The sequence below is a fragment of the Lygodium microphyllum genome, chromosome 7 (assembly GCF_053477565.2).
Source record: "Lygodium microphyllum isolate KBCC chromosome 7, Lygodium_microphyllum_v1.1.10, whole genome shotgun sequence".
In the NCBI taxonomy this organism is placed as follows: domain Eukaryota; kingdom Viridiplantae; phylum Streptophyta; class Polypodiopsida; order Schizaeales; family Lygodiaceae; genus Lygodium; species Lygodium microphyllum.
In genome coordinates this window covers 70,246,772-70,390,950 of record NC_141141.1, presented here as the reverse complement: position 1 = coordinate 70,390,950, position 144,179 = coordinate 70,246,772, and the positions used below count along the sequence as shown (strand labels likewise).

At 42.7% G+C, this 144,179-nt stretch overlaps 1 protein-coding gene across 5 annotated transcripts; it reads right to left on the bottom strand.

Moving 5' to 3' along the window:
* Positions 1–36,634: 36,634 nt before the first annotated feature.
* LOC148033570 (transcription initiation factor TFIID subunit 13-like) lies at positions 36,635–112,412 on the bottom strand. 5 transcript variants are annotated; one of them, XR_015691326.1, is made up of 7 exons: positions 112,259–112,412; positions 68,952–69,111; positions 48,185–48,222; positions 47,528–47,587; positions 41,061–41,135; positions 37,161–37,263; positions 36,635–36,875 (listed from the first exon to the last, which is right to left on the bottom strand). XR_015691326.1 is itself a non-coding variant. In XM_087681512.1 (7 exons), exons 3-7 carry the CDS (start codon positions 69,061–69,063, stop codon positions 36,765–36,767), a joined length of 396 nt encoding a protein of 131 aa, XP_087537638.1. In that variant the 5' UTR covers positions 69,064–69,065; positions 69,096–69,111; positions 112,259–112,412; the 3' UTR covers positions 36,635–36,764. The 5 variants fall into 5 exon arrangements, 4 of the variants coding, with proteins under 4 accessions (XP_087537638.1, XP_087537639.1, XP_087537636.1 ...); XM_087681512.1 differs by lacking the exon at positions 37,161–37,263 and having other exon boundaries at positions 68,952–69,065; positions 69,096–69,111; XM_087681513.1 differs by lacking the exons at positions 37,161–37,263; positions 112,259–112,412 and adding an exon at positions 111,992–112,155 and having other exon boundaries at positions 68,952–69,065; positions 69,096–69,111.
* Between the last annotated feature and the right edge of the window lie 31,767 nt (positions 112,413–144,179).

The following is a 144,179-nucleotide window of genomic DNA, read 5'->3' as shown; positions in this document are numbered from 1 at the left end:
TATTCTGTCATCAGAATTTGGCAAATCCAACATCACCATCGCGTTCGGAGTGTGCCAAAACCCCAACTTAGACTCTTACCTTGCCTGAATCGGGTTCGGAATGCCCGAGATATGATAAAAAGAATGATTTTTGGGCCAGATTTTGAAACAGACGCAAAAAAAACATGAGCTGGCTGGGGGGGGTCTGCTGTCCCACATGTCAACAATGGGGCCCAAAGGGGGCACAAATGAGGGCCAAAGAAGACCTACACCAAGCCTCAGCAAGCCTTGATAGGCTGGAAGCAAGATCCAGGTGAAGGAAGCTCTAGGAGGTGTAAGCTATGGCTGCCCACAACTTGTTTTCAACCTATGAGACATGAGAACTAAAGTAAACCCTGAAGAAAATGATCAAATACCTCTGATGTAATACCCTAAAGGTGCCCAACAATGCCGAGAAGGTGCTCGAGAAGCCGGGTAGTGACGGGAGCTCGAAGAAGTCGGATATGGCTACTAGGAAGGAGGCCCAATGCAAGTAGGGAGTCGATGGGATGCTGAGAATGCCACGAACCAAGCTCAAGAGTCAGAAAGCAAAGCTCTGATACCAGTTGAAAGGGAGCAACGGATCGATGGTTGGACTCGAGAGCTATGGCAATAGAGCAAGAGCAAGAAAGGGAGAGACTAGAAGTGGGAACTCCAACAGTCACAATGTGTGATCGGGCCTTCCTTTATTCAAACTGTCACTAAAAGAATAAAGAATAAAGTGACAGTGACGGGCGCCCGCCACCTGCAGTGTGCAGTGGCGGTGACTGTCAATGTAGTAATACACGGGCGGCTAGGCAGAGGCGCCTTTACCCGCAACAGAAGGGCCTCTAGGCCATTACCACTGGAAAAGAAAAAAAGCCTCATGATGCGAATCTTGCTGTCACTTGGTAAAAAAACAATGATAACGCTCAGGCCATTATCAAATTGGAACTACACGACAGTTGTATCCACCATGTGGATAACTGTGAGACCTCGCAGAATACATGGAAGAGACTTGACACTTTGTTTGGTGCACAGTCTAAATTATCAAAGTATGGTGTCCTAATTGAGTTTTTTAGGCTTGAAATGAAGTCCAACACATCACTTGCCACTCATCTAAATTGCATGTAAGGACTTCTAACCCAACTTGTAGGAATCAACATTAAAATGGAAGAAGATGTTTGCATTAGTGTTCTACTTAAGAGTTTGCCTCCTGAATATAATACTGTATCAACAACTTTAATCAACATGCCAAATCCTGAACTTGTTGATATCTAGGCATCACTATTAGAGGAGGAAAATAAGCTAAAAACTAAGGAAGAACCAAGTACCTCTAGAGATAAACATGCATTATATGTTGGCAACAGGTACAAAGGCAAGAAGGATCAGCTCTTATGTGACTTCTGCAAAAGGATCAGACACACCAAGGAGTTCTGCCATGCCAAAAAAAGGTCCCAAAAGGCCTATCTAGTTGCATCCAAAGAAGAAGAAGAAGAAGAAGAAGAAGACCACCAGGAAAAGGACAAACCTCATCAGTCCTTCTATTCAGATAGACTATATTAGCTTCGCATTTCCTAGCCCTAATGCCTTAGACATAAACTTGTAAACTCCTCAATTAGCCTTGTACTATAGCCTCTGTACACTTTGTGAGGCCCCTGCTACAGCCTTTGGATGTCCATCATGTTTGTGGTATCCACACTTAGCCTTTCTGTGACAGCCTCCAAAGTTTTTCCATGTTTATGGTGTGCCCACACTTTGTAGGTGTTGCTTTCACTAAAGCCTCTACACACTTTGTACTTTTGGTTGTGATTGAGAAGGGGTGTTGAGATATTTGCAGTCACACCTACTTCAGTCCCTTTGTAAGGAGTAGTGAGGGCTCATGACCAGAATCCCATATGCACAGTAGGAGAAAGTACTACCACTCAATTCCTATAAAGCATTGTACTTGCACTCTTTTTCTAATGCAATGATAGTACTCTTTTATTTCTAGTAAAGTGGCATGTCACTGTCAATACATAAGATTGTGTTATGATTCCAAGTCTCAATCTTGGAACCTAATTCACTTGTGTAACAATTTGTCCTTGTCAGGGTCAATGTCTTTGTGAGTTTCATTTTCCTCTTTCAACCTCCATAGCTCTCGCATCTGCCATGCTCTAGATCCCATGTATTTTAACAAGATAGAGAAGCCTACCAAATGAAAGAGAAAAAACATTGAATATATTTGAAATATATAAAATATAAAGGTGTATAAAAAGGAGTTTTAATCTCTCTCTTTTTAAATAACAAAAGAAAAATGCCAATAGAAAATGTGCATTGCCTTGCAAAGCCTGGTAGGTTCCTAGGGATGAGTCAAAACCCAGGGCCGATGCCTTGTCTTCTTGGGGATAGTATTTAGCCAAAAAAGTAAGAATGGTTGAAGCAAAAACAAAAGTGAGCAGGAAGAAAAAGGATTTAGTGGTGCATCGCAAGAGCTTGGTAGGTTCTTGGATACTGAGACAGGACATGAGGCCAATACTCTGTTCTCCTTGGGTCATGCTACACTCAGCTCCCTCCCTTTTACACACTCAAGTATAAAGTACTAAAGAGAAAATGTGGTAAAAGGAAAAACATGTGACTTTTTATAGGCCATGCTATAAGATTCTTTTCCTAGTAGGAGTTCATGGTCCAGTTGTCCTAAACACCATATTGGGGAATATGGGAATTTCCCATAAGTTTGGGACACGTGGTCAAATCTTTGGATTTCTCATAACTTGAACAATATAACTCCAAACCGAGTGTTCTATAGCTCAATAGATTCCATTTTTCAAGTGTTTTCCAATGATAGGTCACATCATATGGTTTTGAGAAACTTATGGGAATGTTATCCGGGTGCCACCTTTTTAGTATTCAAAAAATGGGAATTGGGAGATTCCCGAACTCACTAATATTGTGTTCCTAGGTTAGATTAGCGGGTCAAACCTCCACTTACGATGACTTCTTTGATAGTTCTTTTTAGTTGGTTTGTGTTGGAGTAGTTGATTAGCAACTAGCTCTGGATCTTTATTACACTATGCTTAGCCTATCCCTCATGGACTTCATGCCTTGTTTTTGTCACCGGGTAGGGTAAAAGTTGTGTTTGTGCTCTGTTGTGTATTTTATTTCAAGTACCTTGATACTCTTTATGGTTTACATTTGTGCATATTAGTTCATGGGTTCGAGGGGTGAGTCACCCTATCTTGTGGTCACCAATTAGAGCTAATTTTAAAGCCAAATTTAAAGCACAAATATGGCCTGAGACCTATAAAAGAGACATTTTTGGTGGAAAATCGAATGATCACAGATCAAGGGATTTGGAGTTTTTCTATATGCATTTCGATGCCGGGAATCCAACACAAGTGTCTATTCATTGATCGGAGTCCATGGAATGAAATACTGAATTTCTTCACCCTTCAATGCTTCAAACCACATGAAAAATGATGAAAAAAATGAAAAGATCCAATTTCAATGTTTTTCTCTCATGTTTCTCTCTCCTGTTTGTTCCCTGTTCATATATCTATATGAGAGAGTGAGAGAGAGAGAGAGAGAGGAGAGGGAGGGAGGGAGGGAGGGAGGGAGAAAGAGAGGGTGGATTTGATGGAGATGGACAATGGTTTGAAAGTGTAATGGCATGTAGATCGAGTAGGCTCCACTTTTTCAAAATGCAATGCATGCATATGAAAATTTTAGAGTAAGCAACTTTTATTTAATTTTCATAATGAACCTTTCATGTATATGATGGATAGATGATTGAAAATGAATACAAATCACATTAGTCCTTGCCATTTAACTATCAAGCATGAGCAACCATGTAGACCTACCCACGACAAGCTATGATTATGTGATATTTAACAATATCAAAAATCCACAGAAATAAATTTACTTATTGTCTTATTTTCTTATAACTATTCTTGTAATTTTCATACATCTTAAGGGGTGAATATTAATAAAATGACTAACAAATAAATAAACATATGGCCAACCAATGTTATCTCAATGCAATGAATTTGTACTAAAATAATAAGAAGAACTAAAAGATTTATATACTACCTCAATGTGGAAAATCTATACATACCCCCAAAGAAAAATAAAATAGCCATGTTGTTGAGAATTTAGGCAATCACACCCAGCGTAGCCTCTTTGTATAGAGCAGTTGGGCTAAGGGTTTGTAGGTTTGCTGAATCCCATAAGCACAATGGTGGAAAGTGTTACCTACCCAGAAGACTATAAAGCATTGTACTTGCCTATCATTTGAATGCAATGTCAGAGTACCTTTGTCCTTTTAGTCAAGTGTTATTGTCCACTTACACAAGATTGTGTTTATGAGTCCAAGCTTCAATCTTGGAACCTAATTCACTTGTGTAACACTTAGTTGTCATATCTATGCCTTCATCATAAGTCTTGTCTTTATCTTCCATCCTCCATAGCCATGCTCTAAATCCATGCTTTTCAACATGGTATCAAAGCCATGGTGAGCATGGCTCAGCTCAGTAAACCTCTCTCAGGTCCTCTTCATCTTTGCTTAGCTCATGAGCTCATTTCTCACTTCATCTCCACTCTATGCTTCATGTCTACCATAGCCAGCTTACACCCTTCTAGAGTTTTCTTCATCTCCACTCTATGCTTCATCTCTCTTCATAGAAGCCATATCTCATCACAAATCCTTCTAGAGTTTTCTTCCTCGGCCAAAGATACTTCTTTTGGTATATCATAGTGTGACATTGCTCAACGTATGCTCCAACATTGCATTCGTGTATCAGCCCGCTGTCCAGATCTGCGCCATTATAGTTTTTTATACACTTTGCACACTCATCACATGCTGCAATGTTGACATGGGGCTTTTGAAGGCCCATATCTAAGCTCCCTCCCACTCAAAGGGTTTTCAAAATGATCACCTCTATGAGTTGCAATCATGAAAAAAACATGCTCTTATCTGCAACCCCTAAAATGTTGGAAGAGAGGGAGAGAGACAGAGTGGAGCAGAAGATGAGCCTCAGCTCATTGTTTTTCTTCTTCCATTATTCTTTCATCATACTAACTGAAAGAAACTTACACACATAGGTATGACTAACCAAGGCTAACTGTGGTTGAGTCACTAACTACACCAACTTATTTAATGTCACACATGTGTGTAGTTGTATCCAGCTAATGTCGGTCACACACATAGAGATAGACCAACTGAAGAGTAACAGGAGCTTGATATTCTAACACTCCCCCTCAAGCTCAAACCATCTAATAAACTCCAAGTAGCTATCTGAAGCATATAAAATTTTCTTTACCAAGATACTTGGTAAATATATTTGCTACATGGTCTTCAGTCTTCACATGAATCAAGTCAATCTGCCCTGTAGTAAGAACCATTTCTCTGATGAAATGGTAGTGAACCTCAATATGTTTGGATCTAGCATGGTAAACAAGATTGCTTGCCAGCATAACACTATTGAGGTTATCACAATGCAATCTCACTTTGTTTTCCATCTGTATTCCCAAGTTTTTCAGTAATTTCATCAAACCAAACTGCTTCACAAGCCGCCAAGGCAGCTCCTCTGTACTCAGCTTTTGTACTAGACAATGCAATAGTAGAATGTTTCTTTCTCTACCAACTGATCATACTGCTACCCAATCCAAATGCAAAACCACTGATTGACCTCCTATCATAGGCACAACCAGCCCAATTAGCATCAGTAAACCCTGTCAAATCAAGGGATTTTCCATATGCATAAAACAGCCCATAATCTATAGTACCCTTCATATATCTCATGATCCTCCCGAATGCATCTAAATGTGGTTTGCAAGGCTTGTGTATGAACTGACTAATCAGCCCCATTGCATAACATAAGTTAGAACGGGATAATAGTCAAGTATATCAAGTTGCCCACCATCTATCGATACATGGTCACATTCTCTATGTCATTCTCAACATCAATCTACAACTAGACATTCTGATCAAGAGTGTCTCCATAGGCTTGCATTCAACCATTCCATACTTCTGTAACATGTTATGAGCATATTGCTTCTGTAGCAGCCATATACCTTGAGGTGTAGAGACTACCTCAATCCCAATAAAATACTTTAGCTCACCAAGGTCTTTGACTCTGAATTCAACTTGTAAACATGATTTAATTTCAGTAATGCCCTCCTTATCATCTCTAGTGATTATAAGATCATCTACATAAACCACTAGAAACACACATCCATGATCTGTCTTCTTTGTGAACAGACTGTGATTTGTATCACCCAATCTAAATCCATGTTACTATAAATAACTATTGATCCGAGCATTCCATGCTCTAGGTGCCTATTTCAGCCCATATAAAGCCTTTTTCAGCTTACATACATGTGTAGGAAAGTCCGAGTGAATATAGCCTTCAGGCTGCTTCATATATACTTCCTCAACCAAATCGCCATTCAAGAAAGCATTCTTCACATCCAATTGCCATAATTTCTAGCCTTTGCATGCTGCCAAAGCAATGGCAGTTCTGACTATTGCCATTTTAGCCATCGGACTAAAAGTCTCCTCATAACCAAGGCCATACTGTTGCATTTACCCTTTTGCAACCAGCCTGGCCTTATAGCGTTCTAACGAACCATCTGACTTGCACTTAACCTTATACACCCATTTGCAACCAATGGGGACTTTGCCTTTAGGCATTTCAACCAATTTCCATGTCTCATTTTCAACCAAGGCTGCATACTCCTCATCCATGGCAGCACACCAATTATCATCTGTAACTGCATCAACAAACTTTGTAGGTTTTTTGTAACCTATCACACTAGCCATATATGCATAATGGCGGGCTGAATAACCAGTATATGTAAACCTGTCAACTGGTTTTTTGATTCTCTCAGATATTTGTAACTATGGCTCACTCTAAGCTTGCCTCTCATCATGAGGCGATACATAACGACTCTGCCTTGCTCCAAGTGTCATAATAGATGGAATGCCCAACTCACTATCCAAACTGTAACTGTTAGATGACTCATATCCTGTTGTAAGTGGACCTGTCACATCCTCAAGCATCTTTTCTTTTCCCTTATCCAATCTTCCCCTCACTAACATATATGTATCAGTGAATGTAGGAGTATGACTCCTCAAGCATCATGACCAAGGACTTACTGTAGGTGACCCATCACTTATAGGACCACTCATAGATGTACTCACTGTAGGTGTATTTTTAGCATTTCTAGTGCTGGCTCATCCATCAGTAGTCACTGCAATAGGATTACCATACCACGATGCCAACTCATCAAAAACAACATCTCTGCTAATCAATGTCTCGTATGTAGATGGTACATAACACTTGTAAACTTTCCAGTCTTGTGCATAACCAAGGAATACACTCTTGACAGCTTTAGGGTCCAATTTCTTCCTCTTTTCATCAGGAGCATGCACATATGCAATACTACCAAATACCTTCAAGTGTGAAATTTCAAGTTATGACCATACAACCTCTCATATGGAGTTACATCATGAATCCCTACTATAGGGGTTCTATTCAGCACATAGACAGCAGTCACTACTGCTTCAGCCCAATAACCATTTGGCAAACTCTTCTCATTCAACATAGCTCTTTCCGATTCCTATTTTTTCTTTCTGCTACACCATTTTGTTGTGGTGTATAGCTGCAAGTTAATTGTCTTCTGATCCCATATTTGGCAAGGTACCTGTCAAAGTAATTAGAGACATATCCTCCACCTCCATCTGATCTAAGACATGAAATTTTACATCTCAACTCATTTTTAGCATGCTTCTTGAAGTCCTTGAATGCACCAAATACATCATCCTTATGTTTCAGTATGTAAAGCCAGGTGTACTGCTGAAATCATCAATGAAGGATACATAGTAACGAGCACCACTAAACAAATCATTATGAGACGGACCCCATACATCTGAATGTATCAACTGCAAGGGTCATGAGCTATTCCATACATGTCTCATGAATGGAAACTTTTCTTGCTTTCCAAACTAACATGCATCACATACATGTCCAAAGTCATGATACTTGAACTTAGGCAGTCCAAGCACAATCTCCTTATGCTGCATAGATTTTAGCTTTTGTACATTCACATGGCCAATCTGCTTATGCCATATCTCAACATCTCGTATAGCACCATCATCATGTGCAAACATGGCTACTTTCAATTCTGGATTTGACGCATCAAGAGTAAACATTCTGCCATCTCTTCGACCTCTAGCAATCAATTTGTAGCCATTACCATATTCTTCAACAAAGCATCCATCTCTATTAAATCTCACCTACAGATTCTGTTCTATCATCTATCCAACTGACAAAATATTCTTGGTTATTGTAGATACATGTATTACATCATGCAGACTCTTTTTCTTGCCATCAGGCATCAACAAAGGTACAACTCCTTTATGCTAAATAGTATGTTGGGTGTCATCCCCAGTACAAACATGTCCATGCAAACCTGCAACCATCTCATCAAACCATTCTCCATGGGGTGCCATATGATTTGAAGCCTCTGTATCAATGTACCATCCCTCATCTCTGTTCTGGCTAGATGCATTCTTAGACACATGCTACATGGCAAATAACCTGTCACCCTGATCATCAAGAACCCTGCTAGATAAAGCATAATTTCCATTATGTCTACCCTTGGCTTTCATGTATGTTTGCTTCTTATGACAGTCTTCGGCTATATGCCCGCCCATATCTACCGCAATAATGATAGTCCTTGTCCATGTTGGACTAATCATTTGACTGCCAAGAACCTCTAGGGAATCTTCCCCTGCCTCAAAAACCGCCAGATCCACGTTGGCTCTATGTATTTCTGCCATGCCATGCATTCTATTGCTGATGTCCATAAGTGTTTTGAGTGTCTCCTCGACCTTGAAAAGAGCCACGGCCTCTATTGCCTCTACCACGCTGGCTAGAGTAAAGAGCATTGTCTCTGCTTTGAGACATACTAGAACTTGTATTCAACCCAAGCTTAACTTTCTCATGTAGCAGCAACGCAATCAACTCATCCCAATCAGGGGATTTAGCTCTCACAGAAATAGAGGTATCAAATGCTTTATACCCTTTGCCAAGTCCATTCAATGTTACTACAATCATATCATCCTCAGACACTAAAGATCCAATGGTGGCAAGTTGATCCGCTATGTTCTTGATCTCTATAGTGTAGACCTAAATGCCTCTGCCATTCCTAGACATGTTATTGAACTGTTGCTTCAGTTGAATCTTTCTTGCATGTGTTACATTTCCATTATTCTTCATGAGTATGTCCCATGCATCCTTTGGGAGACTGCATCCAGTAATCTGTATAACCATAGCATCAGATATACATAAGGAAAACCAATGTAACACCTTGCATGCTCTCTCAGTCCATAGCTTATGAGCCCTTTTCTGCTCATTTGTCGGATTCCTTTCAGGCATTTCAGGTTCAGTCTCATCACATGTACGTAAGTCCCAATAACCTCTCCTAACCAAAAAAAAGTTCATACGGAACTTCCATAAAGCAAAATTTTAATTGTCTAGCTTTTCTCCCACAATTTGAGTGATATTGTCAGTGCCTTAAGCGTTTGCCATAGTTGCAACTTAGGTATTCAGTGATGTATACAACTTGTAAGTATCTGACTCCTTTTCTTACAGTTTAGGACCAATTTCCTACACTTCATGATAGTTTCCCGTAGATCAAGACAGTTTCCTACAATTCATGATAGTTTTCCTATAGTAGTTCAGGAACAGTTTTCTACAGTTCAAGACAATTTCCTGCAATTCATGACAGTTTCTTGCACTTCAGAACAGAAACCTGCAATAATTTTCTGCAACAAAGAAACAGGGTATTTCAGCCCTTTACAACCTCAGAAACATCCACAAGCATGTGGGATAACCCGTAGGTATTTTAGTTAGTACATAGACTCTGCAAGTATTGTATCTCAGTCTCATATATTCTTATTGCAGTGAAGAGAATATGAAATCTAAAACCTGCAACGTGACATTCAAGAAATCAACTCCTTTGAGATCCTGAGTGATAAATGATGTTATTTTCTTCAGGAGTGTAGAGAGGCAATGTCATACACGGCATTTACTATAAATGATCAACCAAGTAGATGTCAAGGCATTTGTTTCATGTCCAGATTTCAATCCTCAGTTGCATCCAATACTCTCTTTAGTCTTCCAAGCATTCAACATACATTATGTCAGGTCATGCAAATGACATGTAATGCTTCAATAAGAGACAATGCTTGCTGCCTACATTCAGTGATAGTTTCTAGCCATTAAAAATTTCTAGATCTGAATATTTTTCAACATAAAATCCCAGCTCCAATGCATGACATCAAGCTCATATGACTTCCCAGCATATAGCTATGCTTCAATCATACTCCTGAACAAGTTTGAGAGCTCCAAGCTCATGTCTGAGGTGCATGCATGCTATAGGTTGTCTGTATACAGTAGACCACTGTTATTTCAGATCTATTGTCACAACTCTATAGAAACAGAATTTGTATCCTTTTTCATTAATTTGTCTATATAATGATTTATTAAATTTATTTCCTTTGCACTAATTAGATATAAAGAAAAGTGCATTGGAGCTGGCCACTGATGAGTGGTCACAGGTTATGGTGGACCCACGCGGTGGGTTAGAGAAAAGATAGTTCACACTTCCACCTATATGACCCGATTGGGCGCCTGTGACTAGAACTCACGCATATCAGGGTTAGACTCGCACACAGAAAGGATTGATGCCTTGAAGTGTGGGCTAGATCCACCAGAACAAACAGTTACAATCAACAAGATGGCATGATCATAAAATGCTTGTATAATGTGCATGTGTGGGCTGAAAGCTTGAAATGCACATTTCTTTGCATAAGAAAGTCACATGAAGATTCGGATACCATTTTTGCGATGTACACGGAAAAAGCTTTCATATGACACCCATATTGGGGGGGTCCCTAAATTTTAGGAGATCCCTAAATTTTAGGAGGTCCCTAAAATTTAGGAGCCTCGAATTAGCCTAAAAATGCTAGTCCTAAAAAATAGGGATGTCATTCTAAAAATAATAAGTTCTGTACTCTGACTGTGCTTACTAAATTTGGTTGTTTCTATTCTTGACAGTATTCAACCCAAAAAGGAAGGCCATAGAGAAGAGACAAGTGTCGACACTTGTCACACAAGTTTCCAAGTGTCCCACCACTTGTCACATCTCATGACATGTGGTTGGACACTTGTCTTGTGCTACTCCACTTTCCCCTTTTGTACTAGCTCTCCCCTCTCCTATAAATAAGAGCTCGTTTTTCTTCATTCATCATCATTTTTCTTTGCTGTAAACTCATGTACAGCACCCACAGATAGCCAGAAACTGACCCCATCCATCCCCATCATCATCCCCCACTTCTCCATTACCAAATTCCTCCATATTCCCTCTTCTATCACTACTATTTTACAGGACAGCAAGCCTGTAAATTCATTACAGCACCTCCTTCTCGAGCTCTTTCTTCCATTTTAGCTACAAGAAGCAAGCCATATCCATGTACTGCTGATCAACGATGGAGAAAGGCTGAATTCCCCTTTTTCTTCTCTCATACTGTAAAGAAATCAGTTCTTATCATTGCATAATAGATAATGCATGTGTGTTTGTACATCTTTGCATGATCTTGTGAGAGTGAGAATTACTTCTTCTCACTCTCAGGTTGATTATAACTGAGCTCTTCCCTAAGGGACTTGGGTTGAGCAGAAATACATTCCTTCGGGGGGGGGGGGGGGGGGGAGGGTTGCCCATCTTCAACCCTCAATCTTGTCTCCATTACTTTTACATTTTCATGGCTGTAATTTTGTGAGTAATTTTCATTTTCAGCTTTAAGTGTTCATTCTCTTTTATATTAAGTCTCGAAAACAAGCGAATATCATAATTGTTAAGCATACTACGTTGTTCGGGGCGTTTACAGCGGTATCAGAGCTTTGGCTTGGTCCTCACCCCCAACACTGGTAGTGCTTACAACTATAAGTTTGTTTGTTTTCAGCCCTTGCATTGAGTGCTTAAGCATTATTTTTTTCTTTAGTCTCAATGGATCAATCGAGTGCTATCCTTCAAGCCATTCAAAGTCTTAGAGAGGAGAATCAGCAAATTCGTGAGCAACTTCTCAAACTAGAAAAAGTTGAGAATCCCAAAGAATTCAAGGAAAGAAGCCCATCTACTTCAAGGAGACAAAGCCATACCAATGAAAGGAGCCGATCAAGAAGTCCAACTACTTCTAAGAGGCAGTCCCATTCTACTTCAAGACAAAGAAAGAGATCGCGTCGAAGCTCATCCTCTTCTTCAAAGTCATCTGGCACCTATTCTGATGGATCCTCTTCTAGTAATGAAGAGTCACACCCTTCTCGTGGAAGACCTCATCATCGTCAAAGGCGTCGACATTCTTCACCCTCGTCTCCATCTTCATCCCCATCAAGCACTTCATCATCTTCAACCTCAAGATCTGAGCATGGACGAAGGCATAAGAAGAAGAAGAATAATAAGTCACTATCTCAACTTGAAAATAAGATCAAGTTCAGTATGTATGATGGTTCCCGAAATCCTGATCTTCTTCTGAAGTTTATTCGTCAATTTCAAATTTTGTATGGTCGTGACAAGTATAAAGAAAAAGAAAATATTAAGTTTGCAGCTTTACATTTAACCGACTTAGCCCATACTTGGTGGACGGGGTTGGCATATGATCATGCTGCCCCAAAATCATGGCGGTCCTTTGTTCGCCTGATACAAAGCCAATTTCTTCCTGTTCATTTCAAAAGATATGTAAAAATGGAATGGGATCGGCTTTGGCAAAGGAAAAATGAGTCACTTGGTGACTATACTAAGAGATTTTGGGAGCTACTTTTGAAGGTCCAACATTTCAAGAAGATCAGCAGTTCGGAAAAGCTTAGGAAGTTTCAAGGAGGTTTGCATTTTAAACTTCGTACTGCTCTTAATCATTATCATTGTTCTAGTCTCAGGGAACTCATTGACCATGCTGAGACATGGGAAATGGAGCACAATGGCAACAAATCATTCCAAAAGAATGATAAGAAGAGAGTAGCTGATGATGAGGAGTATTCAGCCCCAAATGAAGGACAAAAACAGTGGCAAAAGCAGCCATCAAATCAAAAGAAGATGAAGCCCTATGCACCTCCTAATGCTCCTCAATTTCGCTCCAATCTATACCCACAAGCAAAGCAATTTTCCGAAGAAGAAAAGCAACGCTTCATGAAAGAAGGAAAGTGCTTTAAATGTGAACAAACAGGCCACATAGCGAAGCAATGTCCAAACAAGGGACAAAGCAAGGTTTCTGACAACAAGCCTAAGTCGCCAGTGAAAATCAATGCTATCAGTGATGTAGTTGCAAACACAACTCACACTCTAGAGACGCGCAAATTATTAAAAGCTTGGGGACAGTTGCAAGGTAAGCAAGCACTATTCTTGATAGATCTTGGGGCGAATGAAAATATTATTTCCTTGCAATTAGCTAAAGAGCTTGGATTAAAGAATGAAGAGATTGACACTCCGGCAGAAGTTCGCCAAGCTTTAAATGCTGATGAAGGTGACACAGTGAAGACTGTGATACCCTACATTGGCAAGCTCAAGTTTCAAATTCAAGGCTACAGTGACGAAGATACCTTCTGTATCGGAGACCTTGATGGTTGCGATGTGATTCTTGGCATGCCCTGGAATCATAGAGTAGATTCAACCATCTTCTCTCAGAAAAAGAAGGTAGAACTCACCAACAAAGGCAAGAAGTACGAGATCCAAGCTGGAGTTTCTGGAGACACCATACCTATGGTAAGCCATATGCAAGTCTCTAGAGCAATTAAGGATTGTGTTCAATGTTGTCTGCTTTATGTCACTGATGTAAAAGATAATATGAATGCTGAAAACCAAGAGCAACTTCAGCTCTTGGAAAAGTATAAAGATTGTTTTTCGGAAGATCTTCCTTATCAGCTTCCCCCAGAAAGGCCAGAAGACCATCATATTGATATTATCCCGGGCAGTTCTCCTCCTAATATAGCACCATACCGTGTGAGCCGTCCTCAACAAGAAGAAATCAGAAAGCAAGTCGAAGACCTACTCAACCGTGGGCTAATTAGGCCAAGTAGCTCACCATTCACCGGTTCTTCTTGTTCAAAAGAAAGATGGCACATTCAGGATGTGCATTGATTATCGAGCCCTCAACAAAATCACTGTGTAGGATTGTCAAATGATCATGTGAATATTAGATGTGGAGTAGTGGACATTGAATCAGTGCCACATGAGCTTATATCATCATTAGTGTTATCATATGTCTTACCCTAAAAGATAAGAGGATTGGCATTGCTGCGATATGTAATGGTGGGGGAGGTGCTTCAACAATTGTGATTAAACAAGACAAAAAATTATAGCCTATAAGAATATCAAGTTGGCCTCATGGTAAGCTCAAGATTGAGATCGAGTAGAAGAAATATCATCTTCTTGTAGGCCAAGGATAAGTTAGTATTGGAGGCTGATGTGAATAAATGCAATTAAAAAAACACAAGTGAGCAACAACAGACAACTTCTTGCCATACCAAGCCTCATATAGAGAGACCAGTTGTAATGCTTTGATAGAACATCTATTCAATACATAGCTTACACATACAACACCCTCAAGCGAAAATCCATGTGGCAGAGCTTGAATTTTGATCACACATTATGCTATCTCCATGAGAAAACTATTCTTTATGCCATCTACACCATATTGTTTTGTTGTATATGGTATTCTATATTAGTATTTATCTTGCATTCATCCAAAAAATGCATTAAACAATTTCAACATATACTCCCCTCTTTCACCCCCACCCTTCCCCTTCCCCTGATTGAAACAGAGAGTATTCACTTGCGATCCTATAAAATTTTTAGTCATATCTATGGATTATTTGAAGCATAAAAATACTTTGAACTTAGCTTTCAAAGAATGCACCCATACATACTTGGAATAATCATCAATAAAAGTCATGAAGTATAGGTAATCACCAAAAGATATTATTTGCATCAAACCACAAACATAATATACAAGCTATAATTTGTGAACAGCTCTCACTAAAGGTTACTTATTGAAAAAGAGGAATGTTATATCGTACAAAATATACAACCCTTATAAATGTCATTTACATGAAACTCGAGAGTTGGTAATAAAGGCATCACATCATATTACTTTTGGTGCAATACACTATCAAAATTAGGATGGTCAAAATATATATGCCAAAGTTTTACATTCAAAACAGCCAGTAAATCTACAACACCAAATGCCATATCTTTCACACATTTACCATGATTATTGAGCTTGGACAACCCATGACATAGTAAATTAAGTATAACAATTGTATCACCATATGAGAGATCATGAAAATATATATATGTCATCCCTAAATTTGACAATCAGCACATAGATTTTATCACTTAAAGTTCACTGAAAAGCCAAAAGCCTGATTTCCCATAGTTCACAAAAAAAGAGCACCACATACTCTGAGTGAACTTAAATTGAGAAACTCACTCAGAATTAAGAAACTAAGTGAACCCACTAGTAGGAGAAGACCCTCAAACTTAGACAGGTAATTGAGAACCCCAAGTGGTAGGACCAAGAGGAAGACACGACACAAGAGCTAGAGAAATCGGATGTCCGACATCATTACAAGTGTGAATTAATTAACCTCATCGACACCCTAGTGGAACAAGAGACCACAGATGTGGCAAAGACCAACACGAATCGCAAATGCAATGAAGAGCTCACTCAGAACTGCAAATGCAATGAAGAGCTCCCATTGGTCAAGGAACAATCAAGCCAATTTAGCAAGTGTAAAAACTAACAATAGATTCCTTTTTATCTTTGGCACATACAAATGACCTGAAAGTATTAAATTACCCCCATAAATAGCAATCAACAAAATTTTTCCAACTTCTTTAAAGGATAAGAGGATTTGTTAATGCATGTGATAGTATTATCCTTAGAGATAGATTCTAAAATAAGTAAAAAAACCAAATTGTGAAGTAATATGCTTAGTGGCACCAGTATCAAAGTATTACACATCTAAACCCACAATAGATATGAAAAAATCATGTAAAAAAAGTGTCATATCTACATTGTACACCAAGCAACACACACTCTTTATTCTCTATAATATTTACTTATTTTGAACTAGAATAAGAGATATTTGCAATAATCATACTAGCTTATTTCTTTTTGGCCTATTTCATAACCTATTTAGAACAATCTTTAATAACGTGATATTTTTCTTTACAATACTTATAATATATTTTATTATCTTTTTTCTCATCCTTGTTAACATTATTTATTTAAAAATATTTATAAAGTTCTACTTAATAGTGAAAAAGAAACTTTTTCTTTACTTTTCTGTGATTAGCCGTAAAAGCTTGATATGTAGCATTGCATAACAAATCTATTCTATCAAGATTGTGCTCTTACAACAAAACAAAAAACCAACTCATCAAAGAATAAAGCATTGAGTTGACAAACTAGAACATATTAAACAATCATAATTAAGAATTAGAAAAGTACAACATGTGTCTAAACATAATGATGAGTGCAAGTATTGTAAAACCATATGCATGAATACTAAAAGCAATAAGGAGTCAAAATATTAGAAGAGGAATTAGGTATCCTCTACTCTTAGCATATTCATTTTGCACACACACACACACACACACACACACACACACACACACACACACACACACACACACACACACACACACACACACACACACACACACACACACACACAGAGAATAAAATAAAATGATTTATGAGCCTTTGCAAGAGGCCAAATTTATCTATGAAGCCATCCATTACAATGGCCTTTAAAGGATATAAGTGTCTAGATTTAAATAAAATAGCAAAAGAAATATAAATCTAAATTCTAATAATAAAAGAAACTAGTCGATAATATGAGTGTATACATCAGCTAAGAAAATACCTTATTGGTTTCTAAGCATAGTTTCAATCTCCTCCTAGAGTAAAATCTAGGTGGTCTAGAGCAATGATGTGTCATATAGACATTTCTGTCAAGCTCTAGGATGTCCAGATTGGCCAAGCTAAACTAGTTGATCAATTAGTGTTCCTTGGATAGAGTTAAATTGAGGCTATGTAGAGGCCTATTTGGTACTCCTCTCATGTGTAGATTGAGTTTGGTCTTCTAGGTGTTCCTCTCATGAAGAAATCTTTAAGATATCTCTTGATAGCCCCTCAACAAACTCTTACTCTACCTTTGAGGATGGTCTCTCTCAATCCTCACATCTCTAGGATAAAAAGACCAAGGCATCTCTAGCCAATATAGTCCATGATTCTCAACAATGGCCTGAATCCATTCCTAAATAGACAATGAAAGCAACCTTAGATCTCAGAGTACACCAAGCATGAGTAGATGTGATGCTCCTCTATCTTAGTTTCTCATTGGAAGATCTCACATATACACTCCCTTAGGGGTTTGGATGTATATATGAGAATCCCAATCCCTAATTACTATGAGGAGGTTTGAAAAAATAATGAAATGAACCCTTTAAATAATCTCATTTCCTTTGTCTTCTCTTGAATCCATTTCCTTGGTATGTATTTGACCACAAACACATATATTTATGAGTTACCTCCCCCTATGAAGGTAAATTCAAGCTAGTCTTGTATTCTTGCTTTCTAGGGACAAAGAAAATGGTGTGTGGCTAGTTAGAGTATATTATTACATTATTGCTAAGCTGTAGATTCTGGAAGAATAAAAATCTTCATAATGTCCTGACTATTGTGCATTTGGCCCAACACCTAATGGCATGGAGAGAGAGAGAGAGAGATCCAAGATTTTTGCCACCTCTCTAATATATATAAGGTGCTTAGCTACTACCAATCTATCATAGATAAATGCCTTACCTATGTGTAGTGTGTCATCAATGGCCTTTCATGCCATGCCCTGTGTCAAAAATGTAGCCAAATGTAGACAAGATATTGGTGATTCTTGGAGAGAGGACTTATCTAGTGTGGAGAGAGAGAGAGAGAGAGAGAGAGAGAGAGAGAGAAGCATAGCTTGTTATCCCTCTAGCCCACACTACCAACACCCTCCCATCTCCATTGCATTGAAAGAAATCCCATATACATCCTCTTTCTTGCAAGGAATGCGAGAGAGAGAGAGAGAGAGAGAGAGAGAGAGAGAGAGAGAGAGAGAGAGAGAGAGAGAGAGAGAGAGAGAGAGAGAGAGAGAGATGGATGCTATGACAAAATGTGAGGCTCCTTCTTGGTAATGATGTGTCTAATCTTGTCTTCTTGTGCGGCCATGGTGGAGATTGCCAATGTGGACATGAGTGCCTATCATAAATACCAATATTTGAGAACATTATACCCTCATTTGGGCCCTAATTCTAGGAGTGTGCATTACCACAATATTGACTACTTTTCTAGTATTAACTTCTTATTATGCCTCAATGATCCTCCCTCTTCTCTTCTATTTTCTATTGACAAAGATAGAAAAAACACAATGTGTTACAAAAAGAGGTAAGGAGAGTAATATACAACAGGTACTAATCATTGGATATCAAAGTGTCTCGTGTATGTGTGATGTGTGATATGCAATGCAAAGTGATGCATAATATAGTGTCAATGTAAGGATTAAAGGGGTGGGTGGGTGGAGCATTTAAATGACTAGCTATGTGACTGGGCGATAGGCTACAATATGTATTAAGGATAAGGAGATCCTAACTAGCTCCATCCAATCAAGATCAGTGGGTTAGTATATCGTTGTGCTCCACAAGCTCAACATAGTGGAACTTTGGACACACTCTTATTCCATCAAGAGCTTTGACACATAAGAATTTAATGGCTACCTCTCACACATAGTCTCTCGCACATGAATGCAAGCATTCATTTGTAGTGAGTGGCATGGCCTTCCTTCAATCCCATGAAGGATGCACTTGTATACTCCATGATCCAAGTGAGTACTCCTTCGACTCTCGACCCTCTACGACCTCCACATGCAAAAGAGAAGCATGGGCATGGCAAGAGAGAGTGCTTGGCGAGAAGTGATTAGAGCTTCACCCTCTTCATCCCTCACCCTCACTCTCTCACTCTCTTGCTCTCAATCTCTCACTCTCACTCTCACTCACTCTCTCAATGAAAATATGAAGGCAAGTGCACAAAGTTTACACACATGAATAGCTTGTTCCATTCATTCTCATCCTTTTTATAGCAGGGCATGACAAAGGCAGCACGATTCCATTCATGGAAGAAGAGCAGGTAATACAACCTAATGGCGGAAACAAGTGCCTTTAATCAGCTTAAGTTTAGAAGTATCCTAAACTTAAAAGACATGGCGATAAAAAAGCAAGTAGTAAAACATATTGTCAACCAATGTAATCTTAGTAAATATATGGAGAAAGTTGGCCAAGCCATTGACTGTAGCAATGCATGGAGTTCCTGTGAACTTTCAATGCTAACAGGAACCGTGGCACCTTGATAGTGAGACAAGGAGAAGAGACTCACAGAGTAGAAGTTGAGTTGAGTCGTCTCGAAATGGTGGAAAGAGCTCTAGGGCTACTCAACAAGCTCGAGAGGTAGCCCAAGAGAGATGTTTACAACATGCTAGGAATGGACAAGGCCCAAGTATACACAAATGATGGAGTCAGCTTAGCCAACATCCCCAACCCCAACATCAAGATGCAGGCAAAGACAATCCATACTCTATTCTCCAATCAAAGGTACAATGCATTAATGAGGAGGATTGGAGCCCCACTGTTCAAGAGCCTTGCGGCTAAGTCTCTGGCTGAAATCAATTTGAATGGCTATGTGCGTAAGACTATTGAATCTTCAGCAAAATCTCTAGCACAGGAGTTAAAATAACAGGTGGGGAGTCTCTAATTTCCACAGTGGAGACAACAAGGAAGAAGCCAACAGTCAAGGCCTCCAACATAGGGTTTGGAGGTGTACTCACTACCATCATCCAGGAGGTCATTGGAGACTTAGAAAGACAAGAAGTGGTGGAAGAAACCCCCGATCGCTCACTGTCCCACGAATCGCATGTGCAATCACCCATAAAGATAAGCACCCCAATCTCTTTCTCCACTGCAAACTTGGGGAATGAAGAGGCCGCAAGAGTGCAGAAGGAAAAAGTAGAGCAAGCAACAAAAAAGAAGGAAACTCTAATCCAAGTCCAATAGCAACAATAGGCTTCGAGTGAGTGAACTATTAGTGGGGAAGGGAACAAGGGCCCAGTCCCATCGAGCCAAGGAGAAAAAGGAAAAATCAAATTGAGCATCCCAAGGAAGAGGAAGAAAACCACATCAAAAGGAGACAAAGAATTAGAAGTCGCACAAAAGGAGTCGAAAGAGCTAGAAGATGAATGGAAAAAGAAGCAAGAAGAAGAAGAGGAGCGACTAAGAAAGGTGGAAGAGGAGTCCAAAAGGGTGGAAGAGGAACAAAAAAGGAAGCAAATAGAGGATGAGGAAAGGCAGAAAAGAGAAGATGATGAGTAAATGACCCTATCCTTGAGGTTATCAGTAGAGTAAGCCTCACGTCCTGAAGAGTTGACAAGGAGAAGCCTAGGTGATGAACCAAGCTCCGGTGCTACAATAGAGAAAAGAGCTCAAGGGCCCATTGTGCGTGGCAAAGGAAAGGCCCCCAGGTATCCACCACCACTAGCTGCCTTGATTGCCAGTCCCATCACCACTTGGTAGACCTCAGAAGAGTGGGAGTGGACCAAAGCAATGTGGTGGCATAGGTGCAGTACTTGCAAAACTCGGTGAAACAGCTTGGCCCAATGCCAAGTGGGGAAACTCCAGTGATAGGGACAAAGAGACCTACTACTGTGAACAAAAAATCTAGAAAAGACCCAATGAATTCCAAGGTTGAAGCATTGACAATATCCACACCATTAGCCATACTAGCAGCCAACTACGATGAATATGTGCAAAAGCTCCTATGCCAACTCGAAAAGATGAAGGAAGATAGGAAGGCCTCTATGGCTGAGTTAGAGGTTGAGAAGGATGCATTTTTTGTCTACTAGCAAGAGAAGATGAAGCACATTACCATTTTTCAAAGGCAGGTGAATGATCTAAAGAAGAAACTAGAAGCAAGGAAGGAAGTAGAGGTGGAGAAGGAAGAAGAGAGTACCAAGGAACTCCAAGTGGAGAAGGTAGAGGGTGAAATGGGGCTAGAAATGGACTTTTCAAGCCTCATGCAGGGGCAAAAGGACATGGAAGAGCATCTTGAACAACTAAAGAACCTCAGAGATGAGCTCACCGAGGAGCTGTAAAGGGTGAAGGCACATGCCAATGTAGAGTTCCATAAGGAGAGACGGCAAAAGGAATGGTTGTTGAAGGAACTGCAAGAGGCTAGGTCATAGAAAGACGAGATGTCAACTAAAAGGCTGCTAGAGGCGGAAAACCAACTCCTTGGGACCCTCCAAGAGTAGGAACAATTGAAAGATGAGTTGAACCATCACAAACAAGACAAGGAGAATATGTTGGCAATCTGGAGAAAACAAAAGCAAGTGGTGGCAATGTTATCACAATAGCTGAGCCAAAGTCAAGGAAAGATGGAGGAGAAGGCCAAGGCATGGGAAGGGAGGAATCTTAGAAGGGTTAGAGACCTAGCCAAATGCCTCACCCTAGCATAGAGTGGGAGAATCATGGCAGAAGCAAGGGCCAAAGCAATAGAGATAGGGCTAGAAGTCTAGCAACACGCCTTCTTGAACACAGTGCTTCATGTAACTCAGGATGGAGATGAGGACTCCATGAAAGGGCTAAAGAGGAAGCTGGAGATCTGAAGGAGAGCCATAAGGTATGGGCTCCAAGAGCACACTCCTAGTACCAACACTAACCCAAGCTTGATGCAACAAAGGTAACTTCTTATGCAAGCAGGGCTCTTAAGGGAAGATTTAGAGCATCTTGGAATTGGAGAGCAAGAGCACCGAGAGCAACCAACCATAGTGGCCCAAGCAGAACCACCAAGGGAAGAAGGGTCCCATTCTGAGCAACTTGATGACCCGAGCTACATCCCGATGAACAAAGACCGCTCCCACCTCCATCAACAGATGCAAAATGCCAAGAAGAAGATCCTACCACCGCAAAAAGAATGATCGAGGCCAAAAGAAAACACAAGGAGTTGGCTAAACTCATGAGGAGGAAGTTTAATGCCAAACCACAAGAAGTGCCTAATGTCCAAATGCTGCAACTTGAGGAACAATTGCCTATTGATTGGGCATGGGAATTGAACCATTGGGAGCAGTGGGAGAATGGGTGTAGGCCATTTGAATTCGAATTCTTCTACCTTTCTATCCTAAATCAAGTGCTGCCTCCACAAGTGGTTGAAGGAGCCGTCCAGCTCTCAAAGAGACTAGGGAAGCAATGGCTAGACGAGAGGGTTAAAAATCCCACATTACGAAGGAGAGAGCTTGCAAAATACTAGGAGGATAAGGTCATGGAAGATCCAAGAAAAGCCAAAGGCTATGAATCCCAACCTAAATGTTGCCGAAAGATCTGGGATAACAATTTTAAGGCATGGATAGCTTTTTGTAACACGCTACCATACGAAAGGGATGACCCCACCTATATGGCTTACTTGACATGCCACAATGTGAGTTTTGACGGAGAAAATCGTAACAAGGTACGACTTCCCTTTGATCTATAATGTCAATGCTGCCAACCTTGAAGAATGCTAACCTTTGGGCCACAAGACCTCTGACCCTCTATCACTCACCTCTTGGACGAGCTCATGGCACAACCCTGCTTTTCTTACCACTTGTAATTACCGCCACCTCTTGCGAATCCTACTAAAACAAAAACATGTAGCCTAAGAAGAGCACCTACCACCCCTCCATTTTGATATCAATGCAAGGATAGACTGTTATGCAATGACCCACCTAATGTTAAGGGCCGCTCTCTTGCTAGCTTTTTGCATGAGCCTATTGAGTGACAGTTGTGCAAAGCCAATACAACTGAAAGCTCAAGAGCCAACACAAGCAATAGTACCACAATCCCTACAATCATTATTGAATTTTCATATTATCTTGTAGAATTGCCTACACTTCATAACCCATTCGACACTTCATCTATTGCATAGCCTCACAAGCCTAAAGCTTGTTTGAATTGCCATCAATTAGGCCATGTAACCTACTACTGTCCAAAGCCACAAGCCAATGCTAAGGACCCTCAACACATTGGATTTATCTCCATGCATCACAAAGGCCCATAATGCACAATAACCAATAGCAAGATCCCTACACCTATTGCCCTTGAAATTTCCACTTGTATGGCAAAGGTTGTCATCATTGACCTTGAAGACAAAGAGCTAATCCATGGCAAAGGTTATCATCATTGACCACCCTGAAGACGATGAGCTAATCCTGCCTGTCTACCTTAGGGTCAAATTAAGTGCAAGATGAGAGCACACCACTAAAGCTCTTATTGATTAATGAGTCGATTATAATATCCTCACCTATCACACTTGGACTTGCATAGGAAAACTTGGACTAGTGTCCACAAATGCCATGGTCACTCCTTATAGAGGATCAATGTCATCTCTTCTAGGTAAATATAAGATCTTAATTGCCTTAGAAAGTGAAAGCTTGCTAGCTATGTTCTATGTGCTTCCTAATTGAGAGGATGTTGGGAAGGAAATCTTACTTGGCAAACCTTTCAAATGTGCAACTAAGTCCAATATAGACTATGAGGCACATCGAATATACTTGACCCTACTTGGCATCAAGATCATCACAATCTTTAGCAAAAGCAATCTTTCTATTGCTCAAGATAAGGGTAAGTAATCAATTTTTTCCATAGATCAAAATTGAATGGAAGGGAGTCATGAGTTCTTAGAGAACTCCTCAAAGCACAAGACCGAAAGCAAATGGCTTTTAGTGCAAAGTTCCCTAGTCCTAGCAAGAAAATCCAAGCATCTCGTTACTAATACAACCAAATATAGACCCCCGTGCAAAAAAATACGAAGATATTGGGGGTACCACCATTAGAGTCGATGGAGAGTTTGCACAATGTTGCAATGGGTTCCCAAAGCATTGCTACGTGCTCAAGGGTATTACACAAGAAATTGATGGATTTGGTTGCCCAAACTACCTATATCACCACCTCTCTTAGTCATAGCCCAAATGAGAAAAGGAAACATCTTGAACTTGGAACTTGGCCTATGCCGAAAGCCACTCAAGAAATGGAGCAAGGTAAGAAAAAACCCAAAAAGCCAAACTTCACCTATCAAAAGAAGGAGACAGAGCCTAATATTAAGGTGTAATGCAGTTGTCAAATCCAAGGAGACAATGATAATGCTTCATAGGACAATAAACCCGAAAAAGGAATCAAAGTGTCCACTCCATGGTAATATTCTTACTACACAAGAATTTTCACAAGATGAAAAAGTTGCAAGCAATGAACTCATTAGAGGCATTAGGGAGCCCATTTAGAAGTCTCAAGTGTCTCATTTAAGCAAAAATAGGAAGCCCAACAGTAGCAGCCTTGTGCCATTGCTCGGTCTACGCAAATAGACTCACAAAAATCAGCCAATGACATTGTCACATCCAACCAGGGCAAGGATCTAATGAAGCAATTAGTCTCAAATGACACATATAGCCAATCAGCTCTCTGTTACTGTTACTTTCTAATGGAAATCTTAACAGTCAGTGCCGTGATATTAGCTCACATCCATAGAGGAACAAGCTCTTATCAGTCCACTCACAGAAATGATGTTTCAAGAAACATCTTTGTTACCTCCAAAACCTCCAATGCACCTCTAGCCTATGCCCACAAAGAAGACTCTTGAGGGCTTGACTGGTGAGCTAGCACAAGAGACCCACAAACCAGCAATGAAGTATCTAGTCTGGCTTGATGCAAAAATTAAGATTGCCTACATGAGTGTGCATTTACACCCACATTGTAAAATCTACAAATGAGCATTAGAAACTCTTAGAGAAGACATTGCCTTGGGATGAAGCAGCAACAAATTTTCTCTCACTACACAACCATTGCTGAGGAAATCATGAAAAGTATGTCAAAATATAGAGCTAGAGATCTATATTTAATTCCCTCCTTCTATATCACCCATCGTGAGATGAAAAATGAAAAAGAAGCAATAGAATGGAAAGAAAAAGGACAAGGTGCCTTTGTGCACGTATGGCATTCTAATTGCCATCTAGTAGCTAAAATTGGCCACCGACTAAAGACTATAGCTGAGCAAAGCAAAGCTCTTTGGATCTCTTTGCATGACGCCACCTATGTTGCTCCTAAGTCCCTTTGAGTGTTATCGCTCATCCAAAATGTCAAATTATCAACCACCACCCACAATCATCATCCTTTTTTCAATAAGCTTCTCGTCGAAGAAGACCTACATGTGGCTAGTAGACTAGGAGTAGAAAGCATGGTGCTTGATGTCAATGCATGTGGAAGCTCACACTTAACCACTAAGACCCACAGACTGCTTATTGTTTCAAGAGTTTCAAGCCAAGTGCAATGGCCACCTCTCACATAGCCGTGCGCACTCTTACACCTACAAGTGTAGTGAGCTTACCTTCATGCTCGATCAAGTTTACTTCTCCCTCAAGCACTCCGATAGTTTCACGATCCAAGGTGCAAGCTCGAGCGAGCTCAATCCTTAAGCTCCAAACTCCATGCTCCATTGTCGCATGCGAGTCAAGAGAAGAGAAGAAAAAGAGAGGAGAAGATGGAGAGCTTTTCTCCACCACGGTCCCTTACCCTCACACACTCGCTCCCTCACACTCCCTCTCTCATGTACAAACACAAGTAAGTAAGAACAAGAAGGAGAAGAAGAAGAGGAGAGCTAGTTTTGGCCACACACAAGAATAATATTCTTCATTCACTTTTTTCCTTTTATACAAGCTCTAATCCCTTTTGGGCATCCATCCCTTTTTAAAATGACCGACCATTTTAGTCTAAGTCCTCTTTTCCTATTTCCTTCCTATTGACATTGTGCCTTCACCCATGCCATCTACATTTATAAATTGCACAAGAGGGAGCCTGGCTCTCTCTTACAAAAATTTAGGGTGCACCTTTTTGCATTTAAAATGCATCTTTCCTCTTTTGCACTTTCCGTGAACTTTTAAGGTTGTCTTTGCACTTTTGACATTTTTTCCTCCTATTTCTTTAGTCTCGGGCCGCCTTTTTTTGCTTTGCCCTACGTCTTTTTAATTTTCTTTTTGCTTTCTTTGCATTGGGGTTAACATTATCCCCCTCTAAACCAAGTGCTAGTCCCATGGCACTTGCTGGCACTGAGGGCTCAATTGGTTGAAGGGTTGCCATGGGGGGCGATGATGGGGCTTTGTGGAGATTGAACATGGAGAAGAAGCACCACAAAATGGATGTGAGATTATGGAGACCGAGAGTAGATTGAGTGGGTGGTGGGGCCTCCGAAGTCTATGGTCAATCGTCTCGTGGATTGTCGAATGTACCTGAAAAAGGAAAAGGAAGTACACTACATGGGGGATGTGCCTACCTCATCATGCAGTTGCGGGGTGTCCATACCAGTGAAACTAGGAGTTGGGTCAAACATCAAGGAAGCCTATGGTGTTGTCCCACACTTGAGGATCCAGTTTGTGTACAAGGGGATGTGTTGTGGTGGGTGTGACTTAGATAGACATGTTTGAGTGCAAACTCCCTAGGTGTGCCCTTGATGTGCCCTAAGTGTGAAGTGCGGGGACAAGGAGAGCTAGGGGGTTAGTAGATAGCACGAAGCAGATTGCATGAGGCCACCAAACGCACCTAACTTGAGAACCCCTAGGTGTAGTGTTTGTGGCACTCTGATGTTACATGAGAAAGCTCTTTCTTCCTTTTCTTTTGCTTCACATGGGTCTTCTCTTTGTTTTCTCTTTTCTTTTTCTTTTTATTCTTTTTATTCTTTTTTTTAGATACATTAGGAGGGAGCATGCTAGACATCATCTTGATGCTCCTTTAGTAGCTTCATTTCGAGGGGGCCTAAGAGATTTGCTAAGGGGAATGCATGGCTTTGCATGTAGCCCTTTTAGTTAATTCTTCAATTGAGAGGGATAGTAGAGAGGAAAGAATGATTACACATTGAGAACCTGTTGTGGTTTACTATGCATGTCTTATGACGCAATGTGCAAGGAGTGGATAATAGTGCATGCTCTAGGTAACCTGTTGTGGTTTACTATGCATGTCTTATGACGCAATGTGCAAGGAGTGGATAATAGTGCATGCTCTAGGTATATGATGCAATGTGCAAGGAGTGGATAATAGTGCATGCTCTAGGTATATGCACATGGATAGTGTAAAGGTGCACTATGCGTACTAAAATGCACTAACGAACTTATGTGTGTGTGCAAACATGCACTTATATGTGTGTACCCTAGATGTGATGCAAGCTTTACATGACGACGTACAAATGCACCTAATGGTTAATGCACAAAACTTGATGTCTATCCTATTTGCACTAATGCAAGATTGTGATGGGGAAACGAGGTGCTTAAGCACAAATTGTTCCTAGGTAGGGGGTCTAGTGTGACAATGCACTAGGCATGGTTGGTATACAAGTGCACTACATGTGACTAAGATGTGCGAGTGTGTGTAAGGTATAGTAGCATACATGCATACAAAATGCTTAATGGAGTGTAAGATATATACGTGTGCAATCGAACATACATGCAAATGAACTAGGGTGTCTATAATGCGGGTACGATGCATGCTATGGATGTACAAAATATACGTGTGGATACATAATGCATGGATGTGTTGTGCACGGTGGAATGCATTGTGTGTGATTGACTACATGCAGTCACCTACATGCCTTCACCTAGTCTACACACAATTGTCTACATGCGGTCGACTACATGCGATGTGTGATCGCCTACGTGTTGTCACCTACACACAGTGTGTCATCTACATGTGGTCAGCTACATGCAATCGCCTACATGCAGTGTGTAGTCATCTATACGCAATCGCCTGCATGTGATCAACTACACACGATTGACTACACGTTTTGAGAATGCTTATGTGTGGTCGGCTACACGCAATGTGCGATGGTTGGGCACACACGTGGATGCACTGAAATGTGATGCAAACTACGGATACACAAGAATGCGCGAATACACAATGTGAGGTGATTAGATGCACAAGCAATTGTGCGAGTGTCAATGAGTGCACTACAATGTAGGCTGATGTACACGTGTGCAATCGGATGCACACATGGATACACTATTGCACACAAATGCACGTGGATACAATCTTGTATGGGTGTATCCTAAGGTGATGGATGCATGGGGTGGCACTTTGCGTATCGCTTTTACTCCCTCCTCCCTTCCCTTGACTCCCCCCCATGTGAACAAGGTAGCAGTAGGGATGAGACAGAAGCTAAGTGGTCATAGACGCCCCACGAGTGGTCTACATGTAAGTTGTGGTATACCTTCCTAGTGATGCTAGTGTGTATGATGTGTATATGCATGTGTGTCTAGTATGTGTGGGGATATATGAATCTAGGTGTGTCACCATGTGGACATGAGTGTGAGTCTCTAGCGTGTCTTGTGCATGTGCATATGAATGTATTGTGATGTAGCATGTCACTATGTGGGGGTATGCATCACAGTGTGTGATTGGATGTATGGTGGTGCATATGCATGAACCACACTAGTACAACACCATGCCACCTAGCTCTTTCTTACTTCCCTACAATCCTCCTGTCCAATAGGTTGGATGTGGGTTATGGGAAAGGATTTGGGGCCTTGGTGTGTCCGTGTGTGTGTGGTCTATACATGCAAAACAAGTGTAGTATGTGTGTGTGATTGTCATTGTCTAATAGTGCATGTAATTGTCTAATAGGTGCATGTGTGTGTGGTCTATACATGCAAAGCAAGTGTGTGTGCGTAAGGTGCATTTAGGGTTGGTGTAGTATGTGTTTTTGTGTGGTAGTGTGCTGATGTGTGTGCACGAGTTGTACAGTGTGGTTACTCTAAATATGTGGATTAATGTGGTGATGCATGTTTGTTGGTTGGTGCGGGGTTTGGTTGGTTGGTGCGGCCGACGGCGGTTGGAATGGCGGTGTTGTACTTGTGTACTGGTGAGAATGGTCGTGGTTCGGCGGCAAATGGGGCAGCAGGCCGAGCGGTAGCGTGGTGGCACGATTGATGGTGTGGCCTCGACAGCGATAAAGGCGGAGCGGCGGCAGCGGCGGAGGAAGAGGTGGCTATAGAGGAGGAGGAGCGGGACAGCCTTATCGACGTGGCGGGCCTCCCCGTGGCGGAGCCGGGGGCAGATGGTAAGGTGGGAGGGCCGGAGAAGCAAGTGGCTCTCAGGACTGGAAAGTAGAACAAAGGCAGCCCTTCTACGGTGCAAAACAAGGGAGGAGAGGGCGAGGAGGAGATCAACGGCAGCCTTAATACGGTGCTGAACAATGAAGCGCAGGACGTGGAGGTGGTAGCGGCAGCGGCAGCGGCAGTTATGGTGGCCGCGGTGGGGGGAGGCCGAGGTGAATCCTATGTTGAGGGTGGCTCCGATGGGAGTGGCTAGGAAGGTGGACAAGGCCGTAGTGGCAGTGGTAGGTCCCTAAGGTGGGGCGGCGGTAGAGGCGGATCGAGAGTGTGACAATTGGACGGTGCCCTGGCTGGGGACAGCAAGGTTGAGCGACGTGGCCTTGGTGGGAGTGGCACAGAAGGAGACCTATGGGGCTGGTTAGCAGCGGGGGTATGGCGGTGCGCAGGATCGAATCAAGCCCACATGGTGGCTGTCAAGCGAGGGATTTGGAGCCCTGGCAGGCGAATGGGCGTGGTGCAGGGCGGCGACCCTAGTAGCTGCAGTTGGAGGCCCTGCACCTGCAAGTAGGGGTAACCGTAGGCTTTTTTTTTCCTTCTCCACATTCTCCTCTTCCTCCTTGCTCCTTTCCTTCTCTTCTTCTTCTTCTTCTTCCCCCTCTCTCTCTCTCTCTCTTTTCCTCTTTCTCATCCCCCCCTTCTTTTTCTCCTTTTTTTTTCCCTTCTTCTTTCTCTTTTTTCACCCTTTATTTTTCATCTTTTTTCTTTTGGTTTCTTTTTCTTCTTTCTCTTTTTCTTTTTCTCTTTTGTGTTTCTTATTCTTCTCTTATTTTTCTTCTTCTTCTCACAAATTGTGGATGTCACTTAGAGTTTGCCTTCTTCTAGAAAAATGCAAACACCCTCTAGTGTTAACGTACCATGATTACGAAATCGCAACCTTGACCATGGCCAAAACATAACTACCTCAACTTTTTTACAATTTTTGAATTTTATAAATTTAAAAAAAAACAAAATAAAATGAGTGAAAATAAATTATTCTAACTAACAAAAACTTGCAATCATCATACCAACAAATTATTATTCCTTCATTACAAACACAATACCTAGCTAAGCACTTGCATTTCAAAGTTGACACTTTCGTACCTCTCATATATCGATGCACAATACACAAGTAACTTTGTAGTCAGTGTATGCTTGGTCTCGGCCATCAGAACCAAAATGTTGTGCTCCATGAGCTCAACGTAGTGGAGCTTTGGACACACTCTTATTCCTTCAAGAGCTTTGACGTGTGAGAATTGAACTACTACCTCTCACATAGTCTCACACACAAATGCAAACATTCGTTTATAGTGGGTGGCTTTAACTCCACAAAGGATGCACTTATATACTACACGATCCAAGTGATTGCTTCTTTGACTCTTAACCCTCTACAACCTCCACATGCAAAAGAGAAGCATGGGCATGGCAAGAGAGAGTGCTTAGAGAGATGATGAGTAGAGCTTCACCCTCTTGGTCCCTCACCCTCACTCACTCACTCTCTTGATCTCAATCTCTCACTCTCACCCTCGCTTACTCTCTCTTAATGAAAATAAGGAGCAAGTGCACAAAGTTTGCACACACATGAATAGCTTGTTCTATTTATTCTCATCCTTTTTATACATGATTTCTAGGGTTAGGGTTTTTCCGTATCTCTTGGGCATCCAGTCCACTTTATAGCCTCAAGACTAATCATCTCTTATTACATGCTTTTTCCATGGTGAGAATGAAATAGAACCTTTGTGGTTTTTCCACAGGAGCCTATGCTATCATTATAACTTGCACGGGGCTTGCGGATTTACATGATTAATCAATACAATTGTTGCAACCATTTGGCAATTCAAATGTGCATGTGATTCATGCACAATATATTATGGTTAATAATCCAAAGACTTCCAAAAAGTTTAGGCTCCTCGTGCTTGCTTGCTCCTTGTATGCCATGTACTTCTTTTGGTTAACATATATTATACATCCCTAGTGAGATTGTGAATAGCATTTCTAATGGTCTCTCAAGGCTACTAGGTGTTGCTTTTGCTATCACTCCTTGGTGTAATAGCTATATGTGATATCTATGTACCCTTAGTTGCATGTAGATTTGATCTTCTCAGCTTTTTGGAGAGTGATCTCTCTTTATGTGGGGATAGTATTTGTAATCACAATTTGGAAGAAGTAAGCTATGGCAACCCCCTTTATATGGTGCTCGACTAGAGTAATGATATGCAAGGCCTTTGCATTTGAAGGAGAAATTGGCCCAAGCGTCATCGATCTCGCGATTCCATGACTAGTCTAAGGGAAATGTACCCTCTGAATAGTGTGGGGTATATTTTCTAGACTGCATTGTATACCTTGCATTTGCACATGTAGTGCTCATTGTTTGCAACCTCCTAGCACATTCTATACATTCTCTCATCACTAGGGATGCAAGCTACTCTCCTTATCTTGATCTCTAGTTGGTGAAAAGGGCCCTAATCTAACCGATGGCAATTCATTTCTTGTTTAGCATGTGTATATTTAGGCACCTAGACCTCTCAATGAAACCATCTATTGTAGTCCTAAAAAAATGGTCACTATAGTATGACATCTTTGGTGGGAGGGGATGTTGGTATATAATCCACCCATGTTGTACGTGTAGTTAATAAAGATCTTATCTCAAACTAGGTTCTTCTCAATGTGACAGAGGTGTATAGATGGGGAGTTTGGGTCATAGTAGAGGAAATGGTGGTGATTCATGTTGATCCCATATTCTATGAGCCACTGCTCCACTTATATGTATTGTGAGCTCCCATATCCTACGTATGCTAGCTACCCACATGCCTGAAAAGCTATCCTAGGCAATCTATTCAGATGCATACCTCATACTCTATGTATGTAGCTAATGGTCTTAAAAAGGGCCTCCATCATCCATCTATGTCCATATGGATGTAGCCACAAACCAAGGATCCAAAGAGGTAACCCATACATCATTGCTATTGTAACCAATGAACCAAACAACCACCTCTTAAGGGTGCTTGATGGAACTATCTTTCCAACATGACTAAGGTTGTATATCCTCGTGAGTGGATCCTTGGTTGCATCTGACATGGTGAATCTCCCAATTGATGTGGTAATGTAACCCCCAAATAGACATATGAATCCACCATCTCCATGTCTTGCTCCTAGAGTGAAAATCTACCTCTGTATTGAGATCAATGTGGGAAAGATCAAGATCTTGGTTTCCCAAGATTCACAAGCCAATCCCCTCCGTATACAAAAATCATATAAAACATGGAAATGTCATTGTAGGCACTCTTATGACTTGGAGAACAACTTGGAGAACAAGAGGATATCATCACCATACAATATCATAAATACCAATGTAGCTACTATGTCAAACCCTTCATCACCACCTTATGTAATGTGGTCATATATCTCGTTGATGTAGTGTCCAAATATTGCAAGATAAATAGAAATGTCTTGCTTTATAATGTTGGCACTAGAGATCACATCTCAAAGTCCTCCTAGACATCTAACTGGGCCAATCACCCTCTCATGTAGTGCATAGATATCCCAAACAATGTTTAATGGAATCCCATGTGTTTGTAGTCTTTATAGTATCCTATCTCGTGGTAATGTATCAAAGGCCCTAGAGATGTTTACAAAGTAGCAATAGAGTGTCTTCTTCCTAGCTTTGCCTTCTCAATCATACCTTGAAATGTGAATATATGATCCAATGTAGAGAACCCACGTCTAAACCCAACCTATCCTGCAACTCCCAATCTCCCTCTCTCTACATAGACACTTAGCTCTACCTCCATCACTACTCTATAGATCATGGTCAATGTGTGGCCCACCATGATGATCTTGTAATTACTTGGATCTAGAGGTTCTGCATACTTGTGGATAGATACAATGTTGTACATGGTTCATGCATGTGGGAAGTTCTCTACCAATGCCCTATTGAACTTAAATGTGAGGGAGTCTAGAATATCCACTACATATATAAAGTGCTCACCCTATATAAATGTATGATCCATCAAGCATCCATGTTGTGGATGCTCCATGGACTTTCTCACCATATCATATGTGAAGAAGGTGGATGTGATAGGGTGGGGTTTTGGAGGGTGTCAAGGCTAGTGTGGAACATCTTATAACCTCTTTACATAGGAGTGTCAAATCCCTAAATCGCCTATGGTTCTAGCTTGATGTGGCTCTCACCACCATGTGGTGGCTACATACCCCTAATCATGGATAGATGGTATATATCCCAATCATGCATCTACTCCTATGCATGTCTCTTACAACGAGTGAGGTTTCTCATCAGTATGTGGCCCTCCCTCTCTATGATATACCCTAGCCCTCTTTAGATCTAATAGCATTAATAGAGATAGGTCAAGGAAAAGGCAAAAACAAGATAAAGTAAGGTGTGCCAATGTCTCACTTTGATACAGGATAATAAAAAGGCTTCAAAGACATGTAGCCTCTTATTTTCCTTGCTCTCTAAACTATAAGAAACACCAAGTATATGTAATAACTTGCATGCTAATACAACTCACTAGCAAGCTTGATGTCCCTTTTTTATAAAGACGATGGACCTATGCGTGCACTAATATGACTACAAGTAAAAGCACAAGACGGACAAAATGTCGGATTACTCCTACACACACACACACACACAAAGAAATGTTGTCTACTAAGACTAAAATTGGCCTATGAGACATAACCATGTACGATGGTGATCATCACTGAGTATCAAAGTGTGACATATTGAGATGTCTTCTTTGATAGCAAGATGCGTTCTATGATGATGGTGATATATAATGCTAATAGAAACTACAAAGGTATACAATACAAGATAGTGTGAGTACAATAGAGAGATACTGGGGGAATCTATGGATCTATTAGCTCCATCCAATGGGGATTGGAGGGTAGAGTATATCGTACATGCATGAGGAGATGTTGTAGGGGTAGTATCTAGTCTGATCTCCCATCTCCGCTAGGTATTGGTCGTGGCATCGGCAGATCTCCCTCATCTCTCTCTGGTGCAACCTATGTGTCTAGTACCTCAGTCTTTGTGGTCAGCGTGCTACTTTGATCTCCTAAACTCTCTGGATTATCACCCCCCATTGTCCCAATACTCTGTGCGTGGTCATCATCTAGAATAAGTCAATAAGATAATAACTTTCAATACATGAGCGTGACTTGCACTCTCTCTCTCTCTCTCTCTCTCTCTCTCTCTCTCTCTCTATTGAGTGGGAGGCTCACACGTAGATGAGTTCGAATCACTCTAAGAGATGAGCATAGAAGGAGATACAATACTTCGACATCTACCACTTGTTTATGAGTAGAGAAATAGCAGCAACTTGGCGTGGAATGAGAGGGAACCACGCAATCCCACACTTATCAGTGACCTAGAGAAATGGCACACATATGTAGAGAGGCTATGTGATTTACTATATTAGCTACCATTTCCTTATCCATCACCTCACTCCACCACATCCATCTTTACACAAGATATGGTCAGGAGAATGATAGAATGACTATAGCTTGGACGATCAATGGACCATAGACATATATAAGGAGAGCATTTCCCCTATACTATAGACATTATGGCCCCTCGCCTTGCCTTTATGTTTAATAGGGCCCATGTGGAAGGCTTTCTAGATGAGTGACCCCTTGAATCCAAGAAACTACAAGACCATTATGGTAGGCCACACAATGGCCAATATATATGTAGTACTAGAGGAGGAGCTTAGTGCATATACAAGGAGAGAGGGCATGAGAGGCTTTAGATGGGGCCTTTCTACATGATCGCATTTTCACCCTCAAGTTATGGTGGAGCATGCAAAGATGAAGAAGAAGCTCTATTGTTGCTTTGTGGATTTTCACAAAAGCTTTCGATACAATCCCAAGGGATAGATTATTGCAAAGGCTGTAGGCATTAGAGATCTTGTTATATATGATTTGGGGTATTTATGTACTATATGAGAGGGTAATTGGTCAAGTGAGATGCCCATGAGGACTATTTCACAAGGTCTCTGGTACTATAGGAGTGAAGTAGGGATATCCTCTCTTTCCCATGCTCTTTGGCCTCTACATTGATGAGATACAATTGTATCATACGAGGAGACACTGGCTATAATACATACTTTAGTCTCCATTTTTCTTTATGTTGATGATATTGTTTGTATGTAAGTCACAAGAGGGACTACAAAATTTACATGCCTTTCAAGTTTTCTATACATAGCATGGATTGACAATGAATCTCGGGAAAACCAAGATTTTGATCTTCCACATATGAACCCCTGCGACGAGAAGCTTAGTCTTCACCCTAGAAGAGGGACAAATGGAGGTGGTAGACTTGTATGTTTACTTGGGAGTCACCTTTATTACATCTGTAGGGAGGTTTACCATGGTGCAAGCAACTAGGGATTACGAGGATATCTTGAAGCAATAGTGCCACTAGGTACATTTCCAAGAGCCTTGCATGTGAAGATGGCTATTTGATACATTGGTCACACTAACCATGATGTACGGTGCACCAATTTCGAGCCTTAGCTTGACTACTTACTTATGGACATAGATTGAGAGACCACATGCCATCATGCTCTTTCAAATGATTGCCAACAAGCCATCATTACCACATGAGATCATCATAGCAAAGTTTGCTACACCCCTCATGATGATAGAGGCTCTCTTCGAGACCATTAGCTTTATCCGTAAGAGTATGAGCCATGCATCTAGATTGACTACCTAAGAGAGCATTTGAGGCTTCTCGATAGCTAGCTCAAATAGGATGTGAGACCTTATGTTATGCATAGGTCGAGCAGTGGCTTATAGGTTCTAAGATTGAGATGGACCACCTCCCCTTTCTTTCAATATGGCCATGGTTTCCCCTCCATACACCTCTCTCACTCAAAGAGGAACCTAGTCATATGACATGATCTTTACAAGCTACACATACAACACACATGGATCTTGCCTCAACAGCCCCTCCCCATAAAGATATCCTACTAGAGAGAGCATTTTTTGAGGACTACAACATATGGCTTCATTCTAAGATGTGGATATTTGGATGCATACATGCCACATGAGATGTGGATTGTCATTGACCAGCTCAAGGTCTCATTCCATCAGCTTGAGATCGAGGGTTTTAGGTGTGAGAAATTTAAAAGTCTTCAATTATGAGCAAGATTTAGTGGATTCAATGGGTTAGTTGCACTCCAATTACAGCAAGTTTTAATGGATTCGATAGGATAGTGGCTCTTAAAAAAGCTACCAGGCTGCCATTGCAAAGATGGGGGGTCGCGAGAGAGAGAGAGAGAGAGAGAGAGAGAGAGAGAGAGAGAGAGAATCTTTCAAACAACGAGAATACGATCGGCTTTTTGATTGTAAAGATCTGGTACTACACTTGGTATAATTCTCGCATTATTTTTAAAGAAACAATGAAAACAATGGCAGTGATCATTTGCGACTTCGCTACAAACTTTTGTATTTGGAAATTTGAACGCGTCAGTCTTCGGCAGCAAGTTTCTCTTCATCAACTTCGAATGCCTTCCTTGCACGTTTAAGCTCTTCATTCATCGCCAGAAGCTCCTTCACACGAGCAAATTTATGCGGATCCTGCACAAGACGCAGCGTGAATGCACTGAGTGACTGGTTGATTGATTGATTCATGCTCTAATTGATTGATTGGTTGATTGATTTTGAGAGAGAGAGAGAGAGAGAGAGAGAGAGAGAGAGAGAGAGAGATTTATATTGTCTGCAAAAGGCCATCATGGCCTACGAGAGCCGAGCATGTAATAGAAGAGTGATGAGATCTCACCATAAGGTACAGAAAAGTTTAGAACACTTCACATCTAAAGGGCATTATGGGACCCGTTTTAAAAATAAAAGCTTCATTGAAACCTGTCGAGCCTGCTGACTCAAACACCATGGGATCAACGGACTGATGTTGAAATGCAACACGGGTCAGGCGTCGCTGCCATCACTCCAAAAGCAAAAGCAATGTCTGAAAACACATTGATTTTAGGTATGGGTTTTATAAAATATGTTAACAATCAATGCAGGTCCTGAGAAGTAAGAAATCAATCAAAAGGAGTACAACTACGCAAGTACAACCCTCAAAAGATCGAGATGCATAGTTCCATATCCATGCAAGGTGTTCAAGGTGGAGGAATGAAGTTGGTTGATGCTCGACAGTGGTTGTCTCAAGGTAAAAATGGAACCTTCACCTTGAAGGTCCTCAACAAAACTTTGACGCTTTTTCACATCCCCAATGCAACTACTGAAGCAGAGTGCCCCAAGCCACAAGCAATGTTTCTTAATGCCCAAAGGTTTATGAATGCAAACAAGAATGGACAGAAGGCTTCACGCTCAAATCTTTAAGTATCATTTTCTCTTCCAAGCATACAAGGATCCAAGGATACGTACTAGTCTAAGTTTTTAGGCTGACAAGTAATCTATCAAGAGAGGGATGACAGCAGGTATGATGAGATCTCATAATAAGGTATAGACAGTTCATATCTAAAGGGCAGTTTGAAAATTTATAAATTGTGGTGAGAAAACAAAATGAAACTGAAAACTCAAGCTACAATGTAATAACTAATGAGTAAAAGGATCAGTTACAATCCTCTCTCACGGACACAGTATCTGCTGCACCATGTCAAGGGTGAGGTGTCTCAATGGGCACTTTCTATGGCAAGTGATGATGGCCTAGATTTATCAACAGTAAGGGCAGTGTGGTTGTCTCCAGGGATCTATGGTATCTCACCCTGCACAGAGCTGTGGCTCGCTCCAGGCTAACACCTCACAATAAAGATCTCATCTAGCCTAGGGGTACCCCTACTTGTGGTGGCAGGGGGTTGCTAGCCATGTTGCTCATCCTCAGCAGATCCAAGGAGGTTCCTCCTCTACCTCTCTAAAGGGTCTCCCTATGTTGCTGAAGCTCTAGCAGGAATAGCCCTCATACTCCATGACTTGCCTTATGGGTCCAAAGCCCTCCCAAAAGAGGCAGTGGTCACTGGTATCTCTATATAATCTCATAGTACACTGTACATTCACAAATGTAGTCCTACTTCGGCTCAACCTGCCAACATAGCTGGCATATCTAGACTTCAAATGCTAGATTCTTATACCTCCATGTTTCTATTCTCAATTGATATGATGAGGTACGTAGCTGGCCAATGGCACATCAAAGGCCATGCGAAAGGTGGGTGTCCATGAATGCTGGTCATCCAATAAAACCATCCTTAAAGAGGTGAAGAAAAAGTGTCCTATACTAATAGCATCTTCCTACTAAGTGGCTGCAGTGGGTTCACCCAAGTTCTCTCAATGTCAAATCACATGATGTCCATTCTAATCCCCTGGTTCTGCTTCGAGTGGCTGATTGAAAGGCTGTAGTTGAAAGATGCTAGAGCATCTTATCTTGATCCCATGTAAGCTCAGCCATGTGCTCATTCAGGCATACCAATGCACTCTGCAGCCAACCATTTCGAAGGTGGATACCTCTGGTATGAGAGATCCCACAATTTATGAAGTTCACTACCCGAAAGAGAGCCTCTGTTGACGATTGGCACTACACCTAGCTCTGTGAAGGAAGGTCACTGCCTGATAGAGAGATCCATTAAGGGACGGAACATCTTGCATAATGTTTTGAATGTTCAAATAGTGCATGATTATGCCAAAGCCTCTAGCTAGCACGTTGTTATGATCTAGCTTTAGCTGGTCTTTCTATGGCAATTGATGTCTACCACGGGTTTTGGTCCTTGGATGACTTCTCTTATTGATACCATCAACTAGGATATTGTGCTGCATATTGCACTTAATGAGGGAGACATAGATAAGATTGCCCAATCTCATTCTCTTTATCGAGGATGCCCTTGCTCTCTTAGTCCTTTACTCTTCACATTAGTCACTCACCTTATCCTCTCTTTGTTGGATAACTTGGCTGATGATGGTGAGATCATTGGTTTAACTCTTTCTAGTGGTGCTCCACTTTTGGGTCAATCTTTGGAGATGATTCCTTTATGTTTTAGGGCTGAATCGACCAATATGAGTAGGGCAATGGTTGTTTGGAGCCTGTTTGGTTTGGCTTCAAGGCTTCATATTGGCTGCTGCTGGTGAGCCAAACTCACATAACTTGAGCATTAGTTCAGCTGTCCAATGATGATGATTGACAACTGAACCATGCCATCTCCTACCCTGATCTTGACAACTTTGGGAAACCTCCATGCTAGATACTTGGACCTTCTGTATATCTGCACCAGTCATTATGTCAACATACAAAGGAGGAAGCACCATGCCAAAGTGGTGCCCAAAGGCCACTAAATGACAATCATTCTACTACTGAGCTTGGAAAGAGCGACCAAGTAGGTTGATTTAAACATGTATCCGTGGGCTGAAACTCCCCACTAAATCCATTATACCAAGGAACCATAGAGGTGCTCCAATCACCTAAAATCACCAGGTAGGAACTTACTAGCTGTTGGCTAAAGTTAGGTGTAGTAGGTTTGACCATGAAGATTATTCAAAGCCTTAGCGATGCTCAAGGCCTCTAGAGGAGAGCAGAAGCAATCAATCCAAAACTGAGCATAAGAGGAGAATACCGAAAATCTGACCTAAATAAGCCATCTCAAAGCACTCCTTTATCCTTGCTCATACTGAATAGAGTTGTTCCTTCATCAAGTAGACCATAGAAGACTTGGGAGTAATGATGGGTTGCACTGGCATTGGAACACCAGTTTCGTGTCACCAAACCAAGATGGTTTGTACCAAGAACTACAAGGCAAGACAGCAGCAGAGGATGCTCAGCTGAGATAAGGGGTAGAAGAGCATTGGCACAATGTTCTTTTTTTATTTTCTCTTTTTTGAAGGGGCGGGGGAGCAGAAGTGAGCAGGAGGAAAATCATGGTGAATGTGGACAGGCATGCTGCTCAGGCCAGAAGCACCTCAGGTAGAAGCAGCAGGCAAGGTGGATATAGAGGATGCTGGCACAAGGGAGAAGAGCAGCCACACTGGGCAGCAAACAGGGGAGACAAGATAGAGAAGTGGCACAAAGGGGAGGAAAAATTAAAAGGTAGTGGAAAGGAGGGAGAGGCAGGTGGTATAGGGCTGGAGAAGGCATGGGAGAGGAGATATTGGGTGAAGGTTGGATGCAGGTCATGGTGGGGATGCAATGGTCAACTGTGGGTGTATTCCTTTACAAGCAATGTAGGTGATTTAGTGAACTAGACAAGGTTTACTCTGCTCAAAATACAAAGGAAACCCCTTATCCACCACTGATAGCACACATTGTTTCACTTTTATGTCTCTAGAATGCAAGGTGAGACACATCAATCACATTCTTTGAAAAAAATGAGATGTCCTTCATACTTCTTTCTAACCAATGTATGTACTTTAGTGGCTAGAGGAACACGGAATTACTTCAAATAAGAAAGCCAAATTTCAAAAGGGAACAAGCATACTCATCTTTTTTTCCTGCCTTTTGGCATAAAACTGTTTATTTAGACTCTCTTGAATAAGTTGCAAGGAGCAAGGCACATAAAACCATATGGCTCCTTGCAAGTGACAAGAACACATTATGAACTTCAGAAAGAAAGGAATAGAATACATGTGCAGCAGTTACAACATATCCTCTTTCCAGAAAAAGAAAAATACAGCTAAGGCATGTATACTGAGTTGAATATGTCATACAGACCAAGGTGAGTATGCATCAACGACACTTTTTCTTTAGACAAAACCACCTCATGATGAGTGTCAGAGAAATGAATAATGCTAGATATTGTAAAGGTTAACAGGTCCACACACCTTTCGAACCAGGAACATGAGATCTTCTGTTGTGAGCTTGCCTCCGCTAGATCCTATGTCTTGTGCCTTGTGCACCTGATTGCATCTTCCCATGGTATGGTTACAATATGCTTAAAATGAACTGATTGCCCAAATTATTTTTCACAACCATAATCATGACCCCACAAGTTAGTTCTGAGAGGCTAAAGCACAGGTAAAAGACTCAATCTCTTAACACCTGGTTTGAATGCCCTGATTCACAATATCTTACCCTCAGATTTTTTAATGATAACTTTTAGATCACATCAAGCCCCACATAAATCAACATCCTAGCTTCTGGAGGTATTCCTAAGAAAATTATACAACATTTTACCATCTTCAAGTTTTACAGCATTCTCAAACAAGTCGCAAGTCCATCTTTATAGTAATGGAGGTACTGCAAATAATCTTCATAAGAAACAGTGTAAGACTTACAAGCTTTGGCCTAAGCTATGGCTTTCACTGACACTTGATAAAACTGGTCAGCTAAATCTTCAAAGTTAAATGGTTATCCTAACTAAGCCTACTAAAGATGTGCATCCTAAGTTCAGCTCCAAGCTTATATCATACTCTTACAGTGTAACCTAGATTAGTTAGATTCTAGGCTACCTACTTCATTGCTAGCTGAATCTACTAAGTCAACTACATACCAACCTAGACCCTAGATTAGGTAATTAGATCCTGGCCGAACCTACTAAAAGACCTATAAGCCAACCTAGCCCAAATCACATACTAAAGTGTCGCCTATTGAGCTTAGAGATTGTTAAGCTAAAAAATGAACATTTCTCATTAAACCTTAATTAGCTCGAAAAAAAGCTCCACGCCCATCACGTCACTCTACTACCCCCTGCTCCGACTACTCACGCCTGCCCCAACTGCTCGCGCCCGTCTGACTGCTCACCCCCCGCACTGATCGCCCCCCGCCCCAACTGCTCGCGCCCGTCCGACTGCTCGCCCCCCGCACTGATCGCCCCCCTGCCCTGACTGCTCACACCCGCCCCGTCTGCCCGCGGCCATCATGCACCCTTCCCCCCGCCCGTCATCCTGGGACACACCGCCCCCTGCCATCTCCCTCCCCCGCAGCATTGCCATTTCCCCCGCGCTGCGCCCCCCCCCCCCCCCCCCCCTCCCGCAGCGCGCTGCATCCACCCCGCAATCCCAGCTCCGTCCAGCAAACCTACCACCCCCCGCACTGTGCCCATCATAACCCGACCATCCGTGGCATCCAACACCTCCCCCACCGCCAAAAACAGCAGCTCTCCCCACCCTCCAGTTGCTCCCTCCATTTGCAGCAACTTTCCCCCCTCAAGTAGCACCGCAACATGATTGGTAGTTTTTCAGAAGGGACGCATAATGGAAACCTCTCATCAGACGCCGGCACATTCAGCAAGTATCCCCCAATCAAACACCTTGCGTGTCGTCCTCTCTGAGGAGCAGCTCTTAGCCATCCGGGCTATAGAGCTGGAGCTAAAGGAAACAGCGATCTATGGTCAAGTAGTAGGACATTCCCCAGCCAAGGCCCTCCTACACAATATATCAACCTCCACAATTGCTTAAATGCACAAATCCCCTTCTAATGCTGATAAATCACCTTCTTCGCTGAAGGAAACAAGAAGTAGAAAGAAATTATGTGCACATTTACACCCAATCCCTCCCTCACCGATTGATCATAAACACATACCACATTCCAATGCCATTGCTCAATCTCCTTCTTTGAAGGAAAAAGGGAGTGGTAAAGTCCCATCATCAAAAAGACCCTTATGGCATTACTTGCCCGAAAGAAATAGGTTTTGTACATTCTACCAGAAACTTGGCCATGTAGGTGACAACTATCGTTCAAGGGCAAGGGTATTAGAACCACACCGCATCGAAAATCAAAACATCCACAGCTACAAGTATTCTACTCTCACTAGAGCTGAATCCAATCCCAAGTTCCAAACCAACCTCGGCCCCTTTTAATAGTGGTAGTGCCACTCCAAGGCCGTTAAGAGGGGATAATCCTCAAGGTCATTTATTGGGATGCATTATTAAGTGTTAGAAAGACGGATCTAGAGCATGGCTATAGCAGATGGAAGATATAAACAAGACTTGTGAAGACATAGACAATGGACCAACTGTTACACAAGTGAATTAGGTTCCAAAATGGAAGCTTGGACTCATAAACACAATCTTGCATAAGAGACTGACAATGACGATGACACTAACTAAAAGAAGAAAACATCATGATATATTGCATTCAACTCTTGAAAGTGATAGTCAAGTACAATGCTTTATAGTAGTTGGATAGTAGCATTCTGCCTCACTATACATATGGGATTCCGGACTGGTTACTTGTTTCTTGCCTTACAGCTCCATACAAAGAGGCATACAAACTAGTGTGATTGCCAAACTCTCAACACCCCTCCTCAATCACAACTGTGAAAAGGCACTAAGCTGGGTATTATTCCCTAAAGTGGTGCAGGAAGTGATACCCACCCACACTAAGCCAGGTATTATTCCCTAAAGTGGTGGGGGAAGTGATCAGCATGAGTAGAAGGCTTGGAGGGTGGTGGAGTGTAGAAAGAGAGACACATCCAACACTGTGGGGGACAGAGGCACATGATTATTGGGAACACAAGGTCATGGAGGTACCCATGACTGTCAAAGGGTATGAATCGCAACCAAAATTTTGAGGTTTCCAATTCCTTAGACTTGGGCTCCGTATCAGTGAGACTAGTGAGTGTACCTGGACGAATACTATCTTCATGAATTAATGCAAATTTAATTGCCTCTTCCAACGTCTTAGGTAAACTCCGTTTTACTTCCTTTTTATAGGCTTTATCTAGTCCCCTAATGAATCCTCTTGTTTTTTGGAATTCATCTATTCCTTCCAATTTGAGGATTATCTCACGATATTCCTCCAAATATATCAACAGGGGTCGTCCCTTTTGTCTAACATAATCCCAATCTTCCCAATTTCTTTCCATTTCATTTTCAGGAAGAAATTCTTTCAAAAAGACGGATTCAAATTGAGCCCAGGTTTCAGGTATTTTATTTGCCTCCTTTAAAGTTCGCCACCACTTATATGCTTTGGGCCCCAAAGTTAAACTAGCCTCCAGTGCTTGCAGATGTGGTGGGGTATTTTTTAATTTATGTAAATCTTCCCATTTTTGGAGGAAATTAAAGATTGTGTCTTTATTCCTATCTTTTTCCTCCCCGTAAAATTGAGGTGGTTTCATATCCTTTAGAACTGGATTATCCCTCAATTTATGGTAAGGTTGGGGTTCCTTAGGATCTCGCATAGTCACATCTAAATCTTTCGATGAAGATGGGACATCCGAGGTTTCTATCTTATTTTTATCTCTTTCCAACAATAAAGTTAATTGAGATTTTATTTCAGTGAGTGTTTGAGTTAAAAATTCCATTTGAACCCCCTGAGCTTGCACACGAGCAATACGATCATCAAATTGCTCTCGTGTAGCAAAAAATTATTCCCATTGTTCTTCTTGTATTTCTGGTTCATGGGGATCTACCATAGGTTGGTCCCCAGAACTAGAGCTTTCCATTACCCTTTCTTTCCCTTTTTCTGCCATTAATACACTGGAATTGGAAAGCAAAGATAAGAAATTTGCATACAAAGTAAAGTACTTCCCTGATTTTAATGGCAGGCAGTGGTTGCTGGTTTGGAAAGAAATCCGAAGAGTAAGGAACAAATTTTATCGCCCGAAGAAAGTCGGTCACACAGAAAATTGAGCTTCTTTGCAGAACGACTAGTATTCAGCCCCCTTCTTTAATAATCACGCTGGTCATCAATGTCGCTTTCCTGAATTTGCTTCCTCCTGAATCTGTACTTGTGATATAAATACAGTCGAGGCTGAAAAGAAGAAGTCCGAATACGCAGTCGACTGATCAAACACGTATCAGAAAAGAACTTCAACTTCAGCCCGTGAAAAGGAGAAGAATGCGTGTTTTGTTGGTGTGTTCATGGAGGGCATTCACAAACAGGCGCAGCCAAGATTCCGTGGCCCACGATCAACTTACGCGTTTTTTTTTTTAAACAGGCGTAAAAAAAAATGGCTGCCCTTTCGATACGTTTCGTGACCACAATTACACGTCACGTTTAAGTTTTTCGTGACGTGTCACGTCACTTCTGACCAGTGACTTACGGGTCCGTCAACTGTTGTCGACGTCACATCTGACCAGTGACTTACAGGTCCGTCGACTGTTGTCGACTAAATGAATAGCGGGCACTTGACGTTTGACCAACGACTTTACGGTCCGTCGACTGTCAACTGAACAGATTGCGGACACTTGAGAATCCGTCACTGCCCTTTCGTTGAAGATCTCCAGAAATCCTCACGGCTCTAATACCAATGAGAGATGGCTTCGGGAAAGACAGAGAAAAACGATGAAAACCCTGAGCACGAGTGATTCTTCTCCTCCCAACCACGCCTAGATAAGTGCTGGCACCTCTCACCCGTATTCCTCTGCCAGCCGTCCACTTTTCTAGAGTCCTACTATTCTTGGACTCTCTTACTCTCTAGGCTCCCCTTAACCCCGTTCGGGCGCCCAAGAGCCCGGACGGTCATTCTCGTGCATGTTCCCCTAGATTTACCTTAATGTCACATTAAATGTCACTTTAATGTCACATTCCATATTTATGACCTTAACGTGACATTAAATATCACTTTTAATGTCACATTAATGTCACAGGAGTAGTTTAAGTAATGCCCTTCCATTGCCCTATGGTTGTGAGGAGGATTGCACTGCGTGGAGATTGCGGGAGTAGTACAACAGGAACAGGTCCAAAACTGGCAGTGACCTAGGAAAAACGCAATGCTGATTTGGGGAGGCACCAATGTCAGGGTTTTACGTAACACAGAGAAGCGCCCTGAGCAGAGGGAGATATCTCCAGAGTGAGGTAGGTATGGCTGGTCCAAACTGGCTATGGTAGACAAGAAGGTAAAGTGGAGATGGAGGTGAGAAATGAAACCATGAGCTAACAATGAACTAACCAGAGGTAAAGAGAGACTGGAGGAGCAGAGTAGAGCTAAGCCATGCTCAGCTGAGCTCTGATACCATGTTAGAAAGACGGAACTAGAGCATGGCTATGGCGGATGGAAGATGTAAACAAGACTCATGAAGACAGACTGGCTGTTACATAAGTGAATTAGGTTCCAAGATGGAAGCTTGGACTCATGAACACAATCTTGTGTAAGAGATTGACAATGATAATGACACTAACTGAAAGAAGAAAGCATCGTGATATATTGCATTCAACTCTTGACGGTGATAGTCAAGTACAATGCTTTATAGTAGTTGGATAGTAGCATTTTGCCTCACTGTGCATATGGGATTCAGGATTGGTTACTTATTTCTTGCCTTACAGCTCCATACAAAGAGGCATACAAACGGGTGTGATTGCCAAACTCTCAACATTAAGAACCTTTGGCTGTCCAAGATGTGTTAAAGCTTACAATTTGCTCAAATTTTGGCATCAGATATGGGTGACTCAAAGGGTTGGGCTTTCTTTTCTCTGTGTTATTATACACATGGTGTTGACATGCGTAATCAGCCTCTTCAGACAAAAAAAGGGGGACTTTGTTGTAAAACTTTCAGCCAGTCCCTCGTATTAATGGAACTAACAAACGTAAGGGTTGGAAACTCGAAAGTAGCATGCCATGCTGGCATGCTCTTTCCAAGTGATCACATCAATCAAAATATGCAGGCATATTTTGCCTCCACCTGGGATAGACAAGCATGGTAATGCTCTTTGGCTTTTAGATAATCACTGAAAGGGTGGTGTCAAATCTTAGCAAAATTTAAAAAATTAAGTTGCCTTTGCCTTTGAAACAAAGGCTATCCCTTTGGAGGTGTATGGTCAGTGCAGTAAAAAGTAGCAAAACACAGTATTGCCTCATCTTGATGTTTGAAGCTTCCAAAGAGCTGTATGTTTACAGTTCTCCCTAACGATTTCTGGTCCTTCAAAATAAATGAGCATAAGGATATTCGCTTCACTAAATATCCTTCACCAAAGTTAATGATTGCACTTCTAACCCTTAGTCATTTTTGGTACCTTTCCTGCATATATTGGAAATTTCACCTATGCTGTGCCTACACATTTCATTGCCTATGATTTTTGAGAAAAGAGATTTGGATTCTTAAAAAACATTCTAAATCATCAAAGCTTTTCAAGAAATTAACTTAGTTATAGATTTAGAAGAATGTGCAATAATGTCATTGCAAAGTTCAGGTGACTAAGGCATTGGGGGGCAGCTATATTCTTCTAAAACACACCATTGATGATGAAATCTGTCAATGCATAAACAGATTGTATAAATGGCATTAACATACATCCATTTAGGATACAGTGCCATATCCTGCCAAAGTGACACTAGACAACCACTGACACACAAATTTTTTAAATAAAAAGCCCTTAAATCACGAACATGCATGATAGTGTTCCGCACCATTTCTGTGACGTAATCAGTCAAGATATCTTCAACCAAAGTGACAGATTCAGGTATCGGCTGCAAGCAAGAAAACAAACACATGAGGCAGCAGCTTAACTAGTTTTAAACTTGTGAGTTCAGGGCAAATAAAAAGCTATGCGAAAGGAATAGAAATTTTATGATCCAATTATTAATTTGTGGGGTTGAGATTCTTATGGATGACAATTTATTGACAATATAGACATCAACCTTTTTCCTGTTCTAATAAAATGGAAAAGTTCCCATTACGTGCAAGCAGATACAAGATACAGCTTGTGCAAGAATGGACCACAAATAGACTAGGAAGTTTGAGTAGCCAGTCTAGATTGCAGTTATTACAAGAGAAAAAACACTTTGAAAACGCGATGATCTTAAACATATCAGGATCTTAACACATTCTCTTTTGAATTAGCATTAAATCTTCCACTTTATACTGCGAGAAAAGGGACCCTCTCTCAAGGGCTTCTTTGCCATTATTCAACTAACAGAAGCACAGAATATTATCAAGAGATTCTTCTTTCTTGAACATCCTATGACATAAGATTGACAAGTATCTCAATGCTATGTTTGCGAAAAGTAAGAACTAGTAAGGCCTACATGATTTAAAAATATTTTCAGTACAGAAAGCATCCTTACATCTGGGTCATCGCCAAAGCCATACATCATAAGTCTTACTGTTCACATGAAAACAAAAGATTCAGTAAGCACTTATGGCACAAGAAACTTAGTGCTTTTATGTAAATGTGCATCAAGGAAAGCCCCAGTAGTTATTATATGATGAATTCAGTTTCATGGTAAATTTCTATATGCCTAGTATATATCTGTACCAACTAAAAATTTAAAAAAAGTTAGCACAACCTCCGGCTAAGTTCCATCATTCTCGAACCTTCCAAGTTCACTCTCCCTCCATTGAACTAAATTCCCTGATTCTCTTCCCCTCCCCTCCCTCCTTTGAGCCTTGTCCTCCCTCCTCAATGGCATCTACTTATCCTCCCTTTCAACCTAGTATATTTTCTCTTCTTCATGCTAAACAACTCTGCTTGCATCCAGCATGTAATAGGTTTTATCTTCCTGCAAGTTCAGACAGGTCACTTTAAAAGCAACCCTTCACACAGCATATCCTTCTTGACTGTTTTCAAAAGGCCAAGTAAACATGCTCTCCTACCCTGCCAGAGCCAAGAATCCTTTCACATATACACAGCCAATTTACTTTGCAGGTGAAGCTATTATTAGAAAATCTTGTCATGTTTCTCTAAAGTATCCTATACCAAATCCTGACCTCCTGTGTCTAGCTCTTTATTTTCGTAAGTAAGAAAGTAAAACCATCAGAGAAAGAGCCAAAATGCATGGAAGGTATAAACCTAGTGTTCTGCTGTGCATTTCACCAATAATAACTGTTTAGTATATTGCTCTCCTCTTAAGTTATCTATGCACTTGCAACTGAACTTATGTCAAGCTAAACAACTGTTAATCCCTAAAAACTGTGATTTGTCCTTCAAAATAAAGAGAGGAGGCAATTATCTTGTAGTAAAGCCAAGACAAGGTAAGTGAGGAAAAATAAGAAGATCCTAATATTGGATTAACTATAAAGAGCTTGTGTATCTAGCAGGAATGATTTGTGCATTGGACATGATTAGATCAAAATTGCTCTCTTGAAGATATCAATAAGTCAGCCTACTTTTTGAGCCCTCCCAAAAGTGGCAAGCACAATCTTTAATGATCCTATTTACTCAAAAATGAAAGATGAGCATTGAGCATCTAAAAGGAAAGATGAGCATTGAGCATCTAAAAGAAGATCCCTTCATGGCAAGTGCAAGTTGAAGGCCTGCTGCTCTATTATCAAGGGCTATTGTACGGATTGCTTCAGTTATATACATTTAAACAAGGCATGACCTTCCAATTGCATGGCATTTTAGGGTCAATAAAACAATAGAGCTCATCTCTCGAGACTATTGGTGGCCTCAAATGTGGAAATTAGTCAAAGAATTTGTACACACATGTGATACATGCAACAAAGCCAAAGTCCCTCGCCATCACTCTCATGGGTTTCTCCACCCCTTGCCAATTCCTAATCAACCTTGGTCATCTGTGTCAATGGACTTCATCATAGATCTACCTTCCTCGAAGGGGTTCAATTTCATTTTTGTAGCAGTTGATAGAATTATTAAGATGGCACACTTTATCTCCACCCGCAAGACAGTTATAGATGAAGGCACACCCCAACTTTTCCTTGAACGTATCTACCATTTTGTCAAGAAAAGTGAGGCATCAACGTAGATGCTGAAAGATGAAGGATAGTAGTGTAGGGAACGAAACGCGATCCTCAAGAGTAACGAAAAAACAAAAACGCAGATATCTGATATAGGGCTGATAAAGAGGGTGTAAGCTGCTGTAAACGGCCTGAAACTGCTACAAGTGGAGCTTTCATAAAGTGACTAATGACTAGAAACTATCGCCCAAGTGTTGGGGTGGCAACAAGAGCTGAAAACACACAATAACGAAGAAGATAATCTGTTGTATCAGTCCAGGGAGGAGAATTACCAACAATCACACACTAGGATGATGAAGAACAGGCTGCCACACTCCTGCCATCGCATTCGCTGCGCTCCAACCCCCGCCATCGCGCCAGCTCCCCCCGCCTCTATCCCGCTACTCCCCCGTCCGCCTCCGCCCCTGCTTGACCCCTCCCCCCTGCTCGACGCCCCTACGCGACCCCTCCCCCTGCTCGACGCCACCTCCACCCCTGCTCGATGCCGCCCCTGCGCGACCTCTCACAACACCGCCTCCACCCCTGCTCGACACCTCCGCCCCCGCCTGCTCGCCCCCCCACCGGCCTGATCCCACCCTATCCTCCCGCTTGAGGAGCTGTTTTCCCGTCCCTCCGCCCTGACCCCTCCGCCTCCACCATCTACCCCTCCGCCTTTTCTAGCTCTTAGCAGTCCGTGCCACAGAACTGGAGCTTAAAGAAACAACGATCTTTGGTCAGGTAGTAGGACACTCCCCATCCAGGGCCCAACTTATTGGCTCCACTCCACGCTGCGCATTGGCACAATGCAGAGATCGCAGAGGCAATCCTCATGGGCCAAGGGATCTTCATGGTTCGACTCACCTCTACAAATGCAGCTCGTGAGTTAGTGGAGAGCGCACCCTATGCCTCCATGAAGGGGGTCATTTACATGGTTTCCTAGTATAATGGCTTCACAGTGCAGCATTTGCACTCCATAATAGATTTCTCGGACATTCAGTCACCTTACTTTTCCCCGGACTGGTGATAGAGTACCGCCAGTTAGTGGAGAACTTTTGAACGGCTCTTCGGCACAGTTCTACCTGCCTCCTTTGCGGATGCAATGACAGCTGCAAGAGTCCCAAAGGTACGAGTGGTTGTGAAAGACACAAAGAGTATACCAAAGTTCCTAGAGATTGAGGCAAGAGGTTACTCCTTTAGGCAGCCGATCATTGTGACTGGGCAACCAGAGCAGTGCCTACGCTACCACGACTTTGGGCATTAGGCAGCAGATTGCACGCACCTGGACACTGACAGCTTCACACGGATCTAGAGACGACAGAGAGGGAGACGGTAGGGAGGGGCTGCAGCCAGCTCCTAGGCGCAGCCTCGACAGCAAGGAGCAAGAGGACGAGCGACGCCCCCTCGGCAAAGCACTCCGCAGCCTCCATGCCCGCCCCACCCAGCAGGCTGCAGTCCCCCACATCCACCACCTACGCCACAAACTACCTCACCTGAGATCCCACAATCTCCACACCCATCCTTCCACCTTCCATGGCCCCCCCACTGACCCTGGCCCACAGCCCCCCCTCCCAAGGCCACCAACCCCCCCACATCCGCCATGTACCTCCGACCACCCCACCAACCCTCCATCCTCTTCCCCCCCACCACCTCCCCTGCCGACCCCCCCCTGATCCGCACTCGGTTCAGGTGATCCCCCCCAAACCCACCCCCCCTCCTCCCATAGGAGGTGACGAGCCACACACGGCTACATCCTCCTCGCACCAACAGTCTTCCCCCTCCCACACAGCTACCAGCTCATCTGCCCCTGCCGCCCGTTACACTTTCCCGAGATAGGCACGGCTATTACCATAGTTCTTCCGCAGTGGCCCGTGGTCCTACCTGAGAGTTGCGGAGCGTGGAGAGTTTGCACTACCTCTACAGGTGGGGATTTTCATGGTTTGTAAGTCAAGGAGGGGCAAGGTCCATCTAGTAGCACCACCGAATGGACCAAACTACGCTTTTTTCCTTCAGTCCTCTCACTCAGGGGATTGGACGTCGACACAGATAGAGGAGAAGGTGAAGAGTCAAGTGGCGGACCACATCTCCCAATGGATGGGAGAAGAAGGACTAGCACTGTTTGCACAGCACTGGCCAGGTCACATGATGGACATTAACTGGTGGGCTGGTGCCGAGGTCCCACACGTGAGCATTATCTTTCGAGCCCCTCCACAGTGGAGAGCTCCAAGGGATATGATAGTGGCCCCTGGCACAAGGGGGCCGTTTTTACCAATGTATAGAGTCACGACTCTCAGCATGGCTGATAAATGCATTGGTAGTACCATCTAGAGCATCTATCACCCCTATGGTCCCCGCCCAAGGTTCACCATGGGGGACTCGAGTTCACCATCCAAGCCTGCGCCAAACCGTACTTGCATGCCCCATAGTTTTTTCTCCTCATCAGCAGCTTCCACACCGAACAGATGCCTCTTCGGTTAGTCACAGGTTTCCCCATGAGCTTGCATCTTGCATCCTAGAATGTGAATAGTCTCCACTACAGTGGGGCATGTGGTTCCAGAAAGTTGATTGTTCGGTAGGAGTTGCAACCGACGGCCCTTGCGGGACGGATAGACATCCTACTTCTACAGGAGCACAAGCTCAACCCCGCCTAGGCCCATCAGGTAGGAAAGGTTCTCCTAGGCAGGTCACACACCTACTGGGAGTACGCCATCGGTGCCCACGATAGGAGTGGAGGCGTATGCACCTCTATTGGCCCAAGCGCTTACCGCCTACGTACGGGATCACGGGGCGATTGTGGCAGGGAGAGTTCTATGGGTCAAGTTGGATATTGGGAACTTGGGAACTCGTACCTCGGAGTCCTCAATGTCTATGCCCCCACTGAGATCAGGACATGCAACAAGTTCTGGGTGGAGATTGCAGCAGGACTCCAAGAGGTGGACTCCTAGATTGTTGGAGGAGACTTCAACAACCTGGAGACCTTCAAGGACTAGTAGAGTAGAGGCTACCAGGGCATGGCTGGGGAGGAGCAGGAGGCATGGGAGATCTTCCTACTGGTAGTAGGAGTTCCCGACGTTTAGAGAGACCCAGCTTTTCACAAGAGGGAAAGGTCGTTGGACTTCTCGCGGGGATACAGGCGGCTAGGCAGAGTCTTGCTGGAGCGGTTGGACAAATTCTGTGTGGGAGAGTGGGGATGCTCTCGCAGAGGCCAGATAGGGCAGTTAGCTGGCACCACTCTGTCCGATCAGTGCCCAGTCCTCCTGACACTTGATCCCCCAGCATCTTCCCTAGGTACACGATCATGTCGGATCCCTAACTCGATCTACAAGAGAGAGGAGATGAAGAGACAGATTGAGCAGATTTGGACTAGGGAGTGGAGCAAAAGGGACCGGATCCTAGAGGAGGTTGCAGAGGTCCTAGCCGAGTCGAGCAGTATCTACCAGGAGGCAGCCTTACAGGCCAGGCAGCAATGCTGGGAGCAGGAGAGAGCACTCCAACAGGACCTAGCAACCACACAGAGATTATTACAGGAGACACCAGGGGATCCCATCCTCCACGCACAGGAGGTGCGCACACGAGCAGCCGTTGCCAACCTAGAGGACAGGCGCTCGGAGTTCTCATTCCGCACCTCAGCAGCCTTCCGGGCGCAGAAGGGGGACACGATGTGCAAGGAGTTCTTTCAAGCACACCAGCCCTGCACCTCAGGAGAGCGGATACGCAGCCTTCGAGATCAGTATGGGAGGATTCGCTCTAGCCCAGACGAGGTGATGGAGATTGCCAGTGACTACTACAGACGCCTTTTCCAGCAAGAGGCAGCCTTAGCCAAAGAACAGCGTTGCAGCCAACACGTCTAGGATCACATTCTGTCCCTCGTCTCACAGAGGAGATGGGACGCCCCCTCCTAGCCCCCTTCACAGAGAAGGAATTAGAGGAGGCTTTCCACACACAGGATGGGCAGAAATGCTAGGGAGTTTATCGGCAGGTCTTATCAGTCTCGTCCCCAAAGGGGAAGACCGCCGGCTGGAGCTATCCCAGTGGAGACCGATCACCGTGTTGCCACTTGCCTATAAGGAACTGGCAAAGATGATTGGTAGGCGACTCCACCCTGTGTTTCCACACATCATTCATGACACACAGACACGCTTTGTCCAAGATAGGAGCATCCTAGACAATGTCTTTATCTTCTTTGAGGTGACAGAGTGGGCCCAGCATAGTGGTCAGGGATTAGCGGTACTACTCCAGGATTTTGAGAAAGCCTATGACAGGGTGGACTGGGACTTCTTAGGGGGCACCATGGAGAGGTTGGACTTCCCCCAGGCATGGATCCATGGGGTCTCCGCACTCTACAGATCAGCTATCAGCAGGGTTCTCATAGGTGGCAGGAGAGGGGAGGAGTTTCGACTGGAGAGATCGATACGGCAAGGCTGCCCACACGCCCCATATATGTTCCTACTCTTTGCAGAGGCCATGTCTCACTTCCTCAAATCATGTGTAAGTCGGTTACGCAGCCTCCAACTTCCAGTGAGAGACGAGATGGAGCTGTTAGACTCAGAGTATGCAGATAATGCAACACTTTACATAGAGGACGATGAGGTGATGCTGGAGAGGGTGAGACTAGCTCTCAAGGTGTTCTGTACTACAGCAGGAGCGAAAATCAATTTACGGAAGTCGATTGGTTTCCTTACAGACCCAGACTCCAATACAGAGTGGGCCGTCCACTTGGGATTTAGATGGGTGTGCAGAGGGCAGACTGTCCGCTACCTAGGATTCCAGGTGGGACTTGACATCACTCCCGCCCAGCAATTTCTCCCAGTCCTCAACTCTATTCGGAGGAAGCTGACCTATTGGAGTACCGCTCGCCTCTCCCTTGCGGGCCGAGCCCTAGTGGTCAACTAGGTCCTCCTAGCGATGGCTTGGTACATCGCCTCATGTTGGTACTTCTCCTCGTCCTGTGCTGCTCAGCTTCGCCGCCTAGTGTGGAATTTCGTCTTGGCCAGGTCGGACAGTTCCAAGGACTCTCGGCCCAAGGTGGCGTGAGGGACCATCATCCGGTATCGGTCAGAGGGAGGGCTTGGGATCATTGACCCAGAGTATCAGAGTATGACCCTATTAGGCAAGCTTGTAGTCCGCGGTCTCACACCAAGAGGGCAGACCTGGAAGGTCCTACTGCAAAAGGGTCTCCAGGAGTGCAGACCGAGGCTTGGCGGGGATTGGAGACCATCCTTGAGATGGATCTTCACGATGGCCTAGATCACGCCTCCCAGATCCCCCTTCCTACGTAGCTTACTTTTTGTGTAGCAAGGCCTCCGTAAGGCCCTAATTCAGAGGCCCCCAAGTTGCCAGGAGAAGATAGACTATCAACAGCAGGTGATCTGGAACCCCCAGGTCAGAGATCAAGAGGGGGTACAAATCGGCGAGCACCCCCACATCCAGTGGGTTGGTTGGGAGGCCGACCCAGCTCGCACCATCAGGACCTGGCGGAAGGTGTACAGGTTGGTGGACGAGGAGGTGTTGCAGCGGGCATCAGGTTGCTAGAGAGAAGTCGAGTTGAGGAGAAGGGAGATTGACGCAGCAATACCTCAGAAGTAACTTGCTCCCCCGATATGAGAGCCCATAGAGCTCGCGAAAGTATGGGCCGCTAGGTCCTCACCAACAGGTACCCCCCTACAGGTGGCAGATAGAGTGGACGGCGCTCCACCTGGCACTTTCTTCACCGTGCAGGAGGGGGGTTGTCTGGCCCTTGACAGAGGGCAACAAGATGAGGAGATAGCTGTCCTTTCATGGAGGGGGATTCGGATGATTGGCCTTCAGGGAAACTTGAAAGACATGGCAGCTGGACCCTTATGTCTTCTGGAAGGAGCTCAGGGAGTTGCACCTCTGGATCTGGGAGGGCAAGCCACTTGATGAGCTGGAGTGGAATCCAAGAGAGTGGCTATGGCCGGCCACTGCGGTCACCAAGAAGCCACCGAGGTTCCTGGAGTACAGTGCCAGAATTGGCAGACACATACTGATGCAAGAGGACATGGATTGGGTGCCGTCACGTAGCAGACACTGAGCAGAGCACAGCATCATAGAGCCTTTCCAACGGACCTTCTGGTGCCGCCCATGGGATAGCTGGAGACCGAGGAGGGTATCGTATTTCTTCTGGCTAGTGGCACATGGAGGCTTGGCGGTGGGAAGTTGGCTAGCCCAGATGCAAAAGGAGGGAGGTTGTAAGCGCTACACGCAACAGCCTTTGGAAACCCCAAAGCACTCCCTTTGGTCATGTGAGACAGCGCAGCTCGTGTGGAGAGGAGCATGCTGTATCATTCGCCGTATAGCACCCAGCCTTGGATGTATCTCATGGGGAGCTTTCTGCTAGCAGGCAATTAGCCAAGGCCGCCACCTTCTGTATAAGGCCGGGATACAAGACACGATATTCATTATTGAGGTAGGGTTGTCGACAGTGGTCGGTTTGGAGGCTCTATCCATCCGCCAGGTACTGGAGCCCACAACACACCGCTCTGAGGTATAGGAGATCATAGGGAGTCTTACTGGATGGCATATCTAGAAGGTGCGGTGTTGGGAGGCTTTTGGCGAAGAGAGACTTTCAATATAGGCGACCTTAGCAGAGCTTTGGACCTCCATCATCCACTCCCTCCGCGGCCGATGGGATCAGGTGTAGGGCAAGTCCAGGGCTCATCAGGAGCTCCATTGTCATTTCATGCGCACTTGGGGCGGCCAGGACCTGATTTTCGTGATACAGATAGGCAGCCCCAGATAGCGATACACCCCCCCTCCATGGCTTCTTGCCTCCATCCCCCCTAGACCGCCCTGAGAGGCTTGTATATATGATATATCTGTGACTCTGCATCAGCTCCAACTAGTCTGTTGAGGATGAGCACTTCTTTGTATTCAAGGTTTTTTCTGAAGTAATTTAATTAGCCACACTTTATTTGCAAAAAAAAAAAGACCACGCTGCCAAGCTGAAAACGCAGCAATCCGGAGTGTCTAATGGTGATGTGAAGGAGACCTCTAGAAGGAAATCACCTGTTGGCATGGCATCACAATCAGCTGGACAGTACCATGAACTGAGATATCCGCCAAGGTAGGGGTATGGACAACAATGATAGAAAGTTGAGGTTAATAGTATGATGAGGGAACGATGAAGATTGAATGAGAGAACAAGTGTGGAGTGGAGTGAAGATTGGATAAATGCCCATGCCCTATTTATAAGCACATGAGCCATTGAACTCTCTCAGGCGGTGCCTCAACTCTCTTGGGTGGTGCCCATTAAAGTCTCTCAAGTGGCACCTCAACTCTCTCAGGTGGTGCCACAACTCTCTTGGGTGGTGCCCACCAAAGTCTCTCAAGTGGCACCTCAGCTCTCTCGGGTGGCGCCTAGATACTAACTAATGATACAAATAAAGCCTTTTTGGGGTTGTAAATGGAAACCAAAACAAGAATTGATGTATTGAAATGAACTTAGTAAATAGGTTTCTCAACACCCCCCCCCCCCCCCCCCCCCAAGGCCCAATAAGCTGCCCTAAGAGGGGTGAGTAAGAGAGAAGAAGATCCACTTTTTAATCTCAAAATTCCACTTGTAAGGTAACCTATAGTGAAGAACAGTAGACATGATGAACTAATGGTACCCAAAACTCAACCTTGAGAGGAAACCCACAAGCTCCATGGCTTCATGCTAGAAGGAATATGAAGGTCTAGCTACCAAGTCATGGCTAAAACATCCAAGGCCCCGAACTAGGAAGAACCTATACATCTTGGGTAGCAATAGAAATTAATAGGTGAGATAGCATGGAGATATCAAGCACCCCAAGAAGGTAAAGGGTGTGTGAAGAACTACAAGATTAGACCCCCTCTGAAGCTAAAGTAACAAAATCCCCCTCTGAAGTAAAAGAAAGACGAGTCCCCTCTAAATCCCCGTCCAAGAGAGAGAGAATCAAGAAACTCGTGGATCACAACCTCTGGAGTGTCTAATGATGAAGGAAATGCCAGCAGTGGTACCGAAGAAGGTACCTAGGGCTCGAATAAAAGAGAAGATAGAAAACTCCCAGAGGTGGTCTCTCAAACCCAAGTAGAGGGAGTGGAGGGAGGGGTATCACATAGAAACTCCTCAATGCCCGCATTGGAGTTGGTGTTCGTGGAGCAGATCAAGGGAGAGAAGAAAATAGATAGGTCCTAGGGAACCATGGATGGGCAACAGCCTCTATCTCTCAATGGAGAGAACTATAGAGCCGAAGGAGTTATAGGAGTCAAACAATCCAAGTACCTCTACTCCAACAACATATCAAGAAAAGTGATAGAACAGTATGCACTCATACCATATCAGAGAAACAATAGGGTTTGTGGAGAGAAACATAGAGTGTATGGCAAATGCTGAGAGAAGAAAAACTTAGAAACTCAAAGAAGAAGAGTGAAGAAGATGATGAATGATAAATCACAAAATCATTATGAATGAATAAAGCTGATACCATGGAGCAATGCTTTGAGATGACTACATTGTCCTAGCTGATAAAGCTACACCACTTGGAGGGATTCTACACAATGAAGGGAGCGAAATACAGTCCCTGGGGCAAGAGAATATCGAAGTGAATGCTGAAAGATGAAGGACGGCACTATAGGAAGTGAAACTCAGTCCTCAAGAGTAAAAAAACAACAAAAACGCAAGTATCTGATGTAGGGCTGATAAAGAGGGTGTAACCTGCTATAAACAACCTGATTCTACTATAAATGAAGCCTTCATAAAGGGGCTAATGGCTGGGACCTATCGCATGGGTGTTGGGGTGGCAGCAAGAGCTGAAAACACACAATAATGATGAAGATAATCTGCTGTAACAATCCAGGGAGGAGTGTAACCAGCAAATGCAGTAGTAGGGATGATAAAAAACAGGTTGCCATGTTGAAAACACAGCAATCTAGACTGCCTAATAGCATGTGAAGACGACCTCTAGAATGAAATCACTTGCTAGTATGGTGTCACGATTAGCTCAACAACATCATGAACCGAGATATCTGCAAAGGACAGTAATGGTAGAGGGCTGAGGCTGAAGGTGTGGTGAGGGGATGATCTTGAAAATTAATTTCAGCCATTATCCAGCCATTTAATTAATGCTTAGGATTAAATAATCTTGAAAATTAATTTCAACCCTTCTAACCTTGTCCAAAATTAAATGTGCCCATCCATAATTAAATTGGCTAGGCCATTTGCAACCTGGAGTGATTCCCAACCTCTCTTGACCCTTAGAATAGCATTAATTAATTAATTAATGCTAGTCTCTAGTGTCACAACTAACACTTATTGGCCAAATAACTTATCACAACTTTTTCATTTGACACCCGCTACATCCTCGGGGTCCTTGGGCTATTACTATGAAATATCTGCCATGTGCATCACATGTGCTAAACAACCTTGCACATTTGATTAATAACTTAACTAAATGTTATCAACAAGATTAAAGTACATTAAAATTTCACGTCCCCGTGACAAACCTCCCCCTTGAAATCCCTACAATCGTCCTCGATGAAGGAATGAGTGTGCAATGGGATTGCGAGCAAGAAGTGTAGCAACAATGTTGAGTGTGAGAGAGAGAATCCCTAGATGAGCCTCCCAGATTGTTATGGTACATAAAGAAAAAAATGTATTTATATGCTAGGGTACAATAAGGGTGTGTTCACACCCGTATAACTTTATACACAAAGACGAAGGGACTTTACACCCCCTAACGATGTGGCGCACCCATCTAGGAATTCTCTCACTCTCACACTCAACACTCGATTGCACTGCATTGTGCCAAAGGAAAAGCATACTACAATAGAATTTACATAAGGCATCACAGTCACAACATTGGCCACTATTGTCCAATCAACCATATACTCCAAACTTGCTGAAAATTTTCCAACCAACATATACATCACATAAAACTGAAAATTAGTCCAAAACCGTTGCTACAAACCCATTGGATACATCCATAACTCATGTTTCTCAATTATGCTGACTTCAGAACCATAGTAAAGCATATCCTATGCATAAACCATGTCTAAAACTGTCAATAGCATTCACTAACATGCTGTTGTCCCACGGAACCAGCTTGAACCATTGAAAACTGAGTATCAACTGATCATAAACTAATCATTTTCTGATCTTAGAACTCATCACAAACTGATTGCAAAATTAATCAGTTACTAATGCAAAAACTCATGCAAAATTAATCCCAAATGTGACCATTAATAATTCTCAAACTGATTGAAAACTAAGCTGAAACTTATCAGAATTTTTGACTCACAATTGAGGCAAAAACTCATGCCAAACACATCATAAACTGATACAAAGGTATAGTTCCAATGCTCGGGTGAAACTCATACTCATTCGCATACATCTCACAGTGACTAGTACACTAAGTAGTGACCTCATGGCAGATATACTGTCAGCACAATACCTTCGATGCATGCTAAATACATTCGAGATCCACTACATAAAAGAGCTATTTGCAACTAGCGGAGTGGAAGTGCTACCTCCCCCTTGAGCATCAAACAATACTAGCTACATTTCTCCTCATGACCAACACTATACAGAGCATTTGCATGACCAACATTAATGCCATGAGTCCCAAACAGAATGGGTTGTATATACTCATTTTAGGGCACTTTTAGGGTTTGCGCTCATTTTAGGGTTTGCGCCCATTTTAGGGTTAGGGTTAGGGTTTGTCCTTTGCCTATTTATAGGCAGCCCCCCTCCCCACTTGATCACTTGTCTTCTTGCAGATTCCGACACTCCTCCCCCGTGGTGGTGCTGCCATCATCATCAGCCTGATCTGGTGCCCTCACTGACGCTATGGGCTGCGTGCAGGGACTGATCAGTCCATTTCAGTGTATTCAGCATTCATTTCAGTCAGTGCAGATTTCTCTTCCTTATTTTCCGCTTTCTCTCTCTCTCTTCCTCCATGTTCGTATTCCCTCTTCCGCAGCGCACTCTCTCAACTAGGGCTGTGAGATAACTTGTTGAATAAAATTCAAAGCTTTCTTGAACAACTTGTTCATGAATAAGGTGACTTGATCGCGGCTGAATTTGGAAAGCAAGACATGGAAAATTCAACGAGTAATCACGAGAACTTAACCAACCTGACAATCAAATCATCCCTCCTAGTAATTTTGAACTCTTGGAGTTTGTAGTCAAGTTTGATATGTAGGGTATAATCATAAGTCACATAGCAATCAACTAGATGTACACAACATTTAAATGCAAGGTCAAAATGTTGAAGTTGTGAGTGAAACTCAAGCATAAGACTCTACATCAACTTGACAATACCTTTAGTGTATTTGCTCTTCCAAGAGCAAACTACCTCATATAAGAACCAATGGGGGTCGACGGGCTCGAATTCCTATGCCTAAACAATCTCCCACAAGCCTTGGGAATCTAAGACATGCCACATCATATTAGACCGTGCTATAAAGCTAGACCCATTGAAACAAGTATTATATGTAAACGCATGTTTGGTTGATGCAAAATGAATGGATGGTTGTGTGAGGTGAGAGATAAGTGGGTGGCATGGGATAGAACTATATGTGACTAGGTGCTACATGTGTCAAGAAATGATTGTTCTGAAAGTAACCAAAGAGACAGTACAGTTTGTCAGGAGAAACACAAAGTGTGTACGGCAAACATTGAAAGAGAAGAGAAACTCAAAAAACACAAAAGAAAATAATGATGAAGCACTAAATCATGCTAAGTAAACAAAGCTAATACAGCAAAGGCAAAGCTCTAAACATAACTACACTATCATGTCTAAATCAAGTAGTAGCACCTGTAAGAAAAGTAAACAATGACGAGAGTGAAACATAGTCCTCCGGCAATAGGATGTCAAAGATATATGTTGAAGGTAAAGGATAGCTGTCGAGGAAATAGAACGCAATCCTCTGATGCCATCAGAGTCAAGGAGGGAGATCCCCAGCTACAAACACATACTTTGGAAGATGAGGATCAATAGGACGGCCTACTAGGTGAGGAAATCCAACCCATGATGGAGTAGGAACTGTAAAACCGCAAGTATCTAAGGTAGTAGGTGTCTACAGAGGCCATCACCGATGCCAAGGAGATTTCAGACCGCGAAACACAACCTGAGAAGTTGACACTAGGTGGAGAGCATTGTCGCTAGGTAGAGAGAGGTGATCTGGTAGCAAAAACACATGTCTATTGATGCTAAATGGAGATGATGGTCGTTAGGTGGAGAAAGAGAATCTGCAACCAAAAACACAAGTACAATCCAATGCCAAATGGTGGAGATGGTCACTAGGTGAAGGAAGAGAATCTGCAGACCAAAACATGGCCTAAAAGGTAAAGGAGACATGGTGTCTGGTGCAAGGAGAGATGAAGACCACGAACTGCAATGTCTTCTAGGTAGGATGTGAGCAGCAGTGGAGAGATGGAAGAGAGTGACAGAACGTTCAAAGAAATGGATGTGGGATAGGTAGAATGGGTGAAGTCAGTACCATGTGTGTGTGTGTGTGTGTGTGTGTACATATATACATACATACATACATACACACACATACACACACACACACACATATATATATAGAGAGAGAGAGATAGATAGACATAGATTGTCTAGAGTGTCGCCCCCACTGAAGTCTCTTGGGTGGCGCCCAAAAATCCTTTCGGGGTTTGTAAATGGAAACCAAAAATAGGAATGGAGGAGGGAAAATGTACTAAATGATATTGTCTCTCAACAACATGTGACATCGAAGTGCTTGGCATGGTGACTCTAGATGTGTGCCAAAGGAGGTGACGCATGTGTGTAGTCCAAATGCCAAAAAGGTGTAGGTTGGTCCACTTGGTAGTGACATGTTAGCAAATTGTGGCCACTTGGGAGATGGGAGAGTAGAGTGGACCTTAATATGTGTGGATGGGATACCCTTGCCTGTAGGTCCCCATGGATACTTGGTTTGGGAGGGATAAATCCCCACCAGTAGTATACCTCTCCCACCCATTTATGCCAAAGCAAAGGACCCATAGGAAAAGGATGTGTCTATGTTGAAAGATCCCCCCATTCTAGTGTGTGGTTGAAAAAATGGAAGTATAAATGGCAATATGAATGAAGGTGTGAATGAAGATGTAGAAGCCAGCAAACAAAAAGTGTGGGATGGGTCAGATTGGAAATTGTGGTATAGAAGAAATTGGGGTGAACCACATTAATAGACTTTAAGATGGAAATTAAAATGTAGAAGATGGAGTGAATAAAGATGAAACATCAACATCAAAAGGACTAGAAGAAGCAAAACTTGAAGAAAAAGTAGAAGTGTTACCTGATTTCTTTTTATAAGCAACTCTTCTTCTATTTACATACAAGAATCTATTCTCTTCAGGACTTGACTTGTATGGACACACTAGAGATTACCTTCTTCTTGATTATTTCCAAAATCATGCATAGAAATAGGAGGAATAGAAGAGAAATTAAAGATATAAACCTGCGTACTTGGCACCAGAGTAGGAGAGGTCATGAAAGATGGTATGTACTCAATGTCTCTATCTCTAATTGGGTGGCCAATCCAACTTAGAAGTTCTGACGATCCTACAAGATTTTCAGACTTTTATACGAAATTGAAAGGGAGATAACCAGTATTACCTTCAATAGCTCATTGGGTTCAATACATGAGAATCAAGTTGTATTTGGCCCATGAGATTTCATATGGACAAAATTGTCCATGGTAGTCAGATGATTCTCCTCTTGTGTCGAAATCCTTTGGAGTAAGTTGAAAGTACCACTTCTATTCGGATCTTGTTGGCAAAGGTTGTTCAAGAGATTGAAGTGGTTTGGATGTGTTTGAAGCCATCTTTCCTTCAGAGTTCTTTCTTGTCTCCGATGTCAAGCTTTCAAATCGAGGCTTAGGTTTATTCAAAGAGTACCTAGTTTTGATACCAATAAAGAAATACTCGAGCAAAGAAGATAAATACAAGTATACAACAAAACACAAAGTGATAAACAATAGAACTCAAATGTACAAGTGAAGAGTAACTCAAAGAAAAACAAGAATGAATGGACGTTAAATGCCGTAAACACAATATGCAAGAGTGAATATAAAACCTCTATCTCTTAGAAGGACCAGGGTAGAGATGAACTGGAGACTGTGTTATACTCTAAACGGATTCAGAAACGCAACAGGCAGCCTCTATATCAATCAGCTGCTGTAAACATAGATCAGAATGGTGAATCTAACCAGATCAAGCTGATCAAAGGCAGTGTCAGCAGGGCAGCCTGTGCAATGGAGAAAATGGCAGGGCAGCAGCTGGAAACACATACCAGTATGCTAAATGCAGGGGCTGGCAACTACGTAACTGCACCCGGAGGGTGATAGGCTGCTGGGCAGCAGCAGATGGGGCCAAACACAGCCTTCGGAGGCTGCTCCTGACAGTCTTTTGCAATGAAGACCTCCAGCTGAACTCGGCAACAGCTGGCTGCTACAAATGCAAGGGCTGGAAGCTCCCAAGCTGAAGATGGTGAGTGGCAGCTGCCAAAGGTGCACCTCATCTGGGAAAGGCTGGATATGCAATCCACAAACTGAGATGTCCTCCGTGCAGGGTGTAGACAGCAGTGGAACAAGGTGCTAGCTGATCAGGTGTGTATAGATCTGCAAAACAGGGATGAAACAAAGTGACTAGGAAGCCCCCTATTTATAGATGTGGATCCTCCCAATGTTTGGGTGTTTGCTTATGGATCGTAGAAACTTTGTTGATTTTTAATAAAGTTTCATAATTTTGAGATTTGGGGCTATCTTAAAGAGCTAATTAATGTTTTTAAGTTTGTAATGCACCTTTTTAGCTTAAAATGATCCAGCTGGTATAGAGACTTATCAGGGCTAGTCCAAAACTGCTTCCTATCTCATTGGTAATTTGGGGCATAAATGGCCAGCAATCCAATGAATGCATCATCCAATCTCACAAAACCCCAAATGGCTCTCTTTGGGACCAGGATGCCCAAATCTTGCACTATCGGAGTCCACTACTCTCCAACACAATCGCAAACTCATCTGAATCTATATATCTCCCCCTACTGTTATTCAATAAGTATATCTCTATCCTAGCAATAGCTTCCTGGATATCCTCTCTGCTGAGAAATAGTGCTCTTAAATCATGAGAAAAATCACTAGTCCTTCCACTAGTGCTCATGAAAGTCTTGTTTATTGAGACTTCAGCTCTGTCTAACAGTCATAGACCAAAGCCTCATATATTCCACGAGAGGATCCTCATGGGGAATGTCTGATTCATCTCCTGCAAAGAAATCAGCCTCCTCACCTATTGAGTGGCAAGGATCTCTAAACGTAAAACCTAGGAAGTTGTATTCTCCGAGGCAAGGGCCAGAGATGCAAGTCTCTCAATGAAGGGGTCTGAATTTCCTCCAGGGGATGGAGATGCAGGTGTGTCAATAACGTGCTAGGGATCATCCATCTCTGGATGTTGGGAGGATGGGGATCCTCTACCTCTAGCTCCATGGATGACGAGAAGGGAAGGTGGGGGATCCTATGCAAGGCTGGTACAGTCTATATTTACTTTGTGAATTGTAGCCAATGAATACACATTTCACTGCCTTAATCCTCTAACTTATGCCTTAGCTGAGACGGAACATGTTATATGCCAAAGAACCAAAGATTGCATGTGCAAACAGACTGGCTTACAACCTATCCACACCTCGTAGGGTATTATGGTCTTTAATGTCCATGTGGGTGCTCTATTCCGCACGTACTTTACACACTGAATTCCATCCAACCAAAATTTATTGAGCAAAGACTTACCCTCAAACATACATCTGGCCGTTTCCATTAAGTTTGGTTCTCCCTCTTTTGCAAGGACAGTCTGTCGTGGAGAATGCGGCACAATATATTTGTCCTGAGCTGCTAAAAAATCAGCAAACGCAGGAGACATGTATTCATCCCCCTATCAGTGTGGAGAGTTGAGAGCTTGTGACCAATATGATTTTCAACCAAGGCAAGAAAATACTACAATGAAACAGACACATCTCACTTGGATTTCTAAGGCTAAGCCCAAGTGTGCCTAGTATATCCACAAGTGTGACAAAGTAAAGGGTACCCTCCAATAGATGTGACATCAGTCTGGACTCAGCATAAATCACTATGAACCAAGGGCAACTTATGAGATGCACCAACATAACCATTGTTGGGAAAGGACTTTGGAACTTTTCCAAAAAGAAGCCCTCACAAACATACTTAAAAAGTGCATTCACTTTTATAAGATCTACCAACATATCCTATGAATGCATCCTAACCAAGCTAAGCAAATCAGCCACTGCATTGGCCTCAATAGCAACCCTACTGTCATAGAAACATGAACATACAGCCTATTGATGAGTCTCCCAATGAGCACTATGGCACTATCATGCATAAGATCATAGACCAAGCAATGGTGACCCTCAAAAGTAATCCTACAGCCAAGAACAAGGGTTGAAGATGGGAAACCCCCCCCCTCTCACCGCCCCCCGAAGGAATTTATTTTTGTTCAATCCAAGTCCTTTAGGGAGGAGATCGATTACAAAACCAGAGAGTGAGAAGTAATTCTCACTCTCACAAAATCATGCAAAGATGTACATGCACAAATGCATCACTTACTATGCAAAAAAACAATTATTTCTTTATAAGATGAGAAATAGAAAGAGTAAAAATCATTCTTTCTCCGTTGATGAGCAGCAATACATTGATATGGCTTGCTTCTTATTCCTGAAATGGAATAAAAGCTCAAGGAGGGATTGTAATGAATTTATAGGTATGTTATCCTGTAAAACAGCAACAAAAGAAGAGGGAATATGGAGGTATTTGATGATGGAGGTGGATGGGGCCAACCATCTCCAATTGCTATACAAGAGTTTACGACCAAGAAAACTGTAAAATGAGGAAAAATGATAGCTCTTTATAGGGGAAAGAAGAGACCTAGTGCAAAAAGGAAAAGTGAAGTGGCACAATACAAGTATCCAACCACATGTCATGAGGTGTGACAAGTACCAAGATACTTGGAAGCTTATGTAAGTGTCCTAACACTCAACTCTTCTCTATAGCCTTCCTTTTTGGATTGAGTACTTTCAAGAACAGAAACAACCAAATTTAGTAAGCATTCCTCAGTACATAAAACTTACTACCTTTAGAACGTCATTCCTATTTTTAAGAGCTAGAATTTTTAGGCCAATCCGAGGCTCCTAAAATTTAGGGATCCCCCCTCTCTCATATGGCTATCATGTGAAAACTCTTTACAAGCACATTATGAAAACAGTGTTGAAATCTTCATATGAGTTTTCATTGCAAAGATATATACATTTTAAACTTCCAACCTACATATGCATATTGTACAACCATTTCATGGTCACACCATCTTGCTAATTGTAACTATTTGTTCTAGTGGATCTAGCCCACACTTCGAGGCATTGATTCTTTCTGTGTGTGAGCTTCTCTAATATGCTTGAGTTCCGATCTCGGGCGCCCAATTATGTCATATAGGTAAAAGTATGTACTATCTTTTCTTGAGCCCATTGTGTGGATCCAGCATAACCTGTAACCACTCATCTATAGCCAGCTCTAATGCAATTTTCTTTCATATCTAGTAAGTGCAAAGGAAACAAATTTAATAAACAAAATAATAGAAAGAATTAAATTTCTTTTTCTATTCTGTTATAACACAAGAAAAGACAATTTCTATTAATAACACCTCATACAAGGAACTCTGTAAAGAGTAGCTAAGTACATCAGAAATACAACGGTTGTATAAACAATCAATGTGGGGGGGGAATAATGCTAAAACATCTGAGGGAAAATATGGAAAAAAAGGGCTTGTGTGCTAGGTCCGCAAGAAGGCCTCTCTCATCCTCCTCATCCTCTCAATGATGCCATGTATCTTCTCCCATCTCCCATGGAGAGTATGGATGATCTCTATCCAAATCCTCAAAATAGCCTTTGCTTAGGATATATCCTAAAGGTCTACAGCATGACTACATCTTGCAGTCCAAATATACCAAGCTATCATACTGAAATCAGCTCCCATTTATGACAATGTCCCTAGGTCCAATATGCTTGGAAGTAATCTGGAGTGGGGATCCTACTCAGATGTTGTCCAATGATGAGGGAAGAAACACTCCCCTAAACAGCATCATAGCCACATGTCGGGCCTATATTTGTGACCCAAGAAACAAGCTACAATCTCCCAAGTCTTTTGTCCTAAGGACAAGGAAAAGAGGATAGTAAGGAAAGCATTGGCTAACGGTGCACCGAGAGGTACACTAAATGAAGGTGGACCAGCTGTGTCTCATGAGTCTCCCTCTCTCCTTCAATTTGTTAGGCTAGTGTCACTTGAACTGTATGAAAGTCCAAAACATATTAAGCTGTTACCAATGCCAAGGGGGAAGGCTTGGGATAAGAGTTGAATGAGGGCTACAAGGGGTGAGCATGAGGGTGCCAATTAGAACCAGTTGCACAAAGAAGGGGGGGTTTGTAAAAGGGAGCATGAAATGCAGATTGAGAAAGAAGAAAGGAGGTGGAGCTGAAAATGGGGGTGGCCCGAGGCTGAGCACTGCCAGTCTGACTGGGGGTGAGGTGATGAAGGCTGGATGGGAGCAAACAAAGGCTGGAAGATAAGGCAGGTGGTGCAAGGCTGAGGGAGGGAGGCACAGACCAAGCGGGCAACAACCCTTTTGGTAGGTGATGGTAGAGGCCTGGAGGCCAGCAGATGCAGTTACAGCTCTTTTCTCACTTCTAAGAAGATTTTCATCCCAACTATCAAAATACTCCAAATTTTCTGAATGGGTTCAGATTTTGTGCATTGGCGATTCATACACAAAGGAACCATGCATTCTTATGAGCTCAGCCATTTCTTTCCTACAGCTCCTTTAGATGCTCTTTGTAGCAATCCTCATACCATAGCTTCTATGTCGGTGATACTTCTTTTACCATTGCTTTCTTTTTGTGGATAGACTTTATCATGAAGCTTATACTCCCTGTGCATAATGAGACTAAGACAATAGTAGTGATTCACCAAAAAATATAAAGGGTATGTAGTAACCCTTTATATGTACATGTATACTGTATTTGTTTATGTACATGTATATGATGTTCATTTGTGCTAATATTGGAGGGAAAGGCTAAGAGGGGAGGTAAAACTACAAAAGCACATACAGTCCTTTGTAAATGTGCCTCGTTTCCGCTTCAAAGAGCTTTCATGCTGCTGGTGGGAACCAAAGCCAGACTTTCCTTTCACAGAATTGAGTGCTTCCCCATTGCTCCCCATGATAGGCATTAACCAGGTTGTGTTGTGGATGAAGAAATGCTTACATACCTGTAAAATATATTCGAATTGAAATTCATGCTATGACGCATATCAAGAAAAGGAAAAAACATCACATCTAGAGCATTAATTTTGTGAGAAAATTCCATCATTTATCAGATTCAAATTACTAGCTGAAACAAAATAAGCCGCAATAGTTGTTTTAGAAAAGGTCCTGGTCTCAAAGAAGTTCTAATCTATGAAAAGCTACACCATCTTTTGATGCATTCTCTTCTTTTTTTCGTGAAGAAGTTTAAATTAATGTATGGAAATATTTACATCAAGCCTTCAGGCCAACCAAGCAACAACACACATAAAGCCAAAAGGCTATCAAAAGAACATTCTAGAGGAACAAAAAGTCTCTAAAAGGCTTAAGGGCATTATCGAGAAGACATAGTCTCTCTCTCCTTTTTTCATGAAGATAATTGAATTAAGTAGTAAATATACACATCAGACCATCAAGCCAGCATAGAAGTAACAGACATAAACTCTCTCTCACTGGAAATATTTACATGAGGCCTGTAGGCTATCAAAACAACCAGAACAACCTATTACATGAGTAGCACTAATAAATCACACAGAAAGAACAGCTGGAGTAGAGCGAACAATCGCCAGCCAGGGAGCAGCAATATCCGGAAGAACCAGGTTAGCTAACATCATAGAAGAGATTTGCCATAACACTAATCCACACACACAACCCACATGCCCATAGATGCCCGATGCTGAATCAAAAATAAAGGCATTCCGAGTACGCCATATATGCCACAAGGCTGTCCATCTAAGGAAATGGAATAGGCAGGAACAATCTGAATGCAAAGAAGACATAGAGGACATATTTCGCATAATCCACAAACGAGCTGGTATGCGGTGCTAAGTTACCGAGGACCACACTTAGGAAATGAAATTCCAGATTTGTCGCGCAACAGGGCAAGAGACAAAGAGGTGAAGCAATGACTAATCACATGTAGTGCAGAAAACACGACGACCTGCAAAGATCTTTCGGGCACAGAGCACATATCCCGTTGGAAGACCCCCAATGAGCAGCCCCCACATGAACACTTTACCCTGATATGGAACCTTAGACTTCCAAAGCTGGATAAATCTTTCCTGCCACTTCTTTTTGCTATCCTGAAGATGCCATAACTTATTAACTTTCCCAATGACCCATCTCTTTCTTCCACCATCTGATGATATATTTGATTAGCTGACCTTTTCTCAAAATCATTAGGAAGCACAAACATCCAGTCACGCCATGGATACAATGGCTGTAACGCAGGCAAATGAGAGAACCTCTGAAGACTGTCTTGTATGGACAAAAAAATGTCACTATATCCACGAGGCACCCTAAAGTATTGACGAATACGCCTGAAAGAATAAAGACGGGGCTGCCCAAGAATAACACCATCAAGAATTATCTTCAACCCCAACCTAGCCATCCGATTAAACTTGTCTCGCTGCAAATCTTTTTTAGGCCAATCCAACAACCTTGAGGAAGCCAGTATTTCTCATTGCAGTGAATTTTCCTCCTTGCGAATATCAAGAGGACGCCAAAGTGCAAAACGAAGCATCACCTCCTAGGATGCAATCAAATGAGAAAGTAGAAAAGATTGGGAGACCTTAATAGGCCTCGTAGAATTAAGCACATGCCACCAGGAAGCATGAATAACCGTGCAACCATGAGAGATGCCAGTCTTTTCTATGAAGAATTTAGCAATATCTGACCAAGGATGACACTGAATACATAGACTCTGCAAGGCTACACCCCCCATCCTTTTCGGAGTAGTCACATGCTGTCACAAGATCCATACCTAACCTAAACGATTACCTTTCTTTTTCCACAGCATAAATCTGATAGGCTGGACCAAATCCAAAAGGGACTTCTTAGTCCAACGAAGCAATGGCAGAAAGAATGAAATCATACTGATCATAATGCATTGAGCCACTTTTAGTTTGATATGTAGAGGCCAACTCTGAGATTTCCAGTACATGAACCTGTCATGAATTCGGGAGGCCATCCAATCCAACAAGGCATGGGGAGCTACTTCCACACCAATAGGATATCCCAAGTGTGTGGTTATATTGCCCCTTGAGATCACAATTCCATTCTAGCCCAAGGCCTGCAGATCATTCTCCGTATAGAAGAGAAGGGTAGATTTCTGAGAATTAATGTGAAGACCCAATGCCAAAGCAAAAAGATTCCACCCCACCATTGCCCGATTAACATTAGTGCAATCAGCCTTGAGGAACATAAAAGAATCATCTGCCAAATATTGACCCACAAGCTGGTCACCGCACGGAAGAGATAAGCCAACTATCTCACCTTGATATGCCAACTTATCCAATAATGAGAGCATCAGGTAAGTTACCAAAGCAAGCAGCAAAGGGCTGAGAGGACAGCCTTGCCAAAGAGACCGAGATAAGGCAATTTCCTCAGTATTCCCTCCATTAAGAGCAATACGAGCCATAGCACCCTAACTAATGGTATTTACTAGAGAAATCATACAGAGACCAAAACCTTATGTAGACATTAATTGCCACAAAAATGACCAATATCCAAGTGAAACATAACAACCTACTGGCTAGAAGCTTTGGCATAGTCAATTTCCAATTGAATATTCAAAATGTTGTGCATTATATTCCGACCTTTAATGAAACTGTATTGACCTGGATAAATGAGGTGCGGAAATACTTTCTGCAATCTATTGGTAATAATTTTGGAGAAGATTTTATATAACAACCCCATAATAGAAATGGGTCTCCATTGTTGCAAAGAGGTTGGAGAGGGAACCTTGGGCAACAACCTAATGACAGCAATCTTCCAATCTGAAGGGATCATACTAGAGTTCCACACTTGCTGACATAGGCAACTTAATGGGTCCTTAAGCAGTTGCACATGGGCTGAAAACAGCTCATTAGGAAGCCCATCCTAGCCAAGACTTTTCCTTCAAGGCAAGTGAGACAACACTTTTTCCACTTCATCTTCTGAAATATCAGTCTCCATTAAGTTCACCCATTCTAGTTTGACCTGATTACTAATCAAGTCACAAATATATGTTCAAGCAAAGAGAACACCATCGGAAAGAATCTCTTGTGGATCCAAGAAGGACCTATAAAAGTCAACAGTCATCCGAATGATGGAGGCAAGATCAGTCACCATATCACCTTCCCCATCTTTTAAGCGCACAATATTTTCTCGGGTATATTTCTGATGCAAACGAGCAAAAATTTGATGAGTTTGACAGTTATTATCATGTAAAGCTTCGGCTCTGGCTAGCCATTTATATTTTTCGTATTCCTGTTCCTGAGAGATTGAACCCTGCCTTTTAACCATTCAATGCATGTGAGCAACTCATCATTGGAATCCCCCGTCTGACACAAAGACAAGGAATGAGCCAATAAAGATTGAGCATCCTGCAATTCAGCTCGAAAGGAGGAAGCATGCTGAATACCATACTGTCGGGATAACGCTCGTGCATTATCCCTAAAAAACGCCCATGCTTCCAACCCTCTAGATAGGACCTTCGAGCTAAAAGAAGCTATCAGTTGACGAAGACCTTCCAAAAACTGGTTTTGCTGCAGAAAAGATTGATTAAACCGAAGAGGCAAATGAGCAAGGAGAGCCTTAAATGCATGAACAGGTCTGTGGCTCATTTCCAGGACCAAAGGATAGTGATCTGACAAAACATGTTGTCTTTCCACTCACATATCAATGACTGCAGGAAGAAAGGAGTCACTCCAGCGGCAGAAGTAGATCCTATCCAGTCTGGCCCAGGTATTTGGATGCTGAAAAAAACGATAAGTATATCCGGCTTGTGATGGATACATCCAGGACCACATGTCCTATTTCAAAGATACCGCTACAAGAGCATCCCAAGCCTGTCACTCAAGACCATCCGTAACAGAATGTAGAGAAGTCACTTGATCCCCAAAAACACAGGCATTAAAATCACCCAAAAAAAAACCTTGATGAGCCATGGCAAGGCAGTGCAGGTCATCCCAAAGCTAACGATGTTCCCTTGCAGTAGAAGGAGCATACACGCCTACAAACCACAAAACCTCTCCCTCATAAATTATTTCCAGAATCAAAAATCGGCCACAAGGGTCCTAAGAGACCAACGATGGTTGTAGGAAGGATTTGACAACCAACATAACTCCCGATTTATGCGGAGGTCGACCACTAAAAAAAACCGCATAATCCTTGTATACATAAGAAGATTCAACCAAAGCATGCTATTTATGCTCCAAGGCACAAAAAACATCCCAATTTCCAACTAGCACAACTTTCCACAACCGATACTGCTTGCTACTCGAAGAAATACCTTTCACATTCCACAAAGCAATTTTCATGATCAATCATAAATGAGAAAAACTACTAAACCACCGCTTTCCCTTTCCCTTTTACATCAATAGCCTTGGTAGCTTGGAATCTCTCCATTTCACCTCGGATAACATCAACAAGATTTGCCCTCTGCAAACTTGCAATCGAAGCACAGGAAGGAAACTGCTATTGCTAGGAGCGGAAAACATCCTGAGAAGGCACAAGCCTCCCACGCGCATCGAAGCACAAAGCAGAATCACAAGTCCTTTTATCTTCTACTGCCGGAGCACGCGAAGATTGAGGTTTCATATAAAACCCCCTACCTCTACGTTGAAAGGTTTGAGTGATTGGGAGCGGCGGAGGATGGGCAGGAGTCGAGCGAGAATCCTATCTGGCATTACGACGAACGACAGTGACCCAAGAATCCTCTTGAGGAGCCAAATTCCACCCACCCGCAAGCGAAGCACGCTCCCCACCACAGTGGGAAACATCCTTCTTGCCTTCATTACGACCATGTTGGGAAAGCTGCTCTGGATCAGGTACTGGCTTCTGAATCGTCTGCTGAGGGAGGTGGTCTTGCATTTCCATGTCTGGATCCATAGGGCATTGCACTACCTCCATATTTTTGTCGCATTCCGAAATGAAATGGCCCAACTGGCCACATCTAAAACAATGTCCTTCAAAAGTACCCCATTTCAACTCATATACCAACGTTTGTAACCCTGGAACCTCAAAGCGAATCTTTGTCGTGGCGAGGTTTCCCTGTATCCCAAAGCATACATGCCCTATTCCGATTGCCGGAAGCCAGCCTAGGTTCCACCAAAACCTCCCCAAGGGTTCTCAAAACCAGGAGGAGGAGTCTCCAGAGATGCACAGGGAAATCCACCACCTCTACCCAAATTGGGAATGCCTATCTCAGTTCCTCCTGAAACTTAGCCATGGGCCTCCAAGGGACCACATGAACTAGTTGCCCATCCATAAACAAAGAAATGTGTTGCATAATAAGAGCTTGTACTTCCGTAGAACGAAAAAGAAACTCAAAGAACCCCTTCGGGCCATCATAAATCTCTTCAACCAAGGGGACCTGCATACGCCCTGAAGCATCATCTGAGCCCTATTCAAAACTGATGAGCATGGACTGCAGCCATGCACGAATTCTTGTGATCAAAGGAGTCCTTCCAGTAAAATAAAAGATGGCTGCCCTCTCATGGAAAGCAACAATTTGCTATAAGACCATCCCATGACTGCAACTACTTGATACCCATCCGGTAATGAGTTAGCTTTATCCTCATTACAATGGACATAATCTGACATAAGATGATTGGCAGTGGCCAACATGAACTATAGAGACCCATCAAGTTGTGAACACGAAACATGAACCTCAGGCTAAGGCAAATTTGGGCCGAAGACCGGTTCTTCAACCGACATCCTATGACGTTTGCGCATCTCATCACTATCCAACAACGGCCCGAGGTCTTCAGCCAACGAATCACCATCTAAGTCTGCCAAGTCTTTGTCATTCCCTTGCCCAATCTGCTGATAGAGAAAGGCCATATTGATACCATTAGATTCCTGCAGATTTGCCATAGCAGAATCAGATTCCGATCACAAAATTGTGTGTGTGTGTGTGTGTGTGTGTACAGAGGCAGGTCTGCTCTCTTTATCGGTGCACAAGGGCAGATTACACGTGCAATAGAAGAATGTCCAATCCGCAGGCTCTATTCGTCAGAAGTCTTCAGCCCAGGCGCAGATCTGTCCTTTCTATCTGAATCTGTTGTTGCCGTTACCTGCCTGCATAAGGGTGCTCAGGGAGTGCACTGAAGTCTGCCTGGACACCAGGTCTGTTTCTGACTGGGTGCGTGAAAGCTGTCCATGCAGAGGCAAGGCAGAGCTGTCCCTTCTCCCTATTCAGCATCTCTTTATCATGAGTAGATTAGGGCGCGACACGAACATCAGATCGCAGAACAAGACTATTTGCCGACGACTGATTGTAGGCGTGCATGGGCAGGGCTCGCGGAAGGCAGAAATGGACCCTACGCAGGACAGACGGGAGGGCTCAGGCTGTGCGCGAGATAGGTTAGCTCGCCCACTGGACAAGGAAAGCACGAGCGCCAACAGGGGATCGCGTCCAAAGTTCCTCTCTCTCTCTCTCTCTCTCTCTCTCTCTCTCTCTAAGCTCCATGAGCAGTGCCACACCATACTTGGAACACATATGAATTGTACCCAGCCTATATACCATTTTTTACCTACTCAATTAGTTTATCATAGCATTAGATGGTAGCTTTACTGGGACCTGGAAAGTTTCCCAGACATTTTGTATGTAACGTTTTGGTCTCATAGGCCAACTTGGCCTTTCGTAGACGTTAATATACCTTTATTTCTCTCTCTCTCTCTCTCTCTCTCTCTCTCTCCATAATAGGTAATTTTATTAATTATGAAAAAGTAGAAGTACAAGATGCAAGATGGCTCTAGTCCATCGTGCATAAAAGATACAAACTCACGGCAAAGGAACAAAGGAGATTGTTGTATGCCAAGGAACTAAATCACTTCTAACCAAGATATCGCTATGCTATAGAAGGTCAAGCTGCCACTGGAGAAGTCCCTTAAGCTTTGCAACATGGCGTTGAATGCTTGAGACGACATCAAAAATGAATGGATTGCGAGTGACCCAAAGATACTAGCAACCCCAAAATCCGAAAAAGTGAAATAGGATCTTCATATGAGGTTGTGGCAAACCATGGTATTTAGCTTTAAGTCAAGAGGACACATCCTTGTCCCCACCATCACAAGCCAAATGTCCGAGAGAAGGGGCCAAATCTTCCAAGCAAAAGGACATAAGATGAATCTGTGATGGGAAGACTCAACTGTAGTGGTACAAAAAAAACAACTCCCATTAGAAATATCTTTGCAACCCTTTCCTGCCCTGGCTGTGGATCGTCCTTGGCAGGACTGGGACCTTGCAGGCCGGTTGAGTCTGGAAAAGGCCTCTACTAATCAGGTGTATCATCTTCTCATTCAAGATCACCAATGGTTGGGTGTGAAAGCTAATACTGTTTGGGGACTGCGGAAATCGCTGTCATGGTGGCAGGCAACGCTGCTGGAGGGCTGGCTGAATAAGGCACCTTTCAAATGCAAGGTCTTTCTTTGGCGGGTAATGATTGGTGGTCTTCCTCTTGCCTCGGCCCTTTCCAAGCGTCGAATCTCCAATGGCAATTGTTTCTTTTGTACCACTACTGCGGAATCGGCCCGCCATCGTTTTCTTTCTTGCCCGCTTGCCAAGAATATCTGGTCACTCTTGTCGCAAATCTGGCGCGCAGTGGTGGGGTCCTCACTATCTCCTTTCGACTGGGTTTTTGTGCGCCCAAAGTACCCCACACCGCCACAGTTACATATGAAGACCTTATTTCACTTTTTCAGATACTGGGGATGCTGGCATATTTGGACCACGCGCAATGCTTTTCTCTTTGATTCGGCCTCTAATGTACCGAGACATATTGCCAGGCTTAAAGGGCTCTTGCATTGGCAGCTAGATCTCATCCGGCACTCCGACTTGCTCCCTCCGAGGGATTTGCATCCCTGGCATATGGCAATTGCCTCTGGGTCATTGCCATGATTCGTGTAACCTTTTTAGTGCATTAGTACGGGGATTTCCCACACGTTGGCCTAGGGCCCTCGTGTTTCTTGTAATCATGTAATCATGTAATCTTGTACCTTTTTTCCGTAATTAATACAATTACCTTTTACGAAAAAAAGAAATATCTTTGCAATGAAGAGCCAACACAAGGGGAAGGTCTCCCCATTAACATTCTCCAATTGAGTATCTTGCAATGGCATCTTATTGACTCATCCCTCCATAATTGTCAATTTCCACTAGGCTTTAGATCTATACAATCGCTAAAGAGTATTGGCTTTGGTGGTCAACCATGCATGGTCTCTGATCATGAAATGATAAATCTTATTAACTTAAGAGAACTTAAGGGTCAAACGCCTTGCAAGATTCTAGTCCTACCAAGGGCATTTGGCATCCATAACAAGAAAGGGTTGCCAGTCCTGCAAGAGATCGGAGACTTTGAAGCTTAGATGGCAATCCAAACAGAAGATAGGAAAAGGGCTTAAGGCTACTTGGAAAAACTTTGATTGTGTGAAAGATTGAAAATGGCTTTTGAGGAACCTTCCTTTTATAGCCCACAAGAGTGGGACATTGAGCATATCTAGAACTGACCAACAAATATTTCAAAAAAGGTACAAGTTTACATGATTACAAGATACACGATGGCTCTAAGCCATCATATGTAAAATCTCAATACTAAACAGCAAAAGAGTTACAAAAGTCATGGCAAAGACGTAGAGGAAATTGCCATATGCCAGGGAAGTAAGTCCTTCCAAGAGAGTAAGTCAGAGTGGCAAATGAGATCTATCTGCCAATGCAAGAGACCTTTAAGCCTCGCAATATGTCCCGGAACATTAGAGGCCGAATCAAAAAGAAAGGCATTCCGAGTGGCCCAATTGTGCCAACAGCCCCAGTATCTAAGAAAGTGAAACAAGATCTTCATATGCGACTATGTCGGTGTGGGGTATTTGGGCCGTACAAAAACCCAATCAAAAGGGCTTAGCGAGAAACCAACCACTGCTCGCCAAACCGCTGACAAGAGTGACCAGATATTCTTAGTGAGAGGGCAAGAAATAAATCAATGACAGGACGATTCCACAGTAGTGGTGCAAAAGAAACAGTTGCCGTTAGAGATTCCACTTGGAAAGGGCTGAAGCAAGAGGAAGACCACCAATCATCACCCTCCAAAGAAAGACCTTGCATTTGAAAGGTGTCTTGTTCAACCAGCCCTCCATCATAGTTGCCTTCCACCATGACTGAGATTTCCGCAATCCCCGTACAGTATTAGCTTTAGTAACCAGCCATTGATGATCTTTAATCAGAAGATGATACACCTGGTTAGCTAAGGCATTTTCCAAATTCAACCGGCTTGCACGGTCCCAGTCCTGCCAAGGAGATCCAAAGCAAGGGCAGGCAAGGGTGGCATCTGCAACTGAAGTCAAGCCCAAACGTGCCATGCGGTTAAATTTTGGTCTGAGCTCATGTTTGCCTTCCCAAGAAAGTAATCGCGAGGCTGCCAACAATTCCAGTTGAAAAGAGTTAGTATGTAAGCGGTCCTCCGCTGGATGCCAACGCACCTTCTGGAGAACCAATTTCCAGAAGCAGACCAAATAAGCAAGCAAGGATGAGGAAGGACTAGAAAACCGAGAGTCTGCATTAAGAACATGCCACCAAGAGCTCTGAATTTGTATATTACCTTGCACAAGCCCGTGATCCTCAAGAAAATAACGGGCTATAACGACCCACGGGTGATGATCCACGCAGATGGCACGAAAAAGAGACCAACGAAGTGCCAGCATATGAGTTTCGGCATCCAAAAAAGCTCCACCACCCATGCGTTTCGGGGTACATGTATGCGACCAAGAAATCCATGAAATGCCTGCATGCAAGGAATCCTTCTTCCATAACATGAAACGAATGTGCTGAGTAAGAGCATTCAAAGTAGTAGTAATCCAAGGCAGCAATGGCAAGAAATATATGAGCATTGGCAACATGATTGTCTGAGCCACTTTGAGGCGAACATGGAAGGGCCAAGCCTGCGACTTCCAATACAGATACTTAGCTGCCAATTTCTGTGAAATCCACTCTAGTAGTTGCTTTGGCTGAACATCAACACCCAAAGGGTACCCAAGATGCCTGACAATGGAAACACGGGGAACAACCTGTCCCTGCCAGCCCAATGACTGTAAATCTGACTCCGTGCAACTGAGAATGGCTGATTTGAAAGCATTGATATGAAGACCAGAAGCATGACCAAAGAGCGTCCAAACATCTAATGCTTTGCGAAGATTGTCCTTGTCCGCACGCAAAATCATAAAGCTGTCATCAGCCAAAGAAGGACTAATGAAGTGCTGTCCAAAAGGAAGAGACAATCCAGCCAACTGAGTAGAAGCTGCCATATAAGATAACATCAAAAGAACCGGATGAATCGCAAGGGCAAAGAAGAGAGGACTCAAGGGACAACCCTGTCGCACAGAGCGTGCAAGGACAAATGGCTCGGTAACACCACCATTTAGCATAACTCGCGAAGAAGCTGCAGCACTAATGGTGTAGATCAAGCGGGACATCGGAGTACCAAAGCCCATAGTAGACATAAGTTCTGCAATGAAAGACCAGTCTAGTTTAATCAAAAGCCTTTTCCAGATCCAATTGAATCAATACCACTTCCTGATTAGAGTGTCTTGCATAGTCAATAGCCATTTGCACATTTAAGATATTATGCAGAATGTTTCAGTCCTTAATGAAACCATATTGAAGAGGATGCACAATGGCCGGAAGATGCTTGTGGAGCCGATTCGCCATCACTTTGGAAAAGATTTTATACATCGAACCCATCAAAGAAATTGGTCTCCAATGTTTCAACATTGATGGCGAAGGAACTTTTGGAAGCAGTTTGATAAGACCTTCTTTCCATGAGGAAGGCATGAACCCCGTTTCCCAAACCTGCTGAAACATAGTCGTCAATGGTTTCACCAGTTGAGTAGCAAAAACCTCAAAGAATTCATTGGTGAGACCATCCCAACCGAGACTTTTATCCTTGGGCAGATGTAACAAAACATCCATAACCTCCGCCTCACAAATATCTGTCTCCAAAGTAGTTTGCATATCAAGTGGAACCTGATTGCGGACCAGATCATAGAAAACTGAGCGTGCGTGAGTAACTTGGTCAGAAGGTGAAGGAAAATAACCAAGAAGGTCTAGAAAATAATTCCTGCACATATTCACAATAGTCTGAGGATCAATGACCATTCAACCTACTGGATCCTGGAGTCTAGTCATATTTTCTTGAGCAGGAGATGCATGTAGAGCTCGAAAGAACTTATGAGTCTGACAAGCACTATCTTGCAAATTCTTAGTCAATTTTTGCAATTTGGCCTGCTGACAGGATTTCAACTGAAACTCTTTAATAAGATCAGCCAAACTCATCGCCAATGGCAGCAGAAATACATCATCTGGAGTGTCCACCAGCAGAGAACGAACCAAAGCCAGTAAGTCCTTCGCTGCTTGTCGACACCGCCGATAAAGAGAGGCATGATGGATCCCATACTGCCGAACAACCCGCTGCACATTAGAGAGCAATCGTTCAAAAGAAGCATTGCCCTCAGAGGCGAAGTCCAATAAAAATTTATCAATCAATTGCTGCATATAGCCCTGAAAGATTGAATGCTTCAAATAAGACGAGTTGAAACGCAAAGGGAGTCTATCCAGAAATTGCTTAAAATGTGCAATGGGTTGTGCAAGCATCTCAAGCTGTAGAGGGAAATGGTCCGACAAGGCATTTTCATTTCCAGCATCTTAGGAAGAAAATCATCATCCTGCATGATGTACATGTGGTCCAACCGCGACCATGTAGTTGCATACTGCGCAGAATGGAAAGTAAACCCTGTAGAAGAAGAGTGTAGCCAAGACCAGAGATCTTGCTTAAGTACAGCAAGAGCAAACGCATTCCACACACGACTTTCCGGAGCGTCCATCACTGAATGCTCTGATGTGGACTGTGAAGAATCAACACAATATTAAAATCCCCCATCAAAAAACCCCGTCTGCCAAGTGACAAGGAGGTCTGCAAAGTATTCCAAAGATCCCGGCGGGATAAAGGGTCATTCGGAGCATAGAGGCCCAGCAACCATAAGATCTCTCCTTCAAATAAAACTTCAATCACCACAAAACGGCCATGTACATCATTTTTAATAAGAACAGGCTGATATTTCTCATGTACAATCATAAGCACACCAGAATAATGCATGGCATGTGTCCCTGCATAAAACAAGCGAAACCCATGGCAATCCACAACTTTTCTTGCTTCACCATGACTCTTGTGCTCGACAGCACACAAGACATCCCACTGATTATCATGCAATACAGTCCACATGGCATGTTGCTTATGGCGAGAACAAATGCCTCGCACATTCCATGTGGCTATCTTTATGTGTATTCAAAAAAGAAAATCAGGAACGAGGCACAACTTGCCTCGATTTAACCTTTTCTGCTAGAATATCAAGGACTCCCTCATCCAAAAAATCAGCTAACACGGCAAAAGAGTTCTGACGGCCAACTTAGAGGTAGACGGTATATCCATTGTCTTGGGGATGGAACGGGAATAACGACGATCCCATGGGGTAATCACATTACCTCTAGTATCAAAAGCCAACTTAGCAGGTGGGCCCTTTGGACCGTCCGTATATACTTTCCTTGTAGACTGATTACGGGGAGCAGAAGAAACCATAGTATGAGTAGTGTGCTCTGAAGACAACATTTCTTTCCTGCACATATAAGTGCGCATGAAATCTTGTGAAGCATTAGGCCCAATATCCGCCAGGCTAGCATCAAACCTTTTACCTTTTTTGGCGCGTATATCTACCCAGTCATTGCCACGGGAATCCAAACCCGAAACATGTTGTTTTCCTTTATCCAAAACTTTAGGTGGTTGGGTTGCATCCTGCGACAGAGCATCAAGCACCATATCTTCCATGGGTAGCACAACATGCTCAGCATCTGAAGTCGGTTGCTTCTTTGGGCATTCGGCCATAAAATACCCCAATTTTCCACACGAAAAGCAATGCCCTACAAAGTTGCCCCATTTCAAACGAAAGTGCAAAGGATGCATGCCAGAGCAATTAAGACGTAACCAAGCAGGCCTTTTCCTAGCAAAGTCCCATAACATACACAAACGGTTACGATTCATGGCCCTTAGGCTCGGGGGGACCAGAATAGTGCCCACAACGGCCATTGCATCCTTTAACAGTGGCCAATAAACAGCCGAACAATTTTCCACTTCAACCCACACCGGGCATTCACATTAAAGCAGGCATTGAAAATCTGCCATTGGGCACCATGGCACAACATGGGCCAAACGGCAATCAAAGAACAATGGCAGTTTAGACAGGAGATCAGCACGATGCTTCTCAGATTTCAACAGCACCTCATAGAAGCCTCAGGGCCCAACAAAAATCTCCTCAATACACTCCCCTTGTAGTAGATTGTGCAGCCACTGGCGAATATGGGAAAGCACTGGGATCCTGCCAGTGAAGAAGAGTACAACAGCACGGTCATAAAACACCGAAAATGAGCACAAGACATTTTTCGGGTCCACAGTGACTCCCAGAACATCTTCAGTTCCCGAGTTAGAAAAAGCTTCATGATTATGTTGGACATAATCGCCAAGCAAAGTGTTGGCAAACTCCAGCAAATGCTCCCAGTCAACATCCTGAGAATCCACAAAATCAAAGGCAACCTGAGCATAGGAACGTTCCTGATGATCCATTGTCTCTTCCAAAGTATGCTTGGTGCGTTTGCCCGCAGGCTGGAAGTCAGGACCAGGAGGCATCTCCTCTGTGCAAGGAACCATATCCTCTGGTTCCTCTATATTAGAATCCGAACCAAGGGCTGCCACCATTTGGTCGATAAAAGCCATATCCAGACCAGCCATGTTGTATCACCACTTATGCAGGTCAGATGCAGAACCAGGAGCTCACGGGAGACAAAAACGACGCAGGCCTCTCTCTCTCTCTCTCTCTCTCTCTCTCTCTCTCTCTCTCTCTCTCTCTCTCTCTCTCTCTCTCTCTCTTTCTCTCGTATAGAGGCGCTGTCTAGGAACGTATTCTACAGGCACACCCGATGGAACCTGGCAATTTTGTGATACGTTGGTTAGGGCGTCCACGCTGCAGCACAGCACGATTAGCAGCAAGCAGTATGCAGGGCACGAAAAATGGGGCGGGCCACGTCAACAAAGTGCAGGTCGCGATGGCAGGCGCCAGGCGCCAGCGCAAGAACAGCGTCCACGACTCCCTCTATCGCTTTCGCTCTGTCTCTCTGTCACCTCGAAGTGAGCAGTCTTTTCAGCTCTGTGCCGTCTCCTTCCAGAGTTCGCGATAGGATAGAGCGCAGCTCCTCTCTGCGCTATATGTCAAAGGCACCTCATAGGCCCGCAGGTATACAGTGCGCCATGGACAGCATAGCGTATGACGAAATGCAATTCTGCAATCACGAAACAGAGGCTCCGCATCACGCAGGCACCCGATAACAGAATTCTCTCTCTCTCTCTCTCTCTCTCTCTCTCTCTCTCTCTCTCTCTCTCTCTCTCTCTCTCTTTCTCTCTCTCAATGAAACCATATTGGAGAGGATGCACAATAGCTGGAAGGTGCTTGTGAAGCCGATTCGCCAGCACTTTGGAGAAGATTTCTTCTCTCTCTCTCTCTCTCTCTCTCTCTCTCTCTCTCTCTCTGACATGAATGGAGACACTGTGAATGTATCGTGGCAGCAGTGACGTATGCATACACTCTCCCAGATTGCAGACACTCTCTTAGACTGACATGAATGCAGACGCTGTGAATGCACTGAGATTGCAGATGTACTCAGACTGATGTGAACCTTGCATGCTGTGTGGACTGGAAACCTGCGTGATCTCAGACTGACGCACATTAACATTTCATGCTACAGTCATATCTTATGATGCAGTCACATTGACAGTCTATGATATACTGTCTCTAGTTCATGCTAGAGTGATAGTTTATGTCACTGGTTTACTACTCTACCCAGACTGTAAACAGTTTTATGCTATAGCGCATACTATAATTACGATGGAAGAAACTGACAATGAAGGAATCACAAAACCAACCATGGAGACAATGTTTTATACACCGCCAAAGAACACGAGATACAAAACCTATGGGCGTAAAACCCGAGATTGGAATGTCTCTCCAGGGTCGAGTAGATATGGGAAGACATCCCGCAAAATTAATGAAACACTATATGAGGAGATGTTGACCATACTCCGTGCTGAAATACGTACCATGAGGAAGGAAATGGAAAAGGACATACAAGAGCAGGTTCGAGCTGAAATGATGGAAGAACTAAAAAAGGAGATGCAACAAACTTTGGATGCATGCATGGCAGAGAAAGACTCATTGATCTCTAATCTACAAGAAGAACTAGACGAATGCAAAAAGAAACTGGACACACAAAAGGAACCACAAACCACACCGAAACTACAAAAAGAAATGGATGTTTTAAAAAAGGACATGCACACCTATGCAAGTGTGGTGGAAGGCACCCAAAAGAAAATGGAGAATGTTGAGAATACCGTCAAAGAAAATGCAGAATGGATAGATGTGGCAAAAAAGAACAAAGGAATGCATGGCAACAAAGTGGAAGTCATGAATGCCACCTTGGAAGAAGAGGCAAAAAGGCGGGTACGCGCACTCCACGTAAGAGTGGTTGGACTAGACGAGAAAAGCTCCCCAATTGAAGATGCTACAGCTCTTGCCACCAAAATTGGAGCTACAAATGTATCCATCATTGGGGCTTGGCGAGTCGGGAAGGCTGACACAAAAACAAAAGTCCTCATCTTGAAGTTTGGAGACCTGGAAAAGAAGAGAGCCTTCCTCTCTAAGAGGATCGCTCTCAAAGGAGAAAAGATCTACCTAGATGAAGACCTCACCCCAGCCCAGTTAGCCCACAGGAGGGAAAATATGCCACGTGTTCTAGAGGCACGGAAAGCAGGTAAATGGGCTGTATACAGAGATGGAAGAGTCATCATCACAGAGAAAAGGACGGCATGACGGTGCGCGGCCTATGAGACCCTGAAGTTCACACTGTGGAATTGAAATGGCTCCCTTAAGACAGATGTAGGTTATTTTGAGGATACTTTCAAAGGTATAGACATTGCTATGTATACTGAGACACATCAATGTAAAGACAGCCGTTTACCTGATGTATATGGATATAGATGGGAAAGTGTATATCGCCCTCAGCCTAGACGGCCTGGAGGGACGAGGGGATCAGGAGGTGTGGCAATTCTATTTAGAGAAGAGCTCCGAGATACAGTCCAAGTGGTACATAGAGATGTAGAGGCAAGATACATGTGGATCAGGTTACGTACAAGCAGAACTCGCGACATGTATATTGCCATATGCTATTTTCCCCCTGCATACTCTAAGTTTGCCCCTAAAGAGGCATCCCCGTATACACCACTATATGAGGACATAATGGGATACATGAGAATTGGGGATGTTCTACTAGCAGGAGACTTTAATGCACGCACAGGAAACAACCAATCTGCTTTCTTTGACACTAGTGATGAGATGTTCAGAGATATTGCATTAGATGAAGTGGGATTAGTTAGATCAGCCCAAGATAGAGAGAGAACAGAATATGGAACACACCTACTGGCACTGGGAAGTGCACATGGTTTGGCCATCCTTAACGGGCTGCCACAGTGGCCAAGATCTAATGGCTTCACATGTTGGAATAACAAGAAGGGGTCAAGCACAGTGGACTATTTGATTGGATCACCCAACTTGCTACCTGACATAAAAAGTTTTGAAATCTCAGACAGACCAATTGGATTAGTAGCAGACCATGCTATTCTAGCTTTCACAATGCAATATGGGCATATACATGAAGCACAGTCACATATACCAAAATTACCACGCTATGATTTTGTGGAAGCGACCTCACACATATACAGCATTACTGTGCGAGATGCATTGAGGGAGCTAGACACACAAGCCTCTCTGGATGAGTTTACAGGACAGTTGGCCGAGATAATACACACTTCAGCAGCATACGCTTTCCCACACACTACACCGTCAGATAAACCTCCACGAGGTAATGCTCCACAGAATGGCTGGTATGATGATGAGTGCAGAGAGACACGAGCACGTTTTCAGTGAGAGCTGGCACTTGGTATATGCACCCATAAGCATGCTCGAACACTCTTCAGACGGTTGGTACGCAAAAAGAAGCAGGAATACCTGAGCAGACTAGAAACAGAAATGTATTCCATGTTCTTGGGGCAGGACAGCAAGAGAGCATGGAAAAAGATGCATGAGAGCCAGCCACCCCTACAAATTACTAGACCGGATGATTGGCATGGATATGCTTGCACACTCTATGATATCCCTGGCCAAGAGCCTATGCCACTCCCCTCAACCTCAAGACCAGCAAATTGCAGATTTTTCACAGAAAAAAAAGTGAGGAATGCCATATGGAAGCTGAAAAATGGAAGAGCCCAAGACCATGAGGGTTTAGTGGCTGAACACTTCACGCATGCCTGTGATATTCTGGCACCAACGCTGGCTCACATCTTTAATAGGGCAGTTTGTGAGGGATTTCCAACCTGTTGGTCAGACCATATTATTGTGCCGCTCTTTAAGAGTGGAGACCCCGCGCTACCTAGTAACTACCGAACTATCATGATTGGACACATGTTGGCCAAGATATATGGCTCTATCGTGGAACAAGCGTTGAGTGAATGGGTCGAGATGCATGGCCTGAGGTCAAAAGGCCAGGCTGGCTTTAGGAGGGGATATACAACTCTAGACCATATCTTTACGTTGAGGGCAATCATTGAAGAAGGCAAGGCATTCAAGAAAAAGATCTATTGCTGTTTTGTGGACTTTCGCAAGGCCTTTGACACAGTGCCACGTGCTAGACTCATGAAAAGAATGCAAAACATTGATGTGCCCGTAGAGATACAGTGGAGTATCTATGCCCTATATGAGACAGTGACAGGCAGAGTACGAACACTTGAGGGCATCTCAGATACAGTCAATAGCACCATTGGGGTGAAACAAGGCTGTCCACTTTCACCGACACTTTTTGGGCTGTATATAGATGAAATTTCAGAATATGTGGATAGGACGGGTGGGGCCGGAGCCAGCCTATGTGAGGGAATATGTCTATTTGGGAGTCACCTTCTCTGGCCCACGTTTTTCGTTGAGAGGGGCATCAGAGGCACGTTTGGCACGTGGATATGCAGCACTAGGGGCACTCGAGAGTCAATGTGCTCACATACAATTCCAGGAGCCCCACAACAAACTCTGGTTGTTTGACACCCTAGTCACACCTACATTACTATATGGAGTAGAGGTATGGGGTTGCAGCTTGTACCACAGGCGTCTTAGCCCACTCACTGATCAGATTGGAATAGAGAGGCATTATTATGATGGTTGGGATAGCGTGGAAAGGCCATTGATCATGATGATAGCACGCATGATTAGGAGTAAGCCCTCCACTCCACATCCCATTGTCAAAGCAGAGCTAGGGGCAACACCTATAGTTACGGAGGCTCTTCAAGGCAGTGACCTTTTGGCACAGACTATGGGAACTTCCACGCCATAGATACTCTAGATTGGCACTAACCTCATCTAGACAACTAGCAGTTGGAGGCGAGAAGAACTGTTGGGTTTCACAGATGACTATTTGGATGAGCCTACATGGTTTGGATATTGACTGTCTTCCACCTTTGGATTATAGCCTTGACTGCCCTACACTTTCTCTCAGCCGATCAGAGTTGAACCAGGTGATCAAAGCTGATATCCTGAGGATTGAGACAGCAAGGACATGGATCCATCCACCACTCTCTCTACTCAAGGATGGAGTTCTACAGGAGTCATTTATTATGTCTCTCTGATGATGGCTTCACTATTCGGCCAGCATATATGGACACTCATCTCTCCCATAGCGTATGGGTTGCTATCGGACAGATTCGCACCTCCTCACATAGACTTCAGATAGAGATAGGCAGATGGACAAATACCCTAGTAGAGGATAGGACTTGCCAGCTCTATGGTCGAGAGCCTGAGACGGAGGAGCACTACATATGCAAATGCACAGTATACTATGACATACGAGGACGGTACCACTGCCTCTTCCGCGATGGATTTGGACCCCTTCATCGCGTCATGGAGTACGAGGACCAGAGATGCCTAGGTCTTTTCCTCCTGGAGCTCGAGAGGTGCCAAACTGCACTACTACGAGACAGGAGGCCAGCTCACCCAGAGGGACACACACAGAGAGCAGTGACAGACTTCTTCTACAGAGCCGACCCTACTGACACTACCAACCTAGCAGAGACAGAGCCACCTTGCCAAACACCTTACAAGCCACACCGTGGTGTCACATTGGATAGAGCCACTTCCCTTTGTCGAGCACGACGACCCCGAGAGATCACCTACATCCCATAGTCCCCACCACACTTTTGTACATGGTTCTATCAGATCTGGTTCTCCTTTCCTTTCCTTTTCTTCTCTATTGATGGAATAACACTACACATGGTTCAACCCTAGTATAGTCCCATCATATAGTTATTTTCAGTATTGTTTCATAGGCCACCCACTTATTTGTAATGTTATCTTTACCTTACTGATGAGATGACATTAGACATGGATGTACTTTGGATTTTGTCTCATAGGCCACATTGGCCTTATGTAGACGTTAATATATCTTTCTTTCTTTCTTTTCTTTCTCTCTCTCTCTCTCATAATAGGTAGTTGTATTAATTATGCAAAAAGTACAAGATTACATGATTGGAAGATACAAGATGACTCCAGGCCATCATGTATAAACTCAACTCTCTTTTACAAGAAACATGACAAAGAAACAGCAACGAGTACAAAAATCAAGATAGGTTCACTAAAGAGACCGCCCAATGCGACAAGGTGTCAACATGCTAAATAAGATCAAGCTATCATTGAAGAAGTCCTTTAATCTTGGCAACATGATTACCTATCATGATCAATGCACTTATCAACAAACAATGAGTTTGGTCTGAGCACAACAGTGAGGCTGTTTCTAGCAGGGGGTCGCTCATCAATCAAACAGGCAGAAGGGCCTACTTTCTTGGCGTTGAGTGGATATCTTAGTTTGCTAGATGGCAGAGACTACTGAAAGAGAAACCAATGGGCATGAAACTAAACTTGACACAACCAATTGGGCTAACCACAGGAGGCACTGCATCAGAGGGGCGATACAAGACTCCAACTAAAGATGAAAAGTTCTACTATAGACAAAATAGAAGGAGAGCTCATGAAAATGCCACTCCCACAAGTGCCAAGCGATGGACAAAGATGCAAAGGTTGATTGCAACAAATGGTTTGGATGACGTGAAAGCCCTCATAAGAGCTGAGATTGTAGCAAAATGTATACCAATGATTGACAAGGTATCAAGTGACATGAATGCAATGCAGGAAACATGGGGAAAGGAATTAAATGCTAAAATGGATGCAAACCTAAAAGCATGTATCAAGGTATGGGGCAGCATGCAACAAAAAGTGATGAATGACATGGATACAAAGCAAAAAGGCATATATGACAAATAGCAAGAGACATTCGAAAGGGTTGCAGGAGACATTCGAAAGGGAGCTAAGTGCTGCTATAGATGCAAACCAGAAATCGTGCATTAACGGCTTCAATGATGTAAAATACAAAGAAATCAAGGCTGACTTGCAGATTGATTGACAAATAACTTGAACAAAGTAAGTGATGCCTGGAAAGTAGATATGGATGCATTGAAATCTTATACAAATGCACACATAGTAGCCAAGGATATGGAGATTGCTGAATTCAAAATGCAGTTAGAGGCATGCAAGAAAGAATTAGCGACACACAAGTCAATGATGGATTAAAGAAAGAGGTGGAAAGTTTAAAAAAGGATATGCACACATGGGTGAATGTGGTAGAGGGAGCTCAGAAGAAAGTAGAAAATGTCGAACACACAATGAAAGAAAATGCACAATGGATTGAGGTAGTCAAAAGAAACGAAGGGATGCCTCAGAACAAAGTAGAAATGATGAATGCAACACTAGAAGAGGAAGCAAAAAGGAAACTCCGTGCATAACGTGTTCGTGTGGTGGGATGGGCTGAAAAAGGAACCCCTCTAGAGGATGCTAAAACACTTTGTGCTAAAATGGGTGTGAACGATACGTATTATGGATGAATGGAGGAGGGTAGGTCATCCAAGTGACAAAAGAGGTCGGATCCTCGTGCTGAAATTTGAGAATGTGGATAATAAGAGGGCCTTCCTCTCAAAAAGAAAGACTTTGAAAGGCCAAAAGGTTTATCTCGATAAGGATCTCACACCCGAACAATTAGAGCATAGAAGGGCTGGCATGCCAACGGTGTTGAAGGCACATTAAGAAGGCAAGTATGTTGTTTAAAGAGAGGGTAAAATAATCATAGCAGAACAAAGGTCACAATGACGGTGCGCAGCCTATGAGACATTAAGGATGTCCCTTTGGAATTGTGATGGTTCAATGAGACTTGATGCAGCATATTTTTAGGATACTTTCCATGGGACTAATATAGTTATGTATACAAAAACACATCAATGTATAAGTTCTAGATTACCGGATGATGTGGGATACAAATGGGAGAGTGTTTACAGGCCTCCACCTCGTAGGCCAGGAGGAACTAGAGGGTCAAGCGGGGTTGCTATTCTTTATAGTGAGAGCCTCCAAGACATGATTCATGTGGTGTCACGAGATATGCAAGCTAGATATATGTGGGTAAGACTTCAGGATAGGGCGCCCAAGGGATCTATATGTTGCAATATGTTACTTCCCACCTGCCAATTCAACATTTGCCCTTGGGGAGGGATCACCATTTGAAGTACTACATGAGGACATTATGAGGTATGCAAGCATTGGGGACATACTACTAATGGGAGACTTTCATGCTCGAACAGGAAGTGAGCAATCAGCCTTTTATGACACTGAACATAAGATATTTAAGGAATTGGCATTGGACAAACTAGGGCTTGATAGGACATCTCAAGATAAGGAGATGACATCATATGGATCTCATTTGCTAGCATTAGGAAGTGCTCATGGATTACCTATATTCAATGGCTTATCGAGATAACCGGGAGCGGATGCTTTCACCTGTTGGAACGGCAAGAAGGGAGCCAATATTGTGGACTATGTAATGGGGTTGCCAGCATTAATTCCAAAAATTAAGCAGTTTGAGATATCTGACAGGCCGACAACCAACCATGCAATCCTAAAATTCACCCTAGCATGTGGTCAAATACAGGAAATATGCACATAGGTACACACATTTCTGCACTATGAGTTTCTAAAGCAAACTTTGCATATCTATAATGATGCAATACGAGATGGCTTAAGCCACCTAGACCAGCATGAACCATTGGAGGATGTCACTAAATCTCTAGGGAAGGTTTTACATACAGCAGCTATAGAGGCATTCCCATGCAAGATGCACTGCTCCTCAAAATGCTTGGTATGATGATGAGTGCAGACAGACTAGGACCCGCCTACAAGGGGATATCGCACTAGGGACATGCAAACACAAGCATACAAGGAATGTCTTCTATCGTCTTGTGTGGTACAAGAAGAGGGATTATTATCTAGCCAAACTAGAGCCTGAGATGTATCAGCTCTTTTTGAGCAGGGACAGCAAGAAGGCATGGAGGAAATTTCATGGTAGGCAACCCCCAATTCAGTTGACATCACCTACAGTATGGCATGAACATGCTAGTACATTGTATGACGTTCCATCACAAGAGTAGATTCCCTATCCATCAAACTCTAGGCCAACACAATGTGGATTCTTTACAGAAAAAATGGTGAGGTATGCCCTTTGGAGGTTAAAGAATGGGAGAGCGCGTGATCAAGATGGCCTTGTGGCAAACATTCATACATATTATGCATTGGCCCCTATCTTGTCAAATATCTTCAATAGAGCTGTATGTGAGGGGTTTCCAGCAAGTTGGTGTGACCACACAATAGTGCCGATTTTTAAGAGCAGAGATCCATTGGTTGCTAACAACTACCACACTATTATGATTGGCCATATGCTAGCGAAGATATATGCCTCTATTGTGGAGCATGAGTTGAGTTTGTGGGCTGAAACAAAGGAGATACGGTCTGCAGGACAAGTTGTCTTCCGCCAAGGATACAATACATTAGACCATATATTCACATTGAGGGCCTTGATTGAGGAGGGACAATCACGAAGGCAAAAAATATAGTGTTGTTTCGTGGATTTCCGCAAATCTTTTGATACAGTACCACGTGCAAGACTCGTGCATAGGTTGCAAACCATTGGGGTCCTAGTGAATATGCAGTGGTGTATTTATACATTATATGAGACAGTGATAGGTAGAGTACGAGTGACTGGAGGCACAACAAACTCAGTGTCTAGCACAGTTGGTGTAAAGCAAGGCTGTCCGCTCTCTCCTTTGCTATTTGGATTGTACATTGACCAGATTTCAGATTACATACAGAAATGGGGTGGTATGGAAGCCAGCTTGGCAGGGGTATTGATACCAATTTTGCTATATGTAGATGATATTGTGCTCATCTCAAATTCACCTGAGGGGCTTCAACGACATCTGGATGCATTGCATGTGTTTTGTGAAGAGAAAGGCCTCAAGGTTAATCTTGGAAAGACTAAAATTATGGACTTTAACACCTCAGCAACTTGGCTGACGCACTCAGAGCATCACTTTATGTATGACGATCAGTCTGTGGAAATGGTTAGACCATATGTGTACCTTGGGGTCACTTTCAAAGGGCCACAGTTTTCATGGAAGGAGACTTCAAAGGCTAGGCTTGCATGTGTATATATAGCCTTGGACACTCTAGAGCGACAATGTGCACACATACAGTTCCAGGAGCCCCGTACCAAATTGTGGCTCTTTGACACTTTAGTTATACCCACACTACTCTATGGAGCAGCCATTTGGGCCCAAGCCTTTATCATACTAGACGTATGCCTCTCTAGATTGTAATGGACCAGAAGCACAACATTATGATGGCTAGGAACATATGGAGAGACTACTAGTCATGATAATAGCATGTATGATAAGGGCGAAAGCCTCAGTACCAAAGAGATCATCCGAGCAGAGTTGGGTGCACCACCCATGGTAGTGGAGGCACTATTTCAAACAATCACTTTCCTTCAAAGGATATGGTAGCTACCTAAAGACCGATACCCTAGGCTAGCTTTGGAGTCTTCAAGACAGCTTGCAGCAGAGGGAGATAGACAGTGTTGGTACGCACATATGAGCACGTGGCTGAACTTGCATGGCATGAATATAGACAAATTGCCACCATTCGATTATAGCCTTGATTGTCCCACTTTAATTCTCAGCCGTTCAAAGTTGAATAGAGTGATCAGAGCAGACATCACTAAAATGGAGACAGAGAGGACTTGGTCCAAGCCCCCTTTCCCATTAGGCGCAAAGATGGCACAATACGAGTCACTTCTTGCAGCTTTCCCATGATGGTATCATAGTGAGGCCAAGATATATGGATACTCAACTCTCATGGGCTTCAAGTTGCTATTAGACAGATCCGCACCTCATCACATCAGCTAATGATTGAGACAAGTTGATGGAGTCGTGTTGCAGCAAATGAGAGGATATGCCAGCCTTACGGATGGGAGCCAGAGACGGAGGAACACCACCTTTGTAAATGTATTGTATACTATGATATCCAAGGCCGATACCATTGCCTCTTTAAGAAGGGCTTTGGACCATTGAGATGGGTGATGGACTTTGAGGACCAAAGATGTCTAGGTCTTTTCTTACAGGAGCTCCAACGGCGCAGAGTAGCATTGTTATAGGATTGGAGCCAATCCCAGCCACGTCCATCCCTCCAGAGAGTAGTTACAAACTTTTTCAGTATAGCTAAACCCTCGGCTATTACCACCTTGGACACTACATCTACTAGCAGGCGCCATCGAGGGACATCATCAGGTGGCATCACAGTAGATAGAGCTACAACGTTATGCAGAGCATGATCCCGAGGGGTACCTACTCTGCAATGTAGGCATGCTCATATGCGACACATTCGCACCATGATTGCTCACTACAGACAAAGATTACCATGCTGACTCAGTTGGAGATAGCTGGCAGAGTTTTGGTGGATTCCATAGAGTGAGAGGGGGATATTATATACTCTTTCCTTATTTTCATTTCTCATTTCAGATTATCATGTAGATCTCGACATAATTTTGTTTTTCTTCTCTAATGAGAGATGATGATACTAGTTGTATTGGTTATGGTCTCATAGGCCATCTTGGCCTTCTAGAGACGTTAATAGATCTTTCTTTCTTGTTTGTGTGTGTGTGTATGTGTGTGTGTGTGTAGCATAGTCCCATCGTAAAGTTATTCTTGGCATTGTTTCATAGGCCACTTACTTATTTTAATGTTATCTTCGCTACTCATGAGATGACATTAGACATGGATGTACTTTGGATTTAGTCTCATAGACCACATTGGCCTCCTCTCTCTCTCTCTCTCTCTCTCTCTCTCTCTCTCTCTCTCTTACACACACACACACACACACAGTGCAAGGAGTTGTACAAACATCTTTGGATCTAGAGAGAACTAGGGTCTATCATAGAGCATGGGGGCCCACAAGAGGCAGATGAGAATTTCAACTTACCATAAACGGCGAGCATACGATGAGGCACAAGATTGGAACTTGTATCACTTATTCATGAGCAAAGATGTGGCCACAATCTAGCATAGACTACACAAGCCACAAAACCCCACACACATTAGTAACCTAGAGATATGACACTCATATGCAAAGAGATTATATGATGTACCACACCAACCGCTGCCATTGATTCCTCATCCATTGGGGCCCATCTTATCGTATCCAACCTTCTTCACACAGGATATGGTCAAGAAAGCAATAGAGCATTTACAACATGGATATCGATGGACCACATAGGTATAGACACCATGACTCCTCTCCTTGCTTTTTGTGTTTAACAGGACCCTTATGGAAGGTGCCATGAGGACATGTATTTTTAAACCTCACTTAACATGTGGATTAATTTTTAACCACATGGTTAAGTAAATGTTGCACATGTGAGATGCAATTTGGGATTAGAGTAAATTTATGAGCTCGCAACCCGAGGAAATCACGGGATGTCAAAGGCCACAGTTATACTGCACATGTACTTGGTGGTATTTGGTGCCAATTGTTAGCCTAGGTCATTCATTTGGCCATAAGTGTTAGTTGGTGACACTAGTAGAGAAGTGGCGTTTCGTGGTGCCTAACGCCAATATGATGGTCAAAGATGGCGTAGAGACACTCCGAAATGGAAGTTGCCTAGCCAATTTAATTATTGGCTAGTCAAATTATTTTTCAGGGCACCGAGATAATTATTGGATTAATTTTCAGTATTTAAGGATTGAAAATCTATATATAATTATGGATAATACTCAAAAAACCATTTGGAAAGCCTACCACTTGTCAAAAATGCCCATGCAAGACTGAAAAACGTCTTTAGAAACTAGAGATAGGCAATTTAGTGTATTCAGCTTGCAAGAGAGAGAGAGAGGAGATGTTGCCGGTCTGATTTGCAGCCATTGCAAGACCTTTTGAGACAGCCAAGGATAGGAGAAGACCAATCAACAATACATGACAGCATCTTCAGGCTGTTGAGACAAGGCAGCAACAGTAAATGACTAGTTTTCTTCAATTCTTTGCATCTACAAGCCGTTGAGACAAGGCGGCAGCAATAAATGACACAATTTCTTCAGTTCTTCACAAAGAAAGCCTGAATTTTCTCTCTCCTCAGCATTCTCTCTCATCTCCCAGCCTTTCTACAACCTTGCTCCGAAGATTACAGCATTGATATCATTAGAGGCTGAGAAATTAAGATTTCTCTACTGTAAACTCTAATCTGTAGCAGAAATTAGAGTTTAGTAACTACCTCGGGAAGCGTGCCAAAAAATTGGAGGCTCCAAGACTTGGATTCAATAGGGATGAAGCTGTTTTAGTCAAATTCAAGTGGAGGGACCAGCAAATCAATGAATTTGGGGCATTTTTCATCTCCATCAAAGCACATGAAGGCCAATTGACAACCCGAATTAAGAAGCAAATCATATTGAAGGCTTGCTGGTCATTTTGGACAGCAAAGGGAAGTTGGAATACCGAAAGGGATTGGGAGAATCCCATTGTACATCAACTTTTTCTTCAATTAAGTTAAATAACTACCGAAAGGGGCGCCAGTTTTGGGGCCAACAGGGTGTCCAACGTCCAAGATTATATAGTAAAGTGTGCGTTTTAGTTTTGTGAATTTGTTAATTGCTGTTGAAAATAGTGCTTAATCACGTTATTTACCACCCTATCCGAGAAGGAAGGCTAGTTTCAAAAGGCTTCCAAAATGAGTGGACCATGCACACCATCATGCCTATCCACAAGTCTAGAGATCCCCTAGATCCAAGAAACTACATGACCATCATGGTATTAGGCCATACATTTGCCAAAATATATGGAACAATGCCAAAGGTGGAGCTTAGTGCATATGCAGATAGAGGGATTTTGAGAGCAATAGAACAAGCTAGATTTAGAGGAGGATTTTCTATGTTCAATTATATTTTTACCCCAAGGGCCATGGTTAAGCAGACAAGGATGAGAAAGAAGAATCTCTATTGTTGCTTTGTGGATTCCCGCAAAGTCTTTGGCATAGTTCCACGAGATATACTACTGGCTATAGACATTAGGGATCCCATCAAACATGATCTAGGGTATTTATGTACTCTATGAGAGAGTGAGTGATTGAGTGAAGTGCCCAAGACATCTCTCGAACATAGACTCTAGTACCATAGGAGTGAAGCAGGGATGTCCTCTCTCTCCCACTCTCTTTAGACTCTATATTGATGAGATAGAGAACCACATCACATGAGGAGGGGACGGGGTGAACATAGTAGATGGTTTCCATCTTGATTTATGCCAACGACATTGTTTTAATCTCTAAGTCACAAGAGGGTCTATAGCGGCATCTTCATGCCCTTCAAGATTTTAATACACAACAAGGATTTACAGTGATTCGTGAATCATGGGAAAACCAAGATTTTGATTTTTCACACATCAGCCCCAATGAGGATGAGGACAGTTTTCACCCTAGGAGCTGGACAAGTGGAGGTGGTAGACTTATACAAGGATATGCTACAGTGGCCATGTTGGAGCGACAATGTCACCTTTCGCACTTCCGAGAGCCTTGTATATAGTGATGGCTATTTGATACATTGGTCACACCAGCCATGATGTATGGTGCACTAGTTTGGACCCTTGGCCTCACTATGTATTTATGGACACGGGTGGAGAGACCACAGATCAACGTGCTCTCACAGATGATTCGCAATAAGCCTTCAATACCACATGAGATCATAATAGCAAAGTTTGCTACACCCCCCATGATGTTAGAGGCTCTAATCCAAAACATCAATTTTATACAAAGTGTATGCCATGCATCCAAATAGACTACCTATGAGAGCATTCAAGGCCTTTCCGTAGCTAGCATAAGTAGGAGACGAGACTTCATGGCATGCACTGGCTTACAAGATATGGCATAGGCATGGATCACCTCACCTCCTTCCAGTACAACCTTGACTCCCCCTCCATACACCTCTCACTCACAAAGGTACTTAGTCATGCAGCACCCATGGGTCTCACCCCAACAGCCTCTTCCCATGAAGATATCATATTACAAAGATCACTTCATGAGGACCATAGTTAACGATTTCATTGAGAAACCTAGATACTTGGATGTTAGCATGCCACATGAGATGCAGGTAGCCATTGGCTAGCTCAGGGTTTCATCTCATCAACTCAAGATCAAGACAAGGAGAGCATCTCATAACCCCACAAATGAGCAAATATGTAGACTATCTCGAGAGGAGACAGAGAGTGAGGAGCACTATATATACAGATGCAAAGCATACAAAGTACAGCCCAAGCTAGATAGCCTACACTTTTCAAGGGAGAGACTTCCCTAAAATTAGTTATGGGGACACCAGACTAGTGCTGCTTGGGCCAGCTCATAGTTGAAATTCAGAGGTTCCACACATCATTACTACAGGATGGCACAATACAGATAGGAGGGAGATAGTCACAGCTCACTAACTTCTTCTAAGCAATGACCATACACATAGTATCCGCAACGAGAGGGGTCACAATTCAAAGAGCCAAGGAGATCAGAGTAGTACATCGAGCACAAAGGCAAGGGTACCAAGCACAGAGGCTACACCAAAGAGAGATGAGGAAGATCCACAAATGCCATGAGTAGTACTTGGCAGAGCATGAAGATCAGACCAAATACTACCCTTATACTCTCTCCTCAAGGATATATGGCACACTCTACCCACCAATTTCGACTAGGTGGAGCTAGTAACCATCGTGTCTTACCTATGCTCAACTACATAACTAGACACACACAACTCTATCTTGTGAGAGTGCACAATGGAAGAAGAAACACGAACACGAAGAGAGAAGGGAAGAGAAAGTCTACAATGAAAGAAGAGAGCAGAAGGAGAAAATTTGCACTGAACTCTAACAGAATGCTGAATACAATGGGGTCTTATCAATCCTTGCACGTAGCCCAAGACATCAATGAGGGCACCAAATCACGCCTATGACAGATGGCAATACTAGAAGACAAAGAAGTGTATTTGTATGCCAAAGTGTGTTGAAACCTCCAAGAAATAATGACCAGCCAACTAAGTGACACTGAGGCTAGCCAACCTGCATCTGGCGAATAAAATAGTGAAAACACCAAGAAAAATGTTGGTCACCTTATCCCTTATGGTGTGAATGCAATCAAAAACCACAAATGTCACAACTCTATAGAAACAGAATTTGTATCCTTTTTCATTAATTTGTCTATATAATGATTTATTAAATTTGTTTCCTTTGCACTGATTAGATATAAAGAAAAGTGCATTGGAGCTGGCCACTGATGAGTGGTCACAGGTTATGGTGGACCCACGCGGTGGGTTAGAGAAAAGATAGTTCACACTTCCACCTATATGGCCCGATTGGGCGCCTATGACCAGAACTCACGCATATCAGGGTTAGACTCACACACAGAAAGGATTGATGCCTTGAAGTGTGGGCTAGATCCGCCAATCAGACAGTTACAATCAACAAGATGGCATGATCATGAAATGCTTGTACAATGTGCATGTGTGGGCTGAAAGCTTGAAATGCACATTTCTTTGAATAGAAAAGTCACATGAAGATTCTGATACCGTTTTTGCAATGTACACAGAAAAAGCTTTCATATGACACCCATATTGGGGGGGTCCCTAAATTTTAGGAGCCTCGAATTAGCCTAAAAATGCTAGTCCTAAAAAATAGGGATGTCATTCTAAAAATAGTAAATTCTGTACTCTGACTGTGCTTACTAAATTTGGTTGTTTCTATTCTTGACAGTATTCAGCCCAAAAAGGAAGGCCATAGAGAAGAGACAAGTGTCAAGACACTTGTCACACAAGTTTTCAAGTGTCTCACCACTTGTCACACCTCATGACATGTGGCTGGACACTTGTCTTGTGCTACTCCACTTTCCCCTTTTGTACTAGCTCTTCCCTCTCCTATAAATAAGAGCTCGTTTTTCTTCATTCAGTATCATTTTTCTTTGCTGTAAACTCATGTACAGCACCCACAGATAGCTAGAAACTGGCCCTATCCATTCCCATCATCATCCCCCACTTCTCCATTATCAAATTCCTCCATATTCCCTCTTCTATCACTGCTGTTTTACAGGACAGCAAGCCTGTAAATTCATTACAGCACCTCCTTCTCGAGCTCTTTCTTCCATTTTAGCAACAAGAAGCAAGCCCTATCCATGTACTACTGATCAACGATGGAGAAAGGCTGATTTCCCCTCTTTCTTCTCTCATACTGTAAAGAAATCAGTTATTATCATTGCATAATAGATAATGCATGTGTGTTTGTACATCTTTGCATGATCTTGTGAGAGTGAGAATTACTTCTCCTCACTCTCAGATTGATTGTAACTGAGCTCTTCCCTAAGGGACTTGGGTTGAGCAGAAATATATTCCTTCGGGGGGGGGGGGGGGATTGCCCATCTTCAACCCTCAATCTTGTCTCCATTACTTTTACATTTTCATGGCTGTAATTTTGTGAGTAATTTTCATTTTCAGCTTTAAGTGTTCATTCTCTTTTATATTAAATCTCGAAAACAAGCGAATATCATAATTGTTAAGCATACTATGTTGTTCGGGGCGTTTACAACAAGAAAGAAATGTATTGAGCTAGAAACTAACCAGCCAGTGTAAGCACACCTAAAATCTAACTGAAAAAGAAATGCATGCTCTAAACAAAGCTGCCTCCTCCATCAAAACACATGACAAAATAAATGTCAAAGCTCCTCATGTCCCCATCTAACTCAAATAGAGACTCACAAGCAAGACATGACAATATGCATGACCAACATGATTGCTAAGGCTTCCTCTTAGATTTTGGATGTGGCTGAAGGCCAAAGAAGATGAAATGGATCCAAGGGTGGCAGAAGAAGTACCAAGGCTTATGTAGTCTGTCGATATAACCTGTCGGTGAAGAAGCTCATCGTGATCTTGGGAATCCCCCTCTAGAACACTAGGGGCTATGGAATCCACAACCCCATCACCAATATCGTCCCCCTCTAAAAGAAATGAGAGGTACGAGGTAACTACCAAAGGAGATGGGGGGGATGGGATGGAATCTATTGGATAGACAATGCACAACTAAGAATGGCTGCAGCTATAGACAACTAGCTCAAAGAATCCTGCACAAGGGAAGGCTTATGGAGCTTGCAAAGCCCCCTCTCTCCAGCCGACTTGTCGCTAAAACAGCTCCTGTAGAAGAATCCTCAACTCAAACACCTTGCTCAATGAAGACAACCTGTATATCGAGTCTAGTAAGGCCATAAATGGAGAGGATTGGTGCCCAAGTCTAGAACAAGTAGGACTTCCGAAATAGAGCTCAATGGATGGTCATGCAATAGCAGTAGAGTGCCCACACTACTAATGGCACTGATGAGATGTCATCAACAATGATTGTACCCTCAGATGGACAAAGATCTTGCAACAAATCTCCTTGAGAAGTCAATAAGCCAAGGCCTCTCAAAAGACAAGGCAACTACCACTGAAGAAGGCTCCTCCATATCATGGATCTGAAGAAGAAACATGGAATCATGGGTAACATCTCATGAAGGTCGAGGAGGTCTCAAATGATTTAGCCCCATCCTTCGCTCTTGCGCAAAGGTGAGGGTATTTCTTTCAACAAATCTCCTTGAGAAGTCATATGACTCCACGCACCAATGTCAATAAGCTAAGGCCTCTTAAAAGACAAGGCAACTACCATCGAAGAAGGCTCCTCCATCTCATAGATCTGAAGGAACATGGAATCATGGGTAACAGCTCGTAAAGAAGTAGAGGAGGTCTCAAATGGTTTAGCCCCATCCTTCGCTCTCGAGCAAAGGTGAGGATATTTCTTTCAACACTTCTTGTCAAGATAAGTATCCTTTCCACAATATGGGCATTTAGGCTTCTCTAAATTTTTGTCAGAGCCCAAAAAAGACTCCAAATGGTGAACCTACTTTTTCTTCTTGTTCTTGGCCTTCTTATCCTTCTTGTTGCTCCCTCCCATAATACCGGGAAGTTTCGAAAACGGGGGAAACAAAAACGGAAAAAACCAAAATTTCGAAGTTTCGACCAAATTTTGAAAATGGGAAAACGGCATTTCGGATTGTACACTAAAATAAATATGTTATTACATGGATATGTAAATGTATCAATCCTACAACAACATGTATCCAAATTTTATACAAAACTTTTAAGTCTTCATGTCATATGATCAAAATCATGATTCATTACAAATGTCACAAGTGAAGACTCAATGGTTAAGACAATTTAACACAATTAAGACAATTTTTAAAACTCCAAACAATAAAATAACTTGTAATTTATAACTCATGAATCATCTAAAGATTAATATCAAGAACAATGGAACCAAGATACATAATAAGCAAAATCAAGATACATGTAAGTGTGTGATGTGCATAATCTATCCAAAGTCCAATTGGCACTGAGTACAAGTAACTACTGAGCAATAACTATCAACATCAATGAACAATCATGATATCATGGAAGTGATATGTGTAATGCCATTGGTGACTGGTAACTAGCAACTGCAATGCTAAACTGACTCCTGACTCCTAAGGTATCATGAGTCTAGTCTCTAGAGTCCATGCGTTATGACTCGTCCAGATTCGAAGGATCCATGCACTATCTTCTCATCTAACTCTAAGGACCCTTGTATCCCTTGATTGGATTGACATGCCTCCAAAACACATCTAGTGCCATGATAAGGTAATGCCAAATAGAAATTTGCAAAGAAGTTAAGAAACAAAAGAAGATTGGAGGAGGAGGAGGAGGAGGAGGGGGGTGTTAGCAATGTCTGTCAGATCCTGGCCGTACCAGTCGGACTGGTCGGACTGACCAGTCGGACTGCCATGTGGCAGTCCGACTGTACTGCACCAGTCGGCTGCAGACCTGTCTATTCTGGGTGCATATTTCCTGGCTATTTATAGCCGATGTCCAGCATAGTCTCTCTCACTTCTGATCGCAGGTTTCAGGCTGGAGATTCGTGCAAATTACATCTCTGTTTACAGATTTCAGGCTGGAGATCGTGCAGACTGCAGCGGACTTCGAGGTGAACAGCAAGTTGCATCGTCGAGGTGGAGACACGCAGTCCCGCGCACTGCGCCCGTGTACATATCTGCATATCTTTGTATACAGCACACTTTATATAGCAGATCTTCATCTTCCACTGTCTCTTTCTCTCTTCTCTCTGCGTTCTCTCTCTCTCAGTCTTGGTCCCACGCTTCCGCATCGCTGCACTCTGACATGGTATCAGAGCAATCAAGAAGGGCTGACTGAGTGAAGAACCAACCTAAAGAGGAGATTCCATCGCGACACAAGGCTGCGTTTCCAGTGTTCGAGGGCGAGCGGAGGGCTGCGCCTCGGAACAAGGCTGAAGAGAGCGTGGGCGCGCGGGAAAGGAGTCCAGTTGGTGGATTTGCTGCTGTTTACTGCTGTTTGAAGAGGAGGAAGGCTGGGTTTTCAGCTTTCAAGTGCAGGTTTTACTTTTTCATCGCCTCCGGCGGGTGAAGAAGGTACGGGACGCGGAAGAAAGAGCCCTAGCAGGCTGCGTTTTCACAGTCAGAGGGGGCTGCTTTTGCATTTGTGAAGGCATTACAGGTGAAGATGTCTACAGAGATTGACTTGGAGTTCCAGACAATCATGGACCGGAAGGTGCCTGTCTTACCGGCTCTTCCCGCAGATCAAAAGCTCGATGGCGACAATTACCGCATCTGGCGCGTGATGATGTTGGCCATCCTTGAGTCCTACGATTTGGCGGAGCTTGTACAGGAGGAGATCGACCGGCCCTCGGTGAGAGATGAGTCCAAACTCTCTTCCGATGCTCGTGCGGAGTTGGCCAAGGCACACTCTCACTGGGACAAACTGAATGCCCGGATTCGTTCTTTTCTTTTTCTGTCTTGTACTACAGCCGTGATAGCCCACATCGAGCACTTGACGGTGGCTCGGGAGATATGGCTGGAGATTTATCAAATGTATAACCGGATGACCCTTATGAAGCGGGTTTCTTTGGAGGTGCAGATGCGGACCTTGTCCGTGAACAAGTCTTCTTCGTTGCGGGAGCACATCAACAAGCTTAGACAGCTTCAGATGCAGGTTCAGAATGCAGGGAAGCCGATTTCCTCCGAAGATATGGCGATCACACTCTTGTCCCAGTTGCCGCCACGATTCGGTGCTTTTTACTCTGCCCTTATTGCTTCGGGGCGAGAGTCTACTCTTCGGTGGGAAGAGCTGGTTCCTATGGTCTTGGACCAAGAGGAACAACTGAAGGGACAACATGCTTCCAAGTCGGAAGACTTGACAGGTCAAGCCTCTCAGAAGAAGAGGAAGGACCAAAAGAAGAAGAAGGAGGACAACAAGTCAAAGAAGGACAAGGAAAAAGCATCCACATGCCATATTTATGGAAAGACCGGACATTGGAAGAAGGATTGCCCCGACAAAGACAAGAAGGACACAAAGGATTCTGGAGCAGTGGCTACACCCTCATCAGCTGCGTTTCTTCATCTAGCAATCATTGAGGACTCTACTCTGAAGGCTTCTGATGCTGCGATGACAGCTCCCCAGGCTCGAGAGTGGATCGTTGACAGTGGTGCCTCCTGGCACATGACTCCTTCATCAATTGGTGTTGCCCAATTGCGACCTTCACGTGGACAGATTCTCATTGGAGATAGCTCTTCGGTGTCTATTGCAGGACGGGGTGAGATGCAGCTTATTCCAGATGGACGTGGTGATACCCATACCTCAGAGGTCTTGCATGTGCCAGGTTTGGGGTATCATCTACTTTCGGTTCATAAGATTTGTTCACTTGGACTTTTGGTGGAGTTTGACAGTGATTCAGTGCGAGTCCTTGATCGTGGGTCAAGGAAGGTTCTCTCATCAGGATATGAGGAGAACGGCATCTACAAATTGACGTCTTCTACCGCTCTCCCTACTCTTCTTCTTACCTCTCAGACACAGTCAGAGCTATGGCATGCTCAGTTTGGTCACCTCAACTATGATTATCTTCGGAGGGCGTCACGTGGACAGCTTGTTCGAGGGTTGCCGAACATAGTGGTGAGCTAGCCACCATGTGTCTCCTGCATTCGTGGAAAACAGCATCGGGATGCGATTCCCAACAAAGCTTCGTGGTGGTCTACTTCACCAATGGAGCTTGTATCTACGGATCTTTGTGGCCCTATGAGGAACGAGTCATTGAAAGGGAGCTCTACTTCATGTTGATCGTAGATGACTACAGCAGGATGACTTGGGCCTATTTCTTGGCGCTGAAGTCGGAGGCTTTCTCCCACTTCAAGGATTGGCTTCTCTTTGAGGAGAACCAGAGAGGAGAACCGATCAGGCCAGTGATTGAAGACCTTGCGATCCAACAAGGATGGTGAATTTGTTTCTAATGAGTTTGCTCGTTTGTGTGCAGATAAAGGTATTCACCAGGAGTTTGCTAACACCAACACTCCTCAAGAAAATGGCATCCTTGAACGGAAGAACCGAAGTGTGATCGAGATGGCGCGCACCATGATGGAGCACCGATAGGCACCTCAATTTCTGAGGGCCGAGGCTGTGGCTACTGCAGTCCACATCCTTAACCGATCCCCCACTTCGGCCGTTGATGGGATGACACCTTTTGAGGCTTACTTTGGGACTAAGCCCGATGTTTCTTATTTTAGGGTTTTTGGGTATGATGCCTATGTTCACATTTCCAAGACTCATCGCGATAAATTTGAAGCAGCTTCCCGAAGACAGGTATTTGTTGGCTACAGCTCTCAGTCCCAAGGCTATCGTTGTATGATCCCGTCGAGCGGGATGTGTACACCAGTCGAGATGTGCGGTTCGTGGAGGTTCCGGCCATAGTAGCGGGTGAGGAGCATCCCGTTCTTGGAGATCCAGGGGAGAGTTGGGCTCCCGAGACAGTTCCTTTGGAGCCAGCGCATTTTGATTCCGATTCTGTTTCCGATACAGAGTCTATTGTTCCACCGGTCATCCCCGAGGAGTTACCACCAATGGATATCCCACAGTCTTCAGCTGATGGAGAGAGACGAGGAGAGGTCCGGCCTCCTCCTCACTGGGCCCGTGACACACTCCGTGATTTAGGGATCGAGGGGGTCCCTGAGGAGTGGGGACCGCACGATGGTCCGCGGCGGTCACGGAGGCACCAGGCACATTCTACGGAGCTTGTTTGCTCTAACTATTGTTTGATGACCCGTGTTGTGCAGGATCGAGAGCCCACCTCCGTGAAGGAGGCTTTACAGTCCACACCATGGAAGAAAGCTATGGAAACAGAGTTGGAGGCTATTGAGAGGAATGGCACTTGGTATCTCGGGCCTCGCCCCCCGAATAAAAAGGTGATTGGCGTCAAATGGATCTTCAAGACCAAGTACCTTAGTGATGGTTCTTTGGACAAGCACAAGGCTCGCCTTGTTGCTAAAGGGTTTTGCACAGCGCCCAGGGATTGATTGTCATGACACTTTTGCCCCCACTGCTCGTATGGCGACTATTCGAGCTGTTCTTGCCTTGGCTGGCCATAGGAGATGGCCTGTCTATCAGTTGGATGTGAAGTCAGCCTTCCTCAATGGTGATTTGAAGGAGGAGATCTATGTCGAGCAGCCTCCTAGCTTTGGATCTTCAGATGGGCAAGTCTACAAGTTAAAGAAGGCCTTGTATGGCCTCAAGCAGGCTCCACGTGCATGGAACGAGAAGATTGATTCGTTCCTTCAGTCACAGTTGGGATATCGGTATTCCAAGGCCGATCCGCAGCTTTATGTATACACTTCCGAGGCTGGTTGTGTGCTTTTTGTGTTGTATGTTGACGATTTGATTGTCACAAGTGATCATGCACAGAAGATCAAAGAGACAAAGGCAGCTTTACATCAGACGTTCGAGAGGACTTGGGTCTACTCCACTTCTTCTTGGGCCATGAGATTTATCAGTCTCAGAGGGGGATTTTCATCTCTCAGCAGAGATACGTACAGGAGCTCTTGGTTTCTTTTGCGATGGAGGATTGTCGGACCATTTCTACTCCTATGGATCCGAATTGGAAGGCCACTTCACATTCAGATTCTCCCATGGCGGATGCTTCCCACTATCGTCAGTTGATTGGATCATTGATTTGGCTCCTCAACACTCGTGTTGATCTTTGTTTTGCTGTTGGTCTCTTGGCGGGGTTCATGAGTGAACCTCAGACGGTGCATTGGCAGGCTGCCCAGAGGATACTTCAGTATTTGAGGGGGACATCTGCTTTAGGGATTCATTATCCAGCAGGCATAAGTGGTTCAGATCTTGTACTTGCAGGTTGGAGCGACTCGGATTGGGCTGGTGATGTGGACCACAGGCGGTCTACTATAAGTTACTGTTTTACCTTGGGTGCAGGTGTTATCTCATGGAGTAGTAAGAAGCAGCCCACGGTAGCCCTTTCGTCTACTGAGACAGAGTATCGGGGCGCGTCTTCCACCACATGTGAGGCTGTGTGGCTTCGGAGATTGTTGGAGGAGCTTGGCTGCCCCGAGACTCGTCCTACTTTGCTGCAATGCGACAATGAGAGTTGCATTGACTTGGCGCGGAATCCTGTTTTCCATACCCGGACGAAGCAGATAGAGATCCAGTACCACTTCATCAGAGAGAAGCTTCTGGATGAGACCATCGCTGTGGAGTACTGCAAGACAGAGGACAATCTTGCAGATTTGTTTACGAAGGCGCTTCCCCAGGCTCTACTTCGGTCAGATCCTGGCCGTACCAATCGGACTGGTCGGACTGACCAATCGGACTGCCACGTGGCAGTCTGACTGTAATGCACCAGTCGACTGCATTTAATGCAGCCGACCTGTCTATTCTGAGCGCATATTTCCTGGCTATTTATAACCGATGTCCAACACAGTCTCTCTCACTTCTGATCGCAAGTTTCAGGCTGGAGATTCGTGCAGATTACATCTCTGTTTGCAGATTTCAAGCTGGAGATCGTGCAGACTGCAGCGGACTTCGAGGTGAACAGCAGGTTGCATCGTCGAGGTGGAGACACGCAGTCCCGCGCACTGCGCCCGTGTACATATCTGCATATCTTTGTATACAGCACACTTTATACAGCAGATCTTCATCTTCCACTGTCTCTTTCTCTCTCCTCTCTGCGTTCTCTCTCTCTCAGTCTTGGTCCCATGCTTCCGCATCGCTGCACTCTGACGGGGGGAGGGGGGGGGGAGGGGAGGGGGGGGAAGGGAAAATAAAGAAGAAGAAGGGTGGAAGAAGAAGAACTTAGAAAAAATGAAGGAAGGAGAAGAACCTAGAAAAAGGAGGAAAGAAGAAGAAGAAGGAAAAACGGAAAACCGGTCTATCCGTCCCTCACAGGGTGCCGAAACAGCATTTTCCCGTTCTTGTTTCGATCCAAAATGACCATTCTATTTCGAAGCCCCCGAAACATCATCTCGAGGTACTATGTCCCCTCCCAAACCTATAGTAAAAGCTTTCATAGAGTCATATCCACTGGCTCCAATCTCCTTAAGGCACTCTTCATGCTCTAAAACAAGCAGCACTCAGCCCTCCTAGAGTTTTAAGTCTTTTGTACCCTCGAGGTCAATAGGCTAGTGTAGAAAATATCATACTTGGGAGATGGTAGATGAGCAAGGAGGATCATTGTCATATCCTCTGAAGATATTGTCCAACCTAGGGATGCAAGCTCATTCTAGATTCTTCCCTAGAGTGATGCGATGGACAAAGGTCTTCTAATGGTAGAAAGAGGCTAACTTTTGTCCACACTTCCACTGCAGTCTGAAGTCTGTGCACATGTACAAGGACATAATCTTGTAAGCTCATGAAAAGAAAAGACCAAACTCTAGAGTTGAGTTGATCCCATAGAGCGGCTTGGTCCATCATAGAACCAATGAGGGGATCCTCCACTGAATGGGAAATAGGGGTGGTAACAAAACCCCAAATATCAAAGGTGTCGAAGATGCACCACTTTACATGACCAAAAGGGAGTAGTTCAACCCATCAAGGGAACTTCTTTTGGTAAGGAAGAAAGCTCTAGCGCTTGAACAAGAGGTGCCATCGCGGCTATGTGAGGGCTAGAGGAATGGGCCTTGTAGGAAATACGGAGAGAAGTAGGGGGGAGGTGGAGGCTTTGATTTTCTCAACCTAATAGAGTGAGAATAAGGCTCTAAATGTCATTCTTCACATCCTCTTCGCGATAGTCTAACTAGTGTGACTACCTATCAAGAGAATAAGGGAGAAGCTCCTCTATGAAATTGTCAAATGTATCGAATTGGTAGTAGTCCATCTTTGAAAACTTGCAAATACACTAGGAAAAATTGTATTTTGGTGACAAGACTCCCGTACGGAGGAAAATCAGCTACACCTTGCAAAAAGGAGTTGTAGTTGCCCTACATACTTCATAGAAGCCCAAACAATGCAGAAAATCTGTATTCTTCACAACAAATCTGCTCCAAACAGCAAGCTGAGTGTGACCTTCCCTTTGTAGAACCTCCGAGTCCTCATTTTGGCTTTGATACCATGTGAATGCACAACGGAAGAGGAAACACAAACACAGAGAAAGAAGGGAAGTGAAAGACTACAATGAAAGAAGAGAATGGAAGGAGAAAATTTGCGCTTAACTCTGAAAGAAGGCTGAATACAATGAGAACTGATCAGTTCCTGCATGCAGCCCAAGACATCAATGAGGGCACCAAATCACATTGATGATGGATGGCAGCACTAGAAGACGGAGAAGAGTATTTGTACACCGGAGTGTCCCAAAACCTACAGGTGATAATAACCAGCTAACTAAGGGACAATGCTATAAATAGCACAAAATTCCCAAATCTGGCTGACCTGGTCAAACAAGGAGAGAAAAAGCTGGCCGACCTGCATCTGGTGAATAAAATAGTGAAAACACCAGGAAAAATGTTGATCATCATAATGCTGGTTGCCTCATCCCGTATGGTGTGAATGCAATCAAAAACCATAGGAAACAAATGCATTGAGCTAGAAACTAACCAGCCAATGTGAGCGCACCTACAACCCAGCTGAAAAAGAAATGCATGCTTTAAACAAAGCTGCCTCCTCCATCAAAACACATGACAGAATGAATGTCAAAGCTCCTAATATCCACATCTTAGACTAAGGCTCACATGCAAGACATGACAATGCATGACAAACATGACTGTTAACATGTCTACCCCCCATCATCCCTCTATTTTATACCCAGATGGACATTATCCTCTCTTGCATATGACATTAGTGTCTCTTTGCACAATATACCACCATCACTATTTACATTCCAGACCTTGCACTTTGATGTTTAGTGGCGATCATCACTATACATGGTCTTGTCTCATAGGCTAACTTTGGCCTCACTAGACATTAATATTTCTTTCTATCTCTCAATTGACACAGGGAAAGCAGCCTACATCCCTAGAACCAAGAGGGTCTGCATATTATGTCATGAGGAGGTGGAGACTAAGGAGCACTACATTAGCAAATGCAAGGCCTGTAATACAATCCGGGCTAGACACCCTCCTTAGACTAGTCATGGAGTCCTCCGACCAGCGACCCTTAAGCCAATTCCTACTTAAGATTCAAAGGCTCCACACATCATTACTCTAGGCAAGCACCCTGCAAAGAGGGGGCAGACAATCACAGCTCACTGATGTTTTCCAAACTGTGACCACACAACACACCTACGCAAAGAGGGGGTGATAGTCCACCGATGTGATTAGAGCGGCATGCCAACCAAGGGTGCACAGATACTAAACACAAAGGCTACACCAAAGAAAGATGAGGGAGATTCACCGACCACATGAGTAATACCTAACAAAGCTAAGGGATCAATCCAAATGCTACCCACACACACATTCATCAAGGATGTATGACATATTATATGAACCATCAATCTCAACCAGATGGAGCTAGTCATCAATATATCATTATTCAATCACACAACTAGCCATGTATTGCTCCATATATCCACCCCACCTTCTTGTTGTACCCCTGTACGGGCACTACATTGTACAACACTTTATATTTCTTTGCTTTGCACTATATATCATTGATCATCATTTAGTACATTGGTAGGTGAATTCAGCGACTGGCCTCTAATAGTTACAAACTCAACACCACAAGATGAAAGTCAAGGATCTTCCTACTAACAAACAACACAAGGTGACACTGTAACTAACACATCAGAATCATTTCTGCATGACCTGCTCTACAGATGGATCTTTGTTTAGACTTTCAACTATTCAGATTTACAAGTTTTCAAGTTTTCAGGTTTTCAGGCAAATTGTAGTAAATAGCTCCTGAACATTCAGACCCATATTCCTATAGTAAACAACACATACTCCAGCAACATCCTACTCATCTAGATCTTTCTAGTCAATCTCATGGTACATCCAAAAAAGGAAACATTCTTGGGTATCTGAGGCCTCCTCCAAGAAGCTCAATACCTCCAACCATCCATGATGCATATCACCCAACCTATGTCTAAGTATCATACCTTGTCACAATGGGCCACCACTCTGCTCCTCTAGTGAGAGCACCCGATGACTCATCCAAACCCCTACGAGCCTACCATTCTCTTACATTGATAAAGTAAAGAGACTCTCTCCACTAATAGAGACCATTGCAAGAAGAATGTCTCCTCTACTAAAGAGACCAGTCCAAGTCTAAGAAACGTATGTAGCTGTCCCCCGCTCTAGAAGTGCTCCCTCCACAATCATCTCCACAATGGTCCTAGCCCCCCCCCCCATATCATAACTCTTTATGATCTTCCTCAATCATTATAGGTATTGTTAGCAACAGGGTCATCTCTTACTTGTCAGCTATACCATGGAGTCGGTGAAAATTCGGAGCTCTCCACTAGATTGGACACCAATTGTGTTTCGGCTACACACTTGTTTGGGAAGGCTCACTAACAAAAGAATTTGGCTACATTAGCCACCTATTTTCTAGACATGTGGATCTAACATTCACGATTCATTCATTATTTTTTTCTTGTTGCATTCCTTCACTCAACAACATCGAAGAACGAGTTTTCACAGCCATCAGAACACCAGAAACTCTAATGTACAGCATTGACAACCCCTCCTTGATTGTGTGAGATGATAGCATTGAGAGGCCATTCTTTAGATTACTTTTGCAATCTCCTGAAGATTGCATGTGATATCTCTTGAACCAAAGTGGCATAACTAAGAATCCTGCAGCATCTACTTCTGTCTTTTCAAGGCATTAAGACGTCCCCTTGACACAGTCTCTGAAAAAGTTCCTTGATTCTTACATGCAGGTCGAGCCATGCGTGCAAAGGGCCGCTCGAATATGCACGTGCCAAGAAAGAACCCTGTAACTTCCACTGGTACAGCCCAGAAGCTGGGTCTGACTTAGCCCAACAAGGGGATAAATTTTCAGTCTCGATGCGACGTATTCAGTCTCAAGGGGATAAACTTTCAGCCTCGATGCGACGTACTCAGTTATTGACATAGCAAGAATCTGGAGAAACATGCTAACATCCTGGACGATTGGCATGCGGTCACACGTTCCGATTTACCTGTTTCAAGCTTGAGGACCGAGGTGCACCTCGCGGGCGCGGGACAGTGGACCTATGTCGTCTCAATCAAAGATTATTTTTTCTTTACGCGTATCGTTTTCAGTGGCTTTGCAGGCTAGCTTGCAGTTCTGTAACCTGTTCTTTGTAGCTGAGTCATTTTCGTATCCGTCAACTATTATAATTTATACCTAGCTCGACTTTTTTTAGAACAAATCTTTTCTATATATTACTCACAAGTTTTGCAAGGGGTATCGCGTGTCAACCTCCCATAGCCCCTTTAAAACCTTTGGATGTGCTCAACCGCCGGCGGGGGCTCCTACGGACCTTCACGGGACTTCAAGTCATAATCTGTCGTAAGACACAAAATGGAACAGCAGAAATGCACACAAGATATATCAATAAAGAATCCTTTGTATTCATGATATAGAAAGATACAACATTGAGATACATCTCATGACTACACCCTCGTGACGCCGTATATGTGAGGGTTCATCACTAAGTATAGGGAATCACATGTAGAGTGGAAACCAAGCAGAGCCCAAAGTCACTACTACTCCCTATATATGTGTTTCTTGCTCCAATGCCATGGTATAACTACAAAGCCCATACCCTTACACTCACCCTCACTTAATGGATTGTTATCCTTACCAATTTAAGGGTGTTTTTCTTGACTCGTTCCAAGGTCTTAACACAACTCATTCTATCAAGTTGGTCAGTATTTGATGGTCTAAGACTTGACTCATTATCGAGGCCTTAACATGACCTTTTCTATCAAGCTGGTCAGTGTCTTTCACACTATGACTTGGGGGTCTTAGCACAGCTTTTTCTATCAAGTTGTCTACCCATCTAGAGTTAGTTCTTTTTATCATTTGTGAATTCCAATCCACCCTCAACTCAATTATATTTGAGGAGTGGAGGCTTTATAATAGTCCTAACTTTATGTTGCTTGGCACTCATGGCTTTGCATGCCAAAAAGCTTTGTAGGTACGATTCCAAGTTGGCACACTACTTGGGTCAATGCATGGTGGTGTGGTTGTAGCCATGTTGTGCCACGTCTTAACGGAGCTAGTTCATTGAGTTGCTCCTTTCTTGTGGCACCATTCCTCCCTTTCTTCTTATCGTCGCCTTGGGCCTTGGGGACTTGGGTCTCTTGGTTCGTTTACCAAGATGCTTCGCCCTCATCTCCAAGTCAAGAACTTGGGTTGTTTTCCTTGGCATCTTTATCAGATCTTTCTTGCTTGCTTTGAACTTAGACTGAACTTAGACAAACTGGTCCGTTCAGCTTGCCTTTTCACAAGGAATGTGCGGTCTTGGTGCATGGCACCTCTTTGGCTCTTCTTAGCCTCCTTTGGAGTTGAAATGCTTGGGGGGAAATGGACTAAGTCGTCACACTTAGACGAGATTTTGGGTTGCAAAAGTAAAGGTATTACTGAAATTTTTTGAGTGATGCCCATATTTGGAGTGCTTGGTGTATTACGAATCCATAGGATAGGGATGGCAACGTCTTGCACTGCTTGAATCCTAGCTATCGAGATCTCAATCTTTATCAACATTGAATATGGTCCCAATAGGTTCCATAGTCCAAATATATTCACCCCAAGAGTGAGTTGGAGAGTTTTGTGAGGCTCGACTAGTAGGGTTCCCTCCATAGCACTAAGTTACATTGGTTGGACCATATTGTGAGCACTCCCTCATGCTCTTCCTTCTTTGAGGCTTTATTCTTTGATTCATTCTGTTCAAACTCATAAGGATTTTCCTCTTCGGGCTCAGAGGCATAGCCAATGACTCTATTGTTGAAGTACACTTGGTTCCTACTTTGATCCGAGTTGGCTGGGATAGAATGTGGCCTTGGATCGACAACTTTATTTGCTTCATCCTTAGCCACGAGTTTAGTTGGGGCGTTTTTGAGACATCTTCATTCTTATCTCTCATCATCTTGGCTCTAATGGCTTGCCTCCATTTCTTGGCGTTTGGTTTCGCCTTCTTCTTCTTCTCATTCACATTCTCCTCTTTCTCTATCTTTCCTTCCTCTTTTTGGTCTTCTTCGCCTAGGTTTATCTTTTGTTGCTTTTCTTCATTCTTATTCTTATCTAAGTCTAAGTCATCTTCTATCTCTTCTTCCTTGGCCTTCATACCTTGGTCTATCCTTTCTGGCTCTTCTTGTTGTAGCCTATCTTCTTCCTTTGGCTTCCTTGCTCTCCACACTTGTTCTTCTAGCTTGGTTCCTTTGCCTCTTTCTACTTACTCAATCTTGTTTCGAACTTTCTTCTTCTTGTTTTCTTTTACTGGTTTCTGCACATCTTGCTCTAGCTTCTATTTCTCTTATTACTTCTTCCAAACTAACTCTACTTGTTCTTCGGTCTCTTTGCTTCTCTTTTCTTGTCTCATCCTTTCCTTGTTCTTATCTATGGCTCTCTCTAATAAATACTTTTCTTCTTCTTTCATATTATCCTCTTCTATCTTATCCCATAGTTTTATTATTCTTCCCTTCAACTCTCTTTTTAACTTATCATCATTGAGCTTTGTGGGTTTGGCTAGTTATCAGAGTTGGGGTTGTCGAGGTTAAGGTGTTTCAAGATCTAGGCTAAGCTCATCCTTGCCCTTCTCTTTTTCTTTAAGTTGTTGGGGTAGAGGTGTTCCCAGATCTGGGTTGAGCTCATCCTCTCCCTTCTCTTCTTCTTTATCTTCTAACTCTTCATTTTTTTCTTCTCCTTCACATATAACATCATCTACAGTATAAGTGCCAGCTCCATGTAGCAGATGCCCTGCCCAAGGTGCTTTCACCCTTCCATTCTTATCCTCTAAGTCTATCTCCTCATCTTCATCAAAGGCATCCTGTGCCTCAAAGGAGGGCACCAAAGCATGAAATGAGCTTGGAAATGGATTTTTCAAGTCTTACGTAGGGACAAAAGGACATGGAAGTGGTCCTTGAGTGCTACAACTTGTGGGTGCAATGGTTCATCATTCTTCTATGTCCACTTATCTTCATCTTTTTTCTTGTATCCTAACTCAATTATAATATTTTACACCTTTGAATGCACATCCATTCTCCATACTTCTCCCTTCACATAATACTCTATCATTTCTTCCTCTTATTGAACTCCTTTAGGTTGGCATTCTTTAAGATAAGCGTAGTCAATGTAAAGGTAATCTTCTTCTAGGTGGTAATCAATGGGAAAATCTTCAGGGTAATCATATCCATCTTCTTCAAGAGGGTATTCATTGTAGAGATATCGGTCTTCAAGGTAGCCTTCTTGGTAGTAGTCTTCAGGATAGTAGTTGGGGTTCTTCTTCTTTCACCATTTTTTTCTTTTCTTGTCTCTTTGGTTCTTCTTTAGTTGGCTTCACTCCATTCTTCAGCTCTTGGACTCTTTCGGCTCTCATATACTTCAAGTATGGTTCAACCCGCTCTTTGGCTTTGTCAGATCCATAGATAGTCTCCTAGTTCCACCTCAGCATGGTTTCTTCTTGTAGCTCCATGTCAAGGTCTTGGGCCATCTTCACTTGCCACAACCTGGCTCTCTCTCTCACCATGATCAATTGGTAGTCAACCTCCTCTAGGTCTTCATCTAGCTCTTCAACCTTCTCTTCGAGATTTCACGATACATCTATTCCTTTGTGGGTCTCCTCCAATGCTTTGATGGTCTTCCTTGTCTACTTGATCAGTTTGTGAGCTGCAGCTCTTTCTTCTTAAATGTGATTTTGAGCCAGTAACATAGCTCATCTTCCTCTTCAAAGAAAGTGTTCTTCCACAGCTTCAGCTCTCTCCAAGTCATTTTTTAAATGGTATGCCGCACATCCCTATTACGCCATGGCTCCCTCTCAACTTTGTTGGCACAATAGGTTCTCTCCCAATTTTTAGTAGAGGTAACATGCTCGAGGGGACGCCGCAACGTGGGGCATCGCATTGTGTCATGTCACATCATGTAGTGTCATGTCGAGGTCATTGCGTTGCATTACATGACATGATATGGTAGGATCTCCTTTGTGTTTGTAAGCCTACTTCCCTCTTGAGCTAGTATGCTTCGCGATAGAGTTGCTCTGATACCAAGTGTTACGGACTTTCACAAGACTTCAAGTCATAACTTGTCATAAGGCATAGAAATGGCATAGTGGAAAGGCACACAAAATATATCAATAAAGAATCATTTATATTCATGATATAGAATGAGACAAAATAGAGGCATGTCACTAAATTGATTGCTTATTACGCATTCTCTATTTTTTTAAAAAATTATGACAATAAATTAATGACTCACTTTTCTTTAAGTGTTGATGATGATCTAGCATGGCCATGAGACCATTTAGAGACCAATATTCCTAGTGCATCACTTAATGGGGTGATCAGAGCACTATGACGGGGATATCTGGTACATGCAGTAAAAGTTATGAAGGGGAGAAAGAAGTGTCTGCCAAGTGTAAGAGTGTACACAAGAACCAAGGAGTTACACATAGATGAAGATGGATTAAGTTCTAAGAAGAGGGAGTGCATTAGCATTGTGTATATGTATTTCTGTGTGCATCCGAGGATGCCTGGGAACGTTTACTTGTGTGTAATGAGTATTGCATTCATTTGGGGTCATCCTCTCCCTTACAAGTCAAGGTTTAAGGTCTTTTCTTTCATTAAGAAAGACAAGTGAGGTAATTCTCTCACTAAGAAAGACAAGAGATGTGATCCTCTAGAAGTGAGGAGAGAAGTGATTTTCTCTTTCTAAGGTCTAAAAAGACACAAGCTTTTGTGTGGAAGTCAATCTTAAGGTTGAGGCCCAAGGCAATTTAATGAACTCTCCTTAAGGTGGTTGCATGGACCACAAGTTAAGGGTACAGTTTGAGAATCTGTTCTTTTTAAAAAAGACATGGTGAATCCATTTTTAAAGTATCTCGTGATAGAAAGACGATCTCTAAAAATGGGCCGCTAGGGGTGTCAAGATTGTGGGAGAGAAGGAAGGAGTCTCACTTGTAGCTTTCTTGCTTGCACAATGGGGGAATACACACAAAGGTGGAGGCTGAAAACAGTTTTCCTCTTCTTAGTTGTGTAAGCCAAAAAGAACTCTAGTACAAGGAAATTAAAGAACCCTATATATGGGTCTCAAACCAAACTCAACTAACTAAGGTGGCATACTAACTGAGCCACGAACTAGAGTAGATAAGGATAGCTATCATGTAGCTATTATTCTTAGGCGGTGTACAAACCGCATCTGCAACTGACACGTCGGTGACATAAATGCACAACGGTCACCCTGGCATATCACGAGTGGAGCTCGATATCTCAACACTCCCTCTCGAGCTCAATCCCAATTCCTGCACACCAAGCAGGTCTCTGAACTTGCGTAGCTTCTCTGCGCCCAATGCCTTCGTGAATATGTCAGCTACCTGATCCTCTGTGCTGACATAAACTAGATCAATAAGACCTAGTAAAACCCTCTCCCGCACATAGTGATAATGCATGTGCTTTATTCTAGCATGATAGACTGGGTTATTTGCCAAGTGTATACTACTAATGTTGTCACAATAAATGACAACTGGCCCATCTGTAGGCTGATGCATGTCATAAAGTAGCTTATGCAACCAAGCTACCTCACATGCAGCCATTGTTACACCCCTGTACTCAGCCTCTGTGCTGGACAAGGCAACTGTAGGCTGTTTCTTGCTGCTCCAAGTGACTGCAGCACTCCCAAAAGAGAACGCATATCCACTGGTAGATCGTCTATCAGAAATGCTACCAGCCCAATCAGCATCAGTGTATCCATGCAACTGTATCTGAACCCCAGTCTCATAAAATAGTCCATACTGCAATGTGGACTTCACATACCTGAGTATGTGTCTAGCTGCATCCAAATGTGATTTCCTTAGAGCCTGCATAAATTGACTTACCAATCCAACAGCATAGCTCAAATCTGGCCTGGTAATAGTCATATAAATCAAACTTCCTACTATGCGTCTGTACATAGTAGGGTCTTCCAGAAGCTCACCTGCATCTGCGCTCAGCTTCACATTCTGCTCCAAAGGAACTGAAATAGGCTTATAGCTTGTCATCCCATATTTGGACAGCATGTCCAATCCATACTGCCTCTGCAAGAGCTGTATCCCACTTGGTGATCTAATCACCTCAATGCCCAAGAAATAATGCAGGTCTCCCAAATCCTTCATCTCAAACTTCTGCTTCAATAGCATTTTCACATGAAGGATATCTTCATCACTGTCACATGTCATAATCAAATCATCAACATAAATGACAAGTAGTATAATATCTTTCTCTATTTTTTTCACATAAAGTGAGAAATCTGCCTTGGAAATCTGAAAGCCAATAGTGACAAGATACTGTCCTATCTTGTCAGACCATGCTCTAGGTGCTTGCTTCAAGCCATACAAGGCTTTCTTCAACCTGCAAACAAACTCAGGATGAACAGCATGCACATAACCTGGTGGCTGCTCCATATAGACCTCTTCTTGCAAATCACCATGCAAGAAGGCATTCTTTACATCCATCTGATGTAAAGACCATCCCTTTGATGCAGCCATAGCAATGACTGCTCTTACGGTTGCCATCCTTGCAACCGGACTGAATGTTTCTTCATAGTCAATGCCATATGTTTGTGCATACCCCTTGACTACTAATCTTGCCTTGTATTTGTTCACAGAACCATCTGCATTGTGCTTCACCTTATAAACCCACTTATAGCCAATTGCATTCTTACCTTTAGGCAAAGGTACTAACTCCCATGTAGCATTTGCTTCCAAGGCATCCATTTCTTCATCCATGGCTTTCTCCCATTTTTCTTTTCCCATGGCTTGCTCAAAAGAAGTGGGTTCTGGTTCCTGTATCACTTTGACCATATATGCATAGTGAATGGTTGTAAATCCATCATATTTCAGCCTATCCACAGGATACCTAGCTCTCGTAGACCTGCGCAAAGTAGGTTCACTCCTAGGTGCTCTCAAAACATCCCTGGTCTTCCTTACTCCAGGTGTAACAATAGAAGGAATACCCAACTCATCATCAATGCTCTGTTTTGAGCCACTGGATTCACCATCCACATAAGAGTGACCTGTATTCATATCAAACATGGGCTGATCAACCTTCTCTTTTCCTTTTCGTGATACCTGCATACCACTATCTGCATTGCTTTGAGAAGATTCTCCTGATCTCAATCTGCCTGTCCATGGCGAAGAATGTGAACCACTGCTAGAGGACGCTCCAGGTCCACTAATATTTTGTGACTGCTGCTGTGAATTCTGTGCAGCATTACCATTTTGTGCATCTACATCATCAATCACATTTACTAGTTTATACCAGCTACTCATCTCATCAAAAACAACATCTCTGCTCACTGTAAACTTACTAGTAGAAGGGTTATAGCATCTATACCCTTTTTGCTGCAGAGAGTAACCAATAAAGATGCACTTCTCAGCTTTTGGATCCAACTTGGATCTCAACTCATCTAGCACATGTACATAGGCAATGCAACAAAAAATTTTCAAATGAGAAATATCTGGTTTCCTACCAGTATACCTCTCCTCTGGAGTCATCCCATGTATTGCTGCAGTGGGAATCCTGTTCATTATATAGACTGTTGTAGCAACTACTTCAGCCCAGTAAAAATATGGCAAGTCTTTTTCGTTGAGCATGGCACGAGATACCTCTCCAATATGCCTGTTTTTCCTTTCTGCAATTCCATTTTGTTGTGGGGTATGACTGCATGAATATTGCTACTTTATGCCATGCTCCTGTAGGAACCTTGCAAACTCATTTGAGAGGTACTCTCCCCCTCCAACTGACCTTAGGCATTTTATTTGCAGGTCTGTTTCTTTTTCAACCATAGCTTTAAGAGTTTTGAAATGCCCAAAAACTTCACTTTTCTTTTTCATAAAATACACCCAAACTTTTCTGCTATAGTCATCAATAAAAGTGACAAAGTAATGACAGCCTCCAAGAGATGCAGCTTTAGTAGTCCACACATCAGAGTGGATTAATTCCAATGGCTTCTTACTCTCTTGAACATGTCTAGGAAATGGTTTCCTTGCCTATTTTCCAAATTGACAGGCTTCACATACCTTATGCATTTCTGCAACCTTGAATTTAGGCAATCCTGCAACAATATTTTGGGCCTGCATTGATTTAAGTCGTTGTACATTAACATGACCAATGTGTTTATGCCAGATATCAATATCTGCAACTACACCGGTCCCATGTGCAAACATTGCTGCACTCAATTCAGACATGTCTGCATCCAACGTAAACATTCTGCCCTTCTTCTTTCCTTTTGCTATCAAGCGACCTTTATTTTTCATATCCTCAACAAAGCATCCATGAGGATTAAATCTAACCTGCAAGCCCTGCTCAACCATTTGATCAACAGAAACCAGATTCTTGGTTATATTCGGGACATGAAATACATCAGACAGGTATTTCTTTTTCCCATCCTGCATAGACAAATGAATTTTTCCAATCTGCACAATAGGATGTGCAGTATCATCACCAGTCTCCACAAATCTTGGTTTTTCCATTTTCCTTGCATCCTCCATCCATTCTGCATGACCTGTCATGTGGTTTGATGCACCTGAGTCAACATACCATACATCGTTGCTTTCTTCTGCACTTATCACAGAATTGTTCATGTGCTGCACCATAAACAAATGCTCATTTCTGTCATCACCCTGTCTACTAGAAGATGCATAATTCCCTTGTTGCAGTTTTCCATTCATGATGTCATTCTACTTTTTATAGCAGTCTTTAGCCATATGACCCATTTTACCACAGTAGTAGCATTCAACATTACTGTTTGCATTTTGGCCTCTTTGCCATCCACCACGACCTCTTTGGCTCCCCCTGCTTCTAGAGTTACCACGTCCTCCTCCATAGGACTGGTTTTCTTGAGTTTGCTGCATATTCTGATTTCTACCATGGCCTCCAAATCGGCCTCCTCTACCTCTGCCTCTACCTCTTCCAGCATTTGAGTAGAAGACTGCTTCTTTTGAAGTTCCTCCTGAAGAAGATGCACCACCATTTCTCTGCTCCTCAGAAATTAGAAGAGCAATCAACTCCTCAAAATCAGAAAATCTTTCACGAACTGAAATGGATGTCCGAAACTGTGCATAATCCTTTCCTAGACCATTCAAGGTCACAGAAACTAAATCATCATCTTTCACTGGCGACCCAATGGAAGCAAGTGCATCTGCAATCTTCTTCACCTTCATGTGGTAGTCATTGATGCTCATACTTTCTCTTTGCACATTATGCAACTCTTGCTTGAGCTGCATTTTCCTGGCTTGTGTATTTGTGCTATACATTTTTGACAAAGTATCCCATGCCTCCTTTGGCGTACTTGCATCCTGAATATGCACAATCATAGAGTCTGAAATACTGATAGACAGCCAGTACATAACTTTCCTGGCTCTCTCATGCCATGCTTTAAATGCCTGCATTTGCTGTTGATTGGGAACATCAGGAAGAACTGGTTCTTCTTCATTTCCTGCAATAAATTCCCAATATCCTTTTCCCATAAGGAAATTCGTCATTCTAAACTTCCATGCCTGGAAGTTGTTCTTGTCAAGCTTTTCAGTTACAATCTGTGAAAGAGAATCAGACGCCATTACAGAACACTGCAAAAAATTCTGTCACTGCAAAAAACTCAGCTTCACCCTCACAAGGGCAAATCTGCAAAACTGGCAAAAGTGGTATTTGACCACACAGTCACTTCCCAGTGATGATTTTGCATAAACAGGAACCAAGGATGATTCTGAAACTCCCAATGTCTCTGCACACAAGCATACGATGCAATTTCTACAGTAACTTTTCACCGACCTGTAGAACAGTGGTCGCACAGCATAAAACTGGGCCTTTTCCTGAGTGCGTGCAGAAAACTTCTGCCTCCAAAACAGGCCCCGAAATGGCCTCAAATAAAAAAAACAGGGTCGCCAAGGGCTAAAGCCCTTGCCCGCAGCATATACTGCCCTCTTGCTTCACCGGGAAGGGCGTCTCAACCTGAGACAATGCACTCTTGCAATTTCCGGCTGTGCTACCTGCAGAGATCTGCTCCCAAAACAGAAAATGAAAGCAACATTGCTTCTCTTACCAGAACACCGTGAGCTTGGCTTGCTCTCTTGAGCTCCTTACCACGAACAAGGCTCTGATACCATGTCAAGATTGTGGGAGAGAAGGAAGGAGTCTCACTTGTAGCTTTCTTGCTTGCACAATGGGGGAATACACACAAAGATGGAGGCTGAAAACAGTTTTCCTCTTCTTAGTTGTGTAAGCCAAAAAGAACTCTAGTACAAGGAAATAGAAGAACCCTATATATGGGTCTCAAACCAAACTCAACTAACTAAGGTGGCATACTAACTGAGCCACGAACTAGAGTAGATAAGGATAGCTATCATGTAGCTATTATTCATGGGCGGTGTACCAACCGCATCTGCAACTGACACGCCGGTGACATAAATGCACAACGGTCACCTTGGCATATCACGAGTGGAGCTCGATATCTCAACAAGGGGTTATCGAAAACAACGAGATCTACAACTTTCAGGTTGGACGTTTTTTCATCCAAGCAACACACAAAGAGATATCTCGAAATTGATGCTGCATAGTAGGTCTTGGAACAGCCACATCTTGCATGAAGATCAACTCAAGTCTCTCTCCAAGAAAAGAAACTCTTGAAAGCCTATAAAAGAGGAGACTCTCCTTGGGTGTGAGGGAGGGGAAGGAAGCATCACTTTGCATGCATCCAAGAGGAGAAGAGAAGGTGCAAGTGTTGTGAAAGCTTTGCTGAAATCAAGTTTCAAGAGGAGAAGAGAAGGTGCAAGTGTTGCGGAAGCTCTGCTGAAATCAATCGCCAAGAGGAGAGCCCTATACATATTGTGTAAGAGAGAAGAAGACTCAAGAAGTATCAAAAGGTGCCAACTTCCAAGTTGTGCAAGTGTTAGCCGGTTGTATACCGTGCAAGGAATCATGATCTTGTTTCCAAGATCTACAAGTAAGATCTGGTTTATGTGTAACGGAGGAGCTTGCTCCTTGTCAATAATATAACTCCACAAGGGGGGACTGGCCCATCTTCTAGTCTCTAGTGTGTTGTCAATTTCTATATATATATATATCTCTCTCTCTATAACTTTCTTTTCTCTCATCCGTTCTCTCTCTATGCCGGCATAATATTCACCATATATAGTTTAAGTATATAAGAAAGTCGAGCGTGTTTCTTGGACCTTATAACAGAGCCACATCTTAGGATTATACCCTTGTGGCACTACACATGTAAGGGTTCACCTCCACTAAGGATAGGGAATAAGATGTAGAGTGGAAACCAAGGAGAGCTCAAAGTCATTACTACTTCCTATATATGTGTTTCTGGCTCCCACACCATGGTATAGCTACAAAGTCCATACCCTTACCGGGGGGAATGGTTTGCCATCATCCATGTATTAACCTTTTGTACCCCCACTGCCCCACCTACTTGAGATCCTAACCAAAGTGGTTTGAGCACACATGAGTGCATGAGCTCAAACCCTAGATGCATCCCTTGAGACATCTAGTCCAAGTCACCAATCCTCAAGTGACAACATCACATAGCGGCAAGCTCACGTAAAGTATTCTGTGTCGAATGCACATCATCTTATTAGTCTCATTTGAAGAATACCTTACACTTAAAAATAATGTTAACCATAAAGTAGGAAAAGTGGTGGAACCAAGAAAGGTGGATATTGTAAGATAGCAAAAAACAAAGAAAAATGCAAATTCGACAAAGGCGTAGCATGCCAAAAATATTTATAATTTGGAAACTAATTCTGACATGCATACAATAATTTTTAGTGAATATCCATGATCATACATTTATTTGTAATAATATTTTGAGAGTCAGACTCAATATTCATAGGAGCTATAATATTTTCTAATGGAAAGGGAGACATACAATGTGGCAAGGGCACATGCAGTAGCTTCTGTTCACTTTTGGAGAAATTTATTTAATCTAGATATGGATACATCAAGCAAAAAATAGTAGTGAAGAACTAAAAAGAAGGAATGGGCACCCAACTTGAGTGGAAGCCCAGCCTAAAGCCCATGTATAAAAGTAGGAAAGTTAATGGGTAAAATCCTTATTGTCGTGTGCATACTTGAGAGCATTTTTCTCCTTTTTGCTTCTACTCTATATTCTTGTGCTTCATCTTGAGAGCAAGGGAGAGTATGAGTGTGAGAGTGAGGAACTTGGGAAGTGAATCTTCTCTCTTGCTTCATGATTTTCTCTTCTTTCCCTTCTTCGTGGGTGAGAGATAGATTGGAGGAGAGGTTAGGTTGCTTCTCTTCTTCTTCACGTTTCCTCTTAGGGATCGAGCACTATAGGATCAGGTGTCCGGAGCTATGGAGTAGTGGAGGTAGATCAAGGACCATTGGACAGATCATAAAGTCACCTTCAAGTTTTTACATTGGGACGTCGAGGAGAAGGTAAGAAGGTGAGCTCTCTATGCCCTTGTTTATTTGTTAGTTCTCTTTCATGGGATTTGAGAGAAGAATGGATAGATCGGTCAGCACAAGAGATGTATTAGCTATGTGAAAGGTAGCCATTTTGCCGAAATAGGAGAAACACTTGAAACAATAGGTATTCAATCAAGTCTGACGTCGAGATGGCAAAGCTCCAAATTTTTTGGTTTGGTTTTTGGGACACGAAGAAACCAACCATGAAGACATCATAAGGTCAGTCTTATGATAACACATCTGGATTGTTCTTTTCAAACATATCCTTGAACTCTACATATTGAGCTAGGAGTGTGTCTAGGCTTTCATTCTTTTGCTTCTCCATTGGAATTGCATAAATAAAAAAGGATGGATTCTTCTTTGCTCGAGACATGAATACCTTTGGCCCAATGTATATTGGTCAAGAATTCCTCCTCTTATTATTTTGCACTGGCCTTGATTTAACCTTTCTAGACCTCCAATTGATATTAAGATTATGTAATTCTAGCCAAGTTAGCCCAATAACAATTGGAGTATTTGTGCAATAGATGATGTTAAAGGCTTTATCTAATACAATACTCCTTAGGGTAACTTTTATGGGTTGAGTCTCATATCTCTTGAAGAAATATTGCTTTCTCTTTCTCTCTAGAGAATTCATCCTTATACTCTAAGGATTTCTCCTCAAAAACATGTGAATCAACCTATTCAATCAATCTACTAAGTTCTACAAGCAACTCACCATCTTTAATTCTTGTGTCAAAATAACTTCCATAAAATTTCTCTTAGTAGGTTTCCAGATACCTCTTGGCTTCTCTCCTTATCTCCTCCTATTGCCATTGTCAAGTAGGAGACATCTTGGCTAGAATCAATCTTGATTGTCTCAGATTCCTCGTCCTCGTCTTCCTCTATTTTTGAGCTTTCAGCATCCTGATGCCCACTTTCACTTGGTTCATTATCATCCTCTTCAATACGACTCCTTTGTAGACATGTCAAAATTTATTGGCGATTCTCTCCCATCATAAATGGTGATTGTGCTCTTGCCCCAGTCTTGAATAGCTCTACCATGCATTAGAAAAGTATTGAGAAATAGACAAATGATGTATGATCCAGGAAGAGCTGTCCTGAATCCCATATGCACAGTGACAAAAGTGGAACAACCCAAACTCTATAAAGCATTGTACTTGAATATGAAATGAATACAATGTCATGATGCTTTGTACTTTCAATCAAGTGTCTTGTCATTGTCAATCCTACACAAGATTGTGTTTATGAGTCCAAGCTAATCTATCTTGGAACCTAATTCACTTGTGTAATAGTTTGTCTCTACTTGTCCATGTCATTATGAGTTTGGTCTTCATCTTTCATCCACCATAGCTTGTGTCATGCTCTAAATCTGCATCTTGTAACATGGTATCAGAGCCCAATCAGGCATGGCTTAGATCATCTCCATCTCTTCTTAGCTCAGGTTGAGTGCTGGATCTCATCTCCAACTTCTTTTGCAATTCTACCTTCAATAAAGCTTCCATGGCAGCCATAGCCAATAGTACCCTATCAGCTTGAAGCTTTTATATATCTCTCCACAAGCCAAATTTCTCTAGACTTCCTTCTAGAGAAGTGTTTCCCTGCTTCCAGAGCTCCTCCCTTGCACCTCAATAATTGACATTGGGAAACTATTGCCTATTTTTGAAGTTGCTGCCATATTTGTATCTGTGGACAACAACACCCACTTGACTTGGAGGAGTTGTATCTCCACATAGAGGCTATATCTCTCCAAGGTCTCTTCTAGGAAAACCTTCGTGAACTCAAGGCACTTCTACCTGGCACATGACAGTGAGACATTGGCCCCCGACTGCTCAGCATTGTGAAAATTGAACGACGTTGGTTGATCTGCACCTAGTCTATTCTCCTTCACATAGCACAATTTCCACCGAGATCATAGGGCTTCTGTAGATCTTAAAGAGAGCTACATTTCCATTAAAAAACTTTTGGAAATGATCCACTATAGCTCATGAAATCGGTAAAAAAAACAAGGATGAGTCTAAACCCTAATCTAGGAAGCCATAGCCAAAGCTTCAAAATTTGACATTCTTCATAGTTTCTTCTCATTTAAGTCATCAATAGTGATTTTAATCACTGAGCAATACTCTTTGAAGTCCATTCCTATTCTAGAAGTGCCCGAGGAAGCTTAGAAGCCATCCACGAAGTTTGTGAGAGAAAGCAGATCAAGTACTGACTAGTATCCATTAACACTCAACTAGTGTCAATTTGACACTGATTCTCTTGTGTCTCTTGACACATTAAAATACAAACTTTTGCTGGTTAACTGAAGTTTAGCAACATGTCAGAGCTTGAGCAAATAGCTAAATTCAATGGTGAAGGATTTCATGCTTGGAAGGAGAAGACTATGTATCACCTGATGTGAAAGGACTTATGGGACCTGTTTGAAGATGATGCAGATAGCAAGGGGGAAGATGATGAAGATGGGTTCGTTGAAGAAGAGCAGCTCAAATCCAAAGAATGGAAGAAAATGTATAACAAGGCACTAGGCATCATTGCTTGGGGACTAAGTGATGATGTACTACATCATATATTTGGCATTAGAAATGCTAGAACCGCTTGGGAGGAACTTGACAGAATGTTTGGTACCCAAGCAAAGAACTCAAAGATAAAACTACTCATGCAGTTTTATAAACTAGATATCAAAGATAGTGCTTCTATGACCACACACATTAACAAGTTCAAGAGCCTGAAAACCCAGGTTGCAACTCTTAAGAAGAGTATTGATGAAGATAAAGCAATACCGTACTGCTTGCAAGTGTAAACAAGGATCCATATGAGAACCTTGTGTCCACTCTATGTTCACAGTCTCTCACTCAAAGATATAGAGCACTCACTACTTGATGGAGAAAGCAAAGATGTAAAAGAGACCAGCTCAAGGGAAAATCTCTTATACACCAAAGGAGCTACTGGACCCAAAGGAAGAGGTCGAGGATTCAACACCAACAACATAAGTCGGATGCAATGTCATTATTGTGGTAAGACTGGCCATATTGCCAGTGAGTGTTTTCACAAAAAAAGAGCACAACATATGCAGAACGACCACCACCAAGGTCAATTCATGAATGAAGAAAAAGAAAAAGATACTTCCGCTACCATCAACAACTCTGACAGATTGTTCTAAGGAATTTGGTTCTCATAGTGGATGTAAAAAACCCTACCAAGATGTAAAGTTTCAAGCCTTAACTTGACTAGGCTGCCAAAGAGCTAGTCTCGTGGTCCATGTACACATGCAGGGGGGCAAAAGCCAGCAAGGGTAGAGACTCATCATTTGAGGGGGGGTGTTGAGAAATAGACAAATGATGTATGCTCCAAGAAGAGCTATCCTGAATCCCATATGCACAGTGAGGAAGGTGGAACAGTCTCCTGGTCCATGTACACATGAAGGGGGGGCAAAAGCCAGCAAGGGTAGAGACTCATCATTTGAGGGGGGGTGTTGAGAAATAGACAAATGATGTATGCTTCAAGAAGAGCTATCCTGAATCCCATATGCACAGTGAGGAAGGTGGAACAACCCAAACTCTATAAAGCATTGCACTTGAATATGACATGAATATAATGTCATGATGCTTTGTACTTTCAGTTAAGTGTCTTGTCATTGTCAATCCTACACAAGATTGTGTTTATGAGTCCAAGCTAATCTATCTTGGATTCTAATTCACTTATGTAATAGTTTATCTCTACTTGTCCATGTCATTATGAGTTTGATCTTCATCTTTCATCCACCATAGCTTGTGTCATGCTCTAGATCTGCATCTTGTAACAAAAAGAAGCACAAACTCTGAAACAAAATAGGAGCATGTACTCCAAAACAAAATGGAAGTGGACCTTTGAAATATGTATGAGATAGATTAGGATGATTGGAATGGGAAAATTGATTGATGTTATTTTGATTAACTTTAGGTTGTAGAACAAGCTCTAGAAAGATTAGGTAAAAGAGAAGAACCTTAGAGTGGTTTTGTAACCCTTAGAAAAGCAAAAAAAAAAATCAATTTTTTGGTCTTTGTTATTGCACCTTATGAAAAATGAAGGGGGGATGCTTGTTGAAATTTGTAATACGAGAAAGTGGGGGGATTGTAGAAAAGAGGAAGGAGGAGGAGCATCAGTTGAGTGAGACCATCTCAAACTTCTCCCATTGGCAGATAGCCTATTTGGCTACCACAAGCCTTTGCATTTCAATCCTCACAGGTCTTGATGACTCACAAACCTCCTCACACCACTCCCACACAACATCTCCTTTTCCTTACACCCATCACCAAGGGAAGAGCTTAGAGTCCACTAACATAGCTCCTCCCTCTCATCCTCTGATTACCCCTTAGCCTTAATAAGCCTCTTGGCTAAAAAAAGCCTCTAGGCCTATCATTAATAGGGGGTCCAACCTACCAACATCACTTTTCCCTTCACCACCCTCCTTGTCCAAATGGCAAGCCTACTGCATGGTTTTTTTATATGAAAAATTCTTGGCCATGATAATTATGGCTTCCTTAGACATGGTTGACCTCATCTTGCACTTAGCCAGTGAGGCCACTCATCAACATTCTACCACTCAACCCTCCCCCCACCCTCCATCTCTCTTAGCCAGCATCATCATCCCACTTGGCCTTAGCTATAGAGACTCCTCAGCCATGGAGTCTCCACTCTTGGCCAATAAGATAACCCCACAAATTTGGATGCAAGGTCAATGACTCGGCCAAGGGCTTGGTCCTTGGCCATCTGACTATTTGACCAACTCTCTCGACATGCACATCTATTTAGGCTTGGCCCTAACCCCTCACACTCAACCATCTATGTGGCCAACTGCACTCAGCCTCATCCTCTTGGCTCTCAAGCCACCAACATTCACCTACCCCATCAACATAGAATAGTTGTGTGCCAATCAATCCCACAGCCTCATAGACAACCATTGGTGATCATGCCACCCAACGTGGCCACTCAGCCCCCACCACGCTTAACATTCCATTTCAACTACTTGTTCCACCATCCTTTACACCCTTGGTATTCAATCTTGATTATATGCTCACCATCTTGGTTGTATTTCATTTTGATCCTATCCCATGCACTTCGTTATTTGTCCGAACATTGGGTAAATGCCACCGACTGCTTAGGCCACCCCCACTTTGACTAGGCCAACGTAGCTACTACTCACCCAAGTCAATGATCCACAAAGCCACCCCATGCCCTCATAGGCCTTCACAACACTCAAACACACCATATGGGTCACATCAGTTCCTTGTCCACCTTGGTTGTTTTCTATCTGGTAGCCCCCATGCATAGCCACTAAGGCCAATGCTCACTACAAAGGTATCTCAACCCGCACTTGCATTATCGTTGGCTAATTACTGTATTTTGCATGCATCTGATGATAGTCTCAAACAATAAGTGAGAAACCATAATGTGCATAATGGGTAGAAAACTAGTTTTTACATCATAACTACTTCCCCACATGACCATAACGCTAACTTTCTTACATCATGGGCCTATTTTCCTTTCATCTACGATTCTTCAAGCCTCTCCTAGTATGGCTAGATGAATATCTGACCCTAGTGTGTGCTAATGTGGATGGTTGATAACAATAAAGGATAAGAGTGGTAGAAAGGGAGAAGTTTTGAGGATGGGTGTGAAAGGTCAACAATAAAACTAGTATACACAAAATTTTCTGATGCAGTTGGGAGTGGATTAGTATAAGAGCACAAGATTGGATATTTAGAAGTTCCTGATAGAGAATGCCATGTTTATGTGATTACTTACACCATCATAGTGTTGCTTGATGTTGTTCACTATTACCACATGTACTTTGAGTATGTTGGTTGTGGTATGGTACAATCTACCTACCCTTTCAAAGTTTTCATAATGCACCAATAATCCTATTCATGGCATCTTGCCAATGCATTTCGAATCTGATAGTGACACCGCAATATGCTAGGAGGGGGGTAATGTTGATTGTATAATGGAAAAAGTGGTGGAACTAGCAAAGGTAGATATTGCAAGGTATCAATGAGCAAACAAATGCACAAATTTGACAAAGACATAGCATGCCAAAAATATTTTGGAAACTAACTCTAACATGCATATGATAATTTCTAGTGAATGTCCATGATCATTTAATTATATGTAATAATATTTTGAGAGTTGGGCATAACACCCATATGAGTTGTAATATTTTTTAATGGAAAGGGAGACATGTAGTATCGCAAGGGTGCAAGCACTAGCTTCATTCACTTTTGGAGAAGTCGACATAAGCTAAATATGGATGCAAAAAGCAAGAAATACCAATCAAGAACTAAAAAGAGAGATGGGAGCCAACTTGAGTGGAAGCCCTACCCAAAGGCCATGTATAAAAGTAGGAAAGTGAATGGATAAACTTTGAGAGTGAGTGAGAGTGAGAGTGAGAGTGTGAGAGTGAGGGACTTAGGAAGTGAAGCTTCTCTCTTGCATTGTGATTTTCTCTTCTTCCTCTTCTTCTTGGGTGAGAGACAAATTAGAGAAGAGGTTGGGTTGCTTCTCTTCTTCTTCGCATTTTCTCTTGTGGATTGATCACTTGTGGATTGAATTGGGAGCTACAAAGTAATGGAGGTGGATTGAGGACCACCGCATGGATCATGGAGCCATGGTGTCAAGGAGAAGGTAATAATGAGAGCTTGCTACACACTTGTTAATTTGCTCGTTCTCACTTTCATGGGTTTGAGAGAAGGACAGATATATGTGGTGAGCACAAGATATGTATTAGGTATGTGAGAGGTAGCCATTGATGAAATAGGAAAAGTGCTTGAAACAATAGACACTCCATCAAGTTTGGCATCTATCTTAGGAAAGCTAATGCTATAGCCTAACCTTTGGGAAGCTAAAATGATGCAAGTTTCTTTTCAATTGAATATTTCAAAGCATTTATTGTAGGATGAAGCTTGACTCCTTAGACTTGTGACAACAAATCTTGAATCCTTGCTCTCCTCACTCCAACCACAAGCTCCCATAAATACAACTTTGATACCAATCAAGACAATGCAAAGTCAATGAAATGTGTGTGTGTGTGAGCAAAATACACAAGAAGTTTTTATGAGAACTCAATTACCCTTATTCTTCATTATCTTCACTTATATATGACTATTTAGTGTATACTATTTCAAGGGGTGCATGCTTGACCTTTGGCCATTGACCTTTATTTCAACAATGTGAGCCCCTATTGAGAATATACAAGGTAGTTAGGGTTTTCTAGGATTAATTATGGTTCCAAAACTTAGTATAAAGCATGGTTGCATGCTAAGTAATGACACAAATAGTGGTGTATAACAACTAAGAGTTTTAAAATGAACATACATTTTGCAACCACTAAGAGGCGGAGAGAAACAAGAGTGTGTCCAACCTACCCCTAATTCATGTATTAAGCCTGTTTAAAGGTTTTATGTTTAAGTAGATCACTAAATTTCTCTAATGGCTCAATTCTCTCATAGCACTCTCTAATCATAGAGATCCTACTAGCAAACTTGTACTTGGAATATGATATTGGAGCCTATTATATTCTCTCCCCTCCTCTCAAGCATCAAATCTTACTAGGTCTCATTTTAGGTATAGCTCTAAATGAAAGCTTATATTATAGTGGTAGCCATATCCAAAGCTACATTAATTTGATATTTTGATTAAAACTCTAGCTATACCAAACTTTTTTTATACTTTCTTACTTACTTAGAGGAGCCCTATAGATTTTTTTTTTCCTAGAAGGAGCAATTTAAATTTTTGCTTCTATTATCTTGAGCTCCTCCTCTTGCTCTTGTTGTCTTTGCTTATGTTTCTCCTTCTCCCTTTGGGATTCCTCCTATCCTATTTCCACAACCTTTTCCTCTTCAAATTTATGATGGTCATTCCTATGCTTATGATAGATTTTCATTGCTATGCATATTGGTTAGTTCATTTCCTCTTCCCTAGTTGGGCTTCTCCTAGAAACTTGGCTTGATGTTTTCTTGTTGATGTTTTCTTGATAGACTCCTACCATGCTTTAAGCTTCTATTGAGATTTTACAAATTTTCTTATAGCCTCTTCTACATTCTTTTGTAGTTTCCTTCTCCTCCTCTCGCAAATCTTTCGTAGGTTTTTGTTTTGATGTACTTTCTAGCATGGATGAATTTCCTACACTAATACAGTAGGAGATTTTTGTGATGTTGGTGCCTTTTCTACTTGAAAGTCTTTGATAACTTCCTCAATAATTGTAGTTAGGATGCCCTTAAATTCCACCAATGTAGCCTTGTTGTGGCCTTTTTCCTTTCTAAATTCTTATTAACTACTGATATGGGTCCAAATTCTTCATGATCCCATGTTCCTATACCCAAGATCTTTAGTTGTTGCATGGATGGTTTCCCTAGCATATGTATTAACGTTTCTGTCCAAAGTTCTTGTTGCTATGATTTCTAGCATTTGCATCTAGATTTTTCTCATTATAGATTACACTTGGTGCTAAAAAACAATGCATGTTCCTTACAATAGTTTTTGGGATATCCTTTATACTGATAACATCATTAGTGAACATCCTTTTCTTATTCATACCCAACCTTATATAGACATCTTTTTTTCTTCTTGGTAACTTTTCTTCTTTCTTTAGCAAGTTCAAGGTCTCGTGTACCACCTTTGGTCATAATGGTATTTCAACTTGTTGTCAACCACTCAATCTCTCCACCATGATCATCTGCTATGCTTGTCAGGGTCATGGGCTGTGATGAGAAGCTCTATACACTTGTCGTATTCCACCTCCCTTTTGAGCTTTTCTATGCATTCCTTCAATCCATAGCTTTCCACCAGCTCACTTTGCTTTTGGATCTATGACTACTACTTTGGCAAGGTTGTGAATTTGATGGTATTATAGGTGGCAATATTGCCTAGTTTCCATCTTCAAGTTGTATTTAACATGGTCTTTTTGTGTGAATGATAGCTCGAGCTTGTTGATTTTATCTTGCATAACTTCCTCTCCTTCTCCTACCATTTCAAAGAACCTAATGTAGCATATGATGGTGAGATGATTTGATCAATGGAAAGAAACTTCTTATTAATATAAAAAAGTTTACTCATGTACAAAAAATTAACTCTTGATTTATACTAAATTCTAGTTTTTAGATTTCATGAATTACTTGATTTTTGGTTTTTATCTTGAGTTTAAAGAGTCCCTCCCCTCACTTAATCAATACAATACTTCTCAAGATTGCGAGAGATGATTTGTAAATGAGTTGATTCTAAGGTGTATAGGGTTCTTTTGTGATGAAGTATGTGTGCACTTATTTTTTAATATAGTCATGTGATACACACCTACACCAAAAACCAATCATAAAAGTGCAAGTTATATTTCAATGTCATATAGTGATCCATATTATGTGGGCATGTATCAACATGCATGATGTAGGTCAAGACATAAGTTAGGAAATCTCATGCACCTATTTTGCTAGCAACATGAAGCTCTTCCTCACTAAGAATCTAGTCTAGATATAGATGGAGTAGAATGTTCTCCACTAATGGCCTATTCCAAGTTAAGGTAGGTACCCAGAACAATATAGGAGTGATATACATCGAGCTATATTAAGTCTTCATCACATGCTATTGTTCCATATATTGATCATTATCTGACAACTAACCCTTTCCCATCATGCATGTGAATTGAACCATCTCTATAAGAAAATGGACTCGTATTTTGCAAGATGATCTAGATTTGCAGGATCTTCAATTATTGTTTCTACACTATGTTCGAAGGAGGTTATGAGGCATCCTATGATAGCTTATTCCCATGATATTTGAGTAGTAATTAGCTCTTTGAAAAATTAAGGGGTCCTTGATGAATATGAATTCAAATTCCTCCCATGATCAAGATGGAGATCTCATAGTCTCGATCATAGTTTTGTGTAGGAGGCTTAGTTCTAGCCTTTTGTAGAGCTACGAGTAAACAAGGTGAAGGTATTATCAAGGCATCTAATGTATGTGATGATATCCTCACCTATATCGATGACCATATTGGCAACTAATTCCAGGATGGACAACCTCTTGTAATAGGGTTTTATGTTAAAAGGCAGATCTAGCTTTATCGCCTTGTGTTTCTTCCCTCATCTCACAACTTCTCAATTAGTTTTTGCTAAAGCTCTAAACTTGGGTCTATGGTTTGTCATTTGGACAAGCATTCATGCAAAATGCCTATTGCATTTTTAGTAATATTATTAGGTGTTTTGGTAAGCATTTTATTCCTATATATCAACTTAGATTTTGTGGCAGAAGTCTAACATTGTGTCACTTGTATCTTTGACATTTGTTGTGGTTTTGGCAATAGTTGGCATTGTGATTTCATTGAAACATGTTATCTATAGATGATGCTATAAATACAACATTTGGGAGGGTCAAATATATGATAATTTTGGCAGTTATATCCATGAATCACTTGCATATTAGTCCTATGCTTATAACAATGCCTTTGGGACCCATCTCATTTGGGTTTGGTTGTGATGTTGTCACTTTCAACTCGAAGAATCATGTATATTGGCATTTAGCTTTGGGAATCCACTTCTAGCAAGTCTTATTTGGTTTAATCACAATAGTAACTAGTATGTGGCAACCTACTTGCACTTGAAGTAGCTCCTTGAGTAATGTTTTACTCTTCTCCCTAATGGTTGTTTTTAGTGAGGGTGACAATGCTAGTGGCATTTCTTGCTTTGAGGAAATAGGTATGCCTTTGCTAAAAGCCATGATGATCTTCATTGTGTCGGAGGGTTTTTGTTAAAAGGTCGTATCCACCGGGGATCAAAGATAAAAGGAAGTAGAGATAGGAGATGGAAGATAAGAAAAAGAACAGACAAGAGGTAAACACGATAAAGACAAAGCACGATGAATTGAATCAATATGTATTGAAAGAACTTGAAATCCTTTGTCTGGCACTACTCAGAAGCAATTTCCAGGCATTAGATCTCCTGGAGCTCCCTCGTAGACAAAAAACGTGGATAAAAAAATAACAGCTCCTTCTCTGTTGCTCGAAACCCAAATCTCTTGGCTCCGTTGGCTTCATAAGGGGGGTAAAACCCCAGTCCACGATCTCCCAATTCACTCCTTCTTCTTCTTCTTCCAGTTTAAAGTGCAGTTTTCAGCTTGTCAACAGTGATCGCGACGTGCACAATTTCACCCATCTATCTTTTTTATGAAAAATCCCATAACTGGTTGAAAAAGCAACTTGCTTTTTGCATGCCATCCTAATCTAGAAGCTTTTCTAACTTTTTCAGATTTTAACAATAAATAATATAAAAAATAGGGTAATAATTGTCTAAAAATCTAGTATTTTTGGACCATTCATGCCACTCACACTAGTACTAATGACTTAGATCACATCGACTCTCTTGATCAATAAGAAAGTCAAATGATGATTCATTCAATGCCTTTTCACATTGTATCTGCATAGTATCACGACATCCACCCCCTCTGAACCTGCATATCCTCTGGTATGTGCCAAAATCCTAGTTGTCACTAGATTCTGAGTCCTCCTCATCCTCTACAGCCATATCCTTTGCTTCTTCATCTTCCCTGTAGCATGGCCACTATTTTCTTCCAATTCTGGCAACTCATAGGTAGTAGATTCCTATCTCTTCAATAATTTGATTATTTTCCCTGCTATCAGAAGTTTTATGGATGTCCCATCCAGCTCATTTAATGCATAAATAGCATTATCAAACACCCATCTTACCACATAGGGTCCAAACCATCTTTTGGAAACTTTACGCATGGCACTATGTTGGTTGTCTAAGCTGCTATCATAAACCAATACCCAATGCCCATCTTGTATGGTTCTTGGCCTCAATCTATGTCTTTTGTCAAACCATTTCTTGTTTTGTATCCTTGCTGCTGTTAACTTTGCAACTGCTGCCTCTATGTCTTTTGACTTTCTTTCCAATTTTCTAATGCGCAAGGCCAACAACTCCTCTTGATTCAACTCCTCATCCCAAGCTAGCACACTCCATGTGACTATCATCTCTTCTATTGGCATGATAGGTTTTTGATCATACATGAATTCAACATGCATATATCCTGTAATCGCACTATGAGTTGTTCTGTCAGCCCACAAAGCATGAGGGACCAATCGTGGCCACTCTTTTACCTTCTCTCCACATGCTTTTACCAATGCCTTCACAATAGGTGGATGAGCTCTTTCACTTTTTCCATTTCCTTCAGGGTTATAAGCTGAAGTTAAAGCAAGATTTATTCCCAACCGTGTAAAGAAATCATGAGCTTCATCTGCATCCAACTCACCTCTATCCACTGTAATTTTGAGTATGTAGAGTTCTCCCTTCTACTTGATTAGTCAAGTCTTCACGAGCAAGTACAAGATATCTCATTTGCCAAAGACCTGTAGGAATCGTGACTAAATCCATCACCGACTTAAAATGAAGAGACAATGGATATGTGGGTTGCAATCCATCTCAATGTCTCACAGATGAATACATTTGACATGTCGTACATGTTTCCACAAAGTGAGAAACATCCTTATACATACCCTGCCACCAATATGTTTCTTTGATCTTTGCAAAAGTACCTCAAACACCTCCATGGATAGCCCACAAGCTTTCATGAAATTCTTGCATAACATTTACTTGTGAAGCTCTGTCACCCAAAACCCGCAATGGCATACCCTGTTTCTTTTTAGCATGTTTCCATAAGTATCCATCTTTTAAGAAAAACCCATAGGCTTTCCTCTTGATCTTCTTAACCTGCTCATCTGACCATTCATCTTTCTTTGTTAATGTACTAAGGTATCGACCAATTCTCAGCCACTCTCCTGCATATTTGTCTTCCAGAAACACTTCTACACAAGATGGAAAACATCTAAAGTGTCTTCTCTTAGCTCCTGTTAATGCTGTAGCAACACTTTGCATTGCTAAATTCACTCTTACAACATCATTTTAAACCGCAAGGAAAGTCATCTTCTTCCTCCTCATCCATCATCCCATCTTCATTCTCATAGCATGCCCGAGATAACATGTATGCCATTGGGTTATCTCTTCCTACAATATACTGAAATTCAGGGTTCAAAGATTTGATATATGCAATCCACCGGAGCATAGCAATGCCCGCGGTAGCACAACTAGTAATCATACCCAATATCGGCAAACAATCGGTCTCAATGACTACATGAGCACCCATAAAATACTCCTTATCACATTTAAGGGCTGTCACAATTCCCCATAATTCTCTTTTAACCTGTGGATACCTTCTCTATCGTTTAGTCAATACTTTAGCACCAAAGCATATTTCATATCTTTTTCCTTATTCATCATCTTGCTCAATTGCCCATCCAATCCCGATTGGGCTTGTATAAACAATAATAATGACAGGGTTTCCATGTGAATAGTCAGCCTTTCTCAATGTAGGAGTAGATTTTAAGAGTTGCTTCAATTTCTTCATTGCTTTCTGATGCTTCCTTTCCCAATGAAATCTCTAACCTTTCCTTAGAAGCTCATATAGAGCATCGGCTACCTGTGCAAAGTGAGGAATCCATATTTAATAGAACACACATAGAACACACATGCACCCAAGAATCTACACACCTCTGATACATTTGTGCATACTTCGCCCATAGGGCCCACACATATGCCCAACAATCAAAACCTCTTCAACTCCAAAGATACTTTTGTCTAGAAAGAGTTAACTACACCTCTTCTAGACGCGTCAAAATCCTCTTACAATCCACAATATGTTCTGCAACAAATTGTTTGCACCCATGAGCATCCATCTCTTCATTCTTTTCATCCACTACACACCCTTTGATTGGAACATCATCTAAGAAGGGAATTGTCAATTGTGGTATAAAATCCATGAGCACACTATTCATAGCATTTGTCATGTGTGCCACTGAGTTTGTTGCACCCTGCGGGAGAGTACACATCCATACTAACCCCAAGGGATTCTTCATGGTTGTGATATCCCTGCTTTCAATTGCAAGCTGAAACTGATCATACCTTGAGTAAAGATCAACCAAAGCATAGATCGCTCTGCCTGCAAAAGCCTCTTCAAATTCAGCACCAAAGGACCTACACCCACATTTCTTATGGTCACTTTATTGATCAGTTGCATGTCTTGAATAAATCTCAAAGCCCCATTGTTTTTGGGTACAATAAACCAATGATTTGAGTATGGGGCTGAAGAGGGCTCCAAGATCTTCATGTGAATCTTTTCATTTAGCAAATCCATCAGCTTTGGCAAGTAAGCTTTAGGCACTAGAATAGGCCTCAAGTTCCATTGTACATGTGGCATAGTAAATATGACCGTAGGAGAGACAACATTTGGATCCACACAACCTATTTCAGTTGGCTGAAATGCAAATGCCTTTCCATGCCTAGCCAACTTCCACATAAAATAGTCTATTTCAGCAGGCAAAAGAAACCCTTCTGCACCAACTTTCAATTCCTGTAATGTTTCAGATGTAAACTAATGACCTATATCTTTAAGATCCCGTACGCTTGACTATCTTGACACTTCTTCATACAAACACTCACTTTCTGGTGGAAGTGGCAAAGCAATTGGTTTCACCTTTTTGTCAACTATTTTATACTTTGTCTCCACAAGTGCTTCAACCCATTGTAATCTTTCCTACTGAGCAAACAATGCTATCACATCATACATGTCCAAAGAACATACTGACAACACTCTGTTTTTAGCCTCATTTTCTGCATGTATAGTTGCTTGAAATTTCAGCCATAGTGTCATTAATATTCAGCCCATAAAAGATACCTGAAATGCCTTCATTTTCAGCTAATAGTCCTAATGCTTTCAGTTCCTTAGTAGCCCATTTTATAGATATGCATTCAGCATTGCACATAGCTTCCGTAGGCTTAAACCAACATGAACTGTTTGCTGTAAATTGAGAACAATCAATATTTAATACATGCTTCATTCCATCAAGAGGCGAGTACATCCTTTGAACAACACTACTATAGCCCCGCATTACAATAGTTCTTAATGAAAATCCTGGTCTTTGAATTCCCTTGCATTTGAAGCCAAAGGAGACCCTCGAAGTGTATCATGATTTCTAGGATGATTAACACAAATAGTAAGAAATTGGACTGCTTTCCTCCCATCCTTGCTTTTAACTGGTACATAAGCAGAACCATCATCAAGCCCCTTTGTTTCCATATGCACTCCTGTAATATAGGGCTGTCCCAAAATCACTGCATATGAGGAATTATCTTATACAAAGAAGTGTTGCTCTTCTTATACATCACCAATCTTCACTTTCACATTAGGACATGCAGCATAAAGCTCTCCCAAAGAATTATTTGTAGCCCTCATATGCCAACCATGATCAGTGTCTACATGTCATGCACCATTTTCATACAATCCACGCTCAATGACATTTATCTTAGACCCATGGTCAAGTAAAGCAACACAAGGAGTTCCACATTCCCCTATTTTCACTACCGTTTCAGTGGTAGCTTTGGCTTAATGATTTCTTGTATAATGTCTTTGAGGAATAAATCCTACAGTCTCTTCCCCATATTGTTGCATCTACCTTACTCCACCATGCATATTGCTACAAGACAATGCATTTTCAACCACTTTCTTCTCTTTTTCACATGCTGTTCTCACTGATCAGTAGTATCCTTCATAGATAATCCAGTACTTATTTCATGCTCATATTTAGCCCGAATACCCAAGAAACCAGTTTCCTCTTCAAGTTGCAGCAATGCACTAGTGGTATCACTAAGAAACTAACGCTTTCTCTTAATTATGTCAATGATCTCATCATGGAATTCTCGCTTGGAAATGCCAAGCACCTCTCCTAAGGTGAATTCCACCCGATTGTTTAAGATCCATTCTTCAAGACCCTTCTTAAGATCTGTGGCTATCTCAGACTGCAACTTATATCCTAGCTACTTACCCTTCTTTTTGCCCTCTTGTTTGCTATCCTGTTTTTGCTCATGATGACCCCTTCCATAACATGCTCGGGAGGTGGCTGATTTGTAGCTTTAGGCTGATCCACACCTCTTCTTATCACTCTTTTAGATGTCCCTGCATTATCTTCATCTCTCTTTCATTTCTCTTCCACAAGTACATCCATGTTTTGTACCTTTGCTAAATATGCATATACTGAATATGCATCTACCAGTGATTCCCAACCAATTTTGCCACGAATGTCTTTGCCCTACATGAGACATTTCACTATCAGTAACCTTTCTCTTTTCAGTTACATCTAAAGCATGTGTCCATATTTCAGTCTTTGGACCAACCTTCACTTTGGCCATGCATTCTATCCAACTGTAGACCAAAAGTAGAAGCATGTACCGCCGCATAAGCATTTCGAATAGCCAAGTCTTTCAACAACTTCTGCATATCTCCCTTTCCAAAATTCAAAGCAAGAGGCAATCCCATTTCTTGTGCATGGATATTGCCATCTTTCCAAAAGATGAGCTGTCATACCAAGGCCTCCTGATAGGCATCACAATCCTTTCTCTCATGCTACAAACTATCACACCACATACATCTTTTTCCTAGCTTAGGGGCTGCTGCCCGTCCCCTTTCCTCTTGTCCTTTTTCATCCAACTTTGCAACCTTCAATTGAAGATCCCACATGCCTTTAACCAATTCATCCGAGATATCTTCCCTAACAGAGGAAACAATAGTAGGTACAACCATAGGGTTAGCCAAGAAGTGGGTGGCTTACTGGATACTTCAACTGTTTTGCCCATAACAGTGGGCAAGCTAGAGAGATGCAATTTTTCTATTCTTCTACGCTTTTTCACAAGTCCAGTAACGGCTTCCTTGACATGTCTCCACTCTGTTTTCAAACCTGCCTCTGTAGTATGATCCTCCAGCAAATCATCAAGCTTCTCTTGAAGCTCAGGATCAGCTGCTTGTAGAAATAATTCAATTTTTTGACTTACAAGAGCTTGTTGTTCTGCAAGATCCAATTGCTCAAATCGAGTTTCAAATTCTCTTAACAATTCTGTAGCCACAAGACCCTTATTGGGTTGTAAAACCCACTCTTGAAAAGTCTTGCATGTAATCAAACTGGTATCTTCAATATAAAATTCTTCTCTGAGTGTCTTCTTGAAAGCTACCCAGTTGTGGGAGCTTTCACTCAACCGCCAAGACCCTCGGACCGCTTATTGTTTCAAGCGTTCCAAGCCGAGCACTAATGGCTACCTCTCACATAGCCGACGCGCCATCCATATCTACCGGTGTAGTGAGCTTACCTCCGTGCCGTTCGAGTTACCTCCTCTCCCGCGCACTCCGATAGCTCCACGATCCAAGTGCAAGCTTCAAGCAACCTCGATCCTCTCGCTCCAAGCTCCAAGCTCCATTGCCGCGAGCAAGACAAGAGAAGAGAAGAGAAGAGAAGAAGAGAGGAGAAGATGGAGAGCTTCTCCTCCTCGGTCCCTCACCCTCACACACTCACTCCCTCACACTCTCACACTCCCTCTCTCAAGCACAAGCTCAAGTAAGCAAGAACAAGAAGAAGAAGAAGAAGAGGAGAGCTACTTTTGGCCACACACAAGAATGAGCTTCTCATTCACTTTTCAACTTTATATACAAAACCCTAAATCCCTTTTGGGCGGTCATCCCCTTTTTCCCCTTTTTACATGGCCGGCCATAGCCTAGGCCCTTTTTCCCATTGTCCTTCTATCTTCCTAGCTTCCTTTCCGCCGCCCGTCTACATTTACAAATTGCACGGGTGAGAGCCCGGCGCTCTTTTACAAGATTTCAGGGTGTGCCTTTTTATTTTAAAATGCGCCTTTCCCCTTTTGCCTTTGCCTTGGACTTTTAAGGTTGCCCTTGCGCTTTTGGCATTTTCTCATTTTCTTTCTTCAGTCGGACTACCTTTTTTCCGCCTTTGCCCTGCGTCTTTTTCACTTCCTTTTGCTTTCTTCGTGTTGGGGTTAACATTACCCCCCTCCTAGACGAGTGCCAGTCCCATGGCACTCACCGTCGTAGGTAGCAGGCTGTAGCATGCACCGAAGACGTGGGTGACAAGGACGCCTGTGGTTTCCGTGGAGGAGTGTTGGTGGTGGTGTGGTAGAAGGTCCTGGGGGCCTGTTGGTGGCCAAGGTGGCTAGTGGAAGGTTGTTGGAGTTGGTGGTAGGGCTATGCTGTGTTGGGAATTGCATTGATGGCCAGCACAAGTGTTGGTTTGTTGGGGATTCTGCACATGACGATTCTTTGCGGGCTTGTTGGATGGTAAGGGACAAGTATCAAAGTTGAGTGTTGATGAAGAGCAAACAACACCTTATACCTGCAATTGGAAAACCTCACCTGTGATCTCTCCTTAAGGGGTAGTGCTAGGCTTCTCATTGTGCATAAGACATATTTTGATTAGTTTGGGAGACAGGTCGAACACTAAGCAAGCCTAGAGTATTGTCCTGCACTTGAGGACCCAAACTGTGGATATACTTTGGTGCAAATATTATGTGAGTGCTCGTGCATACTTAGATATTACATAGTTAGAAGACCATGGGCTAGTTTCTCATAACAATTCGTGGATGAAGCAAAGTTGTCCATGTGGAGAAGGAGTACGCATGAAGGCATATGAGACATCCTTTGCACTGTGACTGCACGATGGAGCATAATGGAATACAAGGACACCGCACTTTCAGTAGCTGGAAACTATTGGACTTGCTTGATGAGTACATTGTACTTTTCATGGCCAATCGTGCGGTGCTTATCACCACTGATTGCAATGGTACTAAGGCAGAGTGCAAAAGAAAATTGTGCAAGTGGGTCAGGGTGACAGGTCTAACCCTAGGCGAGACAAGCTCCTCAGATATGTCCCGCCCTTGATGTGCCCTGAACAATTGTGGGTGATTGTATGGGGCTAGGGGACTAGGGACGACGCCGGTCGACCAAGGTCACCAGACGTTCCTAATTTGAGGACCCCTAGGTGCTGTGTTGTGATCGTGGGTGCTTCTTATTTTTCCATTCACTTCTTTTTCTTTTCTTTTCTTTTTCTTTTCTTTTCTTCTTCTTCTTCTTCTTTTTTTTTTGGCCTGAGTACAACCATTACAATATGTTGAGGCTATCAGCCTTTCAATGGGTTGGAAAATGTCAAGCTTCGAAGGCTCAGAAAATGAGTAGTACAATGATGATGGTGCCCTAGCCTCGCTGTTAGAGAAGCAGTTGGCGAAAGGGGGAGATACACTTGAGATATTGCAACCCTCCTTGCGGCACATGCGATGCTGGTACAATTGAGGTAACAACTGCTGTGAGCCAACTATAGAGCCTGACCCAGAAAGGGGGCGTGGCCCAGGAATGTTTTGTGGGCCATGCAATGTGGGCGATTGGCAAGGGTGTTTTCGGCAGCGTGGCTTTGCCGTGGCTCGCTGTGGGGTTGTGGGTGTTGCGGTGATTGGGCATTGAGCATTTTCGCACAGGGACCTGTATTATCCTGCATCCACTTGTTGCTTCATGAGAGCATATGCA

Excerpts from the sequence above, each read along its gene's own strand:
- LOC148033570 (XM_087681510.1), bottom strand. The coding sequence starts at position 69,072 with ATGCCTATCATGGGGAGCAATGGGGAAGCACTCAATTCTGTGAAAGGA. Across the intron at positions 48,223-68,951 it reads AGGCACATTTACAAAGGACT|TAAGACTTATGATGTATGGC; the intron begins GTATGTGCTTTT and ends TCATGTGAACAG. Across the intron at positions 47,588-48,184 it reads GCTTTGGCGATGACCCAGAT|CCGATACCTGAATCTGTCAC; the intron begins GTAAGGATGCTT and ends TCTTGCTTGCAG.